This window comes from the organism of the source record quoted next, unplaced genomic scaffold (assembly GCF_019419815.1).
Source record: "Pyrus x bretschneideri cultivar Hongxiangsu unplaced genomic scaffold, Pyrus_bretschneideri_v1 Contig27, whole genome shotgun sequence".
Taxonomy (NCBI): Eukaryota; Viridiplantae; Streptophyta; class Magnoliopsida; order Rosales; family Rosaceae; genus Pyrus; species Pyrus x bretschneideri.
The window spans coordinates 213,000-354,819 of NW_025999579.1; the positions used below are offsets into that span (position 1 = coordinate 213,000).

The window sequence follows — 141,820 nt, forward strand, 5'->3', positions numbered from 1 at the left end:
CTCGGGACAGGGTGCAGGAATAGGGAGGAAAGGTTATGGAGTGTGGGAAAGTGTGTGTGTGGCCCAAAACATGCCAACAAAGCTCAAAACATAACACAAAACGTAAAGAATCGAACTGGGGGTAAAATAGTCTTTTCACGCGTACGTTTTACAATTCCCAGGATGGGCTGTCACAGTAATGTGGAAAATTCTTTATCAAATTTATAAATGCAAACTAAATAAATATATAATATTTAAAATTCTTTATCAAATACATCTCTGCGACCTCACTGACCTTTTTATCCATGGTTGTAGTGTGGTTCATGCCATCGCAGGGCTTTAGCAGCCTTGGTGAGACCATTATATCTATCCCATGGCTTCCAGCATAATATACATTACTTAACTGTACAAATCCTTTTACTTGTAGAACCAAATTCAATGAGAAAATTCTTTTATGTGCAACATAGTGTTTTCTGTTGGAAAATACTTGGCAAGAATTGTCATAAGATCACCAACTAAGTCCAAAGGGCTAGAAGTAGAACGTACCACCCAAGAATTACAAGCTAAATCAGAGGAGAGTGGTCTATTAAGGGTAGAGATGTCATGCAGGTTTGACAGTCTTATGCATAAATAAGTGTATATTTTAAATTGTACATTTTTTTTTCTCAAAAACCAAATCGAAACCGTTTGAAACTGCACCGAACCAAACCAAACGGTTTGGTTTCATTTCGGTTTTGGCTTCAAAACCGCACCGAAGCGCACTGCAAAAAGTTTCGGTTTGGGTTGCGGTTTCACTTGACACCACACCGATCTGCACCGCGCCCACCCTTACCTTTGACTCACCATGAAGTTTGAAAATTAAAGGAATACGTACTTTCCGTTAATATTGCTAAGGGTGGAGCCTATTCAACATTGTTTTGGGCCTCACTACTATATTTTTCACTAATTTATTTAGTTTTCGACATAAATAGTCTACTAAATGTACATTTGTTGCTCAATAAATCGCAATTCCGCTTCCAAATGCCTTATAAAATTTTCCTTAATGCTCATTGAAAATATTTCGCGAAAATAAAAGATTTGCATTTTTGACAAAAATCATGATTTTTAGTCGGTTTTTCGTTTGTAACTTGTTGTTCAAACTATTTATTTTCACCTTCGCCTCACCGTGAAATTTAAAAATTAAAGTAATACTTTCCGTTAATATTCTTGAGAGCGGAACCCTATTTTAATAATATTTTTTACCTCACTACTATATTTTTCACTATTCTTTTAGTTTTCGACTTAAATAGTCTACTAAATATACATTTGTTGATCAATAAATCAGAAATCCACTTCAAAATGCCTTATAAAATATTCCTTAATCCTCACAGAAAATATTTCGCCAAATTTTTTTTTGCATTTTGGACAAAAAACATGGGTTAACACCCATGGTTTTTAGTCAGTTTTTACAAAGTCGTATATAAATCGTCGTACAAACAATTTATTTTCACATTCGCCTCACCATGAAGTTTGAAAATTAAAGTAATACTTTCCATTAATATTTTAGAGGGTGGAACCCAATTTTAACTGTGACATCCCACATCGCCCAGGGGTGATCCTTAAATGTATATTCCCATCCCTACCTAGCACGAGGCCTTTTGGGAGCTCACTGGCTTCGGGTTCCATGGGAACTCCGAAGTTAAGCGAGTAGCGCACGAGAGCACTCCCAGGATGGGTGACCCTCTGGGAAGTTGCTCGTGAGTTCCCAAAAACAAAATCGTGAGGGAATGGTAAGCCCAAAGCGGACAATATCGTGCTACGATGGTGGAGCGGGCCCGGGAAGTGATCCGCCCCGCGAGAGCATTCCCAGGATGGGTGACCCATCGGGAAGTTCTCGTGTGAGTTCCTAGAAACAAAACCGTGAGGGCGTGGTCGGGGCCCAAAGCGGACAATATCGTGCTACGGTGGTGGAGCGGGCCCGGGAAGTGGTGCGCCGCCCGGGTCGGGATGTGACAATTTGGTATCAGAGCCTAACCCCGGCCGCGTGTGTGCCGACGAGGACGTCGGGCCCTAAGGGGGGTGGATTGTGACATCCCACATCGCCCAGGGGTGATCCTTAAATGTATATTCCCATCCCTACCTAGCACGAGGCCTTTTGGGAGCTCACTGGCTTCGGGTTCCATGGGAACTCCGAAGTTAAGCGAGTAGTGCGCGAGAGCATTCCCAGAATGGGTGACCCATCGGGAAGTTCTCGTGTGAGTTCCCAGAAACAAAACCGTGAGGGCGTGGTTGGGGCCCAAAGCGGACAATATCGTGCTACAGTGGTGGAGCGGGCCCGGGAAGTGGTGCGCCGCCCGGATCGGGATGTGACATTAACAATGTTTTGGGCTTCAAAACTATATGTTTCACTTATTTTTTAAGTTTTCGACTTAAATAGTCTACTAAATATACATATGTTGCTCAATAAATCTTAAATCCGCTTCCAAATGCCTTATAAATTTTCCTTAATGTTCACGAAAAATATTTCACGAAAACAAAAAATTTGCATTTTTGACAAAAATCATGGGTTAAAACTCACGGTTTTTAGTCGGTTTTTATAAATTTGTACATAAATCGTCATTCAAACTATTTATTTTCACCCTTGCCTCACCATGAAATTTGAAAATTAAAGTAATACCTTGCGTTAATATTCTTAAGGGTGGAACCCCATTTTAACAATGTTTTAAGCCTCACTACTATATTTTTCATTATTTTTTTAATTCGACTTAAATACTCTACTAAATATACATTTGGTGCTCAATAAATCGTAAATCCGCTTCCAAATGCCTTATAAAATTTTCCTTAATGCTCATGGAAAATATTTCATGAAAATAAAAAATCTGCATTTTTGAAAAAAAAAACATGTGTTAATACTCACCACTTTTAGTCGGTTTTGCAAATTAGTACATAAATCACCGTTCAATCTATTTATTTCCAAGTTCGCTTCAATGTTAAGTTTTGAAAATTAAGGTGAGACTTTCCATTGAGATTTTTGAGGGTGGAACCCCATTTGACAATGTTTTGGTCCTCACTATCGTATTTTTCACTTATTTTTTTAAAGTTTTTGGCTTAAATATTCCACTAAGTAAACATTTGGTGCTCAATAAATCGTAAAACTGCTTTCAAATACCTTATAAAGTTTTCCTTAATGCTCACAGAAAATATTTTGCAAAAATAAAAAATTTCATTTTGGACAAAAAAAACGTGGGTTAACATTCACGACATTTAGTCGGTTTTGCAAATTTGTACATAAATCACCGTTCAATCTATTTATTTTCATATTCGCCTCAATGTGAAGTTTTAAAAATTAAGGTGAGACCTTTCATTGAGATTCTTGAGGGTAGAACCCCATTTGACAATGTTTTGGTCCTCACTATTGTATTCTTCACTTATTTTCGACTTAAATAGTCTACTAAGTGTACATTTGTTGCTCAAAAAATCGTAAATCCGTTTCCAAATGCCTTATAAATTTTTTCTTAATGCTCACGGAAAATATTTTGCAAAAATTAAAAATTTGCGCTTTTGACAAAAAAAGTGGGTTAAACACTCATGGTTTATTGTTAGTTTTTACAAATTCGTACATAAATCAACAATTAAACTATTTATTTTCACTTTCGCCTCACCGTGAAGTTTGAGAATTATAGTAATACTTTCCGTTATATTTTTGTGGGTGGAACCCCATTTTAACAATGTTTTGGACCTCACTACTATATTTTTCACTTTTTTTTTTCGTCTTAAATATTCTACCATATATACATATGTTGCTCAATAAATCGTAAATCCACTTCCAAATGCTTTATAAATTTTCCTTAATGCTCACGAAAAATATTTCGCAAAAATAAAAAATTTGCGTCTTTTTAACAAAAAACATTGGATAACACTCACAGTTTTAGGTCAGTTTTTACAAATTTGTACATTAATCGTCGTTCAAACTATTTATTTTCACCTTCGTCCCACCACAAAGTTTGAAAATCATAGTAATACTTTCCATTATATTCTTGAGGGTGGAACCCCATTTGACAATGTTTCAGACTTTCAGTCCTCACTATTGTATTTTTCACTTAATTTTTTTTTCAATTTTTGGCTTAAATATTCCACTAAGTATACATTTGTTGCTCAATAAATCATAAAACTGTTTCCAAACACCTTATAAAGTTTTCCTCAATGCTTGCGAAAAATATTTCACAAAAGTAATTTTTTTCATTGTTGACCAAAAAAACATGGGTTAACACTCACGATTTTTAGTCGGTTTTACAAATTCCTACATAAATCGTTGCTCAAACTATTTGCTTTCACCTTCGCTTCATCGGGAAATTTTGAAAATTAAGGTAAAACTTTCCTTTGAGATTTTTGATGGTGGAACCCCATTTGACAATGTTTTGGTCTTCACTATTGTAATTTTCACTTATTTCTTTTCAGTTTTTGGTTTACATATTTTACTAAGTATACATTTGTTGCTCAATAAATCATCAAACCGCTTCCAAACACCTTACAAAGTTTTCCTTAGTGCTTGTGAAAAATATTACGCAAAAATAAAAATTTGCATTTTTGACAAAAAAATCGTCGGTTAACACTCATGAGTTTTAGTCGTTTTTTTAAATTCGCACATAAATCATCGTAAAATCTATATGTTTTCACCTTCACGTCACCATGAAATTTTGAAAATTAAGGTAGGACTTTCCTTTGAGATTCTTGACGGTGGAACCCATTTGACAATGTTTTGGTCTTCACTATTGTATTTTTCACATATTTTTTCAGTTTTCGGCTTAAATATTCTACTAAGAATACATTTGTTGCACAATAAATCATAAAACTGCTTCCAAACAAGTTATAAAGTTTTCCTTAATGCTCGCAAAAAATATTTCACAAAAATAAAAACTTGCATTTTTTACCAAAAAAACGTGGGTTAACACTCACAATTTTTAGTCGTTTTACAAATTCATACATAAATAATCATTCAATCTATTTGTTTTCAAATTTGCCACACCGTGAAATTTTGAAAATTAAGGTAAGACTTTCCGTTGAGATTCTTGAGGGTGGAACTCCATTTGACAATGTTTTGGTCCTCACTATTGTATTTTTCACTTATTTTTTCAGTTTTCGGCTTCAATATTCTACTAAGTATACATTTGTCACTCAATAAATCCTAAAACCGCTTCCAAACACCTTATAAAGTTTTCCTTAATGCTCACGGAAAATATTACCCAAAAATAAAAATTTGCATTTTTGACCAAAACAAGTGGGTTAATAACACTCACGATTTTTAGTCGGTTTTACAAATTCGTACATAAATCATCGTTCAATCTATATGTTTTCACCTTCGCCACATCGTGAAATTTTAAAAATTAAGATAAGACTTTCCGTTGAGATTCTTGAGGGTGGAAACCCATTTGACAATGTTTTGGTCCTCACTATTGTATTTTTCACTTATTTTTTCAGTTTTTGGCTTAAATATTCTACTAAGTATACATTTGTTGCTCAATAAATCATAAAACCTCTTCCAAACACCTCATAAAGTTTTCCATAATGCTCGCAGAAAATATTTTGCAAAAATAAAAATTTTCATTTTTGACCAAAAAAACATGGGTTAACATTCACTACTTTAGCGGTTTTGCAAAGTCGTACATAAATCATTGTTCAATCTATGTATTTTTAGCTTCACCTCAATGTGGTGTTTTGAAAATTAAGGTGAGACTTTCTATTAAGATTCTTGAGGGTGGAACCCCAATTGACAATGTTTTGGTCCACATTATTGTATTTTTCACATTTTTGTTCTTCAGTTTTCGGCTTAAATATTCTATTAAGTATACATTTGTTGCTCAATAAATCATAAAACCTCTTCCAAACACCTTATAGAGTTTTCCTTAATGCTCGCTGAAAATATTTTGCAAAAAATAAAAATTTACATTTTTTACCAAAAAAAAGTGGGTTAACACTCACGATTTTTAGTCGATTTTACAAATTCGTACATAAATCATTCGTTCAATCTATCTGTTTTCACCTTCGCCTCACCGTAAAATTTTGAAAATTCAGGTAACACTTTCCGTTAAGATTCTTGAGGGTGGAACCCCATTGGACAATGTTTTGGTCCTCACAATTCTATTTTTGACCTATTTTTTTAGTTTTTGGTTTAAATATTCTATTAAGTATACATTTGTTGCTCAATAAATCATAAAACCGCTTCCAAACACCTTATAAAGTTTTTCTTAATGCTCGCGGAAAATATTTTTCAAAAATAAAAATTTTCATTTTTGACCAAAAAAACGAGGATTAATACTCACGGCTTTTAGTCAGTTTTGGAAATTCGTACATAAATCACCGTTCAATCAATTTATTTTCACCTTCGCCTGAATGTGAAGTTTTGAAAATTAAGGTGAGACTTTCCATTGAGATTCTTGAGGGTGGAACCCCATTTGACAATGTTTTGGTCCTCACTATAGTATTTTTCACTTACTTTTTTCAATTTGTGGTTGAAATATTCCACTAAATATACATTTGTTGCTTAATAAATCATAAACCTGCTTCCAAACACCTTATATAGTTTTCCTTAACACTCATGGAAAATATTTCACAAAAATCAAAATTTTCATTTTTGACCAAAAAATCGTCATTCAAACTATTTCTTTTCAACTTCGCCTCACCGTGATGTTTGAAAATTATAGTAATACTTTCCATTATATTCTTGAGGGGGCAACCCAATTTTAACAATATTTTGGGCTTTCATCTTAAATAATCTACTAAATATACATTTGTTGCTCACAAAATCTTAAGTCCACTTCCAGTTGCCTTATAAATTTTCCTTAATTCTCACAGAGAATGTTTCATGAAAATATAATATTTGTATAAAAAAAGGGTTAACACTCACGTTTTTGTGTCGGTTTTTACAAATTTGTACATAAATCGTCATTCAAACTATTCACCTTCGCCTCACCATGAAGTTTGAAAATTATAGTAATACTTTTTGTTATATTCTTGAGGGTGGAACCCCATTTTACGATGTATTGGGCCTCCCTACTACACTTTTCACTCATTTTTTTAGTTTTCGACTTAAATAGTCTACTAAATATGCACAATAAATCGTAAATCCACTTCTAAATGCATTATGATAAATTTTCTTAGTGCTCATGGAAAATATTTCGTGAAAATAAAAAATTTGCCTTTTTGACAAAAAAGTGGGTTAACACTTACGCTTTTTTGTCAGTTTTTAAAAATTCATACATAAATCATCGTTCAAACTCTTTATTTTCACCTTCGCCTCACTGTGAAGTTTGAAAATTAAAGTTATACTTTCTGTTAATATTGTTGAGGGCGGAACCTCATTTTAACAATATTTTGGGCTCATTACTATATTTTTCACTTATTTTTTTAGTTTTCGACGTAAATAGTCTACTAAATATACATTTGTTGCTCAATAAATCATAAATCAGCTTCCAAAATGCCTTATAAAATTTTCCTGAATGTTCACGAAAAATATTTCGCAAAAATAAAAAATTTGCATTTTTGACCAAAAAAACGTGGCTAATACTCATGGTTTTTATTTAGTTTCTACAAATTCGTACATAAATTGTCCTTAAAACTATTTATTTTCACCTTCGCCTTACCATGAAATTTGAAAATTATAGTAATACTTTTTGCTATATTCTTGATGGTGGAACCCCATTTTAACAATGTTTTGGGCCTTACTACTATATTTTTCACTGATTTTTTTGGTTTTCGATTTAAATAGTCTACTAAATATACAGTTGTTACTCAATAAGTTGTAAAACCACTTCCAAATGCCTTATAAATTTTGCTTAAAGCTCATAGAAAATATTTTGCGAAAATAAAAAATTTGCATTTTTGACAAAAACACGTGGGTTAATTTTTAGTCGATTTTTACAAATTCGTACATAAATCATCGTTCAAACTATTTATTTTCACCTTCGCCCCACTATGAAGTTTGAAAAATAAAGTAATACTTTTTGTTAATATTCTAGAGGGAGGAACCTAATTTTAACATTGTTTTAGGCCTCGCTACTATATTGTTCACTTGTTTTTTTAGTTTTCGCCTTACATAGTCTACTAAATATCCATTTGTTGCTCAATAAATCGTAAATCCACTGCCAACTACCTTATAAAATTTTCCTTAATGCTCACGAAAAATATTTCACAAAAATAAAATATTTGCGTTTTTTTACAAAATACATGGGTTAACACTGACAGTTTTTAATCTATTTTTACAAATTCATACATAAATCGTCGTTCAAACTATTTATTTTCACCTTCACCTAATCATGAAGTTTTAAAATTATAGTAGTACTTCTTGTTATATTCTTGAGGGTGGAACCCCATTTTAACAATGTTTTAGGACTCGCTACTATATTTTTCACTTATTTTTTTAGTTTTCGACTTAAATAGTTTACTAAATATTCATTTGTTGTTCAATAAATTGTAAATACGCTTTTAAATCTATATGTTTTCAGCTTCGCCACACCGGGAAATTTTGAAAATTAAGATAAGACTTTTCGTTGAGATTCTTGAGGGTGGAACCCCGTTTGACAATGTTTTGGTCCTCATTATTCTTGAGGCTGGAACCCTATTTCAATAATATTTTTTGCCTCGATACTATATTTTTCACTATTCTTTTAGTTTTCGACTTAAATAGTCTACTATATATACATTTGTTGATCAATAAATCAGAAACCGCTTCAAAATGCCTTATAAAATATTCCTTAATGCTCACAGAAAATATTTCGCAAAAAAAAAAATTTGCATTTTTGACAAAAAAAACGTGGGTTAACAACCACGATTTTTAGTCAGTTTTTACAAACTTGTATATAAATCGTCGTTCAAACAATTTATTCTCACATTCACCTCACCATGAAGTTTGAATTAAAGTAACACTTTCCGTTAATATTCTAGAGGGTGGAACCCAATTTTAACAATGTATTGGGCTTGAATACTATATGTTTCACTTATGTTTTTTAGTTTTCGACTTAAATAGTCTACTAAATATACATATGTTGCTCAATGAATCTTAAATCCACTTCCAAATGCCTTGTAAATTTTCCTTAATGTTCACGGAAAATATTTCACGAAAACAGAAAATTTGCATTTTTGACAAAAAACATGGGTTAAAACTCATGGTTTTTAGTCAGTTTTTATAAATTTCTACATAAATCGTCATTCAAACTATTTATTATCATCCTCGCCTCATCATGAAGTTTGAAAATTAAAGTAATACTTTCCATTAATATTCTTAAGGGTGGAACCCCATTTTAACAATGTTTTAAGCCTCACTACTATATTTTTCATTATTTTTTTTAGTTCAACTTAAATACTTTACTAAATATACATTTGGTGCTCAATAAATCATAAATCTGCTTCCAAATGCCTTATAAAATTTTCCTTAATGCCCACGGAAAATATTTCTAGAAAATAAAAAATTTGCATTTTTGAAAAAAAAAAAAAAAACATGTGTTAACACTCACGGTTTTTAGTCCGTTTTTACAAATTCGTACATAAATCGTCGTTCAAACAATTTACTTTCAGATTCGCTTCAACGTTAAGTTAGAAAATTAAAGTAATACTTTCTGTTAATATTCTTGAGAGTGGAACCCTATTTTAATAATGTTTTGGGCCTCACTACTATATTTTTCACTTACTTTTTTAGTTTTCATGATGAGGTGAAGGTGAAAAATTAACAACGATCTATGTACGAAGTTGTAGAAACTGACTAAAAATCGTTTTTTTGTCAAAATTGTAATATTTTTATTTTCGCGAAATATTTTCAATGACCATTAAGGAAAATTTTATAAGGCATTTGGAAGCGGATTTACGATTTATTGAACAACAAATGTATATTTAGTAGACTATTTAAATCGAAAAGAAAAAAAATAAAGGAAAAATATAGTAGTGAGGCCCAAAACATTGTTAAAATTGCGTTCCACCCACAAGAATATAGCGTAAAGTATTGCTATAATTTTCAAACTTCATGGTGAGATGAAGGTAAAAATAAATAGTTTGTACGACGATTTATGTACGAATTTGTAAAAACCGACTAAAACCAATCAGTGTTTACCCATGTTTTTTTGTTAAAAATGAAATTTTTTTATTTTTGCTAAATATTTTTTGTGAGCATTAAGGAAAATTTTATAAGGCATTTGGAAGCGGATTTACGATTTATTGAGCAACAAATGTATATTTAGTAGACTATTTAAATAAAAAACTTAAAAAATAAGTGAAAAATATAGTTGTGTGGCCCAAAACATTGCTAAAATAAGGTTCCACCCTCAATAATGTTAACAGAAAGTATTACTTTAATTTTCAAACTTAACGGTGAGGCGAATGTGAAAATAAATAGTTTGAACAACGATTTATGTATGAATTTGTAAAAATTGACAAAAAATCGTGAGTGTAACACCCATATTTTTTGTCAAAAAGGCAAATTTTTTATTTTTTCGAAACATTTTCCATGAGCATTAAGGAAATTTTATAAGGCATTTGGAAGCGAATTTATGATTTATTGAGCAACAATGTATATTTAGTAGATTATTTGTGTCGAAAGCTAAAAAAATGAGTGAAAAATATAGTTGTGAGGCCCACAACATTATTAAAATTGGGTTCCACCCTCAAGAATACAACAAAAAGAATTACTATAATTTTTAAACATCACGGTGAGGTGAATGCAAAAATAAATAGTTTGAATGACGATTTATGTACGAATTTGTAAAAACTGACCAAAAACAATGAATGTTAACACACGTTTTTTGTCAAAAATGCAAAATTTTTATTTTCCCGAAAATTTTTCCGGGAGCATTAAGGAAACTTTTATAAGGCATTTGAAAGCATATTTACAATTTATTGAGGAACAAATGGATATTTAGTAGACTATTTAAGTTGAAAACTAAAAAAATAAGTGAAAAGTATAGTAGCGAGTCCTAAAACATTGTTAAAATGGGGTTCCACCCTTTGGAATATAACAAGAAGTACTACTATAATTTTCAAACTTCACGATTAGGCAAAGGTGAAAATAAATAGTTTAAACGACGATTTATGACGAATTTGTAAAAATCGACTAAAAACTGTGAGTGTTAGTTAACCCATGTTTTTTGTAAAAAAATGCAAATATTTTATTTTTGTGAAATATTTTCCATGAGCATTAATGAAAATTTTATAAGGTAGTTGGCAGTGGATTCACGATTAATTGAGCAACAAATGGATATTTTGTAGACTATTTAAGGCGAAAACTAAAAAAATAAGTGAAGTATAGTAATGAGGCCTAAAACATTGTTAAAATTAGGTTCCTCCCTCCAGAATATTAACGGAGAGTATTACTTTATTTTTCAAACTTCATAGTGGGGCAAAGGTGAAAATAAATAATTTGAACGACAATTTATGTACGAATTTGTAAAAATCAACTAAAAACTATGAGTGATAAGTCACGATTTGGGACTGATTTTGCTAATTTTCTAAGTAACGAACATAAGCCTCATTTCGTGCCACTTTTGTCTATCGATATGCTTTTCAAGAATTTGTGTAGGGCATTTAGCTTCTAAATAATTTGTGAAGAGCATTTAGTGATCTTTAAAACTTGGCTATGATTTTTACTCTCTGCTAATGTTTATTTATATTTTATTCGACACATAAAAAATACTTATGTGAATCAATAAATTGTCTAAATGCTTCTATAGAACTTACAAAACTTTCTTTATTGTAGAGACCAAAAAATTTGGAAATGTTCAAAATTTATATTTCTCACAAAAACTGTGGGCTATAAGTCACGATTTGGTATCAATTTTGCTAATTTCTAAATAACGAACTTAAGCCTACTTTCGTGCCATTTTCGTCTATCGAAAAGCTTCGCAAGAATTTGTGTAGGCATTTAGTGACTTTTCAAAACTCGGATATCACTTTCGTTCTCTGCCAATGTCAATTTATTTTTCTGTTTTACACAAACAATTTGTGAAAATTACTTAGGTGTGTTAATAAATATTCTAATTTCTTCTAAAGAGCTTATAAACTTTCTTTAATGAATAAACCAAAATATTTGCAAATGTTCAAAATTTGAATTTTACATAAAATTTGTGAGCTCACGATTTGAGATCGATTATGCTAATTTCTAGAGTAATGAACTTAAGCCTAGTCTTGTGCCATATTCGTAGATTGTAAGCTTCACAATAATTTGTGAAGGGAATTTAGTGAATTTTCAAACTCGGCTTTCACTTTCACTCTCCGTCAATGTTTATTTATTTATTTTTTACTTAACACATAAAAAATACTTATGTGTGTCAATAAATTGTCTAACTACTTCTAAAGAACTTATAAATTTCTTTAATACGTAAACCAAAAAACTTGCGAACGTTCAAAATTTGAATTTTTCACAAAAAATGTAAGCTATAAGTCACAATTTGAGATCAATTTTGCTTATTTCTAAAATAAGAAACTAAAGCCTACTTCCGTGTCATTTTATTCGTTCGATAACCTTCTCAATAATTTGTGTAGGGCTTTTAGTGATTTTTCAAACTCCACTATCCCCTTCACTCTCCGCCAATGTTTATTTAAATTTCAACTTGACAAACAACAAGTCCGTAAAAAATACTTCTGTGTATCAATAAACTGTTCAACTGCTTCTAAAGAACTTATAAAACACTATTTAATGCATAAACTAGAAAATTCGAAAATGTTCAAAATATCAGTTTTTCACAAAAGTTGTGAGCTATAAGTCTGAGATCTATTTTACTAATTTCTAAAGTAACGAACTTAAGCCAACATTCGTATTATTTTCATTGATCGATAAGCTTCTCAACAATTTTTGTAGCGCTTTTAGTGATTTTTCAAACTCATCTATCACTTTGACTCTCCGCCAATGTTTTTTTATATTTCTTTTTTACAAATAAAAATCCAAAAAAAAAACTTCTGTGCATGAATAAATTGTCCAACTGCTTCTTAAGAACTTATAAAATAAAATAAAAATCATGCGTGAACCAAAAATTTATATTTTTCACAAAAACTACTGGCTGTAGTCATGATTTGGGATCAATTTTGCTAATTTCTAAATAACGAACTTAAGCCTACTTTCGTGTTCGTCTATCGATAAGCTTCGCAAGAATTTGTCTAGGCCATTTAGTGACTTTTCAAAACTCAGATATCACTTTCATATTCTGCCAATGCCTATTTATTTTCTATTTTACACATAACAATTTGTGAAAATTACTTAGGTGTGTTAATAAATATTCTAATTGCTTCTAAAGAGCTTATAAACTTTTTTTAATGCATAAACCAAAATATTTTGCTAATGTTCAAAATTTGAATTTTTCACAAAAATTGTGAGCTATAAGTCACGATTTGGTATCGATTTTACTAATTTCAAAAGTAATGAACTTAAGCCTAGTCTCGTGTCATATTCGTTGACCGTAAGCTTCTAAATAATATGTGAAAAGCATTTAGTGATCTTTAAAACTTGGCAATGATTTTCACTTTCCGGCACTATTTATTTTTATTTTTATTCAACATATTAAAAATCGATAAAAAATACTTATGTGTATCAATAAATTGTCCAAATGCTTCTAAAGAACTTACAAAACTTTCTTTATTGCACAAACCAAAAAAATTGCAAATATTCAAAGTTTGAATTTTTCATAAAAACTGTGAGCTATAAGTCACGATTTGAGATCAATTTTGCTAATTTCTAAAGTAACTAACTTAAGCGTAGTCTCGTGTCATATACGTCAATCGTAAACTTCTCAATAATTTGTGAAAAGCATTTAGTGATCTTTAAAACTTGGCTACGATTTTCACTCTCCGCCACTGTTTATTTATATTTTTATTCAACACATTAAAAATTAATAAAACATACTTATGTGTATGGGCAAATTGTCCAACAGCTTCTAAAGAACCTACAAAACTTTCCTTATTGCACATAATAAAAACATTTGCAAATGATCAAAATTTGTATTTTTCACAAAAATTGTGAGCTATAAGTCACGATTTGAGATCGATTTTGATAATTTATAAAGTAACGAACTTAAGCCTAGTCTCGTGTCATATTTGTCAACCGTAAGCTTCTCAATAATTTGTGAAAAGCATTTAGTGATCTTTAAAACTTGGCTATGATTTTCACTCTCAACCACTGTTTATTTATATTTTTATTCGACACATTAAAAATTGATAAAAAAATACTTATGTGTATCAATAAATTGTCCAATTGCTTCTAAAGAACTTACAAAACTTTCTTTATTGCACAAACCAAAAATTTGCAAATGTTCAAAATTTGAATTTTTCACAAAAACTGTGAGCTATAGGTCACTATTTGAGATCGATTTTGCTAATTTCTAAAGTAAAGAACTTAAGCCTAGCCTTGTGTCATATTCATCGACCGTAAGCTTCTCAATAATTTGTGAAAAGCATTTAGTGATCTTTAAAACTTGGCTATGATTTTCACTCTTCGCCACAGTTTGTTTATATTTTTATTCGACACATTAAAAATCAATAAAAAATACTTATGTGTATCAACAAATTCTCCAATTTCTTCTAAAGAACTTACAAAACTTTCGTTATTGTGCAAACCAAAAAATTTGTAAATGTTCAAAATTTGAATTTTTCACAAAAACTGTGAGCTATAAGTCACGATTTGGGATCGATTTTGCTAACTTCTAAAGTAAGGAACTTAAGCCTAGTCTCGTGTCATATTCGTCGACCGTAAGCTTCTCAATAATTTGTGAAAAGTATCTAGTGATCTTTAAAACTTGGTTATGATTTTCACTCTTTGTCATTGTTTATTTATATTTTTTTTCGACACATTAAAAATCGATAAAAAATATTTATGTGTATCAATAAATTGTCCAATTGATTCTAAAGAACTTACAAAACTTTCTTTATTGCGCAAACCAAAAAATTTGAAAATGGTCAACATTTGAATTTTTCACAAAAACTGTGAGCTATAAGTCAAGATTTGGTATCGATTTCGCTAATTTCTAAAGTAACAAACTTAAGCCTAGTCTCATGTCATATTCATCGACCATAAGCTTCTCAATAATCTATGAAAAGCATTTAGTGATCTTTAAAACTTGGCTATGATTTTCACTCTCCGCCACTGTTTATTTATATTTTTATTTGACACATTAAAAATCTATAAAAAATACTTATGTGTATCAATAAATTGTCCCATTGCTTCTAAAGAACTTTCAAAACTTTCTTTATTGCGCATACCAAAAAATTTGTAAATGTTCAAAATTTGTATTTTTCACAAAAACTGTGAGCTATAAGTCACGATTTGAGATCGATTTTGCTAATTTCTGAAGTAATGAATTTAAGCCTACTTTTGTGTCATTTTGGTCGATCGATAAGCCTCTCAATATTTTGTGTAGGGAATTTAGTGGTTTTTCAAACTCAGCCATCACTTTCATTCTCTGCCAATGTTTATTTATATTTCTACTTAACACATAAAAAATCCATAAAAAATACTTATGTGTATCAATAAATTGTATAACTGCTTCTAAAGAACTTCTAAAATTTCTTTAATGCGTAAACCAAAAAATTTGCGAATGTTCAAAATTTGACTTTTTCACAAAAACTGTAGGCTATAAGTCACGGTTTGAGATCAATTTTGCTTATTTCTAATGTAACGAACAGAAGCCTACTTTCGTGTCATTCTCTCGATAACCTTCTCAATAATTTGTGTAGGGCTTTTAGTGATTTTTCAAACTCAACTATCCCCTTCACTCTCCGCCAATATTTATTTATAATTCTACTTTACACATAAAAAAAATCCACAAAAAATACTTGTGTATATAATTAAATTGTCCAACTGTTGCTAAGGAGCTTATATAACATTTTTAAATGCGTAAACCAAAATTTTACATATGTTCAAAATTTGAATGTTTCACAAAAACTGTGAACTATAAGTCACGATTTAAGATCGATTTTGCTAATTTCTAAGGTAACAAACTTAAGCCTACTTTTTCATCGATCTATAAGCTTCTCAATAATTTGCATAGAGCATTTCGTGATTTTTCAAATTCGGCTATCACTTTCACTATCCGCCATTGTTTATTTATATTTCTACTTGACACATAAAAAATCCATAAAAATTACATATGTGTATCTATAAATTGTCTAACTTCTTCTAAAGAACTTATAAACTTTCTTTAATGCGTAAACCAAAAAATTTGCAAATGTTCAAAATTTGAATTTTGCCCAAAAACTGTAGGCTATAAGTCACGATTTGAGATCGATTTTGCTTATTTCTAATGTAACGAACAGAAACCTACTTTTGTATCATTTTCGTCATTCGATAACCTTCTCAATAATTTATGTAGGGCTTTTAGTGATTTCTCAAACTCAACTATCCCCTTCACTCTTCACCAATATTTATTTATAATTCTACTTTACACATAAAAAAAATCCACAAAAAATACTTGTGTATATAATTAAATTGTCCTACTATTGCTAAAGAGCTTCGATAACTTTTTTCAATGCGTAAACCAAAATTTTACAATGTTCAAAATTTGAATGTTTCACAAAAACTGTGAACTATAAGTCACGATTTAAGATCGATTTTGCTAATTTCTAAAGTAACAAACTGAAGCCTACTTTCGTGTCATTTTCATCGATCTATAAGCTTCTCAATAATTTGCATAGAGCATTTCGTGATTTTTCAAATTTGGCTATCACTTTCAACATCCGCCAATGTTTATTTATATTTCTACTTGTCACATAAAAAATCCATAAAAAATACTTATGTGTATCAATAAATTGTCTAACTTCTTCTAAAGAACTTATAAAATTTCTTTAATGCGTAAACCAAAAAATTTGCAAATGTTCAAAATTTCACAAAAACTGTAGGCTATAAGTCACAATTTGAGATTGATTTTGCTTATTTCTAATGTAACAAAGAAAAACCTACTTTCGTGTCATTTTCCTCATTCGATAATTTGCTTATTTCTCAATAATTTACATAGAACATTTCGTGATTTTTCAAATTCGTCTATCACTTTCACTATCCGCCAATGTTTATTTATATTTCTACTTGACACATAAAAAATCCGTAAAAAATACTTCTGTGTATCAATAAATTGTTCAACTGCTTCTAAAGAACTTATAAAACTTTATTTAATGCGTAAATCAAAAAATTCGTAAATGTTCAAAATTTCACAAAAATTTTGAGCCTACATTCGTATCATTTTCATCGATCAATAAGCTTCTTAACAATTTTTGTAGCGCTTTTAGTGATTTTTCAAGCTCGTCTATTACTTAGACTCTCCACCAATATTTATTTATATTTCTTTTTGACACATAAAAATTCAAAAAAGTTACTTCTGTGCATCAATAAATTGTCCAACTGTTTCTTAAAAACTTATAAAACTTTTTTTAGTGCGTAAAGCAAAAGATTTGGAAATGTTCAAAATTTATATTTTTCACAAAAACTGTGGGCTGTCACGATTTGGCATCAATTTTGCAAATTTCTAAATAACAAACTTAAGCCTACTTTCATTCCATTTTTGTCTATCGATAAGCTTCGCAAGAATTTGTTATCTGCCAATGTCTATTTATTTTTCTATTTTACACATAAAAAAATTTGTGAAAATTACTTAGATGTGTTAATAAATATTCTAATTGCATCTAAAGGGCTTGTAAACTTTCTTTAATGCGTAAACCAAAATATTTGCAAATGTTCAAAATTTGAACTTTTCATAAAAACTATGAGTTATAAGTCACGATTTGAGATCTATTTTGCTTTTTTCTAAAGTAACAAACTTAAGCTTAGTCTCGTGTCATATTCGTTGACAGTAAGCTTCTCAATAATTCGTGAAAAGCATTTAGTGATATTTAAAACTTGACTATAATTTTCACTCTTTGCCATTGTTTATTTATATTTTTATTCAACGCATAAAAATCCATAAAAAATACTTATGTGTATCAATAAATTGTCCAACTGCTCTTAAAGAACTTACAAAACTTTCTCTATTGCGCAATACCAAAAAAATTTGCATATGTTCTAAATTTATATTTTTCACAAAAGCTTTGAGCTATAAGTCACAATTTAATATGATTTTGCTAATTTCTAAAGTAACAAACTTAAACCTAGTCTCGTGTCATATTCGTTGACCGTAAGCTTCTAATTAATTTGTGAAAAGCATTTAGTGATCTTTAAAACTTGGTTATGATTTTCACTCTCTGCCACCTGTTTATTTATATTTTTATTCGAATAAAAAAAATACTTATGTGTATCAATAAATTGTCTAACTTCTTCTAAAGAACCTACAAAACTTCCTTTACTGCACAAACCTAAAAAATATACAAATGTTCAAAATTTGTATTTTTCCACAAAAACTATGAGCTATAAATTACAATTTGAGAACGATTTTGCTAATTTCTAAAGTAACGAACTTAAGCCTATTTTCGTGTCATTTTCGTTGATCGATAAGCTTCTCAATAATTTGTGTAGGGCATCAAGTGATTTTTCTAACTCGGCTATCACTTTCACTCTCTGCCAATGTTTATTTCTCTTTCAAACTTGGCACATAAAAATCCATAAAAAATTCTTTTGTGTATCAATAAATTGTCCAACTCCTTCTAAAGAACTTACAAAACTTTCTTTAATGCGTAAACCAAAAAATTTGCAAATGTTCAAAATTTGAATTTTCCACAAAAACTGTGAGTTATAAGTCACAATTTAAGATCGATTTTGCTAATTTATAAAGTAACAAACTTAAACCTACTTCCATGTCATTTTCTTCAATCGATAAGTTTCTCAATAATTTGTGTAGAGATTTTAGTGACTTTTCAATCTCGGCTCTCACTTTCACTTTCACTTTCTCAAAAAATTGTCCAGCGGTTTCTAAAAAAACCTACAAAACTTTCTTTATTGCGCAATATTAAAAAAATTTGCAAATGTCCAAAATTTGTATTTTTCACAAAATCTATGAGCTATAAGTCACGACTTGAGATCAATTCTGCTAATTTCTTAAGTAACAAACTTAAGCCTACTTTCGTACCATTTTCATCGATCAATAAGCTTCTCAATAATTTCCGTAGGACATAAAAAATACTTATTTATATTTCCCCTTGACACAAAAAAATACTTACGTGCATCAATAAAATGTCCAATTGCTTCTAAAGAACTTAAAAGAATTTCTTTAATGCGTTAACCAAAAAATTTGCAAATGTTCAAAATTTGAGTTTTTCACAAAAACTGAGTTATAAATCACTTCATAAATTTTGCTAATTTCTAAAGTAACGACCATAAGCCTACTTTCATGTCGATCGATAAGCTTCTCAATAATTTGTATAGTATTTAGTGATTTTTCAAACTCGGCTATCACTTTCCTTCCCCGCCAACATTTATTTATATTTCTACTCAACACATGAAAAATATTTGTGTTATCAATAAATAGTCGAACTGCTTCTAAAGAACTTATGAAAACTTTTCTTAAACGGGTAAACCAAAAAATTTGCATATGTTCAAAATTTTAATTGTTGACAAAAACTGTAAGCAATAAATCACGATTTGAGATCCATTTTTCTTATTTTCTAAAATAACTAACTCAAGCCTACTTTCGTGTCATTTTTGTCAATCGATAAGATACTCAATAATTTGTGTTGATAATGATTTTCCGCACTAGTGCTAATTCAAGTTATAAGCCTTGGAAAGGAAGTAAGGTTAAACTAAATAGTCTAAGTATACACGTACCTTGTGCAACCCATCATCAATTTTGCACACCACGTCATATTGCAAGAGCAGACAAAACCACCATGATATACCGCGCACGACCAACGCGGCAACTCGACTAAGAGGAGTTTTGAAGAAACAGCAAGCAGTGTATTTGTTGTATTTCATTACAGTTGAAAGACTAAAACACTCGATACGACCAATAACATTAAGCCTAGTAAGCAAGCTGTACTCGGTCAAGAAGTAGAGCCCCAAAGAAAGAATTTCCAGCCCCATTCTTACTATACAACCTAACCTGCACAGAACAAACAGCCAAACAATTTAATAAAAGGTCACATCACATCTTCCCCCAATTGAACTATGTCAAATACCATGACGGGTTCAGGATCAACGCTGTAGCATCCTCTCAACATCTTCTATACAATAAGTTCATCTTCAAGATAGTTATATTCAAAAGTGAACTCTGTTTTAATCCTTTGGCACCTGTACCGTAACGTACCACAACAAAACGTAATCATAGTTAAATCCATTATATCAATGAATACAAAAATGTCAAGCACACTAACTGATTGTTTTTCTATAACAATATCAGTTTTTCTATAACGAGTGTGATTGTAAGTGTGTTGTCATAAACAAACCACAAATCTAAATAATTTAACACAAATGGGAAGCAAACCCGAGAATATATATATACATATTTGACTTTTTACCATTCAGATTCAATAAAAATATCAAAAAATAAAATCACAGGCAATTGAAAAAGAATTGATTGAAAATTTAGATTATGTAAACTTAATTTGTACGTTTGCGTCTAAAACCCGAGATGTGTAATATTTGGGTAACGTTTTATATCTTTCTTCTTTTGATATTAATTTTTAATGATATTTGATGTTAAAATAAACTTGTTCATGTATTTACCGAATTGGTTTTTTTTTTTTTTTTTTTTTTTTTTTTTTTTACACATACCAATGTACAAAGGGTCGGTAGTCAAAGAACTCTAGGGCCCCAATTCGAAGGCTCGCCTAAGGTCCCCAAATTCTCAGGGCACCAGGGAGGGGGGTGGAGGCTCAATTCTGACTACTTAGACTCCGCAACACCAAGTACAACGACACAAAGAAACTTGAACGTGAAACTAATGGATAAGTAAAACATACCATCCATGTTGTAGATCATCATTTGCAATATGAAAGTCGAAGTACACATACGTCCCTTGTTCATATTCATCCGTGGCAACTTTTGGCTCCTCGTGTCGTTGAAACCAAGTGTTATATTTCCTGTGGTATCTCCAAGATTGCTTCTTCAATTCTTTTGCAGCCAAATATTGCTGATAAGTGTTCTGCAGACAATAATGGACTTGAGCACAAGTTTATACTTTATAGTGATCATACACCGTTGAATGTGATACAATTTATAATAAGTACCTGCTGATAGTAAAATGCAAAGAACAGCGTATCAGTGCCATATGGTTCAAGACCTAACCGTTCCCAGAAGGCAGGATTGTTAACAATAGGTGCTTGTGCTTGAGGATAGCTAAGAGGTGTTATTGCGGGGTGCCTCTGTTGATGGCAAAAGGAATGAAGATTAGCATTAAAGAAAAGCACGACTCTTATTCACAGTAAAAGGGAGATCAAATGATAAATATAATTGGGTCATACTGGACTATAGCTCCTTGCACGTTCTGAGTCTTTGGGTTGTGGAAGTTTGTAGTAAGCAGCATCAAGCATCTGCAAGTTATACAACTGATCATGCATTCCCCCAGAATTAGCAGTTGATCCAGAAAGGTTATCACCAATTGCACCAAGATCAGAAACACTTCTTCTGCCAATAACACCAAGGCTAGCAGAAGGTTGATTGGATTGTAAAGGTTGCCCAGGAGAGAGATCAATATCTCGTGGTACTTGAGCAGGCTCTGTGGAAGTGCCAGAAACTCCGGCCTTCAAAAAATAAGTTCAGTAACAAATTTCAAGCCACATTCCACATCCATTGTTCCACAAATAAACTAACAAGAGTCCAAATAAGTTTTTTACTGCTAAATGTCAAGTGGTCAGAATGCTATGTAATATTGAGAGCGTTTTGGAATAAGGGAAGTTTGACACCTATCCTCTTCTGTATTCCACTTGGGCAGGCAGTACAGAGAGTAGCCAACCTGTTCATCTTGCTCTGCCTTTACATCTTTTGAAAAAAATAATACAACTACAATTATAAAGATTTACTAACCGCTCTACACTACAACAATTTTTCCCTCAGAACCAGTTAAAAATCCAATAGAAAAAGATAAAAGAATATTGGCAACAAATCATAATATATAGTAATCAAGAAAATATTCATACCAGAGAATCAATTGTATATGAGGCGCTCAAGTCATCTTCATTCATTAGATTCTTTACGAGTCCAGAATTAGGGGTAGAGTCTGCAGTAGAATCATCAGGTATATTCTGTTGTTGCTGGTCCTCAACTTTTGGATGACTTGCATCTGCATCAAATAAAACAGATCATTCAGTTTTGATGATAATGCATCCATGTTACACAGGGCTGATCAGTACAGTCCGCCACTTTAAATTTAATCCCAAGTGTTTGGTGTAGTGTGGGTTTAGACAAGAAACTGCCATTCTTTATTGATTGTGAATTTTTTTCATTACAAAACAATTCCTATGTATTTTAGTTTTCTGTATTCAATTCAGTCTTTTCACTTCTTTGTGGAAACAATAAATAGAAGAGTCATGATAAGATAGCACAAATAAAGAAAAGGAAAATAGAAAACATTAGTACAATATCATAAACTGAATTAGGATGAAGATTACCACCTTCTTTTTGTCCACTTGACATCAATGGCTGTTGATTAGACTGTTGATGGATAGAATTTAGCTGCTGTTGTAAGGTGGTAGGTGCAACAGTACCGAGAACTGGGGGCTGTACTCCTAGTCCAGGGCCAGCTTGAGAAGACACTGATGAGTTTTGAGAATTGAACTGCACATATAATCAAATGTCATCTATAATAACTCTTTGCACCAAATAAGCATATCTTATTCAGTAATAAACGATGGATATTATTTATTCATGATATTAACTAGAGCAATGTGCAAAGAATTGGATGATCAACAAAGTGCAGCCACATAGATTATTGTGGGAAAAAAAATATCAATCTGTGTCCATGAAAGTTTGATATGATTACATTTGTCCACATTTCACTGAATCAGAAGGAACACAAACAGCTGATTCTACAAAGTACAGTACCTGTTGCAAAAGTGGGTTTTGCTGTGCAGAAAATTGCTTATGATTTCCACCAGCAAGAGGAGGCATGCCAAGCATGGTACTATGACCTTGTTGCTGCACTTGTTGGAGCCGCTGCAAAAACTTCTCCCTCTGATCAGGTGCTATTTCAGTTCTTCCACGAAACATTCCCTGAAAATTGGTTAACTGACTTAAAATATCACAAAATTTATCTAGTCCATAAAATTTGAATCCAAGAATGCAATGAGATTAAGAATAAATATAATTGCAAAGCCGCAAAACACAAGCATATTTTCAATTCTACAAATGGTATACATTCGAGGTTGCATTAGGCCATGCAACCTACGTATAAAACTGGAAATTAATGAAGAGTTTGAGAGATAGAGAGAGAAAGATCGAAGAAATCCTTAATAGTAAAAATTTACATACTGCTTCATTTTGGTTTTGGAAGGAACTTCCAGGCCTCCACTGCATGCCAGAGACCATAGACGGAGAAAATGCTCTGCCAGGTATACCAGCCTCACTAGCATTACTAGAATCAACTGGAGCACTTCCATCACTAGCCTTGGCAGCTTGAGGCAAGATCAGTCTGTTAGTTATGGGGGAAACAAGCGGCTGCACCACACCACTACTCCCAATTCTCTCATCAGCTCCCAATATATTTCTCTTGGTCACATCAGAAACTGAAGGAACTGCACCAAGGGCACTATTACTAGGAGCCACATTGCTAGAGCTAACAGGGATACTAGATGGAATTGGTGCAGAGAAGCCACCTCGACTGATGCCCCTTACAAGTCCAGCATCAGAAAGAGATGGTGATGGTCTACGGCCAGGGAAGCTTGCTAATTCTTCTTCCTTCACAGAAGCAGACAAGCTTACAGGAGATGAAGAATTAGCAGCCCCTGCATTCTCTGTGACACCCCGAACAGCATTCGAACCTGGAATGGCCAAAACACTTGGCACACTGGGCAGATTATGAGTTGAAACACTTGCAGAGACAGGAGTTGCATGACTCCCAGTTGGCGTTGATGCAGGAGACGAAGAAAGCGCACCACTTTTAGGAGGTGGAGTTCTAGGAATGTTATCAGCATTACTGTCCTGGGAAACTGTATCTTCAACTGGCTCTTGTACAGAAACACTCAGCTGATTAGTAGAAGTAACAGCGGGCTGGAAAAGAAAGATTAACCTTTAGTACAGCAACATCAGACAGCATCTTACAGAAAGGAAGCAGAGGTCATCAACATATCTCCAAGTTCTAAAATATTCTAAGAGAGAAAACTGAGGGGGGAAAGACTTTCTTATTCAATTTAAACTTCCTTTAAACCAAAGGTTCGTTCAATTGCTTAACAATTTTGATTTAAAATCTACTAAAAAGATAAAAATGATTGACCCATAGATATGTTATATATCAGAAAACATCTACCACAAACAAATCTTAACAGCATTCTGCAGCATCACACCAATTATGGATGCAATTGTTTATATCAAAAACTAAAGATGCAAACTTCAATTTCACGGCTTCAACTATACAACAACCTACTCGTTCAAGTACCATTGACTCAAGATTTTGAGGACATACAGGCATTGGAGATGCGAGTGGTGCCAAAGAAGTCTTCAAGCAAAGCATCGGTGCACCCTGCCCCTCAAAAATAAAAAATCAAGCTGGGTTTTGACGTGGTCATTGAAATACTACAATATATATGATACCTGATGCCATGAAAGGTAATGGAATCCATATAACAAAAATACCAAAATTGATAAGCAAACAATTGATTTGTAAACTTAAAGAAACAATTAGGAATAGGTTTAGATGAGTCAACCACATGTCCTAACTAAGAACTCAGTTAACAGAGATGAGACCTAGCATATAAATATAATGTTGAATGAGGTGCGGTATAAGGAAGGCCACAAAAACCATCTACTTTCCAATTTTTCATCCATTCCTCCTATGGTAGCAGGATAACTTGTATAGAATGGCCAGTTAAGTTGAGATTTAAAAAAAAAAAAAAACAAAGCATACTAACTAGTATCTTGCAATTATATAGTCAATAAAGAATTAACAAACGCATAAGCAAATATTTACTTCGTAAAAAAGGGACTCTGGTTTAAAAAGACTTTTTAATCATTTCTTTTTTTCACATGTCTATCTCAACTGACAAGATATGTTTCTAATGTAATGAAAAATTAAATAAATTACACCTCCGACTGAATATAAGAACCTTAAATAGAAATTTGCATTCAGCAAAAAAAAAAAAAAGTACCTTGATAAGACCAGGAGGAATAATGGCCAGATCTTCAAGGGACTCCACCTTGTCCAATGGTAAGGTGTTGTAAAGCTCATCAACTTCACTAAATTCATCAAAATCCTCCTGAAATATAACATAACAAAATAAAAAAGTCTGATATAGGTAATCGAAAAGCACTCATGACCTCGATTGAGAGTGTTCTATATGTTGATTTATTGATGCTGAAAAAACAAAGATAAATTTCAAAGCACAATAAACCTGATTGCGTTCCACATAGTCTTCCAAAAAGTCTTTAACATCATTGACCTGCTCAGGACTCAGCTCGTCATTATCCAATAGCCTCAAGATAAGTTCTAACTTCATTATATGTGCCTTATGCCGAGTAATTGAAGTCTCTAGATGGGTCTGCGAGACAAAATAAACATAAATAAATTGTCAAAGAATGCAGAAACCACATGTTTCCTAAGAATGCAGGTTTTTTCTCCTACCAGTCTGGGTGGCCTGCCCTTCCCTTTCTTGAAAGTTAGCCCTTCAATTTCAGCTTCAAAGCTGTCAATCTGCGATTCCAACTCCCCAACCTTCTCAACACAATGAAACACCAAAAATACTCACCAAATGATAATGGATAGTTGCAAATACATAAATCGTAAAACCAATCTCATCAGATATGATTGAACAACCATTATTGACAAGTTATAATGACATAACAAACATTTGCAATCTAAAGGATAACTGAACAAAAAAAAAACCACAAACGTATAAAACTTCAAAAAAGACAATCAGTGGCATCAAGCACCAATGACAGCCATCAATCAATTAAAGAACTCCACCTTTCACAACCATCCACTGGCACTATACGTATAATTAAATATATATCAGACACGAGAACACACAAGCCAAAACTTATACACATAAAACATGGATCATGCAATGAATGAAATATGATGCAGACATAATTTAAATTACAAACGCAGCAGACATCTTAAACCATACTGTTTTATATAGTCAAGCCTCACAGGCTTCTAAGGCAGCAGAAGTAGGTAACAACAGACTTCAAGAAAAATCTTTTGTTTCACATACCACGTTGTTTATCCAATCCCTTGTCTCTGATTTGGCCTTCTCCCTCGGATCCTATCATAAAAAGGAATAACACAGTTGGTAAGTTGATTCGCTACTAAATGGATTATCATAAGGATAAAAGAGCTAAATCTGTGTTCAAGGTGGAGAAATAAGCATTGCCACAACAGCATTACCAAAATACAAAATTCCTGAATGATTAAAAACGAGGTGCGAATAAAATGAAACGGGAAGGATTAGTAGTTACGGTTTTAGGTTGTTGGCCCAATCCTTCTTTAGAAAATGCTTTTGTTTTAGTCTCCTTTTCACAAATCTTAAACCTTTCCATTTCGCGCTCAATGAGTTTGCGAGCATCCACCAGAGCCTGCTCATAAGAGGCACTCACCTACGTCAACATGCATCAAAAAATGAATTAATTGTCATGTCCAAAACCATCGAGTACAAACCAAGGTAGAAAAACTTATAATTTGCAAATGGAAAACAGTTGGGAGAAGTAAAAAGAGAAAGACCTTCTTATCCTTGATTTCACTGGACTGAATCCAAGTCTTGATTTGGTCCCTGTACCTCTGTAGCTTCTTAATCTCCTTCTTCAGGTCGGCCTCAAACTTCTCCTTCTGGTTCGCATTGTCCGTATCGTAAACCTAACCGCATTGCACAGAAACACGCATCAGTCGTTTTATCAGTTGGAATTTGCGTTTCTGTAAGCAAGCAAACGAGGAAGGTAGAAGAAGCTACAAACCTTGTTCCAAATGCTATCGAAGACATCGACGCCTTCCTGGACCTTCTTGAGAACGCGGTCGATCTCGCCCTGGAGCTTCCGACTTGCACCCATCCTCTAATTCCCGCAACCGGACGATCTGATTGCAACCCCGCTAGGGTTAGGGTTTTTTATTGCTTTGTTTTCCCGATTGCGCTCGAACTGAACAAATTTAGACGACCAATCTATCCACCTAATTTTTAGAATTTGTCAGAGTCAAGTTAAACCGTATTCTTATTTATATTTTCTCGGACATTTTAAGCCAATACGACGCCGTCTATATTGGGCTTTTCGACTCGTCTGAACTGGGCCTCTAGTCTTTGGGCTGGACAAATAAAACCAACCGTAACACGACGCCGTGTCAAATGGAACACACTGTCACTGAGTCTCCGGTCTCTCCACCCATCAACACGGCACACTACTCACTCACTACTCACAGACTGAACAGATAAGAGGAGAGAGAAAAGATGAGAGGGAGTTTTCCGGCGCCGGCGGTTATATCCGGTGCGGTGAGCTTCACAATTACTCAAATTTCTTTGGTGGGCAGAAGAAAGAAAGATTCGTTTGAATTCCCAGTCTGCTCCTCCTCCCAAACAGCTCGCTTTTCCTTCTCAATTCACGACGAGCATAACCAGCAGAGGCAAAGACAGAGGCGAAGACAATGCCTTTGGTTACCAGAGAGAAGCAAATGGAAAGGAGGACGTCGTGCGGGCATTGGCTTGCAATGCAAGTGCAGCTACGAAAGCGGAGGAGAGGATAACGGATGGGTGGTGGTGAATTTCTACCATTTCGTGATGATCAAAGACGCAGAGGCGGAGGTGGCCAAGCATCTCTCTTTCGTAGAGGACCTCGACATACGAGGACGGATATATCTGAATGAACAAGGGATAAATGCACAGGTACTTATTGCTTTCTTTTTTTAATGTGTGTTTATGAAATCAATGGAATGAACGAATGAATGCTTATATAATGTTATAACCTCTCTTTTTATAGCATATTGCTTTCTTTTGTAATGTGTACGAGCAGAAATTCTCTGTGGACGACGTTCAGTCCATAGCCGGATTGTATGTATAACTGAACTGAATTCATGAACCATACATATTACTGCAAGACAAAACAATAAGAAGTGTGTTTGATATCCTGTGTTGTGCGTATGTACAGTACAGTGGGCCGTTGAGAGATGCACTTGCATATGTTGAATGGTTAAGGGGGGACGAGAGATTTTCTGGCATCCTAGTGCAGATTTCTGCAGCAACAAATGGGCACGCCTTTCCAAAACTCAAGTTGCGGTATAAGCCCTCACTGGTTCAGGCAAGCCCCAAAAGCCAACTTCTTCTTTTTCTTCTACTCCTTGTAGCTAATGTCATAACACATATCTCCCCCGCTTGCAGTTAGAAGGGGGCATTTCCCATCTTCCTTTGCTGGACCCTTCAATGCGAGCAACGCCTCTATCGCCATCTGAATGGAGAAAGAGATTGGAATCATTGAATACAACTAGTGATGCATCAAATGACAATCTTAAAAGAAACCAGATTTTATTGGATGTGAGAAATGGTATTTTACTTCCCAGCCTTATAATTTCAAATGATTTTTCCTCTTATCGTTAATCCGGCGATTCCCTTCAATTGTGTATTGATGGTTTGATAATTTGAGTGTATCATACAGATTTGCTCATACTGTACATTGAACGGTTTTGATAGCTAGATATGTTTAACAGTGTTGTTTCTTCTTTTGTCTTTGACATGTTGCCCTTGGTCATGTTTCTAATGTACAATTGTGCATGCAGTTATTGTTATTTCTGTAGCCTCTACGTCAGTCATATTAATCGTGTTCATAATTTCAGCCACAGAAGTTTGAAGATTTTGTCACTGCTTGTAATCAGGTTATGAGTGGGATATTGGTCATTTTGAAGGGGCTCGGCGACCTGACGTGGACTGCTTTAGGAGCACTTCGTTTGGGTTATCGCAACCAGAGGTACGTGACTTTTAGTTCAATGACATGTTAACATGAACTAGTGTTGTTTGGGCAAAACAAAACAGCTGTGAAGAAGTCCCATAGCCGTAAGGATATTGATGTGTAATGGTTTGAAATGAAGTTCTGCTGTGAAGGTTTTTTCCTAGCTATGGAGATTAAGATCAGGCACATTAGCAATTAGGAGGTTCCCTTAGATTGTGGTGAAGCCGCACTTCTGTGGTATTATATAGTGAAGGTCGCAGCCTGTACTTTTTGAGATACGAGAATTTAGGCAATAATATGTTCTGAAGGCAGTAGAAACTTCATTTTCTAGTGACGGATGTGAACATACTACTTTCTGTCTCTGTTATTCAGGTCATTGCCGCAGATCCGTTAGAAAATGTTGACAAAGAAAAGACAGATATATTGATGTATTGCACTGGAGGTATCCGTTGTGATGTATATTCCACAATCCTAAGGTAACCCTCCATCTGTTGCGATGTATATTGATGATTGTATTGCATTATTAATGGGAAAATCTGTGATGGAACGGATTGTGTTGTGATGTTGGAAGCAATTCTTTATCTTTCTTCTCTCGCCCTTCTTATTTTGGTCATTAAGTTGTAATTTAATTTCATCTGCCAGAGAACAGGGCTTTCAAAATCTATACACATTAAAGGGAGGTGTTTCTCATTATCTGGAGAATGAAGGTCCTGTCCAGTGGATTGGTAATTTGTTCGTATTTGACTCTCGTCTCTCTCTCCCACCGCCTGCCTACAAGCCTGAAACCACGACTAAAGCAAGCAGGCATGAAGATTCAGAGAATAATACGTTCGCTAGATGCTATATATGTAGTTCACAAGTCTGTGAGTTAAGGCATAGAAACTGTGCAAATCTCGACTGCAATCTGCTGTATCTGTAAGTTCCTTTTGTTACCTATTCCCTCTCCATCCATCCCTCCCTCCCTCCTACAACTTGAAGCGTCACTGCCTAGGTATCATTTTACCATCTGAATTACGTAAGGATTTCTATTTCAGATGCTGTATGAACTGTGTGAAGGATTTAAGAGGATGCTGCTGTTCCAACTGCACAACTGCTGCTCGACTTAGACCTGTTCTTCCAGGGTTCCAGAGATACAAGAAGTGGCACACATATAGAGATTCGATACCACACAGCCGGTTGACGGCTTGATCAGACTCGTAAATCCTCGGGACGGTTCATCACTTTATCTAAACCAAAGCAACTGTTGGGCATCATGCTCGTCTTCCTGTTGGCTGTTGGATTGTTGCAATGCATGGTGGAGCGGGACGAATTTCCCTTTTCTTTTCTAACAATGGAGAAGGCATGTTTGGTGTCAGTGGTCATCGAAGGTTAGCTTGCAGCCTTCGGTCTCCGGAATCTACATCGGCCCATCTCTTCTGCTACAGGAAAAAAGCAGCAGCAGTGAATGTAGCAGAAACGAGGAACTGAATCATCTAGCCACAACAATAATTCGAAGCTAGTTGGTCGCATATTTATAATTTTTTTGTTCCCTAAATGTTGTCATGTCAACACTGGAGCGCAACATTACATGTCCAGATGCCCAAGATCTGCCATGAATGGCTCATTGTTAGTGTTCAACTGTTTATTTGAATGTAAATTATGACAGTGAAAAGTAAAAACACCCGATCAGATACGGATACATAAAATAGAGCACAAATGCTCGGTTCCTGTTTTACAAACTGGATGCAGCTTATCCCGCTAATAAAACACTGTTTTACATACTGGATGCAGCTTATCCCGCTAATAAAACATAGGGCCCTAAAACATACTAAAGGGTACAATAAGCATAGAGCAATATATGAATTAAAACTTCAGTATACAGAACAAAGTGAGTTTAATCAATGACAGTCTCTAATCAAAGGCTCGTGCAAATGCAACAACTCCACCATGCCGTTCCTGCCATGAATTAAACAAAATATGTTAGACTGGCTGATAACAATGACAGAAAAAATTTGCAGCTTAGCATATTATACCGTAAGGAAACAATTTATACGTGCTCATGCAAGCCATGCCACACTCATCCGGAAGGCAACAAAGAGAGGGTTCGAGCCACACAAAAACTTGCAACACGAACAAAAGCAAACAATGCACCATAAAGCAGTACAACGAAAATCAGGCCACTTCACCTGGCTAGTAAGCTGCATAGCATTTGATCGAATGAATAGGATGCAAGATGATCATGATGTAGGATAACTCCTAAAACAGGTCAGGTAACATATAGACCTTTTTGACAAGCCTAGCAGTGCAACTCTTAACTCTTAATCAGGTTCTGCTCATACTAGATGCTAAACTTTTATATCATACTGTGTGTAGAAAATAGAAAAGAGTTGTGGTGGGGCGTGATTGATAATGATTCTAAAGCCGTAACAACAAAGCAAAAGGGTCAATAGACGAGACCTCTGAGCAGAAAAAATGGAAGGAGGAAATGACAAAATTATAGGCCTCACAATGTGTTTGTAACTGTGAACACACATTCATATCATGGCAACTCTATTATACAAAAAAGATACCAGACATGGTATTCAAGTCATGAACACCAAACAGAAAAATGGTTATTTATTCAAGTGCCAAATCTGCACAACTCAGAAGGGGGCTCTGTAGAAACTTCATGATGCAATCGGAATAGTTTGTTTCAGTGTACACAATCGTAATCGTAATAACTAGTATCGTGACAACTAATATCATGATAAGAAAGTGATTATTCAATTCAAATTCAAAGTAATTGAAGTGACACACAACAACTTCGGAACAAAACGGATGCACATTACGATTTAGTGTTACAATAATTCAAGTGACACCCAACAAATTAAGAACAACAAAGAAACACATTTCGATTAATTTGTACAGAGAAAAAGAAGGGGACGGACCTGAAAGATTGAAGAAGAACAAGGAAGAGGAATCGGACATGTGTAAAATAGAACTGATAGTTATTTGCAGTAGCGGTCGGCTTTCTTCTTGACGCGGTCGTCAAGAACGTCCTCGACGGACTTCCGTTCAACGGATTTGGGATCGTAGCCGAACTTCTTGGCCTCAACCGGGAACAGCTGCTCATACTTCATCCGCTTCGCTGCGTCGATGGTGTACGTCTCTGTTCCTCCTCCAGTTCCTTCTACTGCTGCTGCTGCTGCTTCGGCGCTTCCGTCCTCAGCCACCACTTGGGGATCGTCGTTAGGGTTCATATGCTGCTCCTGAAGCTGCTGTTTCTTCTTTTTCTTCTTCTTCTTGTCGATGGCTTTGCTGCGAGTGGCAAGAGTTCCATCTTTGAAGGTCAATCTGCCTCCTTTCGCTCTCTCGAATGGATCCGACATATTTCCCCTAACCCTTGTAAATTTTGATTTGGATTCTGTTTTCCCCAACTCTTTCTCTCTCAAAACTCTCCGGAACGCAATCCCCAATCAAAAATTCCACCACCGCCTTCTCCTCCTGTAAATATCGTATAGCCTTTATTTTTCAAGTCGCACTAGGTCAGGCCCAAACAAAATACAACCCAGGCGGCCCATCACAAACCCAACGGATCAGATGCAGCCACGTTTTGTATGACATATGCATCGGTCCAACTTGTCCTAAGAACCAAATTTTAAGGAAGGGATGCCCAAAACCATCCCTACGCATGCTATTTTTACAATGTTAGGATCTTGAGCACTAATATTTTCAGTGCATATTTAAGTTACACATTTGAATAAGAATCATTAAATTCTGTTAATTAAAGAGGAACGAAACAAAAAGTTGCATGCTTAAAAATGAAATAAAAGAGTCATAAGTGATCAATAAAATATACCTGAGGTTGTCTGGAACAGTCCATGAAGCATGTGCTGTACCATTTAGGTTACGAGGCAATGACATGTATTTTCTCCAAACTTGCAGCAAAATTTTATGATCATTGACTTTGTTTTCGAGACCAATACAACAATCAGCATGCATCGTGCAAACTTGATTAAAACCCATCTGGTTGACAGAAGCCACCAAAGTATAGTGTATCAGAAACCCTCATTTTCAATCCAATCTGAGCAACAAAGAGATCAGATTTATCTCATTAAGTACATCTTGTTTGCGGTTTTTTTGGATACGTATTTCTGGAGACCAAAACTTATAGAATAGGACAGTTCGATCATTGGATTTTACATAGAAAAGTCCCGTGTTGGGAAAAATATTTACAGCATAAGGATCACCTATGAAGTAATCACATGAAAATTGAATATCTACATTTGGAAAGAATTGTAAAAATGCATCTCAAATCCACATTATATCATTATCCTGTGCATTCCGATATGCAATGCATGCAGCAAAATCTAACAACAATTAAAACAAATCACCATACTAGCTTTTTTTAATTTTCGAATTTTAATTTGGAAAAGTAAACAAAAATTGGAAGGAAAATTACGTACCGTAAAGACAAGCTGTAGCCTTTCTCGAGAATAAAAGATTAAAACTGGATTTTTCTCCGAGTTATCTGTAAGTAGTTGGAAGACATAAAAACTGCCTCGCGAGTAAAGTTGGCACCTTGAGTGTTGAGTCGGTAATTATGAGGGTGCGACGCTAGGCAAGCATATGCTTTTTCGTCCAAGCAGATGACTACCAAATGCTTAAGCAATAATCATCCATTTCGTGTTACTTACGATCTCAAAACTCTCCAGAAACAGATCAAATATTGAATTGGGTTCTGCCCATGCATCATTCAACGTAGTTATTATACCCGTTTTGTTCTTCATGCATGTATTTCAGAGCTTTATCCAATGGATCCATATCCTCTAGCTGGTTGGCCTGCATGCACCGATAACCATGCATGCATGTGTTATATGTACCCACGTACTTACGTACTAACGTAACTAATTTGTTTGTGGAGTACAGAGTAAAAGGGATGAATCAGTGATAGATAACTAAATAGTAATTAATTAAGCGGACTACTGTACTCACCTGCTGGGAGGAAGTTGTGGGTCTGCAGAACGGGAGGTGTGGTGCCACTGCCAAGGCATCATAACGAACGAGATCCCGGAGGATACACACAATTGTAGACAGTAAAGCAACCGGCGACAGCTGCGAAATGTAACCAAGACTGAAGCAACGAGTTTTGGTTTTAGCGGGTTGCGTCGAAAGTGCGAGATTTAATATGTAGACAATTGCGGCTTAATTGATTTCCCGATAGGAACTCTAACTTGTACATTTCAGGTTGCTGGTTCGAAGTCGAAGTAGGCATTACGCAAGTCCCATTTTGATAGTGTCAATTTGTTTTTACTTTTTAGTTTGGTTTCACTGTTGATGTTTATATATAAGAAAGAAAAAAGGATTAATGAAAACAAAATTTTGAAAGTGAAAACAAGTGGTGGATTCAGAAAAAATTATTCAAAGAGTCACGTGTAAAAGTCCACAAACATTTATTAGACATATAATAACCTTAAAATTTAAATCATAGTTCCATCATTTATAACTTATAAAACGAATAACAATACAAGCTACAATTGTCCACGACGCAGTTTCATATTTTGAAAACACCATATAGCTTCATTATCAATGGAAGAAAGAACATTGCTCTCAATATAAATCACTATGCTATCACTCAACCATTGATTTCTCATTCGATTGCACAATGGACTTTCCACAATATTCATAGTAGAAAAGGCTCCCTCCATTGAAACAATAGCAATCAGTAGAACTAAAGAAATTTAAATCTAATTGTTCGGTTACGGAATGAACTTTTCACAATATTCAAATCTAATTATTCATAAAAGAAATTTAATTTGAATTAGCAATGAAAAACTTACTTTGAAATTTGAAAGATGAATTTTAGGTGGTTGTCGAAATGATCGCTGGAGTGGGATGGTAGGAGTTTGGGCGTTAGGAATTGAGTTTGGTGGGATGGAAATTGAGAATTGGAATTGAAAATTTGGAAGTGAGTTTGGGGACTAGGGTTTGCTGCTAGCTACAGCCTGCAAGTGCGAATCTTCTCTTTTTAAAGATTATAGTGCATCATTTTGGTCAGGTAATATTTTAAAAAGAAATAATAAGAAGAGCAACTCTTCTTTGAGTTATTTTATCAAACTTTCGGAGGACATGTATGAAGGCCAACTCCAACCTTCAAATGGACAATACCCAAGTTATCCATGAATTTTCACCTAAGTTTGGAGCGTCGACTAACCCTCCAAACCTCCTAGTGCGTTCTCCTTTGAAAACAACTTTATATTTTATCAAATGAAGTCATCACCTCCAAAATGATATTTTTTGTAACTTTTCTATTTTTGTAATCTTATTGCCAAGAACTTTTGCAATTTTTCTATTGCCAATGCATAGAGTCGATGCTTCCAATCATGGTAGAAAAACCCTACCTTCACCAAGCCTTCGGAGGTCCATTATCATGGGTCGGCGGAGTTACTCCTTTCTAGTATTAGTATAGATATTCGATTGCTTGGCAGAAAGCCATCAACGACTCTAGGACAATGGATTTTTCCATTCTTGTGATCTCATCCGTTTAAGATTTGTAATAGTACAACTCCACCTGTTTAAGGATTGCTCTTAGTAAAGTATGAGGAAAAAAGTTGTGTGAAAGTCATATATTGCAACGGTGTTACTAATCTATTAATTTAGTAACCTAAACTACGCTTCTGCACATGTTAGCGATGAGATATGTGAATAAATAGAATTGAAATTTTAGATTACATATCTATCCCTTCTGATTTGTACATTTCAAAGTTGCTTACTATTTGGAGTTGAAATAGACATTACGCAAAGGTGTTTGTGTATCTTACATAATACATACAAATTACACATTATAAATCTCACACTTATGGCTTTTCGTTTATTCCCGTTGTCATAATTCATAAATGGAGGGCATATTCATTTTCACTAATTCACTTCTGATACCATTGCAAAACAAAAACAGCTGCAAAATAAATTTTGTAATAATCATGAGCAAGATGACATATATTTGATCGCCAAGGAGCAATTTCCATTGTTGAACTTAACCCTCTTTTTTCTTCTACCTGAAGTAACGACATACATGATAAAGTAGAACTATACACGTCAGATTCATGTATGCATCCATGGTTCTCAAATTAAGTTTCAAAGATATTTGATAACGTAACATTGTATAAGATTTACCTGTAAGTAAATGTTTCGAAAGCTCCACAGATTGGAATAATCTTGTTATAGTTTCACTCCCTTCTCCGTTTATTATGCTTCCAGCGTTCGAAGGAAGTGCTTCAAGTCAATTAGATAGTCAAAGGGTCAATATATATATATAAAGCAACAGTCCGTATAATTAAGTTCCAAATGAAATTAGAAATGGGACTGCAACTTCGAAAGATAAATATGAAATTAGAAATAGGCTTAACAGAAGAAGATTCATAACTGATGGATAAAATATACCTGCAATATTTTTGTGGGACGGTCCATAAAGCTTGTGATGTGCCAGTGACGTTACGAGGCGACGACATGTATTTTTTCCAAACTTGCAGCAAAGCTTTAAGGTCGTTGACTTTGTTTTCAAGACCAATACAACAATTAGCATGCATTGTGCAAACTTGGTTAACATCCTTACTTGGATCACAGAATCCACTAAAGTATTTTGTATCCAAGAATCTCACTTTCAATCCAATCTTCGCAATGAAAGGATCAAACTTTATCCTATTAAGAACATCTTGCTCATTCGTCTTTGGATACGTGTTTTTGGAGAGATACCAAAATTTGTAAAACCCAATAGTCCGATCATTGGATTTTACATTGACAAATCCACAGTTTGGAGGATTTTTAAAACTATAAGAATCTCCTAGAAATTTATCTGTTGCAATTTGAAAATCTGCATCTGGATAGAAGTATGGGAATGGATCTCGAAGCCACATTATATCGGTATCCTGTTCATCAATTTCACTAAGTAGTTCATACATGGAAAAGGAAGGAAGGAAAAATTGGAAGAATTTAAGGACTAAGAAAGGAGAGTGACATGTGTATTTAATATACATACCGTAAAGACAAAGTTGTAGCCTTTATCGAGAATGGAAGACAAAATCTGGGTTCTTCTCCACATCATCTGTAAGTAATCGGGAGTCAGATAAAATACCTCTCCGGTAAAGTTGGCACCTTGAGTGTAAAGTAGGTAACAATGAGGGTGTGATGCTAAGCAACGAGAATATGCTGTTTGGTCCACGCAGATGACTAGCAAATGCTTGAGCAGCCATTTCGTGTTACTTCCAATGTTAAAGCTCTCAAGAAAGAGATCAAATATTGAATTGGGTTCTGCCCATGCATCATTTAACGTAGTTATTATAACCGTTTTGTTCTTCATGCATGCATTTTTCAGAACTTTATCTAATGGATCCATATCCTCCAGTTGGTTGCCCTGCATGCACCGATAACCATGCATGCATGTTATATATATGTACTTACATACTTACATGCTAAAATAATTAATATATTTGTGGAGTAGAAAGTGAAAGGGATTAATTAGTGAGACATAACTAATGAATTAAGAAGACTAGAGTGTACTCGCCTGCTGAAGTGGAGGGGTTGTGGTTTTGCAGGAGGGGAGGTGTGGTGCCAATCCATCATAACGAACTCCTGTAGGATACACAAAATTGTAGACAATAAAGCAACCGGCGACGGCTGCTGCCGCCATAAACACCAGTGTCGTCCGTACATTAATCCTCTTCCCAGTAGTATCAAGAATCGCCGAGTTTCTCATTCTTGATGCTTTTTCAACTTACACCCTTTTTCTTCTTGAATATTGGGCTGTAATATGCCAAACTGCGTTAGACTTGGCTATATATAAAGTATTGTACTTAATTTATATGTATAGATCTTAGAGAGATTTTTCTAAATCAAGAAACATGTGTTAGCTTGCTGCGAAAAGCAGGAAAGCAAACCAGAGTAGTAGTCATTACGCACAATTGTATATATTATAGCGTCGAATTCCGGGATTGAATTGGTAGATTATTGCGGCATTGGACTTTCGGATACACACACACACACACACACACACAGAGGAACTCTGATTTTTTTTTACATTTCAAGTTGCAGGTTCGAAGTTGAAGTAGGCATTACGCAAGTCCCATTTTGGTAGTGGCAATTTGTTTTTAGGTTTGGTTTTACTGTTTGTGCTTGAGATTATGAGGAGTTTATGAGGAAATGAATTGATGAAAAATGGTGATAAAAAAGAGAGGGAAAGAAATAAAGAATAATAACTGAAAACAACATTTTGAAAGTGATAACTTAAATGGTTTTTGGTTATCAATTTTGTTGGTTTTTATTTTGTGTGTTTTTTGTTATAAATTTCTTCTATGTCTTTCCCACCATCATTCATTCATTCTTCTTTGTCCCTCTTATTTTATCTCTATCATTAACATAAAAAGTGAGAACTAAAAAAATAAATTAAAAAGAAAAAACTAAATGGTTACCAAATACCTCTGATTTTTTTCTATTCAATTTTTATAATGTTTATGATATGTTTACTTGTGTGGCCTTGGTGCTCATGCATGGCTATGGGAGGAAGGAGTTGCCTATCATTGTGTTTCCATTATATATAGAACTGGAAATCAAAGAGTAGTGCAAACTGAGTAAGTTTCGTATTAATCAATTTTGTATTAAGATGACATGATAATTGATCACCAATGTGCCATTTCCGTTGTCCTTCTACCTGAAATAACAACATAAAATACAAAACGTCAGATCCATGCTTCTGAAATCAAGTTTCAATTACTACGTATATTCTATTTGGAACGCGCGTCATAAACAATGCAATATGGTAGAAATGTTTTCCGACTAATCTTGTATATTAGATGTATTCGAGGCCAATTTAATTAAATACATGTATGTACACATATGCTATACGATTTACCTGTAACTAAATCTTGCAAAAGCTCTACAGATTGTAAGAATTTTGTGCAATTTCCTTTCCCTTCTCTTCCTGTCACGAGTGCTTTTCAAGGCGTTGGAAGGAAGTGCTTCAAGCCAATAACAAAGTCGAAGGAAAAAGGTTCAATATTAAACGACAAATCGTATACTTCTAAAAGAAACAAACAAAAAATACAACAAACCGCATAGTTCTTGAAGAAAATGTTTAAAGAACAATAAAAAATTATTTTCCCTCAATTTCATCACATCGGATAGGAACCATAAGATGGCCGGGAACCCACTACGATACGACTGCACCAATGCGGAAAAAGATATAGAAAATGTCGGGATAAAAAACTCATGACTAGGATTAAACATGAATTTCTTAGAAGTTAAAAAAAGGTGAAAATCAGTTTCCTAAATATAATAAGAAAAGTCACAATTGAATACAATCGATAAAATATAATATGTATACCTGCAATTTTGTGGAACAGTCCATGAAAGCTGTGGTGTGGCAGTTACATTAGGAGGTAAGGACATGTACTTTCTCCAAACTTGAAGCAAAATTTTAAGATCATTGACTTTGTTTTCGAGGCCAACACAACAATTGGCATGCATTGTGCAAACTTGGTTAAAGTCCTTACTCGCCTGGCAGAAGCCACCAAAGTATAGTGTATCCAAGAACCTCATTTTCAATCCAATTTGGGTGAGGAAGGGATCAAATTTGATCTCATTGAGAACGTCTTGGTCATGCATCTTTGGATACGCCTTTCTTGAGAAGTACCAAAACTTATAAAATTGAATCGTGCGATTGTTTGATTTTACATAAGTAAACCCTCCATTGGGAAAGTTCTTCATGCTATAAGAATCACCGAGGAAGTAATCGCATGCAATTTGAAAATCTGCATCTGGATAGAATCGTGGGAATGGATTCCGTAGCCACATTATATCAGTGTCCTGTGCATCCAATTTTGGAAAGAAAAAAAGCAAGTGACATTTGGATATATAGATAGGTAAATTGGTAGGTGAGAGACAATGGAAAATTATGAGTATTAGATCAAGGGAGTTACTGTAAAGACAAAATTGTAGCCTCTGTCGAGAATAGAAGACAAAAATTGGATTCGTCTCCACATCATGTCCAGGTACTTTAAAGACATGAAAGCAGCTTCGCTGGTGAAATTGGCACCTTGAGTGTAGAGTTGGTAGCAATGAGGGTGTGATGCCAAGCAACGCGCATATGCTTTTTTGTCCAAGCATATGACCACCAAATGCTTGAGCAGCCATTTTGTGTTACTTCCGATCTCGAAACTCTCTAAAAAGGAATCGAATATTGAATTGGGTTCTGCCCATGCATCATTTAGAGTAGTTACGATAACGGTTTTGTTCTTCATGGATGCATTTCTGAGAACTGTGTCCAATGGATCTTCTACTTTGGTCTGCATCATCAAGATCAAATCAATTAACTGATCCATGTAATAGCATTGCATAACCACAACCCCAGGCCCTAGGGATTGTTCGATAGGGTTATCCTTACAGAGAAACTCACACATATGAGATCAGTGTGAGGTTGGGTGACGAGATAAAATTATAGAGATTTTCATAAGTATGTGAGAACGGTCGGACATGCCCGGTGGTACAGCAACTTGACCCAAGATTTTTCATTGGGCCCCGACCCTGAGGGGAGTAAAGGGTGCCACACGACAAGGTCAACCACTCCGTGTGTAAAAGCATTAACCCTTTTTTGAGTCATGTGGCATCAACAATTACAGGATAAAAAAAAGAGTAGTATATACAAATAGAGCTACTTATAAAATATGAGTAAAATCCAGATTAAAAATTGGCATGGATGTGTTACGTAGAGAGAAAGGTAATGATATTAAAACAAAAAGTCCTTTTTTCTTTCTCTCTCTTGGCAATGAAGGAAGGTTATGGAACATGTATCGATAAACATAATTATCTGAGTGCCAAATCCTTCATAATTATGTATATATTGATTTCGGATTAGCTAGCTAGCATACAACAAGAATATATTGTTTTACTTAATTTGCTCCCGAGTCTACAAGTAATTACTACCACTTTGATATTTTATGTGTAATTGATCGTTTTTTAGGAAAACTAATATAAAAAAAAAAAACATGTTGCTGTTGGATTATGCCGGCTTAATTATGACTAAAATAACAAGCCTTGGGATGAACACAAAATAGAACATGCGAGAGAGAAAGAGAGTCCTGGCCTGATGAGAAGTTACGGTTCTGGTGGCAGACAAAGCGTAGTCATAAGAGGATCTGAGCAGAAATCCGGAAGTGTAGACAGAATTGTAGAAGCCAAAGCAACACACAGTGGCTGCCGCAAACAGCAACGTCACCTTTAGAAACTTCTTCGCCACCAACGCTCGATTACTGCTACCTGATGATCCGTTTCCACCGTTGGATGATGGTGATGACGACGACGATGATGATGATGATGATGATGATAGTAATTTCATCATATTCCCGCTAACATAATTTCCAGCTGCTTCATCTACCGATAATTTGCTCATGCTCTCTTCTCTCTCTCTCTCTCTCTCTCTCTCTCTCTCTCTCTCTCTCTCGCTTTTGGAGTCGGACGGATATAATTTGGCAACCTCCGCCTCTTAATTCCCTGATTTTTTTTGCTGATGCGAGAAGTCAACCTGTATAGCCTGCCTGCCTGGCTAATTGTTTCCTCTTTGATCCTTATTATCCTTCTGTTAATATTTACTTTATTTTTCAACTGTAATATTAGGTTGCCATCCCTCACCACTAGTTTTGTTTGACTAAAACCTGAATACTTTATTATGATTGAGGTCCCCGGCCCTTTAGGTAAGTTTTGCAATTCTGCCTAATTTTTAGGGTTATTACACACTCATTCATTAATCAGTTTCCCCTTTTTTAGGAATTTATTTAGTAAAATTATTTCATAATTTCAATTTTAAAAACATTTCTAAATTACAAGATGTAACCATTTTCACATTGCCCTTTTTTTTTTTTTTTTATAAAAAAACTTTCTCATTTAGCAAAATGTATTTATTGAAGAACTTCGTGGAAATTATAAGTGAAAACATAAGAACAAAATTTGTACCCCAAAAGTACCAAAACGTACCCTAAAGAATTTCGTGGACATTATGGGTGAAAATATAAGAAAAAAATATGTATTCTAAAAGCAGCAAAATGTACCCATTGATTGAAGCTTTTTTCTTATCTAATTCTAAACATAAGATATAGATCAACTAAATGTGTATACCAAAAAAAAAAAAAAAGTACCTACCCCAGCTATTGCATCAAACAATCCAAGTGCAAACAGAGGACAAGTTCATCGTTCTAAATATTTTGTGTAAAAACATATAGATAGAAAGTATCCGGCACAAAATTGTGATGAGCACTACAATCAGGAACAACATCGCAAAAATAAATTAACGGGTACAAATGAAACCAAAACAAAAGCCAAGAACAAACACTTAATCATAAAATTGGATGGAAAAGGGATTATCTCCGGATTTCTTCCTCCTAATTCACCAAATCAGTGGATCCGTACCATTAAAATTTGATCCAACGGTTGAAGTTATTATAACTTTTAAAGTAGACTCCTTTTTGTAGCCGTTAGATCAAATTTCAATGGCACAGATCCATTGATTTGGTGGATTAGTATCCCTTTCCAAATTGGATATGTATCTGCAATTAATAATGTTCGCCCTTGGATATATACAATAAAGTAATAATGTTCACCCTTGGAACAATTTACATATATAGTTGGGAACTTTAACGAAAGACTTCTGGTACTGTTCACTTTAACGAAAAACCACATTTTTACACTAAAAAGTCAATCCTGGTACTATTCACTTTACCCTTTATTTTGTCTTTATCGTTAAAACTCAAAGTTTTCAAGCCCTTATCATTAGTTTTCCTTATCTGGTTCTAATTACTAGAGCGCGTGCAGCAAACATTTTTTGAATCACAGTGTGTTACGCACGACTTACATGTTTTAAATATATTTATATGCGTAAATTGACAAAAAAAATTCAAATATTTGAAGTAAATGAATAATTTTAGATCATGCTAGAAGAAACCCCTCATAAACCAATTAAAGCAGCTGAATTCACGTAATAAAATCAGTTTCTATAGAATTTACATTAAAAATAGAGAAAATAATATTTAATAAACAATTGATTGAATCACATTATTGCTAGCACATTGTGAAGCTAAGCTCCTTATTGTAGATAATATCATTTGTTAAAAAAAAACAATCATTTGACAATTAATTTAATCACATTAATATCAGCGTGCAAAATACCTTTTTTATAAAGAAAATAATATTTAATAAACAACTGATTGAATCACATTATTGCTAGCCTATTGTGAGGCTAAGTCCACCTTATTTTCCTTATTGTAGATAATATCGTTTGTTAAAAGAAAAACAACAATCATTTGACAACTTATTTAATCACATTATTATCCGCGTTCGAAAAATATTTTTTTTATAATCGACATTACACGCCTTTTCAAATATTTTAAACACAACATTCATGATTTTTCTTATTTTTTATTATATTTTTCTTTCCCCTTCATATGGGCACCATCAACTTTCACTCATCCTTCCAATTTTTTATTCTTTTCTCTCTTCCGACTTAAATTTATATTATATTTTATAATGATCAAATTACCAAATTATCCATGTTTTATTTGATATATTATATTGAATTCTTTTTGAATTTTTTTGATTAAGGGGCAATTTTTTCCTATTATTTTTTGTCAAAGACGTGACCCAAAGTGGGGCTCTGGCTTTTATCTATTAGAGCAACTCCAGCGTTGGAGCCCTCCCCCCTGGCAATTCACTATTCAATCCACCTAATGAACAGTAATTGCCCTTAATGAACAGTAAGTAGCCCTGGCAATAGATTTTGCATCTCCACCGTTACACTTCTATAGCCCTGGCAATAGGCAATAAAATATTAGTATTTTTTTTATTTATAAAATTAATACAAAATAATTTTAAATGTAATATCGGATAAGATTTTTAATCGTTGTCGGTGCGCCACGTGTCATTATCCTAAGTATTATTAAATAATACAAAATAAATAATTATAATATGGATTTCTGATAAGATTATTAACCAATCACGTCGCGCCACGTGTCATAATCGGTTCACAATCTTTGAGGATAGATTTCCATCAGATTTTAAACGAATGACGACATGCCACGTGTCATAATCTGTTAACAATCTTGGATGATAGATTTCCATCAGATTTTTAACGAATGACGGCATGCCACGTGGCATTATGCAGAACCTAATCCTTTCTGAATCCTCTATATAATCCACCATCCATCTTCACAAATCTCACACCAAAATTCTCAAGATCTCTATCATTGATCTCAAAATTTCTGCTTCCTTATTCACAAAAATCAGTTTCAATATTCATAGTTTCTGTTTCTTTCTTTCAATGTCTTCTTCTTCTTCCTCAAGGATGATGTGGGAATTGAATCAGGAAGAGGAAGACTTGTTTAACCAATCAGAATCAATGTTCAATCAGCAGGGGGTAAGAAATGAGAGGGAAGAAGATGAGGAGCGTCAAATGAGAGATGACGACGTAAGAAGGGGCAGAGCCTCACATTCCCGTCGAGTCATCCAAGCTGCGGCTCAGATCTGCAGGCCCAGGCGTTCCGGAAACATTGATAGAAACAGGCAACGACGAGGTATGGAACTCTTGGATGATTATTTTGTTTCTAATAGTGCATTCCCTGATACGTACTTTAGACGTCGTTTTAGAATGGAACGACATTTGTTCAACAAAATCATGATTGCTGTTTGCAACCATGATTCTTATTTTGTGCAAAAAAAAGATGCTTTTGGTGCTATGGGTCTACTGCCGGAGCAAAAAATTACTGCTGCCTTGCGGATGCTTGCATATGGAGCATCTGCAGACCAAGTGGATGAGATAACGAGGATGGGGCAATCAACCATTCTTGAGTCCCTGATGAGGTTTTGCGGAGCAATCGAATCTATCTACACCGCTGAGTACCTCCGCAAACCCACACACATGGACTTGGAGCGGCTGTTGAAGAAGGCGGAGATGCGTGGCTTTCCTGGGATGATTGGAAGCATTGATTGTATGCACTGGACGTGGAAAAACTGTCCAAGTGCATGGCAAGGCGCTTACGGGGACAGAAAAGGGGCAAAAAGTATCATTCTGGAGGCGGTGGCATCTTTTGATACATGGATTTGGCACGCCTTTTTCGGGGTCCCGGGAGCTCAAAATGACATCAACGTCCTTACCCAATCCCCAGTGTTCAACGATGTCCTGCAAGGAAAGGCACCAAAAGTTACATATGAGGTCAACAGACGTATGTACGACGGGCCATACTACCTAGCTGACGGCATCTACCCGCGCTGGTCAACATTTGTCAAAACCGTGCCACGTCCGCGGAGTGCGAAGGAAAAACACTTTGCAAGCTGTCAAGAGGGGTGCAGGAAGGATGTGGAGCGTTGTTTTGGTATCCTCCAAGCTCGCTTGGCGATCGTCAGGGGTGCGGCCAGATTGTTTGATGTAGAGTCGCTTCGATCCATCATGATGACGTGCATCATTCTTCACAACATGATTGTGGAAGATGAGTACGATTATGAAGCTGTTGATGAATATGAGCCAGACCCGATGAACAATTCAAGAACACGTATATATTGTGCTCATGACGCCACCGATGACCCCGTGCAACATGAGCCATTACAAAGGGATGGACGTTACAATGAAAGGCTCATTCAACGATATACTGCATTTCAAATGCCAGACATGCACAATGCCCGACAAATTGACTTGATAGAGCACCAGTGGGCATTGAAACAAGCTGAGGATAATTAAGTTCATTTTAGTGTGTTATTTTGAATTTGGTATGTTTATGTTATTTTATTTGGTGTGTTTTATTATTTGGTATGTTTATGTAATTTTTTTATGTTTATGTTTATGTAATTCTTAGTATATGTTTATGTTTATGTTTATGTAATTTTTTTATGTTTATGTTTATGTAATTTTTTTATGTAATTTTTTATGTTTATGTTTATGTAATTCTTAGTATGTTTATGTTTATGTTTATGTAATTTTGTTATGTTTATGTTTATGTAATTCTTAGTATGTTTATGTTTATGTTTATGTTTATGTTTAATGGACTTTTAACAACATAAATAACTTACCAAATTAAATAACTTACCAAATTAATTCTTAATATAAATAACTTACCAAATTAATTTGAATAAATATTCATGAACATGGAAACAACATAAATAATACAAACAATAAATAATAAATTACAACCCAAAGTGATTGGAAAATTATGGGCTCCGATTACAAAAAGTACTCTATTCATCATCACTTAACCAATTTGTGCTGCTAGGATGATCTTCTCTTGCGGTGCTAGAACCACCTTGGCTTGCTATTGTTTCTCTTGCACGCCTCCTTCGCACCACGTCCGCTTTCTCTGACTTCCAAAAAATTTAGAATTTGGAGACTTCCCTTCTAAAGACATGTTCATAATCTCACGATCTTGTTGAGCTCGTCTTTCTTCTCTAACATGTTCCCTTTCTTGCCTAAGTAGCTCTCTTTCTCTCTCATTAGCATAAAATTCTCTCTCAACAGCTGCTGCTTTTGATGCCTTATCAGCCTTATCAGCCTCATCTTTCGTCAGTTCCCTCGCCAAAGTCAATTCACCTTGGCGAGTAAGTTCTTCCATGAACTTTGCATAATCGTTCTTGGAAGCACTCCCTTTTCTCTTTGTAGCCTTCTTACCTTGAGGCCTAATTGGAAAACGGGTCGAACCCGACGCTTGTTCAGGGAGGGGCGTTTCGGGCACTTCTTCTGCATCATCTTCATGAACATGATCGGGTGTAGAGTTTAGAGGGGTGCTGTTCATGTGCACTTCTGGACCAACTGGCACAACTCTAAATTTAGGACAATCTTTGACAATATTCCAACATTCCCACCGGTTGAATGATTTATTTTTGCCTTTGGTTTTGGCAGCATACCAAGCTTGTGCTTGAAGTTCCTACACAATAAAAATAAGTAACAAATAAATAATACAAATAAATAATTATAATGAAAATAAGTAACTAGCAAATATATACATATATATATATATAAGTAACAAAGATAATGAAAATAAGTAACAAAGCAAATAAGAAGGCTTCAAGTTTAGTAAATAATGAAAATAATTAACAAATATATATATATATATATATATACATTAATTTTAATGAAAATAAGTAACAAATAAATAATACAAACAACATAATTATAATGTAACAAATAAATGTAACAAATAAGTAACAATAACATAATTATAATGTAACAAACAACATAATTATAATGTAACAAATAAGTAACAATAAATAATAAATTTTGTACGTAACAAATAAAGAATACAAACAATAAATAATAATATCTTGTTACCATATCCGAGTAATTTTCCCCACTTCGAATATTATTACTAGCTTGTGCCAAAGCGTCTCTCCACGTACTAAACGATTGGCTAAGTAATTTCCAACGACTGGACATCGATTCTTTGGTTCTTTTCCCACCAATTTTCTCAAGATAATTGGTATGAATAAGACTCCACATTTCTCGCAACTGCATCTCATTACCCGTAAGCGAACTATGAGTAACTTCAACCCAGCTAGTACACAACGCAACATCTTCAATAAGCGACCAATTCGTACCTGCACCAGTGGTCATTTTGTTGAAAAAAAATGGATTCAAACTTTGAGACAAAGAAAGGAATGTGATTGAAAGTGGTTGAGAAAATATGAAATTGTTGTGAAGGTAGATGATAATGAGAAGGTATTTATAGAAAAGTAAAAACAATTTTTTTTACAATTTTTTTCAGATTTTTTTTTGAATTTTTATTCAATTAATTAATCTCTGCCGTTGGATATAAAAAAATTTGAATTCCAACGCTCCAGATTGTGCCACGTGTCACAACGGTAACTTTTCAGATTTTTTAAACTATTTTTTCATTTATTTTTTAATTTATAAAGCATTTTAATATCCACCGTTGATCTCAGATCGAACGGTGGATATTAAATCTGACAGTTTTAAAATTTTTTACCGTTGAGATCTAACGGTCCACATTAAGTGACCGTTAAGATCTAACGTACCGTGGGAAGCCACGTGGCTTCCCAACGGTAACAGACAAAAGTTTTTTTTTTTCTGATTAAACTGTCAGGACGCGCCCCCACGCGCGGGTGGGGTGCACGCGCCTGACACAAAAAAAATAAAATAATACGCTGACGCCACCCTGGCGTCAGCATGACGTCACTCCCACCCCGGGCTCAAGGCCTGTCGATTCCTCACGAGCCTGGCCCTCGGGCCTCCCCCGTCCCCCGGCCTGCGTCACGCTGGACGCCTTCCACCGGCCCTCGGGCCTTTGTTCTGGAGCCGGTCCCCCGAGCAAATTGCAACGGTGGGAGTGCTCTTATAGATATAGATTATCGATTAAACATAATTATAATTTTGACCACTATATCGTTGCAGATAGCGGACAGACAATGACGCCAGGCGTGGGGACGGTGGCTCTCCTCTTCCAAAATTTAATATCATGTCATGTCTAATAAACGTATGTTCTTTCACAAAATTAATCAATTAAACAATTTCAAAAAGAACTTGTTATTTGGAAGAAATTTTTTATTGTGATCAGAATACATGTGGTATAATATATGTTCTAATATAAGTGATGAGAGAATTTATTTTTTTAAGTTATTAACTTTTTAACAAATATTTCATATTATTTGTACATTGACACGTGATGTATCACTCCATGTTTCGGTCACATTTAAAAGCTTTTGTTATTTAGGGGAATGGATTTAAGGAAAGAAGTCTTCTCCGGATTTCTTTCACCAAGGTCACCGGATCAAGTGATCCAGACTTTTCAAATTTCATCCATTGGCCAAAAATTATTACAGATTTTAAGGAATCAAAACAAATGGATCATTGGATGAAATTTAAAATGCCCAAATCATTTGATTCAATAACCTTAGTAGAAGAGATCAGTCTGGATTTAATATTTCTTTGCCAAGTTGCCAAGCTGCCAAGTCGCAAGTCAAAAGATACCCGCACAAAACACGTGTGTTGTTTTGGTGATGGGTGTTGGTCACTACTCTAACATGATTCACAAGATTCCTCAATTTAGAATTGGAGTCTTGAAGATTTCGCGTTTTTGTGTTCATCATTTTTTTTTTATTTTTTACAACCGATGATTTTGTAAGAGTCAAATTTTGATTTAGATGAGAGAGTATATTATTCTAGTCAATTTATTTAAATTCAGATCTACAAACTTGTGTTAATTACGTACAAATAATTACATAACAATTTGTCACAATTTTTTAAAATATTTCAAACAAATACTTAATGTTTTGAGAATTGAGAATTGCGCATTTGTTAAGTCACTAGAACTAGGTTGTGCAAATGGTTGGTACGAATGGATCAATAAGCTTATGTTTGGCTTTTTATGTTCACTTGACCTAGTTGTAGCTTTTTTTTCAGTTTTTTTTCTAGTAGCGTTTTTTATTTATTTATTTATTTTTATATCAATGAAGCTTATGTTTGAGAAAATAAATAAATAAATAAAGAAGAGGTAGTGGCAATGCAAATGCATGTGCATTATATTAAGGTGCAAAAGCAAATGCACGTGCACTGGCATGGTCGTAGTGGCAATGCAAATGCATGTGCAGTATATTAAGGTGCAAATGCAAATGCACGTGCACTGGCATGGTCGTAGTGGCAATGCAAATGCATGTGCAGTATATTAAGGTGCAAATGCAAATGCACGTGCACTGGCATGGTCGTCGTTTATCACTTGCAAAGCGTAATTTGCCACGTTATAAAACAAAGTCGTCCACCGTGGCCGAGGGTGGCACTACCAGCTGGTGCCTGCCACTGCCAGCACAGTAGCACCAACTACTCATCTTTCTCTTGGATTTCACTCTTCACAAATATGATTGTAAATTGAATTTTCATGTATATATAAATTGGAAAAATTAAGAACATTGCTGGTTCACAAGTTGATGAGGAGGCCCTTAAGAGCAACTCCACCTCTAAATTGAATTTTCATGAGAGATGGTGTTTTTCCAACAAGTAAATGATGCGTTGAGTTTTTTCCAATGACTTTGAAGACCTTGACTACTTCTGGTGTCTTTTCCATGTACATCGCAAAATGTTTTCGTAATTTTACTTCACATTTCTCGCTTATCCATCTCATTATCCGTAATTGGGTCATGAGTAGTGTGAACCCAACATTCACACAACGTAACATCTTCAATGAGCTTCTACAAAGTCATTTTTTTCTCTCAAAGTGTAGAAAATATTGAAATGTGGTGTAAGGTGGAAGATGAGGGTTAAATTTTTTAAAAATTTTCAGTATTTTTTAACAATTTTTCATAATTTTTAATTAATTTTTTTATAAATTTTAATGTAGTTAATTAATCTAGACTGTTGGATTTGAAAAATATTCAAATCCAATAGCCTATAAGTTGACACATGACCAACGATCATAATTCTGACCGTTGTGCCTTTTTTTTTTCTTTTTTTTTTTTAAATTTTTGGGGGAAAAACGTGGACCGTTGATTTGTGATTGGAAGGTCTAGATTAAAATTCAACTTCAATTTTTTTTAACCGTTGGAAATCCAACAACTCAGGACGGGCCACATGGCCTCCCATTTCATTCTCTGGGTGCGCCAGCACACGTAGGCCCCGGCTCTAAATCTTGTCAGCGACGCACACCCAATCGGGCATGTTTCCCATGCGCCAGGCGCAAAGAAAATTTCAAACTCCCGTCGACACCACGCTAGCATTAGATGGGCCGTCTCCTTCCTCTATCAATTCTGGGTCGGCTTGTGGCCTGGCTTAGGCTGGGTGCCAGCCTAAAGGGCTAGGGTGGAGCAAATTGAAGGGAACGGGTCCATTTTTTGGCCTGGGTGCCAGGCTAAAAAGCAGCAATGGAACTACTCTAAAATCGCTATCAAATTAATAAATGTAATATATATATATATAATAGAGTAATGCTAGGAAAATTATTTATTAAATCATATTTTGTAAATCATATGATATTATTGTTAATAATTGTATTATTACTTCAAGTATTGATTAACATGCTTATTTTTATTGATGAAACATCACGTGATTTGTAATGTGTAAAAAGAATACAGAATATTGTAATTGATCTTTATTATTCGATTGGAAGTTGGAGAGAATTTACATGATCATTGTGAGTTGATCTCACTTTAAATTTAATTTTAATTTATACAATTAAGTGTACATATTCCTAATCTTGTAATAAAGAATGATGAGAAAACCAAGGATGACGCAGCAGCAATTCCATAGGCATCGTGCTCTACTGCGGCTTCGAGGTTGACCAAGTTCCCTACCCTCATCCCTCTCCCTGCCAAATGAATTAATCCATGTATTTATCAATCACAAATTCAGGATTTAATTAAGCAAGCTCCCTACGTTACGTACTAATTATATACGTACCTTGGTGTCAGCTGAGGGACTGCTGAGGTTGCTGCTGCAGGCGGCTGCGGAGGTTTGGATACTACCGCCGTTGTTGGTTGGTCGACAGCTGCAGTTACAGCCCTTGGCGCCGGTTGTTCGTATCCATCACTTGGAACAGCTACATTCTTTGCCTGCATTAACACACAACGTGTATTTTACAGCCTGTTTAAGAGTGATTATGGCAGGGTCAGAATCACGAGACGTACCAATTTCCTAAAGAAGAGATTGTAAAACATATGAATGTAGGTTTCCTTGGCTAGCTTTTGGTCATCTCTCAACTGCCTCCAAAATCCATAAGTTGATCCCATGTTCAGCACTTTGTTTGCATATATCTTCCATGTATAGCTGCAAGAAAACCAAAAATTAATAAGATCACGCATACTATAAACATGTCGAAATTTTTATAAAAAAACTCTAGTACTTAATGGACAGAAAGTGTTTTTAAGGTTTAAAACGTAGTCAGAAACACTTTTCGTTATCATAAAACACTTCAGTTATTCCAAAAACAGTCTCAAATAGGCCTGCAGTCATAGTATTTGTGAGTAATTACCATTCGTTTATACGCTGCAGTCCGGCAGCTGACATCTTCTTCCAGTATTCGCCATCCGTCTTGCATTTCTCAAAGAAGTCAGCAATCTTGTTGCTGGATTCATCACCATTGTTGGGATCAATATGGAACCCTGAGACGCCATCCACAATGATTTCCACAGGGCCGCCTTGGTTGGTTGCAAATGTAGGCAACCCACAGTTCATGGCCTCAATGACTGTGAGACCGAAAGCTTCGTACAGCGCAGGCTGCACGAAAGCTCCCTTTGTATCTGCAATACACCGATACAGCTCCCCATTTCGGTATCTATCAGTCTGAGCCGCTATCCATCTGAACTGACCGCTAAGTTGATATTCTTGCACGAAGGCATGAAGTTTCTTGATTTCAGCAATTTCTTCCCTGTCTTTGGATTTAGATGGATCGAAGAATCCCCCGACAATTACAAGATTGACAGAATTCCTCAGCCTCTTGTTCTTTCCGAACCACTCAACTAGTCCTGTGAGGTTCTTCACTGTGTCCAGCCTTGCCATTGAGAATATGATAGGTTTCTTCTTGTCTGCCAAAAATCCTCTGTTCCAAGCATGTTTATTGTTCAAGAGTTTTCATTAAGAAATTGCCACAACAAAATGTGCAAGAATTTATAAATGTGTAAGAATTAATTACATGTGCTCATCATTTTCCTCTTTCGTGTAGAGTAGTTCTTCGATGGCAGGTTGAAACTTGGTAAATCGTCTTTGTTTCTCGGAGTAGGGAAAGTAGACGGATTGGTCAGCTCCAGGCGCAGCAATGTTGAACTTTGGATCAAACACATCAATGCCTGACACAACTCGATAGAGTCCTGGCATTGTAAATGCTGTATGGCTTTCGTACTGTCCAGGTCGGTCCTTGCTGCAACATGAAAACAACACATTGATCGAATAAGGAGAAGATCATATCAACCTTGTATGTTAATTTTGGTTTTGGCATGAAAGACTACTAACCCTCCAGCAATTTCTTGAAATGTGCTTGTTATGACAAAATCAGCACAATTCATAGAGATTATGTCAGCTGTGAACTGACAAGAGAAGTGGTATTTAGGATCAAATTCCTTCCATTTGGCATCAGAATCTTCGTACTTGGTCTTTTCTAGCGCATGCGCAATCGTTCCCTGCAGAGAGTTAATTACTTGGAACAGGTTAATTAAGTTGAGATTCAAGTTTTTAACCGACATTTATGTATCGAAGGAGGTGGTTACGTGTCGACTTAGACCTGAGTGATTCCAAGTTTAGAAGCAATCAAAGAGGCCACCAAGTTTCCATCACTGTAGTTCCCAATTATGAGGTCCGGTTTGCATTCCATGTGTTGTAAGATCTTTGAAGTTGCATCCTAATAAACAACGATGAGAACAGAATAAATATGTAAATCATCTATTTTTCTTTCCAATAACTCACATAAACTAGTACCGGAGAAATGAGGTCAGAAGAATAAATTGATCATATATATGATAGCTAGAGTGAGAAGATGAATGCCTGTGCAAATGTCTCGAGATAAGGGTAGATATCGAAACGAGAAACCCATTGGCGGAGAAAGCCTTTGTCTGTCCTGAATGGAACCCTAAGGATGTGGGAGTGCTTAGTGTCGATGATAGCTTCCAACTCCTGGTTGCACTTTGTTCCTCGAGCGTCTGGTATCAGTCGTGTCACCTGTGTACATGACACATACGTACATACATTGTACATACAAAGTACAAATTAGAATTGCAACGTGTACAGCATTATTCAGTATTCTTTTGTTTATGTACACTTAGTCCAGCTCACCACAAGAATCTGAGGCTTCACAGCAAGGCCTTGTTGTTTAATTCTGAGGAGCAACTCTTCCTCCAAAGCTCTCACTTGATCAAGAATATAAACAACCTGTCCACCCGTGTCAGGCAATCCAAGGACATCCGACTGGCCAAAGTAGCCGTGAGGAGAGAAGATAACGATGTTGAACGTGTTGGGAAGTCTGCTAAACAACGATTCCAACTTCACTGAGTCTGGCGCCTGGAATACTTCTGACAGCAGCCTCATTGTCTCTCCAACTCTTTCTGCTGTATCTCCCCATCCTTTCTCAAAACCCAACACTTTTAACCTGCTCAAGATTGAATACAACATTTGTTCGTATATAAACGACCAAGATCTGCAGCATATAACACATACATTCTTTAGTTAAGGTTCATGAGAGATAACCTTTGCTCAAAACTCGGAAATGGTGTGGTTTTTGGAAGTGTGGAGACGAGTACTTCCGCTTGGATCAATGCAGTTTGAAGTTTTGCAACGGTATCTAGACTTTCATTGATCATAAGATTCTGCATATACATATATTGTACTTTAATTAAGAAAAATTAATAGAGAGGCCGCAAAAGATCAAGTAATTAATCAATTAATCTCAAACAAAATTGACATATATGATTTCAACCTCTCCGTGATAATTAAGCGGTAATAAGTAGTCAAGAAGGGGTTTAGCATAATCGGAGCAGCTGGCATGAGTACTGAGCCTTGATGAGATTAACTTTAAGACGAAGTTAAGTCCATGTCCGATTGCAGAAGGAAGCGTCATTCGAGGAGTAGAGAAGTCGATGGCACCAAAATCTAATTCCAAAGCATTTTCATCGTTCGCCCTGTTGCATGCATGCATCACTCAAATTAATTTGAAATTAGTCATGCATATATATACATATACACGTAGCTACATACGTACGCGTATAAAACGTACCAGCTCTCGTCAAAGATCATTTCCTTGAACTTCAAGTATTCGGTAGCAGAAATGCCATCCACTGCTAGATCATCTGCATTCACCTTAACAAATTCTGAGAAACCGGGATTCGGTCTCACTGCAAAAGCAACATAGGGTGGAACAACAGCTGCTTCCTGAGTGCGACTGAGGATGTAACCAAGTAAACCCTCCAAGACCTTGCTTCTTTCATGCCTATCTTCTATCGATTTTTCCAGCTCCTCCATTATATGCTGCGGCTTCATTAGCCTTTTCCCCGTTCCAACAAAACTTTTTGCATGCATGTTTAAATTTGTTAATTAGTTAAACAAGAACATCAACATTCGAATTTCACAAACATATAGTATATAAAAATATTGTATGGAAAAAAAAATTAAAAAAATACCTGGCAAAACATTTCTTCATATGAAAGCGACTCGCTCTGAGTGCTTCTGGCATGGTTTCTGCAATCGTATCAGATTTCTTTAAAGGATTTGAGGTGGAAGCCATTTCAGTCAACTAATTAGAACAATCGATCAACAAGCGATCTTCGAAGTTGGTTTAGTTTTATGAACGTTAGTTTTGTTTATTGGTGAATTTATAGGGAACTTAAAAATGCAGGAAGAGAAGAGTGGTTAGGTTACAGATGGCTGAAATTGCCGTGGGAGGAGAAAGAACATCCTTGATTCTTTTATGCCTTTTGCAGGAAAGGAAAGATGAAAGCAAGAAAGGAATTTTTACACGGGTTGAAGCAAATCTACCAGATTTGGCTTTCATAGTGGTATATATTTGTTTTAAAAGTGGAGGTAAAGAATCTCAAGGAATTCGTACTTGGTCTTTGTAAAAGTGCATTTTTTTATACTTCTTCCAATCTCAAGTTTACGACCTGTTTCATGTCAAATTGTGCACAAGTTTTTCACCACCACAACACTGAAACACTATCACGAACACATCAATTAGTAACACCACCAATACATAGTTATACTATTACAAATTTATTTATTAATATTATACTTAGATATTTGACATATCAACCATGTCATCTGCAAGATGTACTGGACGGACCAAAAACTAATTAGCATTTCAATTTGAAGTAGGAAAAAATGCAGTCTAATAGCATTCTCAATGAGGGGCTCTATATGGGGCTAGAAAAGTGGTGGATATATAATTATATATAGCCCAATTTAGAATTCTTAGGAATCTTTGAGGCTCTAAAAAAATAATTTGTCCCAACAAGGGGTTATATATCTTTCGGGCTCTATATAGAGCTATATATTTTATTTTATAGTAATTTGATTACATGGTAAATTTATTTTTGTCTTAAGTTTTCTTAACTTGATTTTTTGGAGTCTTATCTGAAATTTTAATTTATAAAATTTTTAACCTAAAAAAATTCAAATTCTGACAAAGTTATATTTCATCACTTATGTACTTTTGTAGGCTCTCTTATCTCAATCTCATTCGTTGGTATGTTTCTATGAAATCAGACAGGATAAGATTTCATTTCATAACAACCATTCGCTTTGTTTATCTTATCTCAATCTTATCTATTGGTTTATTTCTTTGATTGATGCATTCTCCGAAATCAAAGAAGATTTTTATTTCATAACAACCATTGGATTGGATTATCTTAGCACAATTTAGTTATGTTATTTGTTTATATTTTTGTTTTAGGTCTCTAAACTACCAATTAATTTCATCACTTTTTTATGAATTTTTCAATTTGATGTGGATCCCTGTACTTTTAGGGGGCTAGATGCAGCTTAACTCTTTGCTACCCAACGATTGAAATTACTAACCTATGTGATGAATGTAGTCCCCTTTTCGGTCCATTGAAAATGAAATTTTTTTTCATTAAAGCTACAAATGTGGTAACATCAAAGAAAATAAAGCCTACTACATGGGGGAAGTTGGCTTTTTTTGGAACTTTGGGTCCTTTTTATGGAAAATATATTTCATTTTCCTTGCACTTGACCCTCGTTGGTACAGAATATTGGATTATATGATTAAGAAACTATTTTTAAGGATCTTTTAAGGAAGAAATGGTAAAATTGTAAGCAAGAGTGCACTCCAACAACCGAATTAAAGTCGTCACTCAATACTGCAGTATAGTTTTTCTCTTAACTTATATAAGAGATCTTAAGTTCGAATCTCATGGATAGCGATTTCGATACCAAATTAAACTGCCCATTATGTGACTTTGCCAAACTCTCTCACCCTTTAATGTAAAAATATCGATGTACTTAAATAAATAAAAAGACAACCGAAATAAAGTTGAAAGTTGTACAGGGCCTTAGAAATTAACCGAAAGCAGCAAATAGTTGTCCGAGTTCCATCTCAAACTACATCATAAGATAACTACACTAACTTCCCAAAAACAATCAACCGGTTTGCAGTGCAGTAACAACCGCATACCAGTCAGTTGCAACGGGAAATTTCAGATAGATACTTAACGGCGGCAGACATCTAAAACAAGAGTGCAGCGAAGGGTATAGACACCCTTGGCACTTGGCAGACTTCAAAACGACACCATTACATTGCATAATCTTGCTACATTCTTATGGGCGACATCTCTTCGCAACCCCTCTCTCTAACAGTAAAACATAACCCTTTTGACATTCTCTTTCAGGGCAGGCAAGGGCCTCACTGCAGCATTTGGACCTGGTGCTCTTGTGCTCCGCGGACCCATACCCCCACCCATGCCCCCGCGTCCAGGAGCACCACTGGTCATTGATCCGCTGTCTGATGTCTCTGGTTCCAAGTAAAACCGAGCTCGGAATGCAGCAAGATGGGCGTAGTAAGCCGGAGGAACTGCAATTTTAAGGCCAAATCAGAACACTATCTATTAAACGAATCAACAAGGAAAATACTGAAAAGGCACCAGAGTGAGAGCTTACCAATGGAAACCGAACGCGTGCATCTTGCGTACCTGCAAGAGTTCAAGAGGTCAACTATTTAGCACTAGAGTTTAAGGATTCAAAAATATAAATAAATAAAATTCAGTGACTGAAAACGCTAAATCAGCCAACTTACGTATAGCAAAGATTGTTTGTGAGTGACTGCAGTTCATCAGCTGTAAACTTGTTTTCATCCCACAGCACGTGGTAATGAGCCGGACGGCTTGTACCCTGCAAAACATGGTGTATACACATTTATAAACATTCTGCTTCACAAACACACACATCACACAAAACAAAGAAAAAATCATTGCCTGAATTCCAGCATGGCTGCAGAGGTAGAAGTCAAACTCTGTTGGATGACAGATTTTGGAGTCCACAACCGTGCCTGCAGAAATAATTGGGTAAAAATTTCGCATAACAGGCATGAAAACTGAACTACATCATCCCAACATTTCATACGGTAAAATTAATTACCAGGTAAGATATTTCCACTCCTGTCAACTGCACTACGGTCATTATGATTGTTGGCAAACAACCTTGTGTGGTGACGTTTCTGAACCACAACAAATGTCACAGGTGGCTGATAGTTTGGCTCCAAGGAAGCACAAGCCTAAGAAGAAGAAAAATGACAAGAAGCAAAAAGATGTTAATAATATCACCAACACATAACAATATGCACAAACTATACTAACTTTAGAATAATCCAAAAATGCAAGTTTACCTTACGAATCGCATCAAGCTCGTATAGTAGAACTTGGTAGAACTGGCCCTCGCTGACACCGTCCCTGAAAAAACAAAGGTGGGTGTATACATACACACCATTAGACATAGGAGAAGTGCATAGGACACAAACAATGGCAAAGGAGCGTTAAATGCCTGTAAAATATGATACGCTGTGGCTTCTGTCCTGTTGCTCTACGGAACGAAATTAGCAGTTCCCTACATTAACAAACAAATTCAACTCAGTTCTGCACTTCCTAACAATCCCCAGAAAGTAGAGAATTAATATAATTATTGAGATAGATTGAGAGAGGGAGAGAGAGTGAGAGAGGGAGAAAGAGACTTTATCATTCCACCAGTTACAGTGCCCCTCTGAGGATCCTGCCAAGTTTTGAAGAGGTCTTGGATAAGCTCCTGGCGATGAGCTTGCGCACAGACCAAGCCAGCGTACTTGGTGATTTCTGGCCAATCTTGTGAGGCCACAACCTGTCATAAAAGACATGTGAACAATTAAATTGCAACTCCCTATGTGAATTCAAGACAAATATGTACACACTAGCAAAAGCCCATAGATATCATCGACAACATACAGCTGCTATTGATGGGCTTGAATCCTCCCCGGGATGAGGATGGGTAACATCAGCACCAAAAATTATAGTAGGACGGTCACTGACTAAAGGAATACGTCTTGACAGTGCATCAACAAGCACTGTGTTCCTTCCGCCAACCTTCACATTTATCTTCAAAGCAACATTTGCCAAGTATTGTTTACTCATTCTGAAAACATGTTTCGTCAAACAGCACTGGGATACCAGGCCAAGATCCGTCTCACAAATTCGTTTCAAGTCACCTGGATGGATATCAGTATATACAAGAATCTAGAACTTCAGGACAACACAAAATTGAGACGATATTATAGAGAGATAAAAAGCAGAATGAGATAATGGAGCCAAATGGTTTCAAATGCGTACCATAAAGATTGCCATTATTATCTGGTAAAATAACGACAAGCAGGTCAAGCTCCTTGTTCTGGGGTCGGAGTTTGGTCATTGCATCATGGTACCTAGTTTTTAAGGCCTTCTCTGCCTGATCAGGTCGAGCACTTATTGGTGGAAGTACCGATTCTGGATTAAACGCCTAATATAATAAACACTTCAGCATCAGAGAAATCCAAATATAGAAATCAAACAATGCAATTAAAACCAGTGGAAACCATAAAGATTAAAGAAAATTTCCATACCATGCCAGAAATGTAACACATTTGAGCAAGTTCATTACAGAAGGAACGGGCCACGTTGTCTTGAACATTTCGTGAAAAGTTAATGCAAATCCAATTGTTTACTCTTCCTCCATTGACCATTTTCTGCAAAAATATCATAGTAATTCAAAAGGTCTGTAATAATTCAGCAAGAAACAGGACATTCATTTGTCTACAGAATCAACCATAAGTCCAAATAAGTATTTATTAACCAAGTAAACATGCAAACTACTGAATGAATAATCACATAGTAAAGTGGGTAAACAGTTAATAACAATCAATCATACAAATATCCAGATATACAATTTCATACATGACTTAAGACAATAAATAACTTTCGTAAAAGGCATTAAAGAAACATTAATGCATAAATAATAAAAGAGGACTTTCTTGGGGTCGAAAGACAGATCACACTGACCACACACTTAAGTCAAGGTGAACAAGGGTTTAGAGGGGTGCCAGAATATTACCTTATTCATCATATTCCACTGACCAACTTGGGGCAGGCAATCCTTTTCCCTTCCAGTATCATGATATTTCAGCTGCGCAAACCAAAAATCAATACACGTATACTATCAAAGTACCTTTTGGGACTAAACGCAATTACATATCTTACCCAGGGTGCAGGAAGAATACGAGCTTCAACCTGAGCCAGATTCTCACTAATTTTGATTCCAAACTCCTTGGCATAAGGATCTTCGTGGTAAGCATTATGACGAACCGTCTGTAACATGTACAAAAATATTAAAATGGGATTTAACATATCACCATGAACTACATTTCTGGATAAAAGATGCCTTCTACCATAAAACCTCAAATGATGTGAGCATTTAAATTATGACACAGAAGATAAAGTTAAGGAAAACAAGGTGACGGTATTATCAAATAACAAAGCAGTAAGCAAAGGACTCATGGCATCAACTGCAATGAAAACCAAGTCATGACAAAATACAACAACCAAAAGATAACACACCCGAATAATATCTTGTTCCCTCTCATGAGGGCGCTGACAGGTGACCTTAAGCAAAGCAGTAATCTGTTTCTCGTTCAATCTCTTGGAATACCTTTGACCTTCGACAATTTTACAAACCTGAATCCAGTTACTGCTCATTAACATCCATATCACCATAGTATTACAAGCTAGAAATTATAGAAACAACTCACCTCCATGGGCAAATAATTCGGCCGCTGTTGATTTCCAACTTGAAGGCAAGGCCATTGTGTATGTTGAATGACGAAACCATAAGTTTCATAGAAGTACTCAACAACAGATTTCATAGTTCTTTTTTCATCAACAGGGAAACTGAACAGACAAAATACAATCTCAGGGAAACAAGTTTCACACACCTCAATGTGCTCTTAAAACAAATACCACATTAATAAATATACAAGCATATGAAGGCATAAGAAATATACAAATATATGAGTTAAGAAGTACTCACGTCAGTTCCCTTGTTGCCTGTGACGTTAAACCAGAAATACGGTACTTTCTGCGCATATTTCCTCGGTGTGTGACCTCAACCTTGACTCCACGAAGAGCCTTTTTAATCTGTTCACAAGTCAAAAGTTACTATGATAGCTAATATAAAAATTATGGCAAATATAACTGTACACTAATCGTGATACACACTCCATATACACCATCAGATCTATAAACATATAGTTTTAAGTGAATGTACAAGGATCAAGGATTACCTCCAAAAGAACTACACAAGCATTAACCCTAGTCAATGAGTTTTGACGTATGTAAGTTAATTTTAACAAACAGATATACACAAGGAAACACGAAACAGATTAAAAGTACCAACACCAGTGCACCACAATAATTGTCAAAATTTGAAACAAACACTCAAGAGAAACAATTAAATCACCAAAACAGAAAAAATTAGGGAAACCTAACCTTTACACGATCAGAATCAGAAAGTGGCCTATGTGTAACATCCCGATTCAGTAGCTGTGTTACGAACTCAATAACTGGCAATGGCTCAATAAAAGCAGTAGAGGACATGTCTGGACAGCACATGTTTTGTAAACAAAGCACCAGTCAGCAGAATAACCATGCAGTGTAATACATCACTATTACAACAATTAAATTGATAAGAGTAGATAATCTGTTATTCACAGAAATGATGCACGTAGGGATAGCATAAAATTAAGTACCAATATTCAGAGACAGCCCCATCTGAGTTGGACGAATACTCTGATAAAAACCACGCCAACTTTCCAAACCATCACCAAGTGACTGTCTTCTACCCAAATCAGGGGAATAAAATGAACGGCCCACAGGACAGTACCTACAACCGAACAGGAGAAATTAGCTATCAAACATATAAAACATAAATGTGTCATTATGTCATCACCAGGAGGAAGAAACACTATTTACCTAGAAGTAGGCAATTCACGCAGAACAATGTCCAAAACCTGAAGTGCCTCTTGAGGTGCATCAGCTTGCCTCCCTTGCAGAAAGAGACCTAAATGGTGTAGGTCAGCGCGTGCTGCAAATTTTATGACAACCCTAAATTCCCTCTCTCTCCTGCCATCAAGAAGAAAGCCATGTTCAAATACATACAAAATAAGAGTGCACAGAAAAAAATGTACTAAACATAAAGAGCTGTGAGTACGCACCTTTGTCCACCTGATCCATCATCATCATCAATAAGAGTGATTTTAAACTCCTTTGAAAGGAAAGGAAGTGGGCCGGCAGTATACAGGCTCTTTCGTCCATCATAAGCTGGTAGACGTTTTCCAAGATGGGATTCCCTGTACTGTTTCACCAGCTGCTCCATCACAGCACGATTAACACCCCTTGATGTGACCTCTGGTGTAATAGTAACCTATTACATATAATGAAAAGATACATTATCAATAGTAGTACAATATCAAAAGATAGACACAGATGGCAAGAGAGCTTACGTCATACTGGTGGAGGTCTTTGTCGGGTAATTCTGCAAAGAAATGGTTTGCCTTGACTGTACACCTTCTGCCAGTGCTACCCTTACCCGGGCGAAGAGGGAACCTGACTGACTTACTTGAGGGAGCCACAGGTTGAATAGCCTGGCTAGGTGCACTCTCTTGCTGGACGGTAAGGTCAGCAAGCTGCTCCGCTACTTCTGAAGGCTCAGGTGGCTGGGAAGATGATGAACTTCCACCATATACAGGCGGAGAGGTAACCCCTTGATAAGGAACTTGGGGGGTGGCCTCTTGGTAAGGAACTGGGGTTGCTTGGTGCAGCTCGGGGAACTGAGGTCTGGTTGGACCACCAGGAGAAGGTGGTCCTCCACGGCCAATGCCACCACGGGCACCTCCATAACCTCCTTGCTGAGTCGGTCCTCCCCTGCCTCTGCCTTGATATTCCTGTGGCCCACCATACTGCTGTTGTTGGTATTCTTGGGGCCCACCATATTGCTGCTGTTGTGGCACTCCGCGGCCACCACGACCCCCTCCATAGACTCCACGACCTCCCTGGGGGGCAGGTCCACGACCACCTCGGTAGTTTCCTCCACCCTGTTGTTGTGGAGTCCTTTCAGGAGCACGCTGGGAACCACGACCACTACCCCCAGCAGGTTCATGAGACTCGGAACTTTCCCCACTAGGGAGTTCAGTTCTCCTCTTCCTCACCATGATGATGTCTATACAAAGAGAATCAGCATTACATCAAAAGAACCATTTGCAAAGAAACCAAAGGCTATAGACTGAAAACAATGTATTAAAGAATATATACAATAAAAGAAAATGCATAATGTACACCAAGCCAAAGAATCCACTCATGAGCTAGGGTTTTCCAGCATACAAACATATATCCAAGGGTTTTCAAAAGGCTGAGAGATACATACCCAGAACCACATCATATACAGTGCGCCGAATAAATAACGAGTAAACACTAAAATAACAGAAAATACTTCAATCAGAACGAGTTAAGGTTACCCAGAATTTTTCAGTGCGATAATTTTGAAAATCCTATGTGCGTTCCTGGAATTTGGTAAAATGTACCAGGAATTTCATGTAAATTTCAGTTTTTTTTAAATTAAAAAAAAAATACGAGAAAAATTATAAACACAGACGATAAAATGCCTATCATCAATTACTTTGATACAAGCACGCCCAACAACTCTAGCACCCAAGTACAAACCCAGAATAAATAAATCACTATACCAACTATAAACCCTAAAAGATCACATTCTTAGAATCCCAAACAACCACGTATGCTTCCCGGCATTGCAAAATACGCATGAGATCTAACGATCTACCAAAACAAAACGCAGCGTAAAACCCAAGCGACGATAAAGCCTTTCAGAAAAAAATAAAAATAAATTAAAAACGTAAATAGACCTTCGTTAGAGAAACTGGAGCCTAACACCAATTTTATGGCAAAATATGCAGATCCATACCACAAATTAGCAAATAGAAAAGTGAGAGCGAGAAGAAAAACAGCAACGGGAACAAATGGGATTACCAAACCCTAAAACGAGTCGTTGCGAGTGGTTACCGTGAAATCAGAGCCCCGATGACCGTCGTACAACGCCGCGGCAGCGGTTGCTTCAGAGGGCGAGAACGATGAAAGCGAAAAGGGTCTTGCCTGCCTACTCAGTAGTCACTCTCTCCCCCTCTCTCTCAATTGAAAATTCTAAATAATTTTATAAATAAAAAAACCCCAACGCAACTACGCTTCCCACATTGTGCTTTTATAGTACCCAGCGGGTAGGTCATTCGAAATGACCACTCCGTCCTTCTTCCTACCCCTACTACTTCATCCAATAATATTAATTTCATTTTCATGTTGTGAAAGCTACATTTCTTTCTAAAATCAAGAAAATAAAACTTGTTATTGATACTTTAAAATAGTCATCTCGTATTCATTTAAATAAAATTCATTGTAAAGTGATATTTAATGGTGTATTAATCGCATTAAAATAAAAACAGAAAATGTACCGATTACTTTTTAAAGTTTTTAGGCGAGTCGTACACGACACATTGAGATTCGAGCTTATCGGGTCATATTGAAAACGAATAGATACATTACTTTATGGGTTGTACCGTGTCAACACTCTACACTCATTTCGACACTTTGACAAAAGTCTAATTACTTATTTTCAGGTATATTCAAACATGTTAAGGGGTTGATGTTCCAACCTAAAACAAAGTGGGCAAATAAGGGTGTGAAGAAATGTCTCAATTCACTAGTTAATTTGTCTATGTGCTTGACTCGACCACACACGAGTAGGCATACGAGTGTGAAGAAATGTTCCACTTAAGAAAGTTTAAAAACATTGCAAAGGGTCTTTAAGAATATGGGTTTAAGTAAGGAGTTAGTCACCCACCCTACTCCCAATCGATTTTGGTATAAAACTTTAAGAATGGATTTAAAGATGTACTAAAAAAGAATTGGTTTAAAGATAAATGCATCTCAATAAACCAAACCAATTAATATAGGTCTTATTTAAAGAAGCTTTTATGGAAAAGACATCCTCATAGCGGTATTATTGTACATGAATGGAAAAGACATACACAACCTAATTTTACATCTTACACATCTCTTTTAATTTTTTGATTATCGAATTAAATAAATTAAAAAAGATTAATAAACAAACTTTAACAAAGATGCGCAGCAGGTAAAAATAGACATGTGAATAATATTATTAATAATGATATCTACCTGAAAGAGATGGGGGAATAATGTTGTACATGAACGGCTAGCTGGATAGTGACATGGCTCAAATGCCAGGATGGGTAACAGCAATACATCTCCTTTCCTTTTCTTTTCTTTTCTTTTTACTCAATTTTCGACAGCCGCATCACCTATTCATTTATTTCATGTAATTTTTAACCCGAGGCTGCTTATTAATTTACCAAAGTACCACTGCTCAATTATCCAATCCAAGGGTCAATACCGAATCCAACGGTCAATGTATTCGCAGAGGCTGCTTCATTTTATAGCCAGCTATGAAGGGCAAGCTATCTACGCTTAATCAGGTTAAAGTTAGGGGTGTGATATCCATACATCCTATTTTACTACTCACACACCTTTTAATTTTCGACCGTTTGATCAGATGAATTGAAGAAGATCAACAGATAAAAATTATCAAGAAATGGTTGAAAAGTAAAATGAGGTATGTGGATAACACATGTCTAAAATTTTTGCTCGTCGTGTCAATCCTTCTTGTTCACTCCGGGAGTTGGTTTGAATCTCATGGTCATCATTTTTTTAGTGCCTTTTAGTATAATGATTTGGCGCTCCGTTTTGATTGCTTGTGACGTGCTCAATTAAATCCTTTATGGCCTCTATTCTTAGTACTGGTTTGGTACTGAAGTTCTTTTATAAAAAGTGAGTATCAAAAAAAGCTGAACTCAAAAAGATGTTTGATAAACACTTAAAAACGACTTATTTTCACAATTTTGGGTTAAAAAAAGTTGAAAACTTACGGCAGCAAAAATGAGCTTATTCTCACAGCACAGCAGAAGCAGTTTTTTTTTCTTCAAAACACAACAATACCAAACCAGCCATAAGATTGGACGGCTTCTCATTGAAAAAGAAGTTCCTTAGTTCCTAGGGTGAAGAAGTTGTGTTTGGATGCTACTGTTTACGGTCTATGAAAAGAAAGGAACAATCGGATCTTCAACAACTCTAGGAGTTGTCATGATATTCTCACCACCGTTAAGCTGAAGCTTTGAAGCTTTGCTGTCTGGTGCGCGTCTCTCTCTCTCTACATTATCAAAGGTAAACCTTAATTATTAATATGATTATATGTTAAGATAATGGATTTTTCTGCAAATGTGAAATGTCCCAGCAAATGGAAACCTCCCTCATTTGAAGCACAGGTCAGAGAAGATAAAGGGACTCCATCCGGTAGATTCGGAGGGCTTTTGCATCTTCACAAAGGACTTCCTCAGATTATTTTAAGAAAAAGCATCCGTTCTATAAACCCAAACTCACGTTACAAAAGATTTGAGGAATCTTTAACTTTCTTTTTTTTTGTTTAATCCCCCAGGAAGGCAAAACCTAATTATACAATGTAAAAAAACTGTAGTATGGCCTACATCTGAAGCAACTACAACTTGTGAACTTGTCAATGTAATGGAAGTGCTCGGTTAATCGTAAATGAAACTAACCTGCTAAAAATGCAGCAATTATGTAGCCAAAGAGACAAGGGGAAGGTTGAACAATGCACCCCTGAATCCATCGGCTTCACCAGAAGTCTGCACAACTGCAAATTCCATCCTTGAAATGATGAAACCGACTCACATCTCTTACAGTTATTTCTCTCTTTGTAACAAGAGTGATGAACTTTATGGCAGCATGGCAATCACCACAAACCCGCAAATTTTTGGTAACTAAGATGGATTTGCCCTGGCTCAGACAAAGAATTGCATAGGCAATGGCTAGTTTCTCACTGTGGTAAAGGAGGATTCTTTCTTTCTCCTCTTCCTCAACATCTTGGAGAACAAATCTATTTTCCACACGATATCCCAGCTGTTTCATATCTACTAGTAGTTCTTCTAGTTTTTCATGTATCTGAGCTGACTGAGGATGGGACTGATCTCCACCGACAAATCCATGGATAACACCATCGATCTCAACCCAACTGCATCCTGGACTCTTCTTAAGGCCTTGGTCCTTCTGCTTGATTCTGACATCGGCTGCATCATCCCACCTCCCAACAGCACTGTATAAGTTAGATAAAAGGACCAAATTCCCAGTACCTTCAAGTCCTTTCCCTTGAATTTTCTTGGATACTTCTTCCCCGAGTTCCATATTATTGTGGACTCTGCATGCAGCAAGCAGTGCACTCCACACACGAACATCAGCCTCAAACGGCATTCTTTGAATGAAACCGTGTGCCTCATCCAAAAGTCCTGCCCGGGCGAGAATATCCACCATGCATATGTAATGTTCCATCCTCGGGTTTATGTTAAACTCCTGACTCATTGTACTAAACCAGTGTTTGCCTTCAGTTACAAGCCCCGAATGGCTGCAAGCAGATAAGAGGCCAATGAAAGTCACATCATCGGGCTTAATGCCAGATGACTGCATATGATGGAACTGTGAGATTGCTTCCATCCCAAGGCCATGATTCCCATAACCAACTATCATTGCATTCCATGAAATAATATCACGCGTAACCATTTTATCAAAAACTTGCCTTCCTACATTGATCTTCCCACACTTTGAGTACATGTCTATTAAGGCATTACAGATTGAGGTGTCTGTACAAAATCCGTGAACAATTGAATAAGCATGTCCACAGGCCCCGTGCTGTAGAGCGGCCAAATGTGAACAAGCAGGCAGAACACCCTTCATGGTTGCCACATCTGGATTGATCCCAGACAATTGCATATTATGGAACATAAGTAAAGCCTCCTTTGCATAACCATTCTGCACACAGCCTGAGATGATAGCACCATAAGAAACTGTATCTTTGGAGTTCATTGTATCAAAGAATCTGACTGCATCATCATTAATCCCACACTTCGCATACACAGACAGCATTGTGTTACCCACCATTTTATCTAAATCAAACCCAGCTTTAATTGCATAGCAATGAACCCGTCTCCCTCTACTCAGATCAGTTAGCTTTGCGCAAGCTCGTAGAATGCTCCCGAGAGTTACTGCTGTTGGATTTATTTCCTCTCGTAGAACCATTTCATCAAACAATGCTATCGCCTCTGTCATAGAGTCACAGATAACATATGCACCTATCATAGCACTCCAACAAACCTCGTTCTTGAAATTCATGGCATCAAAGATTCTCCTCGCATAAGCTATGCACTGACATTTAGAATACATATCCAAAAGGCCAGTACCAAGCACCACCTCACCACTAAAGCCCCTTCTTAGGGAGTAACCATGCATTGCCTTCCCCTGCCTCAATGCATTAGCTTGTGCAACAGTGGGAAGAACCGAAACAATGGTGGAAGAGTTTGGGCTTGTTCCCGCTCGCTGCATTTGAACAAGCAACTGTACAGTGTCATCATAAAGACCGTGTAGTGAAAACCCAGCAATCATTGCATTCCACGCCACAATGTCTTTGTACAGCATGCCATGGAACACCCTCTGAGCCTCCACCAAGTCCCCACACTTGGCATACAGGTCGATCAAAGCAGTGCAAACGTAGACATCAGAGTGAAGCCCAAGTCCTCTGGCATGCTCATGGATCTTTCGGCCAACTTCGAGTGCTTGTAAACCGGAGCAAGCCTTGAGAACAAAAGGGTAAGTATAGTTGGTGGGTTGAACGCCGGATTTGAGCATGCCATGGTACAAGTCGATGGCTTTATCAAGGGGCCCGTTCCAAGCGTATCCTCTTATCAAAAGGTTCCAAAGAATAACACTTGGTTGGGGAATTTTATCGAACACGCGGCATGCAAGCTGGAGTTGATTGCAGGTTATGTACAAATGGGCTACTTTTTCAAGCAAAAAGGAGCTGTCTTTGAGGTGGGTAGTGTTTTTCAGGAGGAGCTGATGGATTTTCTTGCCTTGAGGAAGAGATTTGGATCGAATGCAGGCTTCGAGAAGGTGTTTGTAATCAAAGTCGAGACGAGTGAGGGTGTGTGTCGAAAAATTGTGGGTTAATATCACAATGGCTTGCTGAGTGGTATGATAGTATTGACTCCGACTCCGACTCCGACTCCGAGAGAATGATCGCCTACCAAAACATAACATCTCCCTCCCTCCTTGTTCTCTCTTACTTTCGCCTAATCACGACGACTCTAAAACTGTAAACACAAGTTAAATAGACTTCTGCACAAATTTAGAAATAAGGCTTCAACCAAAAGTAAATAAAAAATATATAATTTAAAAAAAAAAACCTAAAAGGGGTATTCAATAATCGTCTTTGACGAAAATCGAACCTAAAGCCTCATTCACTTATAAGTGGAGAAATAAAACTAGACTGTAATACCAAGAGGTAAAAAGGTAGTCAATATTTTATACATTAAATTTTGATATAAGTCCAATTTTGTAATTCATTATTAAGTTTGGGCCACTGAATAATTATATTTTTTTATTAAAGGGTAATGCTTGATGGCTACGAATTACCCACACAAATTGATCAAGACATTACAATATCACTAAAAGTAGCATCGGCTTCTCATTTATGATGAAAAAAATATGAACTCTTGTTTCCACTCCCAAACAAGAGCCTACATAGGAAAGCCTACTCGTCCTTGTACCTCTTCTCCACTTCCTACTCGTCCTTGCAGATGTTAATCACCTTCTACGCTCCGTCGGAGCTCAGCTCCAAGAAGTACAATCGCCGTTACAGCAAAAATAACACCTAGAGCAATCCATGGCGGTTTCCAAGAGAAGTTATATGTTTACCAGCACATGGTCATGGATCCAAAGCCGGCCACCACAACAAATTTCCCATAAACGATGTGGGAGGATATTGTTGCAATGACTTCGGAAGGGAGTCGTTCAGCAAGTTGAATAACAAGTTCAGCTGATCCCAAAAGTGAAGCTTGAGGTCCGGCATTCTACCTGTGAATTCGTTTTGCTGAAGAAGTGTGCAATTGGCTTAGGCTATTAAATCTTAGACTGTGCATGCTATAAATGCAATTTGGTATTTGTTCGGTGCAGTTATTACCTTGAAGTTACAAGTTCTCCATCATCAGGCAGGCTGACAAATCTGCCGGTAAAGTGCTGTGCCGGTGAGTCCATTCATTCGAAAGGCCATCGGTTTTAGATGCCTCAGGTGTTAGAAATTGAATTCCATCAGGAATAACACCAGATAGTTGCGTTCTTGAAGGGCGAAGAATAACTACTCTGCCCTTTCGGCAACCACGCCAGTCCATGTGCAGGGCGGCTCACTTTCATTTCATTGCAATATTTCTCCGTTGCAATGTCTTAAAAATTGTAAAGTATTTCTCTGTTGCAATAGTCTTCCACGTAGACGTTGATCACACTGAGCACCAACGTGTTCTTCTGTTGATATTCGGCATACAAGTCAACTAAGATGTAGCGTTTGAAGTCCTGCACCGTGATTTCTTCACGGAGTATTGCAATTTCCAATTCAACAAGACTAGATCCCGCCAACAACTTCTGAAGTATCTTCAAGAATTCCCCATAAGTTGAGTCGTCAAGTTCAGAATAATCGAGGTAAAGAGGGTTAGCTTTAATCTACTTGATGTTGCCCAAGCAGATTGTAACTATGTAATTGTATAGTACATATATCAAGTTGATTGAAACTAGGTAAAAAGCCATCGAAGTAGAAGCTTTCCAATTGAAGAAGCAGCATTCCAATTTAGAGAGAGAGAGTACTTTCCACACAAAAAAATATTAAAGAGAGGGAGAGAAAGATTAATGGGCGTGCCGTTGATTATTTGGTTCAGCATGCATGAGGAATGACGAAATAAATTTTGGCACAGATTGTGTGTTGATAAGATTTTTTGTTGTTAAAGAAAGATTGGTTTCGTATCAAAGTACGAACTGTGTGGTCAAGTATTTAATACGATTCCATAAGATATAGTTGTGATCAATTTAGAAATAGTAATTTTGATTTCATTCATAATGAAATTCTCATGCTATTTTAGTAGATGAAAATACATAGTATAAGACCTACTATATATATTCTCAGAATCTCAATGACGAGCCAGCCATGCAAATAATCCTTATGTTTACATATAGAGAGGTAACCAGTAACCCCATATACATATGCATGTAATTTCAGCAACAAAAGAGCATGCACTTGACCAGCCATCAACTGTACAAAAAATATGCACATTAATTCAAGGCTACAAGATGATCAAGAAACAATTACAGTCTAGATGAATGTGTGTTGTTTAGAAACTCATATGTTTCCGACAAAGGGCCAGATATTTTATTATTTACAAGTAATTTTATCATTTTGAAAAAGGGGAGAGAGAGGGGGAGGGGTCACGTGGCCCCTGACCCTTCTTCAACTTCAAAGAGCTAGATATTTCATAATTTATGAGTAATTTTATCATTTCGAAAAAGGAGAGAAAGAGGGGGAGGGGTCACGTGGCCCCTGGCCCTTCTTCAACTTCATTCCGGTACATGACATCACGTTATTGACATCACACGATCTACATCTAAAGCTTGATGTGGATTTTGTAGTGACCAATAGCTGGTAAAAGTTGAAGAGAAACAATGAAAGACAATAAAATATAGTATGTAAAGGTGAATGAAGATGACAGCCTTGTTTTGAGTTTTGGTCCAGTAGTACAGTATAACTTTAGATAATTTAGTAACTCAACTCGTTGTCAAAATCTGATAAGATACACTGTAACTGTAAATTATTAAGAAGCGTTCGGCCGGAAAGGGATAAGGGGATTGAGGCTTGAAAAAACAAAAGTGAAACTAAGCTACCAAATTAATTAACAGAATATATGATGTGTTGCAAGAGCGAGTGACACATGCTATACTGTATTGTAATGAATGTTGAATGTGCGATTGAAATTCATAGTCTAACAACAACGTATTTTGATGATAAATCCTAACATGAGAGCGCATATAATATGTACGAACACACGCATATTTATATGATTTTTGCTTACAAATAAAATTTTTCTTTGGTAAAAACAAATAAGCAAAATTGAAAGATAAGAAAAATTTAAAAACATTCAGTAAGGCAGAGAAGTGTCAATAGGAAGAAGGTTTTGTCTGAGAATCTGGAAAAGGAAAAGTGAGGTCCTGATGAGGAGTGGGGAAAGACCTTAATACAAGGGACTTTCAGTCCTTTTTATACTTGTATATATAACATGATCATGATCCATAAATCATTAGCTAGCTAGCTAGGAGGAGGAGAAGGGCGATCGATCGATCGATCGCCAAGGAAACAATCAGTAACAACAAAACTAGCTAGCTTAAGCCGTGCTTTGATATCAATTATATGGCGCCAGTGGGATTACCTCCCGGTTTTAGGTTCCATCCAACGGACGAGGAGCTGGTGAATTATTATCTCAAGAGGAAAATCAACGGCCAAGAGATTGAGCTCGACATCATTCCTGAAGTTGATCTCTACAAATGCGAGCCTTGGGAATTAGCAGGTCGTTCACCGATCATCATTTGAGTCCCTTTACTTTATCAACACCATTATTATTCAAGCAGTATACCATTCGTGATAGTTAACTTTCTGATTAGCGTTTGAGCGTTATCTTAGTATATGTATAATGCAAATTTGATTGGTGCATCAATGCAGAAAAATCGTTTTTACCAAGTAGAGACCCCGAGTGGTACTTCTTTGGACCGCGGGATCGAAAATACCCTAATGGATTCAGAACGAACAGAGCAACGAGAGCAGGATATTGGAAGTCGACTGGGAAAGACAGGAGAGTGACGTGCCAGAATCGAGCAATCGGAATGAAGAAGACGCTGGTTTACTACAGAGGCCGAGCTCCTCAGGGCATTCGGACTGACTGGGTCATGCACGAGTATCGCCTCGACGACAAGGACTACTACTGCTCCTCCGACCTCGACACCTCCTCCTCATCATCTGCCGCAATTCAGGTACCATATTCTCCATCAATTTATACACGCATTGTTTGTGCTCTAAATTAACTAATATTACACACATTAGTATACAAATATAATGTCCACACGTTAATTAGTCAATTGGGAGGATTAAGCATTCTTTGTATCTGTAGCTCATTTTATTTGTCCCAAAATATTCTCATCATTAAATTGAAGAGTATGGTGGGATTTAATTAATGAAAGCTGCGAGTGTGACTTATAAATTCTAGATGATCACTCACCAATTTATTCATTAGAAGGAACTCATTAGTGTCACTGTTACTAATTATCTGATGAAAAAGAAAGACAAGATGATCAGAATGATTATAGTGAGCTTTAGTTGGGGAAGTATAATTTCACATTGTTTTTCAACAATCAAACCTACTATTTTTTAAGTTTTTGTCAAAAATTATCTCTACCAAAATCACACAGAACGGAAACCCTAAGACCATTGTTTCAGAGATTAATCTTTTTTCGAATCATCATACAATATTTGACCTAAAAAGCATGAAGTTCGATGCTTGAGGCAGGGAGAAAAGCATTTTCCTTTTTCATGCTTTTTATTATAATTTTACCTCTTTTGCAGCGTGAGATGCAAATCCTTGGCTACGCTGCCCCTAAACTTAATTAACACTCCACTTAAAAGAAAAATTAATCGATCAATTATAGAGCATAATCAATCAGAAAGCTTTGGACCATAAGTTAATAGTGTATAATAATGAAAAGTAAAACTATCCACGTAAAACTTGCATGAGTTTGCATTTGCATGCATGGAATTTATGATATTATATTTTGAAATATATAAATAATGGAATAAATAAACAAATACCTGACAATATTCGTTGCTTGCAGTGGATCACTTAAATCTCTTTTCTTTTTTCTAATCAGACAAAAGTACAATCCTCCACAAGATTCAGATATAAATTAATATCCATTAATTAACTCAAGCTTAATTAAGAATTAAGGATTATTATACTGAAATTACGTTTGATCATACAATTAATTAACCACAAGAAGCAGCCTAGCTAGCTCCACATCGATCACTTTCATTTATGTAAGGTGTCGGGGACTTTTTACTTTATTCCGAACTCCAAAATAATAATTAATATGCATATATTGTAATAAATTATACGAACTTTTTAATATTTTAAAAATATGGTACACCAAATGATATAACACGAGTAGTTTGATGCTTGAAAAAAAAAAAAAAAATTAAACACTTATATTGTGACATTTAATGTAGTAAACCGTGTTCCTGCATGATCGGCACATTAAAAAAAATCTCCCATTATACAATATCATTCCAACTCCTTTTACACTTTGCTTGATAAATTAACAAATACTGAATTTATATAGCAGGATTCTTTTGCATTGTGTCGCGTGTTTAAGAAAAATGGCATTTGCGCGGAGATTGAAGAGCAGCAAGGCCAATCAAGTAATTTAACACTAAATAATATTCATGAACGATCACAAGGTGTAAGCAACGATTATTGTGATCAAACCATGTCACCGGAGATTCCGATGGCATCGTCATCGTCAATCTCATGCCTGCAGGAGGAAGATGAGAAAGACGATTCCTGGATGCAGTTCATCACAGATGATACGTGGATGCAGTGTTCTTCTAACACCGGTGTCAGTGGTGAAGATCAGCTCTCTCATGTGGCCTTCACAAACTAACTGATCAGTGAAGATGAGTACATGGATGGTTACCGGAATTGGTGTTAACAGTAAATAACCTGAAAATGCATGCACGGACGGATGTAATTTTCAAACAATAAAATACAACATATATATATATATATATATATATATATGTATGTATGTATGTATGTATGTATACACGATTTCATGAAGAACACTAGACAAAGTTTGTAAGGTTTGTCATCATATCTTCATTAATTTGTAGATTAATTATCTTAAATTGGCTTTAGCCATTTTATGATGGTTTGGTTTGGTTCGGTTTAGTTTTGTTGGTGGATTCTCTTGAGAGTCAGTTTATCAGATGACCAGTCTAGAGATTTAGTTATTAACCTCTTTCCTGAGGTGATTTGGGTGTTACTTGTGGAATAAATATATACAATACATTGTGGAATAAATATATACAATACATTTTTAACGATTGGATTTTGAAGTTACCTCTTGAATGTCATATTAATCTTCACAGTTTCCACTGCTTGAATTCTGCAGAGCCTAACATGAAGGAACTAGCATGTCGATGCCCACCGCCTCCAAATTCCTGAGAAGAAAATGCAAAACGCATTTTAGCTTTTCCCAAAGTACTACGTATATGTGCCAGTTAATTCCATGTTTAACAGGCAGAAGGAAAATCCATATGATGAGAACAACCTGTGAGATGAGCATTGTGTCTTTCGGTGTCCACGCTCCTAAGGCTTATTTTTAGCATTTGGTCATTTTCAAGCTCAGGCACTCTGTATACAACAGCACCAATGCCCCTACAGAGAATTTGAAAGAAAAAAAAAACAAAACTAAAATGTAAAATGGAAGGATAGCACCGATTACAATACATCTCAAACAAGTTACTGAAGGTGCATTGGATATCCAGAAGGGTGGAACAGTTTGAGCTGAGCTCAATAAAAACTACTGGAGTTGATGGAAACCATGCTTTGGAAGAGATCAACGTCAATTAAAACAAACAAAATAACAAGACGAAATCATGAATTGCTAGAATAGTGCATTCAAGGAGGAGTCTAACATGGGTCCAATTAACCAGACTTTTTACCAAGTAAAAAAGGAACAAATATAGCCCCACTGGTTCAACATGCTTCAATCCTAGCATCAGTTTGGATAGATAGCTTTAATTTTACATCGCATGGTTTCTCCCTTAAAACTTTTACATTTTCTTTCTACAATTCTTGTAATTGCAAATCCATTCGCAAATGGAGAAACTACTTCCTCAACTAAAATTCCTTTGCCAAAAATATCATCATCATGAATGCAGCTCTTGGAAAGATTACTATGTCAGAAGTTGAAATTCCATTTTTTAGCAAATTACCTGGTCCCTCCTAATCAGATGTGATTTGTGACCCTCCAAACAGAATGGATTGAAAGGCATGGATTGCGAATATAAGAAAGGGCAGTTTCTGGAGAATGGAATTCCACAACTGAGTAAACCCTCCTCTATGAGGCCACAACTGAGACATCTCCAATTGGTTGCTCTTTCAACTAAGGGGACATTTTCTCCATTTGAATGAATGAAATTATACCACAGTTATATAAATAAACATGATAACTGAGGAACTACCAGTGTCCTATATAAGATGCCACTCCAATGCTATAAAGGGAGAAAAAATGCTATATTCATCGTGCAATTGTTAACACTGCTTTATAGTTTTGTGCATTCAACTTTCTTGGTGGATTTAACTTATAAACTATAAAGACAAGAATTGGAATGTGATAAGCAAAATACATTGTGGCATCACCACAACAGCAGCACTTTTGAAGAAAGCAAAAACAAGGCAAGAAATTCAATAACTTTCACAAAATTCGAACTAGAACCAATGATAAAATCACACTAAATTCAAACTAAAAAAGCCCAAAACTTGTAATCTTGATGCATTGCAGTAATGTAAAGAGTGGCAACATTAAGCGTGCCCCGAACATTATTGAAAAGTTTGGAAAGGAAAAAAGTAACAGAGTGACCAGACAAAAATTCCGATATATGTATACATTTCAAGACCATGAGCAAGGAAACAGAACGGCACATACCTTTAGTTTAGACTACGGCTTTTAGTAGCTAATTGATGTCCGAGTTCACTCCTCAGCTCGGAGATAGAATCTGCATTGATAGCCTACAAGCAGAAAAGATAAGACTATGCATAAACACACTAACACACACACACACACAGCAGCAGCAGCAGCAGCAGTCCAATAGAATGCAGAAAAGAAGTATACTAATAATACCAGGCAATTTCCAAAGGCTCCACCGCCAAGCGAAATTTCATAAGACTTACTGAGAGCTTCATCTATTAATTTCTGCTTTTCCGATAAGCTCGCCATTCCTTCACTAATCAAAGACTCCAAATCCAAAGACAGCAGCTGCTCATTCAAACCAAAAATCAATAAAGCACACAACTTTTCAGTAATTTCAACGCCGTCAATTAATGAAGCAAGCAAATTTGATATTACCTGTTGGAACAAAGATGGGTTCAACCCAACGTCGTATTGAAGGTTCAAATCTTTGAAACCACTACTGAAAGCTTTACTGTTGGGAAGCTTCCACCTCCATAGATCACCATCTTCGATATACTCGAACAGCCTCCTCACTCCGTCAAACCGAGCAACCGCTGCCTTGTTGTCGGCGTCAATTTTGTCCCTGAAGTAATCGAAAGCGATGGTGGCGCTGGCGCCGCTCCTGTTCATGTCTACGACGCCGGTCACATTTCCGCCAATGGGGGTTCCAATGGCAGTCTTGTGGTGGTCCAAGACCACGACGTTTGGGACCACGGAGGAGATCTTCTGGACAAAACCGGGGGGACCCACGAAGTCGAGGAGGTAGAGGTGGTCGATGTTGGGGAGAAGGAGGTGTTGGGGGGTGATGGGGCTGTAAACGGTGTTGGGGAAAAAGAGGGGTTCGGCAGAGACGGCGGAGAAGTAGAGGTGCGCTGCCAATGCAGCAAAGGCGCCGTCCGGACAAGGGTAGTGGTACAGCACAGCCGGTCTCCTGGTAACTACCATATTCAACTTTGCCGTGCGCTCCGCCCCTTCTACCTTCTAAAAATTGATTCAAGTTGGAGGCTAGATAACCGACGATTTGTGTAATGATTGAGAGACTTGGGACATTAAATTTTGTAAATTAAATAATATGAAAGTTGATGAGTAAATTATTATTTAAATGTTAATAAACGTGCTCATTTCTTATAGGTGACACATTATTTAGTTTGTAAATTTAGTCAACGTAAAATTACTCGGGACAATTTATGCAACTAGGTCCTCTTAATTTCTCCAAAGGATGGATGCTTTGCCAATTGACAACTTGTATAAATGGGAAGAATATATCAAGGAGAGTGTATTAATGGTAAGAATACGTTCACCAAGTGAAGCAACAATGTATCGAGCAGAGTGTCATAGGAGAATTAGAGTTTCATAGTAATTTTATGTACTCTGATGGTAAAAGGGAGATCTTGGACACCTGGGATTTTGGCTTACTTCTATCAGGGCCCCTTATGTAGTATGAATACCTTGACTGGCAACGTGAAAAGGTTTCTACCACCTTGTTATGATCATCTAAACCAATGGTGATGCGTAAACTTAGCATAAACATGAAACATACGATACCACGAGAAGTGTAGGCATCTCATGCTCTGCTCTAACATGATGCCATCATTTTCAGCTGCGCTGCCCTGATTGTGACTGTCATTATTTTCAGAAACATGTGTTAGCCTCATAAATCGAATCCCCTTAAGGATATGCGTGCTGGGTAGCGCTAAAGTATGTTGCTTCACTGAAGTAGTGCATGACTGCTCTCATATCATGACCTAAAACTAGCTGGCTACATATCAAAGCAATATGTGTTGACGTTAGGAGGGAAACCGCTACCAGGTGTATTCTTCTCTTAAAAGTTCTACATGCTTTCAATTGGAAATCTTTGCTTATTGACGTCTAGCTCCAATGACTGTAGTCTTTTATACCTGTTCTAGTGTCTGGACAGTCGGTTGTTTTTGAGCTTGATGAAACATTGAGTTGTTTGTTTGATGGAGTTTGTGTCCTGTGTAACTTCAGAAGATATATGTAGTGAACTGATGATTGCCTTTTGATTTGAACCTTCAAAATTTTCTAGTTTATGATGATTGCTGCGCATACCAGCACTCATTTCCAGTATCTTCGATAGCATCGCTTATATCGGCTTGTCCAAATGACATATCAGATATTGAGTTTTTCTTTGCTTCTTGTTCTCTCTTTCAGTTTTCGGATGGCAGGGTAATATTTGTTGAAGTTGCAAAGCCGAGATCAGAACTTCGTCAACCTCCCAAACAAAACCCAAGACGGTATTGAAATGTCAGCCGTAGCCGTGATTGTCGTTGAACAGAGTCCATGGTGCCTTCACTGGTCTGGACTGTCTTGTGTCTACTTTGTTTGGATTCTCATTTTTGTATGCTCTGTTTAACGTATGATTGTATGATTCAATTAATGATGCAAAATTCTCTCTCTCTCCTTTTTGTCAAGGCCACCAAAATTCAAATGACTGCATAAACTGGAAATGCGAAAATCGCTTCCCTGGATTGCATAAACTGTGACCAAGAAACAGTCGAGGAAACGAATATCTATTCAATTGACGCCTAATAATTTCATTTAAAGAATAGGGTTCAAGGAATACACCCAGAAAGGAAGTTACAATTATTGCTTGTTCCAAAACTGCAACCTCATCCGACCGGAAGATATCGAATTGTAAACTTTCAATCACGGGCGTATTGCAATAAACTTGAAAAACAGAACATCTGGAATGCGAAACTATGAGCAGACACGAGCCCTTCGCCGGTCCCTCATGTCTTCATAAACTATGGCAGATGAGTTCTTATTTACATCTGCTAAACATCTTTTGTACGCTGCAAACCCCTTCCGTGAACTGCAGGGCACCGAACAAGTTTCTTCGAGTAATGAATCGACAGCCTCTATGTGCCTCTCACCTAAACTTTCCACTGCACTATGAAAGGATCTTCCCGTAATTTTAGCTGAGTTTTGGTTACACGATCTGACGTGAAGGTCCATAAAACCATGATACATAGACCACCATGGCAGAGGAGCTTCAGGATTAGGGCTATGTTTTTGGTGTTCCCATTCTGTTGTAGCACCACATGCCAATGAAACCACGTTGCCAACAATCCCACCGAGTGTTAAACTCGTATCTAATTGATCTGATCTTGATAATTGAACAAGCTTATCATTCTCCCTCTCACATTTGTCTTCTTCCACCTTTGATGTCAACATCTTAGAATCCTCTGCACCAGGTGGACGTTGTTTCTCCGAGTCTGGTACCAAAACTGTCCTTCCAAAGAGCTTAATGCTCACAGAAGCTCTTATATTGCCGGCATCGTCTTCAGCACTCACAGTGTGCTTGGAACCGGATCTGTAATTCTGGAAATCCAGATCAATACAAGGGCAACCAGAGTCAGAACCCAAAACAGAATAAAGGAATCTAAATTCATAATCAGCATAACAGTTCATCATACCACGGATGGAAATTTTTCCAATTGGACCGATGGCGAGGACCCTTTCACTTCGTCAGCGGATGAGTTGGACACCACGTAATCACTCTCTTTTCCAAAGGGGGATAAGCTCGTAGAGTGCATGTCAGTGGTACCTGAAGTCGGGGGTGGAGATCTGTTATGCTGGTCGAAAGCAGCAGACCCCAGTACATCTGAATCATGTGCAGATAGTACTGAAGTGGGAGATTGTTGGTCTTTCCCTTGAGCCGAAAATTGTGGGGATGGTGACCTTTCTGGTGATCCATTGAGATAATCCACTGATTTACGTGGATAAGGATGCACAGGCCTCCGCTTAGGCCGGGGAGGAGGAATCTCAATCAGTCTGATGGTGCCTTCGCTAGGTCCACATGATTCCTTAGATAGCTGAAAACAAGAAAAACCATATTAATACAGTGAAGGATACATGCTAACTAAAAAATACGGCCGAATGATGATTTAATGGCACAGGGTCTTGAATATCTAACTAAAGAAATTTCAGAATCCTGTATATACTATTAAAGGAAATAGGGACTAAGGTCGAATAGGCATTAAACCTTAGAGAAGAACTTTTGGGCATGACTTCGAATTTGAATTGCAGTTTTGGTGCCTACATATTCTGCATAAAGATGAGTTTAACTTCATCGTCAGATGGTGTGAAAGAAACTTGCTCTAGAATATAGATACAGTTAGGAGGCAATGAGCTTATACCTTCTATTTGACGCCAACCTCGGCCGTACAATTTCAAGGCTTCAAGGAACTTCTGATGCTCCTCCTCTGTCCATTTTTCTCTTTGTTTTGTAATCGTATACGGTTTCCTAACCTGAAGAAACAAGGCAAAAACAAAGAACCGTTCAGCGAAAATTTGAGTAGGTACATAAATTTAGGCAAAAGGGAACCCCTCTGCAACGAAAGCAATGAAAAGAAGGTGACCTTGGGTGCATGGTCACTGCCAAATGAACAAATCTCCGCATTAGATTGCGCATCACCGTTTGAACTGCAATTTCCAACCGCAACAGAGGCGTTTGAACCTGTGGCTTCAATCTGATCCTATGTCCAAACAAAAAGTCGGGTTGATACTTTGGCTTCCAACATAGTAAAGAACAAAAGCGAAAAAGCGTTCATCATTAGTACACAATTCAGTTCGAAAACACGAAACAAAATAATTCTGCACGAGTTTGAAAACATAATAAACGAGCACTAGAGAAATCATGCAAATTGCCTGATCTTGTTACCAGAAACACAATCAATCCAAGCAAACATATTCATTAATCGATCATAAACTTAATAACTGTGAATTAAGTAACAACTGCATCAAAATCTTATCTTGATTTGAGACATCTATCGAATCGACAGCCAAATTCCTCTACTTTTGGAGCAAATTGTACTAAGAAAGTATTCACTCACACACCATGATCAAATTCCGACCAAAACAATTGATTGAAAAGACAGAAAATTGAAACATAGTAACGCAGATTGCTTTTGCATACCTCAACTGCCATTGCTGCTCAAATCAAACAGAACAAGTCCGACACGTTTACTCCGAACCAAACCTGTAATCTGAGAAATTGATTCCCAATAAAGCAAAACAGAATTTCATCAATTGGATATTCCGCCGAATCTAAATTAATAAATAAATAAACAAATAAGGTTAAATAAGAACCAATAATTATACTTTATGAATAATTATTTTTCTGAAAAAAAAAAAGAAAAGAAAAGATATTTATGGGAAAATAAAGCAGATCAATCAGAAGCTTACCTGAAATGGTATTTGAAAGACTGAAAATAAACTTTGTCTCGACAGTTTTCTAAGTGGGAGAGAAAACTGAAAATAAACTTTCCCGAGAAACAAACAAACGGATTCCGCCGTCGGATTGCCGGACAATACAAGAAAACAGAAAATCCAAATCGAGAGGAGGAGGGGAAGGAGGATGTAAAGAGAGGAGAAGAAAGAAATGCGAGAGTAGAGAAGAAGCGCACAAGGAAACCCAGAGTTAAATGGAGGAGGAAGAAAGTAAAAGCAGGGGCTGCCACGTCAGAGTCAGACCGAGAATATTAATTTAAATTTAATTTGTTTGAGAAAATAAAAAAGATGTACAGCAAGTTTGGGAAGGAAAATTCTGGAAGTGGAGTGGCGCAATGAGGAAATCTTGTGGCTGAGAACGCAGGGGACCCACGGACACCCGGCACTTTCTGGTACTTTGCATCCAACCTTTTCGGCTTTTCCGACTTCTTAATAAAACCCCACAAAAATCCGCATTTTATTTTATTTTCTTGATATTCTTGTGGAAGATATTTAATCTCCCCAATACTCAAACACAGATTCGGATAATTACTACAAGATTGAGTCTTTTCACACTAATTAGATTTTTCCATACTATTTTCGAAAATACACTCGCCACAATCTCATGTTTTACTATTATTTTTCGGTGCTGTTATTGATATTTTAAAACAATTCTCACACTTATATAAATAAATAAATATTATATTCATGCTATACAAAATTAAATATACAATGATATATTTACATTTAAATATAACAACGAACGAGTCAAATCAAATATAAATTATCTAACTACAAATAAAAAAGAATACAACCATGATATCTCGAATAATAAAATAAAGAAAATATCTAAGCCACAAGAAACAAAAGGAGAGACGAAGAGTGGAAAGTGCAAGTGGTGTCCATTCAGCCTTCAATCCTGATCATATAATCAAAGATTAGATAGATATATTAAGATATTTATATTATATGAATGTGATTTTTGGTTGTAATTTTATCAAAAAAATTAGAGGAGACGTGGGGAGGTGAGTGCGTGACGAACTGAGTGGTCCCTACTTTACCTTTATCTGCGCTTTTTGACACATCAGCTGCCCTTTATTTCGTGTCTTCCTTATTTAAACTACGACCGCAAACCCCGCTGGCCCACCGCCATTCTCTTTTTATTTGTCCAACCAAATATTCACATTGACCAAAAAAAAAAAACCAATAATTCTATTTTTTTATATGTAAATTCTACGACGAGGACCATTTATCCAATTGTAAATTTGTAACTGGAAAACTAAAGATAATTTATATAGAAAATTGTTATTAGCACTCTAAAATTTTTATTTGATACTCTAAATTTTTTATAATTAGAAAGAAAAATACAATTATGAAAAGTGTAGAATGAGATTTTTAAAGTACTAATAACAATTCCCTTTATATATTAATGTGTTTCCTTTTTTAACTGTTAAAAAGTTGGTTCAGACCAATTGAACACAAAATGCTTGAGTGGATACGAACACCTTATTCACTGTGATTTTTTTTTACTAGTGTTATACAGACAATTTTACTAAGTAAAACAGGGTTCAATAAGCTTCAATTGTACTGAGTAAACCCAACACCCTCTAGAGATTTAACTCTTTTAGTTTTATGCAAACCATTTAAAAAGTTAATTACATGATAAACTCTTAGTAATTTGTTTGAAATATCGCATCATTTTTTTAATACATTCAATCCTATTTACACTAAAGAATATGAGAGTGAGATAAACTTAACAATGAATTAGTCTGTTACTACTATTTTGAATAAAAAACAATGAACTAATCATAATAATTTCGTTCAAATTCTTTTTTTTTTTTTTTTTTGCAAGAATTGAACATAACAACATACAAGTAAAAAGAAATATTACTAAACTATAGTATTAAGTGATAAAATATTTTGCTTTAAAAGTGCATTATTATTTGACTCCAGATGAAGCTGGCCTTAATAATAATCATAAGAATGGAATAGGAAGCCTAATTAGTTGGTGATAGTGGAATCCACCTAATACCATTTAGGCCAAAAACTTTGAAAGATAAAGATAAAAAAGAAAAATTAAATAAAGAAATCATGAAATTTCGCAACCACAAGTTTCTAGCTTTCTAGTATCTGATTATGGTTGGGCAAGATTTCGACTCTTTAATTTCTAATTTCTTTTGGTTAGTTGGGTTCATGTTTGAGCTCCAAACGACAATTGACACGTGCCCTACAAACCCATTCACATTTTCAAAAAGAGAAATAACCATCACCCAATCGAGATGGATCTTTGTTTTTCAAAATGTCCTTTTGCACAAGAAATTTTTTAAGTCTACGAAAACACGGTCTAATATAGTAAGTGTAAAGAAATTTTGTAGTACTTAATGTATTGGACTGTATTTTCAGTACATTGAAAATTTTTTTTTATTTTTTTTATTTTTACACATATTTGCGTTTTAAAAAATACTGCATTTGTGTATATTGAACAATATTATAAGTAGTGTACAAAGTAATTAGCGTAACACGTGCAAATAAAATGTGATGTATATATTTATAATACACACTCTTAATAAATCACATAAAATGAAAAATGCAGTACATGCATATCTAGCGTTATCGTTGTTTTGTGAAATGAATTATTTGGAAACAACATTGTTGTGTTCATATAAAGGAAGAAGAAAAAAAATGAAGAATGTTGCCATTAAAAATTTAAAATATTTGGTTTGTAAAGTCTACTAGCAAGAATCTCATAAATTATAAAATTGTATCAATTAAATGCATTCTTAAGGAAGGAAATGACAAACTCAAGTATGTTATTGAGTTACATGTAGATTTCTTTATAGGAGTTATCACATTTTCGTATCAAAAGGTTCCCGAAGGCACGTGTATGCCAAACACAAACACGTTCGAGAATGAGAATGAAATCTCATGTTCAATCTCGAACCCCATTCTTGTAAAACAAATGCTACCTTTGAGTGTGTTTTTTTGGGTCTGGCTGTGCTGAAGTTGGAGAGGGATCACCAGCTTCTTTCTTAGCGAGCTCAAGTAATAAGTAGTGTGTATATTTTGGATGCTTCATATGCTATCATTATATATACACATATGATCATCTGCATATGTATGATTGGTTGTTTGGTTCCCTGACTTGTAGGCTTGTAGCGCTCGCTGGCACTTGATAATCCTCGCCTAACTCAAAGCCAACCAATCGTCTGTCGGGTTTAGATCGAACAAGATCCATCGGCACTGTCACATGGTTTTGATAATATATGCCAAAGAACTTTCTGAGGCTCCTGTTTCGTGTAGGGATGTGATATCCACACATCTCTTTTTATTTATAGCTCTTATTAATTTATGACTTTTGATCTTTTTCAATTTATCTTATCCAACGGTAGAAAATTAAGATAGTGTATGAGAAGTAAAAAAGGATGTGTAGATAGCACATCCCTTTTGTTATCTAGATAGTATGCCTACCTCATCACAGACTCGAATCCAAAATCTAAAGCGAAGAACTCAAATCGAAAAATCTTGGCAAATTAAACATGACAAAATCGATCCAATTTCACTTTAAGATTTGAGAATATCATTAATAGTCATTTGATTAACAGTTTAGGCTCATCTTCATGCGGATCCCTACTTCATTATAGACCTGATGGTTGAGTTCCACGACAAGATCTTAGTTGATAACAAAGAAATAAAATCTTAGTGGATAACAGAGAAATAAAATCTTAGTTGATAAATTTTGGGGGTGTGATATCCACATATTCCATTTTACTTCTCACACACCTTTTGAATTTTCAACCGTCGGATCGTATAAATTGAAAAAGATCAACGGACATAAATTATCAAAGGGTGTATGAGAAGTAAAATGAGATGTGTGAATAGTACACCCCAAATTCTATTACACGGTAAAATTTCGCATAACCATTGATTGACATAGCACAAAGCAAGAGGGATATGACTGTAAACCCTTGAATAACAATTTTTCTCGAATCCACATGAGTTTGAGAGCAAACCCAAAAGTCCGATTTATTACTGAGCTTAAATTGCATTTTGGAGGCTAAAACAACCTCCTATGGCCAAAACTCATAGTATATCAGGGAAGATCAATGAGTTTGAACCGTGAATTCTTTACTTTTCTGAAAAAGTATCATGGACCAAAATTGAAGCTCGGGCATCAAATATGCAAATTTCTATTGCATCATTTTGCCTTCAACGGTCCATTTTCTCTTCAGTCCATTAACCCATTTGTTCTACATCATCGAATCATGATACTTTGATCTTTCCCACATTGCAGGAGCATTATCAGATACATTAAGGGACCTAGGTGGTCCCAGTACCACCCTGAAGACCATATAAGTAGGGGTGGGTTAGGTATGGTTACCGTATCAAAACCCTCGTATCAATTAACGTACCAAACTTTCAATTTGACAAAATATGTACCGAAGTTTGGTATTGCCAAATAATTCGGTTGGCATGGAATGACAATGGTAATTGCCATTTTGTTTTGGGACAAAATCTATTTTTGTTTTTTTAACCCAGTTCAAGGGCAAAACTTTTTTTTTGGTACCTTTATCTCATACATTGTAGCCTAAATACGTCTATTATTAATCATTCACAATTCACACACACACACAATAATTCAAATGATGCATCAACATTCATGATGAAATTAAGCTTACAATCCAAATAGAAGTTACGAACCAAAACAAATAGAAGTCAAAGTTTCAAACCAAATGAAAATTGGAACTACACTTCAAAAAGTAAAATTCATTGATCAATTCTTCAAACTTGAGATGTCGAAACTTTTGGAGGAGGCATTGAACTTGTAAAAGATAGAACTTGTGTCAAGCCTACATTACAAATAAAGAAAACATATTAGTAGCAAGAAGAATTAAAGTTAAAGACCATTTAATAACAAATTTACTAAAAAAATTAAAGAATTTCTTACTTGTTTTCACTTCTTCCATTTCCTTGTAAAATTGAAGCATATCATCTGTTGGTTCCTTGTAGAAGTTTACTTTATCCGCCCTAAGCCAATCACTAGTACACAATAGTGCCTCTACCATTTTAGGAGTCAATGATGCCCTAAAAGGATTCACAACCCTCCTCCCTAGGCTAAATGCATTTTCAATAGCAATGGTAAAAGTGGGGATTACAAAGATATCTTTGGCTATTTGGGAAAGAATTGGGAACTCTTTTGTGTTTGATTTCCACCACTCAAGAGATCAAAGTCACTAACAACAATGCTAATATAAGTAGGGTTTTATTTTCGAACTATTGGAATATTATACATATATATATAATAAATATGTGTTATATAATTATATATTCTATAATTTATAAATTATATATTATATTATATTATATTTTTGGTACGGTACGGTAATACTGTGGTAATGGTATTCATTACCAATATCGTGGTAATGGTATCCATTACCAATACCGTACCATGAAATTTTGGTAGGGTGCAATATCGTACCATTACCGATTGGCACAAAAAATTTGGCACATAATCGATATGCCATGGTTGGCAGCTCGGTTGACACGGCAATTTGGCAAAAAAATCTACCCATACATATAAGTGGTTGTGAGGACCTTCGAGGACCACCAAGTTTGGGCATGTGGTGGAGGAGAAGAGCGGACGACAAATTCGAGGGGTGCAGGTTATGCAAACGATTAACGAAGGAGAAGAAGACTATTTCTTAAAAGACTTGATAAAAGCAACGTTGTTTTGAGCATTTAAAACAAAATAATTAAAAGCAAGTTTTATATTATGCCACATGAGGGAGATCCTTTTTAATTAAACAAAAATAAAGATAGTCCATTGTCTTTCCTTCTACCGGAGATCTCCACCCAAATCTCATTTTGCATTCACTTTCTCCAGTTGGGTAATTCCCAATTCCAATTCCTTTTTTTTTCTCTAACCACACCCAACCGATCTTTAGGCCACCACCAGTGAAAACCATCATCGATTATCTCCGATTTTATTCTAAATATTTCAACTCCAAATTTGGATAGTTCCAATCTTATTCCGGATAGTTCAATCTAATTTTGGGATAGTTCCAAATCCTTATCAATCTGTTTTCTCTTTTATTGACAATGAAACTGTCATGACACATTTTGGAGTATGAAATCTCGTCGTGGACAAATTTAATCGTTGTAGCTTAAAATGTTGCTTGTATAAATATTATGAATGAAAAGTTGGTAATTTAGTGTTTAATTTTTTTTGAAACTTTTATATTGAGATTATCCCGATATTAAAATTCTGAATCCGTCATTGTCGAGAGGACCCATGCATGCATGCATGCTTCATTTTAGGTCTTCAGTTAATTTTGGGTGCTTTTGGCAACTCTCTTCCTTCTCTAGTCTCTCACATGGTATGTAGGAGCCTAACCAGCCCTTTATTTGGCCTAATTTTCCTACTTTTACAGATATTTAATTCGGGCCATGTGATTAGCTCATTCATTTGTGAGGTTAAGAATTAAGTACACCAATGATTAATTAGTTCAGTTACTCTAATATCTCACGTACGATTAGTAAGACACATCAGGTGGTTAGGTCATTTGAAATCTCAGACCCTAATTTGCAATGAAGTCAGGTATGTTTGAACGATACTTTGTAGTGAGCTGTACATTAATTTTATTTATTTATTTATTTTTGCTTGTTTCATGCTTCCCGAAATGCATATAAAAGGCCCGCTTCGGCTTGGAGAGTTTAAGGTTATGCTCAAAAATGGGCCGAGTGTTTTGGTGAGAAGCCCATAAAATATTGGCTTTGTCAGTTTGCCGATCATCTTATGTAATTGAACGATACTCTACCCTAAATTGCATAAAAATGTGAAAAAGAGTTTCTAACTCAGAACGCAATAAGTTAAAAAAGAATATTTTAACCACTAGAAAAATCTACCACATGCTCTTACATATCAAAATTAAGTGATGGATTATGGGAAATCGGCCAAAATGCTCTATATTAAATCTCAATTATTAAGTTGATCAAAATTAAACATAGGCTATACCATGATTCAACATTATTTAACATAGCGATCGTGTATATCGATAACATATTAAAATAATTTGATAGTTGCATAAACCGAAATTTGAAACATTTCACAGCCAGTTTCTCTAGAGACTAGACAGGTTAGATGCAAGCCCTGGATAGCAGGGTGGAGGTATAGACTAGTAGGGTTATTGTATGTGGAGAAGTGTCAGTGTCTGCCTTCAAAACTACTTCGTTTCTAATCACAACTCTACCATCAGGATCATTTAATGAAATGAAGCCCTACTAGTAAGTAGTACTAGAGGTAAAATAAAGGAGGTGGTGGGTGGTGGGTGGTGGGTGGTGGGTGTTGGGTGTTGGGTGGTGCGTGGTGAGTGGGTGGGTGGGATGATCGTGTACAAGCAAGCACCAGACGCAAGGGGTTGTGACGAGACAAGATTAGGGAGGACGAAATCAAAGTAGGGTGTGAGATGTTTTCTATGTGCAATCAAACAAGCACATGATCTGATTGTTCGCAACTCAGTTATTATCTTCGGGGAGAGGGGTTCGGATTTCATGTCAAAGAAGTATATCCTGCATTTCATTGATTGAACACAATATATCCACATTCCTTGTTTTTTTTGTTTGTTCCTTAATGTCACAAGTTATATAGCAACCAAAGAGGTAACAAGGCACTCGTACGTTCTTTACTTAATAGGGTTACCAAGTAAAGCTGTGGAAGGCTAGGGTTACATGGTGAATGTTCATGGATGGATGGTGTGTGAGGTGGCAAGCTAAAGCTAGCTTTAGGGAATGGGATCATATAAAAATAGGGCATATATATAGTGTGTGTGTATGTAGAGTAGGCGCTTTTGACAACGTTTTTGTTAGGTTCATTCTGTAATGTATTTCAACTATCCAATTATCTATTTTTATGTCTTACCTCAAAGATCATGTCTACCAAAAAATCACCCAAATCGAAAACCATATGACCGTTGGATTAAATTTACTGCTTTGTAGAGCCGTATTGTTTATTTCTTTCACTACAAAAGAATGTCTTAATGATTGTAGATTTGTCTAATCTTTTGCAATGATGATATATGAAAATACAAAATTGTTCGAATCGTTAAAATATATTACGAAGTGGATCCTAGAAAATAGATATCAACATGTGCGTCAAAAGCATGTGCCTCCAGATCTCAATCAATATATATAGACACATGCACACACAGTGGCGGATCCAGGATTTCAAGCTCAGGGGGTCCAAGCATAAAAGCTCAAAAAAAGAAAAAAAAATATTAGACTAATTTGGTTCCGTATCACTATTTTCTACTGAATTTGGTTCATTGAATAAATCAAGATTAATCTCAAAGGTAATAAAACAAACAAATTCTCCTCAGCAACATAACACAATTAGTGACTCTACAAAGATAAAATTTGTTAATGTAACACATATATATTATTAATTGGGAGTTACGACTAGAGTCTAGGATTAAAAACCTTGTATGAATTTGGAAGAAATAAAATTAGGCAGCTAAAGGCAGTGGAAGGGCAAATGGTGGTGGGGAATAGGGTAACTTGGGTTTAAAGTTGGAAGGTCGCAACGATTGGGGCTGAGAGTTCTTAAATATAATTTGGAGATACTAGAAAAGACTGGGGTTCTAGGGCTCTATAGAGAAAACAAAGATATTTTAGTTTTTTAATTTTTTATAACGACTTGGCTCAAAAACGCAGTCGATTTGACTAGGTCTTTTAAAACAAAAATTAAAAACCTATTCTTCTTCTTTGTTATAAGCACTGCCTGCATATCCATGGAGGCAACAAGCCTCTCTACTGCACCTGTCCAAATTGTTGGAAGGTCCTGAAGGTCGATCACAAGTGTTTCTTCGGGCTTCCGAAAGATCCTGGGATCCCTCGGGTCCCTATATGGATCCGCCAGAACACAGACACACAGACACACATACATACATGTATATGTATATGTATATAGGTAGGTGGAATCATCAGAAATCATAGAGCTACACGATGCATTGATGGTGTTTTAAGACCCTGTCTTTATGGCTGACTATACTATACTGGCTTTGTTGCAGCACTTTTGGCTCTTACTTCTCCGTCTCTTTTACAAACATCAAACTATAATGAAATTGTGCTTTGTGCTGATCCATAGCCAAAAACAGACCAAGTCCAATTTATTGTCTTCTGTGCTAACTTTCATGAACCCCGTCTTTATGACTCACTGTTTCCATAGCAGCACAGCTTAAGCTGTGTAAGCTGGGGTGGATGGATGATCATATTCTCCTTCTTCCCCTTCTCCCATGACTAGCAAATGGTGATTTTAACACTCCTCACTTAGCTCGTGATTTTAACACTCTTTATTTTCATTTAGCTTTTTGTGCTTCATACATGTGTGACTATAAACAAATCGTAAATATTTAGTTTGAAGTGCAAATAAAGGAAAGAGGGGTGCCACCCTTCCCCCATTGCAACTCCTCTTAAACAAACCCAGGTTTAATTACTTAACGTAAGGCAAGAATAATAATGGTCAATTGCCAATTAATTAGACAAAGAAAGATCCAAAAGTTTCAAAAGTCCAACGACCAGATTGGTTGATGGCCCCAAGCTTATGGGGGATCCACCCTTATTTAACAAATTGACCATCCAACTCAATCTCATACTCAAACTCAAAGAATTTGGTTAAATGAAGTAATATGTGGACAGTTAGGCAGTCAGTTAGGGTCATGCCAATCAAAGTTCATCAAGGAAATACTTTTTCCCTCCAGAAAATGTCGAGGCATAAAAGTTCAATCTTTAAGCTCAATTTCCACTTTTGCACTCTAGGAAAAGCATGGAGATGGATGGAGCCTCTACCTGGCCATCATCGCTCATCGTAGAAGAAAAACTTGAATATGATTGATTGTTTGATCACGTCATCCATAAAATATATTACGAAGAACTTATGTACTTTGATCCTCTTGTTCGATTTGAAATTTGAAAATTACCCCAATTAGACAAATTTATTGAAGTTTCCCTCCACTCAAACACAATACTACATAAAATCAAAGCACATTTGATCTGTCAATCAATAAGAAGGAAAAACAGTTGAGAGAAAATTCAAATTTAGTTTAAATTAAGACACATAAGTCCATGAACAAGAAGTCAATGCCCGAACCATACAACTTTTTTTTCTTGCTGGAGAGAGATGGACGGAGAGAAATTCAGCAAGAAGGAAGATGCGTATGGTGCGTTCTTGACTCCCTCTTTTAATGCTCTACTTTTCCAAACCTAAATTTGCAAAATAACAAAACCAAGGCTAGCGATTTTAACACTCCTCTTCTAACCACGCGCACTCCCCTACTGAATACTCTATAATTTGTTACGCACTCACGGAAGGAGTACATGAGATTGAAAAGATGAGTGCTAAAATCACTAGCCAGAACAAAAACCTACCCCACCAAAAAAATTAAAGTTCGCAGTTGGTGTAAATTGTAATGAACCTTGGAAGCAAAAACACAGCTTTTCTGAACCATCAGCAGCAGCAGCAGCAACAGTGGAAGTAAATGTACAGCTTCAGGTCTTTGATGAGAGGGCATTCAAAGTTTCCAACTAACCCAGATGCTTTGTCCCACATTGAATACCTCTGATCATTTCCGATCAGAAATATTTAAGATCAATAGTAGACAAGAAAACAGTTGTGGAGCAGAGAGTGATCATCATCAGGAACTATTGCAATTCAAGGCTGTCTTAATTTGCTGGACAGTTGTTCCGATTAGGTTATTAACGGTATTTACCGACTCCAAGTTCAGCTTAGCGGATGGCAAGCGGCTCACCAGAATTTGTAATGCCACTGTGACTAGTGATCCACTCGCATTTGCATTGCAAGAACTTGACGAGGCGCCATCCCCTTGATCTGCCCGCCCATCTGGCGCAATGGTGAATCCTGATGGCAGGAGGGGAATGTAGGAAGAATCCTCACCGCTCATTGCAATGTTGATGGCCGGTAGGTCAATAGGAGAGTACACAACAAGTGAGCCTGATGAGTCTATGCAGCTCTCTTGGAGTATCAACATGTTGTTCTGGTTAGTGTTGAAAGCCTATACACGTTACAAGGCAATTAATTTGCAATCTATATACTTAAGTAGTCCTTAAATTAAGTTGCGTGTAACAATGAAGATACGAGGGTAGGGGTACATAATGACTTTTGGGAAATGCTAATAACAATTTTCAATACGAAAAACAGAATTACTTGTTTCGCAAATATAGAGTAGTCTTACTCGAAGAACAGATATACAGTTCCCTGGATGTGAACCATTTGCTATATGGGCAACATCTTGCACTGCATTGCCATTTGAAAGCACATCCCACTAGAGCAAAAATTCAAAACCAATTTAAAAGTTGGAATATAATTTAATCTGATTAGTATGTTACAAAATTTGAGCAACAATTTCTAGTAAGCGTAAATGTACCTGAGGTCGAGTTCTTTCATCCTTGAAAAAATTGAAGACATTCTGTGGCGATAATGGGAGCCAAATGGTAGTACCTGCACTGAGAACCACACCGTTGGGCTGACCAGGATCGGTACTCTTATGGATAGCGACTCGGACTCCAATCTCGTCCATCCCAGAAAGGGTGGTCCATCTATGTCCGTTGGATGCACTAATGTTTGCACAGAAGTTGTTCACCATCCTTTGAGCAAGTTTCATCATGCTCCTCTTTCCTTCGGGCGATGGAATCACTAATTGTTTCACAAAAAATAAGAAAATAATGTTGAAATTTAGCTGCTAGGGTAGGATGTTAATGATCGTTGACTAACTACGCTGTTGAAAATTGATACCTCCTTCAAGATCTCTAGTATAAGTGCCTGAAACCATTAGACACGCAAATCTTTCACACATTCTCTGCAGAGCAGCAAGCCATCGTTGAGCTCCAAATGCTAATCCGCTGTGAATAAGATCTCTATAAATCCGATGAATTGGAACTTTGTCTTCTATTTCCACATGTTCCACCCAAGTAACCTATTTTTTCGCAATGATATGAGGAAGTAAGTGAAGATATTACCATTACCTTTCACATGCAGAAAAAAGTACTTTTTGCTTGTGAAACAAACCTTGGAATATCCATTTGGCATGTCTTGAATCAAGCACCCAGAAGGAAGCCTATGAGATCGACATTGGTTTGCAAACTGATTATCTTGTGGAAAATTGTAAGAGACATCGACAATAGCCCACAGGCCTTGCTCGATTTGCTGACAATAACGAAGGAAGTAGAACTCCCGAGTTGGTACCAATGGCGAAAGCACTTGCAACTCGTTGTACATCTAGGTAAATCCTCCAAGTGATCAGAAACTTATCCAAGCATAATTCCAGCAGAAGATTAGACAAATCAAAATAAAGTAAAAAGATTTTAATCCACATACCAACTGCAAAGAGCCATGACCACCCAACATTCCAGATGATATTACTTCGATTGTTCTTGCCATTGAGACAATTGTTGGAAACAGCTCCGCAAATTTGTTCTGCAAACTTCAAATTGTTAAACACTTGGATATAAATTATTAAGCTACAATTCAGGTTTTGGGAATTGCAAATTAGACGACAATACAGAGAGAACTAGGAGGAGAAGAGAATTACCAGGTCAATAAACATGTCAACTAATGCTAAACCACTCATGATAACCACACCAGAATCTCGTGATGCTTCAATTCTGACATAGGGGTTTTTCGAATGACTAGTAGCCCTCGGAAAAATCCTCTCATAGGTTTCAAGATTAAGAACATCCCTCCCATCAGTAGAAGACTTCATCCACAAAGGTTCATTGGTCTGCAGAAGCTTAAGCAACTCTGCCATGGCATTTGCAGCAACGTCAGTCATTAGGGACTTATCCATGTCCAAAAACCCGGGAGGCTGGTAAGGCAAATTGGGCATGGTAGATGAAGCACTCCCCGGAATAAGATCAAGATCAAGAGAAGGGCCAGCCAATCCATGGCCCCCAAAACTTGCCATTGATAAGTCCAAAGACGAAATATGAATAGGCTGCACTGGTGGGAGCTGGGAAATTGGCCTCCCAATGTATTTTGCAGCAATACTAGACACTCTATCTAGCTGCAAATGAATGAAAGATTGAAAATTTGAATATACACATACTAAATGAACATAGTAACTGAAAAAAAATTGCATCAAGCTTGAAACTTTAGTTACAAAATCGAAATGGAAATCGAGTAAAAACCTCTTGTTTCAATTGGGCATTCTCCATTTGCAATTTCTGTTCATCAAAGTAGGAATCTTCGTTGAGTGGAGGGACACCGCAAGAGGGGCAAATGACATTCTTGAGAGCCTCTCTGATTGCAATGTTTTCGCATCGGATCTTGTCGTTCTCTGCTCGAAGTGCGCAGTTGTCCGCTCTTTCGTTTTGCGCCTGCCATTAGTAGTAGAGCAATGAGGCACAAATAAATGAAGAAAAAGTGCAGTAATTTAATTATCAAGCAAAAGAGTGAGTGGGTAAGAATTTACCTTCATCTGGGTCCTGCGGTTTTGAAACCAAAATTTGATCTGGCGAGGAGCCAAACCCAACTCTCTGCTCAACTGCATCCTCTGCTTTTCATCCGGGTGAGGGCACTCCTTATACATTCTTCGTAGTTCATATCGAACATATGCAGCCAAAATTAATTATCAGTTATTCCGATCACTCCCACATTACCAACAAACCCAACAAATCAGACACAAAAATGCAGAGCACAAGTTGTAGACTTTAGACTTACCCTTCAAGCCTCTGAATCTGGTGAGCAGTGTGACGGTGGTAGCGCTTCTTCCTTCTTTGAGAGCCGGAGGCGTCGTCGTGGTGGTCTCCGCCACCAGAGCCACCGCCTCCTCTGCCGTACTCCATTTTCCTCCTCTAATTCTTCAGCCACACGCACACTAGTAGTTCTGTCCTGAGTTGGGAAGTAGCTAGAAGAAAGCTACTAAATGGTTTTATGATCACTTGATCAGCAGAAGAAGCTGAGTCCCACGAGAGAAACAGCAAGCAAACAAGAGGAGTGACTGATGTATTTATATGGGTTTTGACTTTGTGTTGTTGTTTGTGGGTTATATAGTATATGTATACACACGTATATACGTATATATATATATATATATAATGGGGATTTGGAAAACTGGGTTTAAGGAGGAAATGTGGTGGTTTGAAATACATATATAGAGAAAGAGCATCAGTTATGGAAGCCAAGGACAGCCATTAGTGCACCTAAAATTTCATAAACGGCTGCTAAAAGATTATCAAGATATCGGCTTGATTTTGGAAAGATTAAATCTTGGACCTGTAATTAACTTTTACCAGAACAAAATCACCCACAAGTATCCAATATATACGTAGAGAGAGAGAAAGATGAGAGAGAGAGGACTAGGCAGTCACCCCTCTCACTATCCCCACTTCCACTGATTTCTGCGGTTTTTGTAACTGATGAGTTTTGGAAGCGTTTGCTTTTCTACCAACAACTCCCAAAGGTCCAAAAGAGAGAGAGAGAGAGAGAGAGAGAGAGAGAGAGGAGAGAGAAGCAAAAGGGTAGAGAAATTTAATTTCTCAACACACCCCATTGGAGGGCGTAATACTTTTCTGGTTTTTTTGTGTGGTGGTACAAATATAGAAGGGGGTACACTCAGGGCCAGGTGTGTAGCCGTTGAGCTTTTAATACCAGCTCCCTAAACCCTACTACTTGCTACTCCTACCCACCGGTGGACAACACTGCTAATTTTCCGGGTACCTCATTCAATTCCCCAACCCCTTGTAATGACAACTATACCCTTTTCCTCCTTCCCACTTCCCACTTCCCAATTTCCACCACACCTTTTGCGTTTTTATTTTTTTGCTTTTCTTGGTTCTAATTCTGGTTTATTTCTTTCTCAGGTTGTTTAATTCTTCAGAAACTATATTTTTCTTTTTAAACTTCAAAGTACGAAATTCATTTACAAGAAAATTTGAAATTCGTACAGTACATCAAGGATATGGTACAAATTAATGGGCTCGATAAAAACTTTGCCGAGAATTTTAACTTGATGGAAGGAAAAAAGAACGTCCCGCACCTAAGTTACAAAGATAAATTATATTTTACAATAAGATTTATAATAAACTACATGATATGGTTATTTACGATTGATTTTTTATTTCAAATTATTTAGATTATGAAATCCTTTATTTTCACGTGATGTGATTTACCAATCATGGTCTAAAAAAATGACCCCTAGCATTTTTCTTAAAGAAATCAATCTTTTTTGCATTTTTCGTTGTTGACATAGACCTAGGAGGATCCTTGCCGGTTATTCTTTGTGAGAATCATAAGGATACTTCAATTATATTCGTTTATCGTGCATCGTGCGGTTAGAAATTATTGTAATTTTTATTATTTAAAATTGAATATAAATAGTACTTGACAAAAATTAACTGCACGATTTACGATAAACGGATATGATTGAATGATGTTCGGGATTCTCATGAAAAAGATTCGGCAAGAGTAAAAAGGAACCGTTGAAATAGAACCACGTGCGTCTAAAAGTCAAACGTGATTCTACTTTGGGGCTGCAATCCTCTCAACCCAAGTCAAACTCACCTTCCATTTCAACGGTTCCTTTTTACTCTTGCGCCAGTAGAATCCAATTATATTATATTCTAATTAAACCGTTAATGTTTCACTTGAAAGAAAAATGAACTACATATGTCGTCGGGAACGATTTTAAAAAATATATTGTAACGTGCGCACTATTTTTGAGGATAATGTCAACTATATCAAAATTTTAAATGAAATTATGTGAACTAAATAATGATGATTGATTTATTAATCAAATATCAATTAACATGTTTATTTTCTATTAGTGACATATCATGTGATGCACAAATTTAGTTAAAAAATTTAATTCCCATACCATTATCTTTTGGAGATGCTCTTAAAAATATTTTTGATGATTCGCATTAAAAGGTGGGTCATTAATAAAGCAAAAATAAATAAAGGTTATCTATAAAACGTTACAACTGATTGCACTTATGTGATCTGTTGGTTTAACAATATTCAATCTACAGTGTGTTTGAAGGAGATTTTACATTTAAATCATAATTCATTGTAACTCTTCGGTGCTCACTTGCTATAAACCTTTTGTTTTGAACTAGTTTCCTTCCAAATCGATCGCTTGGTCAATGTCCGGTCAAATATTCGACAATTTTTAAGGATGATTTAAGGCGGAAGGACTTTGTTTTAGTTTGACTTTGTAATTTTCTTTGTATAAACTCTTCCAACTTTATCTTTCCCCGATTGAATGGTATTTAATTGTTTGTTTGTTTGTTTGTTTTTTTATTTTATTTTATTTATTTATTGATCTTTATACTTCAAAACAGGCCAGTACAGTACCCCAGCTTTGTTAAAAAACAAACAATATGCCCTGCAGCTAAAATATAACTCTAATTGTCGCATACATGAATGCAAACTTTTAATTGATTATTTGCCAACGTGCTTTGCAGTTTTTGAATTTTTGCCAAGAAAAATAAAATAAAAGTAAAACATGAAGAACTGAATTTAGGGTGGCAAGGTGCGCGATGATGACGTTTTTTATATATTATTACGAAGAACAAGGAGATGATTCGAAACTATTACAATAATTTAGAGGATGAGAAGTTTCAAACCCCATGAGTGGAAACTCAATACCTTATCCACTAGGATATTGGACCACATGCACGCGATGATGACAATTCAAAAGCCATGAAGATGAAGATTTATCTGTTGTTATGATCATTTAAAGTGAAAATGTAACCTAAATGGTTGAGCAGTTAATGAAAGTGATCTACTACTACAAACAAGGGAAGTAAATCAAAATTAGGAAGATCATGAAATTGATTACTGGATTTGATCCTTGAAAATCCCAAAATATATTGTTTGGGGTCGGGGCAGTGGGCATTGGATCGAGTACTATAAGAGTAGAGGGCCACTTGCCATGTTTCTACCTAGTTGACGTCGCTATGTTATGTGAGTGTCTTATAGGTCATTTTACCTTCGACACATTTTTGTTAATTTTTTACCAACGATCTTCTTTAATTCTTTCATTTTGCAGCTTGTCTTACAAGTTCTTACCTTTTTTAGGTTTATAGAGGGGTTTGGGTTTATGTCCACCCAATCTTTTTCTTGTATTTTCTTTTTCAAGAGGGGTATGGTCTATGTCCCCCCCTTCTTTTTCCTATATTTTCTTTTTCAAAAGGGGTAAGTTGTATGTCCTCCCTCTTTGTATTTTGTTTTTCTTGTTTTATGAGGGATAAAATTTATGTCTCCCCCTGACTAGATGTAATCTTTTTTCCTATCAATAAATTTACCTCGTCCTGCCGAGGTTTTCCAAAAAAAAAGAAAAAAGAATAATGTGTGAAAAATAAAAATAAGTGTGTAGATAGCACTACCCTATCACATATTAGAGGATAGAAGCCTTGTGTTAAGTACTTAGAAGTAATTAGTTTTAGGGTTTGGCAATTGGGTTTTCAAATTCATGCTATCAACTCATGTGCGCATTAAGTATTGAAAAGATCATGTCGTATCTCAAAATACTTCTTTTAATGGTGTCAAAATAAATTTATTCAAATTATAACACATGTAATATTATCTACATTAAGGAAGAGGATGGTGGACTTAGCCTTACAATTGACTAGCAACAATGTGGTTCAAATTCGTCTCTGGTGAGATTCGAATTTAAAACAACACTTACAAGTGAAGAGGAATATCACTAGATGTAAATGTTTATTTACCAATTAAGATTTAATAAACCAACCAAACTTCCCTCATTGTAAGCATTTTTCCTATCTTCATTACACAAGGTTTTTGCTGATTTCCTAATACGTGGAGATCGTTGTACAAAACGTTGCATATGCCAAAAGTTAAATGGAACCGGATCCCCTCTTGAGTCCGGATCGTTGAAATTTGATCTAACAGTTGCAATAATTTAACTTTTAGAGGGTCTTCCTGTTTGTAACCGTTTGATCAAATTTCAACGGTTTGGATCATTTACGCAAAAGGCTTAGCCTTTTAAGCTCGGGAGGGGATCTGGTTCCAAGTTAAACCGTATTAATTAGGTAGTAGTCAAAGATCAAATGTGCGGCGATTGATGTGACATATTCGTCTAAAATTTGTACTTCGTACGTTGTTGAGAGAATCATACTGAGATAGGGAATTCAGTTTGTTATACAAAGGCTAAGGATTGATTAAAAGAGAGTTTTAGAACCACATAATGCTAATTAAATTCGGAGCCTTTTGTTAATAGGTAGTGAGAGTTGGGCACTGTAATGGGTTTACCAACCAACCTGATCAACCCACTCGAAGTTGGTTTAGTTGTGTTGGGTTGTAAACTTTAAAAATATATTTCTAATTAAAAACCTGATCACCTGTCAAATAGGTGGGTTGGGTTGGGTAAAGTAATATTAACCCAATCGAAATCCGACCCACCAAATATCAATAATTTTTAAACATGCATATATATTACTTACATATGCATAAAATTTAAGGGGTTTTAATGAAACATTTATGGTATTATTTATTTTTAACGAAAAATCATATTTTAATCTTTTTTTGGTACTATTTATTACACATTTATTTGTCATTTTTCATTAAAATTAAAGTTTTTTTTTTTAACTTTTCGTTAGTTTTCTTTAAAATATAACATTTATTAATAAACACACTTGTTTATTTATACTTTAGTTCAATAGTGAAATTCAAATATTAAGTAACAAATAGTGATTCTACAACACCAAATTCCAATGCTTTAAGCATGATAGAACATGCATTTTGAATTATTTGTCACTCACACACTTTAGGAATAAGAAAAAAAACTAAATAATCTCAACTCGTGTGGAACCTGCCCAACCTTACTTGTCTTAAAATCGTAAGTGAGTTGGTTTGCCCATTTTCTTGAGTAGAAATAATATCAACCTGAATCTATTGATATGACCAACGAGTTGAAGTTCAACCCGGCCAACCCATCTAATATCCACGCCTAATAAGTAGAATACTTGAAACATATAGCTAGCCAAGTAGGCATGTTAAGTAGTTCCATGGAATTTCGGGTGCCCTCACTAATTAGCGTCATGAACATAGGACAATACTAATCAGCACCCAGTTCACTCACAACCTAGGTTCCCTAATAAACTAAGGCCACATGTAGTTTTAACTAGAATAATGCTAGGTAAATTAAATTTGTAGACTAACTTTACAACTAAACGACGGTTAACCAAAATCTATTTTCTCTCTCTCTCTCTACCTTTCCTGTTCTCTCTCTTCAAGCCCAGAAACCACTTTCCTCCCTCGCCAGAAGCTCGTCGACATCATCGTCTATTACTTCCGGCAACTCCCTCCCGACCCCACTTCATCTTCTTCTCTCTCTTCCTAAACCCTAAACTCTGAAAGTGGAGCTCAATAATCCTCACCATCTCCATCTTCATCAGGATACCGAGAGCGAGATTTGCAGGATTATCAAAGTCGTCGCCGGAAGCGGAGGTGTCTAGTTCTCGCCATCGAAGCAAGCCGCCACCGGCCCACCAACTACTAGGCCAATGACCTCATCATTTTGTTGCCAGGTTGGATGGCGGGATGAGGGTGGTCAACGTCGTAGAGAGGAGTGGGGGTCGGGTTGCCGGAGAATAGAAGAATTGGGCTGGTTGGAGTCGAGGTCGACAAAGAATGGTATATCTGTTGGTGTTTACTTGGAGAGTTAAGAGTGACATATAGCATTTTTTTAGGAAGGTTTTGATACAGATGCCTAGGTTTTAAATTTTTGAGATTAAACATTTATGCTTTTAGAGTTTTGATTAAACATAATCTTACAATTTAGATGCCATGAGGATTAGGAGTAGCCTTTTTTAATAATTTAAATTACCCAACTTGCCATTATATAAATATACCTTTTAATTCCTAGATAATACATCAAAACTCCTAAAATCTTGTAAATAAATATTGTAGAATTTAATTCCAATAAAAAGTCTTTCAAAATACCCATGAATGCGACTTGCCATTATATTTAATATACCTTTTAATTTTCTTAGATAATATCTCAAAACTCCTAAAATCTTGTAGATAAATATTGTAGTATTCAATTTTAATAAAAAGTCTTTCAAATTACACATGAAATGTAGATTTCTTCTTGGTACATATTTGGTATGTTTGTTTTCATTTTTGTATGTATTTGGTACGTTTATATTTATTTAAAAAAAACATATTTGGTACATATATTTCCTCTTGATTAAAGATATATTTCTCCTTGGTACATATTTGGTACGTTACTTTGTATATCTTCTTGGTACGTATTTGGTACGTTCATATTTCTTTTTTGTATGTATTTGGTACATTTATATATTATTTTGGTACGCTTATATTTATTTAAAAAAACGTATTTGGTACGTTACTTTATATATCTTCTTGGTACGTTTAAATATATTATCTGAATGTACTAGCCTCAAGCCTCCGAAAATAAAGAATACATCTAATTATCTCACATGATATCAATATAAAATAGTGAAAACAACCACTAATTGAAATGGATAAGTCCATTCAAAATTCAAAAATGAGGATCACAAAATTCTAACGTGGAAGAAGAAACCATACGGCTCAAATGTGGGAGAAGAAACTGGCTTCCTAAAAAAAAGGCCACATACAAAAATATATCAACCTAAAAGGATATATATGGAATTTAATTGTAACATCCCACATCGCCCAGGGGAGTGATCCTTAAATGTATATTCTCATCCCTACCTAGCACGAGGCCTTTTGGGAGCTCACTGGCTTCGGGTTCCGTAGAAACTCCGAAGTTAAGCGAGTAGCGCGCGAGAGCAATCCCATGATGGGTGACCCACTGGGAAGTTGCTCGTGAGTTCCCAAAAGGCCTCGTGCTAGGTAGGGATGAGAATATACATTTAAGGATCACTCCCCTGGACGATGTGGGATGTTACATTAATAATTAACATTTTAAATTTAAAAAAAACACAATAATTGCATGTAATATAAATAAATATAAAAATGCTAACATAGCTATTGTTTAGGCATCCTCATTAAATTTTAAAATAGAACCAATATTTAATCTAAAGAGTATTAGAAAAGTGCAGGGGATTCTAATTTTTTTTTATTTTTTATTGAGTCACATAATTAGCATCCAAGTATTGTCTATGAATATATATCATGCCTTAAAGTGCCATGCAAGATAGAGAGCTAGGAACCCTTTACCTCAAGTAATTAATCTTAAAATTAAGCATCGTTGTTTTAAGTATAAGGTCTCAATGAATTTGCTTCACTAATTAAAGAGGGATTAATTTGCACTGCACTTGTTTCATTTAGTGGTTCAATTACACACATGGAAATTTAATTGGTTGGCGAATTTAATTAACTTGATTGTTCCATGAAAAATAATAGATCCATAAATAACAGTGTATGTTGAATATGTTCGTTCTTACTCTTTGTTAACTATATCGAAATATATATATTTTTAGGGTTAACCAAAAAAAAAAAAATATATATATATACATACATACATACATACATACATATATATATATAGATATATATATATATATATATATATATATGCAAGGTAACAGCTTGTGCCAAATATATTAACTATAGTTGGAAAATTTGTTTGATGAGTACTGTATTAAAAGAAATTGAATATTAATTTTCATAATTACAGCCTTATTAATACTCAATCGATACATGCATGTATCCTTCGTCAGACAATATCTTATGGTTTTGAGCTGATTTCACAAAGTAGGATGAGAAATGGATTTCAATTGAAAAAAATTAAATGTTTTATTCAAGGGCATTCCCAAATCAAAATACGAAATTTTTCCACCAATGGGCGTCTAACTGGTGGTGAAATTAATTAATGTTTAATTCATGGTCCAGAACCATGTGGTTAAAGGGGGATCGAAATACGAAATTCTTCCACCGACGGACATCTTACCACCGGAGGAAAAAATCTATCAAAGGGCTGCGTGATGTGAGGGGAGTGTGGCAAGATTCAGAGGAAGGAATCAAACCAACGGTTTTGGATTATTTCCAGGATATTTTTGGTTCTTAGGTTGTGGTGAATAATGCAGTGGTTGTGGGTGCGGTGGATACTCGAGTTACTAAAGAGATGAATAAATCTCTGATGTAACCTTATTCAGGTAATGAGATTAAAGCTGTTGCATGTCATATGCATCCTTCAAAATTACCGTCGTCGCCTCTTTTTTACCAACGTTTTTGGGACGTTGTTGGACATAATGTGATAGTACGTTCCTCCTTCTTGACCACTGGAAGATTAGTGAGATCAGTGTGTTTTACTCTTACGTTGCTTTAATTTCGAAGTTCGATGCTCCTCCGGATATGACGCAACTCCGACCATTAGTTTGTGCAATGTTTGCATAAAATTGATGCAAAGGGCCGGGTTGGCGAATCACCTAAAGCTTATTTTTCCTTCCATTATATCGCCCAAACCAAAGTGATTTTATGCCGGGTAGGTTGATATCTCATTACCCATTGGTGGCGGTTGAGATTGGGTATTTCCTGCACAATAAGCGGATATTAATGAAGGGTTTTTGGCTCTCAAGTTGGATCTCAGTTGGCCTATGATAGGGTGGAATGGGTGTTCTTAGAGGATATAATGATAAAGTTAGGGTTTAACGAGGCATGAGGTTATGGCTATATATCCAATTAATGGTTTCATTTCTCAAATTTTCATCATGCATGTTCTTTTAACAAGCCACTTGGAATGATAAGGACCGAGCAAATTAAGCGAGTTAGTTAATCAAATTTTTGATGAAAATTTTGTTAGGTTTTTTTAGCTAAAATGATTTCTAAGATTGGTGTAGCTCCTCACTTTGGTCCCTAATTGATAGAAATGGTCATTAAATTTGTTCATCGTAAATTATTTTGGTCATTCTGTGAAAAATCTGTCATTATTCTAGTTAAGTGGAGGGGTTGATTTGACAAAAATACCCTTAAAAAGGTGGTAACGTAGTCGGTCACTTGACAACTTAATGAGGATATTGACATTTTTCACGAATGGATCAAAATGAATTATGGTGAACAAACTCTATTTATTTTCATTGTCAGTAAGTAAGAAATTATGTCAATGTTAGATTCCGTTTTGGCTAAAAGGCCAATTTTTAGGCTTATATATGAATTAGTACAAGTAATAAAAGATCTTAATAGTCTGTTGCGGCAAGTCATTGCCATTATATTATGGAAGGTTTCGTGGTAGGGAAGATTAGTGTGTTGCAGCTGCATCTGTTTTTTCAAGAACCATTTAAAGAGATTATTAAATAATTCTGCTAGAAAATTCAAATGTATAGTGACAAAAACAATCAAACAATTCTCTCTTCAATATATGAAAATGGAGAACAATATCGCAACATGCATGCTCGATTGAGATTACAAGTTCCGGTATGTTTTTGCTCACGACTCTCTAAAATGATGGTGAGGCTCACAACACATTATCGTTCGATGAGTTTGATTTAATCTATCTACTACATAAATCTCGAAATTTAAACTAATATAACTGTTATTACTAAGATGTGAAAAAAAATACACACAGGTTCAGGTGTAATGTGGTTAGAGAAGGAGTCTTGTCCAAAGAAACAGTCTCACCTAAGGTTTAAGAATTAATATTGTAATCTAATTCTAATTGTGTTTTGATTTGTAGACATCCTTACTTGTACACCAAGTATATACAATTGTAGAATTATGTTTTTGTCTATGAATACAATTATCAAGTTTATAATTTTTCTATAATGGAGGTTTTCAGCATTAAACATTTGTTAATATTGTTTTATAAAACTGGTTTCATTTCATATTATACATATTTGCCTTTGTTCATATTTATCCGTAGCTTCCTCATCATCACCTGAAAATTGGTGCCTGTTCATCGATCTAAACCTAACTGCGAAATATATATATATATACACACACACACACACATAGATATATATGGGATAGTTATATAGTTAGCTAGAAAATGCTAGAAAATGCAAATTAAGGCATGCAGGGAGGTTGATAGTGACCATGTGGCTTTTAATATAGTGTAGAGAGAGAGAGAGAGAGAGAGAGAGAGAAACTTAGAAGCTAAGAGCAGCTCCAGTAGGAGCAACTGCTCGAGGGACAGGTTGCGGAACAGGGTCTGATTGCCCGAGGGAGGAAGTCCAGCGTTGGCTGGCGAGCGAGCCCGAGTAGGCTCGAGCTCCAGGCTCGTGGATTCGTGCTTGCCTGAGCGCCCGAAGGCTGTCTGACGTGGGCTGACATCAGTGACACTTCTCTCTCTCTCTCTCTCTCTCTCTCTCTCTCACACTGCTTGCGATTGAGGCATTCCTTCCCTGAAACCTTCGCATTGTGATGGCGTCGAAGGGTAAGGGAATCGCCACAGGAGGTGGATTCTCCTGCGGGAAGCGTAAGCACGATGACAAGTCCGGTGGTGGCCGGAAGAGGAGCAACCCTAGTGTCCTTAGATTCTTTGAAGACGTCGCTGACGAAGCCAACGACGGCGAGAGTGACTTCGATGACGGTATATTCCGTCTCTGATGTCTTTTATGGTCGCATTTTCCATCTAGGTTCGGATTTCTAAGGTTTTTGAAATGGGTATTTTTTTTTGGAGCTTGCTTTGTGCGTATTGACAAATTAAACCTTTGTTAATTTCCTACATTTCCTTTGTATATTTGAATTTCTGGCTTTTGTGGTTGCTTGTGGAGCTTCAATTTTTTTTTGAAGTGTGTGGTTAGGTTGCTTAATTTCTTTAACTTGTTTGCTGACCATAATGTAAATAATAACACGTGACGCAATAAGAACGATTAAAAATTTATCCGAAATTACAAATAAAATTATTTTGTATTATTTTATAAATAAATAAAAAATACTAATATTTTATTGACTATTACCAGGGTTATTGAAGTGCAACGATGAAGATGTAAAATGCGATTATTGTTCATTAAGGACAATTACTGTTCACTGGATAGATATCATAGTGTATTGCCTAAGAGGAGGGTACCACGTTGGAACTGCTAAAGGCCACAAAATGGAGAAGCCCAAGCAGAACAACTGTAGGAGGTTCTCAAATTTCAATAAAAAAAAATTTCGATATCGAACTTTCCCAAATAAATTATGGAATCAATGTTATCTCAAAATTTTCGGAACAAGATTCAAACTTTCTAGATTTTTTTAATTTTCAAACAATAGGTGTGCGGAAATTATTTAAATTTTTTCTTTGTTATGAATTTGTTTTTTCACTCAATTTAAATAGCTATTTTTTGTCTACTTCTATATCTCAAAGACCATCCATCATATTACATATTATACATAGATCAACTTCCTCGGAAAGGAAGGTACAATAACTAATACATATGCTAATTAGCTTATAACAATGCATGATTGGATTGGGATTGAGATTCGAGTTGAGAATGAGATTGAGACTGAGAGGTGTTGGCTCGCTGTAGGCATTTTTTCCTGTATCTCCATGCTACTTGAATGCATCTTGCTGCAAGGCCTCTCCAGTAAGGTGACTCATACCTGCCATAAAAACCAAACTTCAACATCAATGTTCTGTCATAAACCATTCCCACATGCATCCTAGACGATTTCTTGCAGACCATGTATGCATATGTCACCAGTCTTCAATCGTGCATTTCGACAGAGATAATTCTCAAACATATGCATACATGAGATAGGAGTAACTTTAATAAAAAAAAAAAACCTTATGGCTCCTTGAACACGTGGTTTGCGCAAGAATCTGGAGAAAACACTGGTGACTTCTTCAATGTCAGCTGCTCGGAGTGAAAATGCTTCAACGTTTGTTAAGCATCTTACCATCCTGTTGCTAAGCAACCGCTGTCCGGGAATCCTGATCTTTTTACCATCTGCAACAGAAACCACACTGATAAATTGATGTTGTTTTTTAAAATTTTTGAAGAATGCTCAAGACTTGTACCTTTGTTTACTGAAGAATGCTCAAGACACCATGCGAGAAGTTCCTCACCACAAACGTCTCCTTCAGATAAAGAAATTCTATTCCCATCTTCTCCAATGCTCTCCATTTTTCCCCTCACTATAAAAACCATCTTCTCGATGAGACCACCACGGCACAAAACTATACTTCCCTTGATGTATGTCTTTTGCCTTAGTCTTCCACAAATGGAATCTAAGATGGGTTCATCCATCAGGGCAAAAATTCGTACCTGTAGAATTTTCGGAATTTAGAACATGCATTATGAGTTAAAATGCGCCAAGCTGATAACTTTGAACCTTAATCAAATAATAATTCTAAGGAAAAATGAAGACCATCATTTAGTAAGTAAGCAGAAAATCCGATCATTATAAATTTATTATTCCGTGATACTAAGATGCTCACTTTCTTAATGAACGTGAAGAGATGGCGTCTTATATCCGTCTGAAGGTCTTCAGGCAGGACTTCCAAAAGCATTTCTTCATTTACTCCTCTGGTTGCTGCCCAATTGTACCGCTCAGCTTCTCGTACTCGCCTTCAGAGCACAATACATGAGGCTTTATCAATAAAATTTTAACATCATAGACTTATCGATTTAAGAAGGGATTCTTCTTTTCATAAAGCATTAATTTATTTCTTTTACAATGGATAGTAAAACCTCATGCATAAGGAAATTCAAATGTCAAAATGACATTCTGAATACATCATACCTTCTAAGTTTGTCTGGTAAGCGTCTATGGCTCATCCACTGCTCAACATCACGACGTCTCAGGGACATTTCTAACCGTCTGTACAGAGAAACAGAGTTTCCTTTTCTTAAAACATAGCATAAGCAACACGGAAAACTAACTGGCATTTTCTATTGCTCTATTTCTTTGAGATTTAATCAAAAGAATGAATCACATCATGGTTGCAGGTGACAAGTGAATGCTCATGGTATTTAATAATTCAATTAGCACACATAACTTCTAACTTTGAATTTCAGACAAACAGGAGAGAGTTACTAACATTTATACAGCTGGATATGTACTCAGTAAAATATGCTACGATCGTGACTCTAAATGCAGGAATATTTAAGAAGAATAGATCCTAGGATAAAAGTTGTACCTCCGGCCAAGAGCCTGCAGAAAGTTCTGCATATTTCCAATGAGAAGAGCGAAAAGCAAGAGACCTAGGCCAATGATGGCCATTGTAAAAAGGACTTCCCAAACAAAATAGCTTGGAATTAAATTTCCAGCCAGGGTACTGATTTGCTGCATAACGTAAATCACATGGTTAATTTCATTCAGCTTTGTAATGAGACCATACCAAAACAAGCCTTACGCCAAGAGATAATGGAATGTAAATTTATTATTCAGTTAAGCACTGATGCCATCAACTTTGAGCTTTCATTTCAGAATAATAAGATTCAGAACCAACTCAATTTAGCTTTGAACTAGGTAAGGGTCAAGTTTATACCCCCTACAGTATAAGTTTTTGGTGTAGAATGGTAGTCAATCGCAAGACTGTGATAGACTATTAACTTAACTGAGTATAAAGTAAGAATTAAACAGTTATTTGAAATTATTTGGCCAAAAGAAGGGACAAATGAAAGCGATACCTGGAATCCCCAAAACAATCCATACACATATCTAGTGACTATACTATTTTCTGTTGTAAGATTGACAGCTTGGCCGTAAATTCCGTAATCAAAGCCACTTGCAGTTAAACAAGCAGTAGCATTCACATTGTTTCTCCAGCCATCACGTAACGGATTATCTGCTTTAGGATCTTCAGGTTGACTTCCATGCCCACAATCTAGGAAGTCCATACACCCAGCAATTGCAGAGTTATGGCAGGCCTCTCGAAAACATTGATTAACCCTCTGGGACAAGAAAGAGGGGAAGTAAGTGAGTGAATGAAAACCAACCTTCAGTAGTCCGATATCCAATAGAATTCACTGCCTCCACATTATTTAAAACTCATGATGTTATTTATTACAATAGTGAAAAAAAGAACTATCAAATTAAATCATAATATTGCAAGTTTAAGCAAACAGATAAAGATGCAATTTTTCACATTTTCGCAGGCCTGAAAAGTTTCGATTGACTTAAGATAGTATGCAGGAAGAACTTATCAGATATTTCACTGTTTGACAAAAAGGTGAGAAGAGATTGTATATGAATCTGGAATAGTTCTGGACATACAAAATGAAGACACGCGAGAAACATAAAAATGTCTATCACGGGAAACTTCGAGAGTTAAGAATAAAATATTTTCCACCCACCTGTAGCCCAAGGAGGTACCAGCACGATCCAACAACGTGGCCAGATAACACAAAAGTGAGAAGATTTATTACAAAATTTGCCCATGCTGACTCAAATATGAAGCCACTTGGAGTCTGCCCAGCAAGAAAAGGTAGAAACCTATACAACCTGGGAATATACTGAAGAAGAACTGCAGCACGTAAAAGATTTTTTGCATGGTTTGCTCCTGTTAATCCCGAGGTGTTTCGTAGAACTAACAGTATTATGATCTGTAAACAACTGAAAGAACAACTTAGCACATGGGAAGAAAATATGTGCTTACATCAGACAGAACAAGTTACAATGTCATGTTAGCGTATAAATAGATATAGTGACTGATTCAAGTAATTTAGGGGATTGAGAGGGCAGCAGGCACGGGTGATCACCCTCCCTCGGCAAAGCCACTGAAAAACAGTTTTCTTCCATGGCAAAAAGCAATATACTATCAAGCACTTGTTAGCATGTCAGAATCACAAATTGCATCTGCCTTAAATCCTTCTTTCAATCTTTTTTTTTTTTTTTTTTTTGCATAATATCTCCATTTAGCCATTGGATTTTCCTTACCAAACACTAATTTTTATACAGTGTCTAATCTAAGAGATAATTTATGAAAGAATTGTTTTTTATTGATATTCAACAATACTATAAAATTACATCATTCCATGAATTAAAACATGAGGAACTTGCTTGAACTATAAAATGGATGAAACAAAAAAATACCAATACAGCGAAGGAAACCAAGAATACAGAATATGGCGCGCATGTGTGTGTGTGTGAGAGAAAGACATGTTTACCTGAGGCAGCGGTAATACAATAAAAAAGTCTAGTAGAAAATATCCTTGAAGGTAATTCAGAGCGATTTTCTTCGGATGGTCAACTAACTCACCAGCACCAACCACCCTGGACTCAGGAGCCACATAAGCCAATCTAAACTGCAGAGAGAGGGAGAGAGAGGGAGAGAGAAGGATTTATTTGTCTGCCAAGGCTTGAAACCAATCAACTTATCTCATCCATAATTTATTTAACTTCTAAATTGAGATATGAATGGATGAGAGGGAAGGAAATCTTACCTGAAGGAGTATGTGCAGTAGGAGTATGAAATCAGTGATGCTTCTAAATACCACAAGTGTTGTCGTCAAGGGCCAATCAATAACTATACAGCTATTCTCCTACATTCAAAAACGGGGAAATCAAGTTCAAAAGGAAGCAATGTCACAACGAAATGAACCAAAAACGTTCTCTTCTTCTCCATAGAAAGCCTTACAAATAAATAACTACAATGTGTAAATTGGAAAACCAAACTAGTCCTCGGTCAACTGATAATTCCAATCTAATTCATGAAATGACAAGGAAGAACCCAGGAAATACCTTTTCAACGGACAGCAGGAAGAAAAACAATGGATCTACAAAAATTGATATTAAGCAAGAAATGACGAAAAACTTGTTCCACCGTTGCACAAATTTAGCATGAGGGTTCATAACTCCAGGAATATATGGACGCAGAAAAGAGAAAAATCTCCTTGCCCAGCCTTTGGCATCCCCATACAGAGCATTATGGAACTGCACACAGTTGAGAATAAAGGAACTAGGCATAAGTTTCCTGGAGTGCTTATATCTTGTCTTACCAAAAAATAAAAGAAATAGGGAAGCGATGATGAGAATATATTAATAAAGTACGTATCGTTGCTAAATCTCAAGCAATAGTCGTATCAGTGAAACAAAAAAGGCAACACAAGAAAGAAAAAGGATATGCAATGCAGCTTGAGAGGAATTATTGCTTTGTAATTGCTTTTGCACACAGAGAATGTAAGTACAGATATTATTTCCATTCTCTCCAGAGTCTCCACGGCTATTAATTGCATTGTTAATATAACAGATCAAATGAAAAGCAAACATGAATGAATGTAGTTGCTTCTTCTTTGTAACTGAGAAGAAGAGACAGGCAAGCTCCTAATCATTTGACAGGATTAGATGCAAAACACGACGTATTTACTAAGTGGCAATCATGCAGAGCATATAAAAAAAGACAGCACCTAAATTTCTACAAATATTGTCACCAAATTAAAAGAAAAAAAATCCTCTGATTGGAGAGTGAAAAACACCTTGGGATCAAATATATCTGAGGCCCTTCGATGTTTCTCTTGAGCAGCCTTGAGATTGAATGTTGGGCAAGTTGTGCAGTAAGGGTCATTGCACAGCCCCAGTTGGCCAGATCTCAGCAAGTGTTCATTTTTACCCACATAGTTTTCATCCTCCCATTCATTCTCAGTTGTTGCATTGGTAGAAGGAAACTTTTCTCCTGCAGGTTCCACTGCTTCTTGCCCTGCTGTTGGAGCTTGAACTGGCCGGAAAATGCTATCGGGCCTGCGGTTAGCATTTAATGGACCACTCATAGGTACGAAAAGAGTTTTGCTTTGACTCCTTAATGGACCAGTATGACCTACAAGTCTAGGTTTCCCTTCATATGACGAGTCCACAGAGCTCATAGGGATGGAAACTGATGCACTTCGGGTTCGGGACATAAATTTGTCGAGTTTTAGCTGCACATTATCATCTGAGTATTGCGGGTGAGTGTCTGATAGCATGGGTACCTCATCTTTATCATAACCAGCCATTTCTCACAAATTGAACCTAAAAACGAAGAAGCCAAGATAAAATTATACTACATAAGTATTCATATCAGTTCAATTAAATTACTTTCGAGTAGAATTACAATACAATTAGTACAATGTTTGAAGCACATTAGTAATCATGCTAGTTAGCTCCATTTAAGTTCAAAAAGTTGTTATTTGTCTTCGTTTTCTGCAGGGAACAAAGCTTAAATGTATCAAAGAACACCATAAGACAAATTCTGTTGCAAATTACTAGTTCCAAATTTTTAATTTCTAGTTTCAAGGCATCAATTTGCAGTTTTAATTAGAAAAAACAAAAGAATATAAAGAGGAAAAGGGGTACATTATAATCCATCGGAGTTCAACAAATCCTTAAATAAAAGGTGTGAAATTTACCTGAATAATTCGAAAGAGAAGCAGAGCTCAACAGGGGTTGCACCAGAAACCCAAGAATATTAACTCTTGTGATCATCAATTAGCCAACAAATTAAATAAAGATACATTCTCATCACAAGGAAAGAGAGAGGGGCCGGCGAAGACTAAAAGAGCTGACTAAGGACTTGAGGACTAAACAAAAGAGGGAAGCTTGGAAATTCCAAGGGAAGCGTAAGAAAGGGGTGTTTGACTGTTTGTGATTGGAATTGGGGAGATTGAAGTTTCCTGGAGCAAGGAGGGGGGGACCGGACACAATAATCTAACGACTACCGGACAAGACAATCCAATGTCCGTCCTCCTTGTTTACTTTTTATTCTTGCGACTTTGGTAGGCGGGGTTGGCTTGACAGTTAACACCCTCTCCGGTTAACTCGTCTCTAGACAAAAACTTTACACGCACAAAAGAAAAAGAAAAAGAAAAAGAAAAGAAAAACAAAGAAGCTTGTTCGCTTGCTGCATCATTATTTGTTTTAGCTGCATTATTCATTTGTTTAATATTAAATTTACTGTTGATATCTACGACTACAGGACATCATCTTGGGATAAAATTTAGAACAGGACGGAAGAGTACTTTTATACTTTAATACATGATGATGTAAATACCCGAGGAGGGTAGGAGGGTATGAGGGTATGAGGGTAGGAGCTGAACTGACCTCCATCCCCTGGGCACTTGGAATTCGAAGGTTGATGTAATAAGATTATATTCCAAATTAATTATTCGCAAATCGTAAGCATCACACCCTTTGGGTGTGACCAGCCATGCTGGTACCATTACCAAACATATTTACCACTAATTAATTGGAAGTTATGATATTTCCTTTTCAGAAATTTACTTGAAATTTCATACCTTATAGTAATACTCATTCTATATTCAACTTGATAATTCTTGGATACAAAGAGGTAATTTCATACAACACAAAATTCATCCAACAACAAAAAATTATTATAGCTTTTAAAGAATCGAAACCGGTGAGCCGTTAGATGAAATTTGAAAAGTCCGGATCACTTGATCCGGTGGCCTTAGTGAAAGAGATCTGTAATTTTAATGTTTTTACCAAGTTTGTTAGTTAAGAATAAAGTGTAGCAAGAACTTTTTGAGTGTTCACTTGTGATTTACTTAGACTTACATGAGAATTTCGTTTGCACTGGATACTTATTTGGGCCTATACCCACCTAGATTTGGGCCAAACTTCTGTCTAACTAAATTTTTTGCTACTTTGCTCATTTCATAAAGTATTCTACCGGGTTTAACGACAACTATATTCGTTGTCCAATTAATGAAACATAAGTACCACTAACTACAAGATTACTAGAAGGGAAATTCTCCTTTACTCATTGTTTTTCATGAGCAAGCAGTTGAGATTTAACCAAATGAACTTTCCTTTTGTATTGCATGTGCCACTACATGAGTTTGGATCTTGTCAGCTCTCTAATGTTATCTAATCTAACAAATATATTATTTGATAAAAAAAATAAAAAAATAAAACTTTCTTTCTACGGTGCAAGTGGAATTTGACAAGATCAAAATTTGCGGAATGTTTATATATAATTATGTATTGTCAACGTGAGTTCCCTTCCGTTGTCAACAATAATATTAATTAGTGTGTTTGAGAAAACCAATTCCATTATTCGTAGAGAGAGGATTACGTTGGAATACTTCAATTGGCTTAGCTACTTATACCTTTTTTAATACTTGCATTTCCATTTGGAGAAATGAACTCATTCTTTCACTTGCAAATAACGTATACTCATCGTAAAATTTTTTGTAACCGAACTATCCAATATCTTAACTTTTACTTGGAGATTATCCCTACAAAAAAATCATTCATATTCGAAATGGTTTAGTTGTTTAGATGTACCAAATAAGTTCATAGTGTAGGTACCAAATAGAATATTCGTGATAAACTGTCTAATTATTTGATACATTTGGATAATTAAAGATTTCTAATTCGAATGTTTTTTTGTAGAAATAATCTTCAAACAAAGGTTAAGATATTGAACAATTCTGATTATAAAATATCTACAACAAAAATACATTATTTGCAAGTTGAAAAAAAAGACAAGTATTATTCTTTTAATATTGTGTACATCGTTTGACCAGATTTTCCGTCCTCCTAAAGAAAAACACATTATTCGCAAGTTGAAAAAAAAAAACAAGTATTATTCTTTTAATATTGTGTACGTCGTTTGACCAGATTTTCCCTCCTTCTAACAACTCTTTGGTACTAGTTTAACTCATTTCCTCTACATCTTCCTCGTTTTATAAATAAGTATATTTTATATACCTAATAGATAGACCTTTATTAAAGGCAGACCCCTAATGCAAAGGAATCTCCATTAAAAAAGAAAAAAAGAAAAAAGAGGATTAGGTGTATGGCTCGAGGGATTTTTCGGTGTACCCGGCACACCAAAAAAATTTGGTGTACCCTCGCTCATAATGGTGAGGGTGCACCAAAAAAATTTGGTGCACCCTCACTTTTTGTACACCAAAAAAATTCTAATGAGTGAGGGTACACCAAAAAAATTTGGTGTACCCGGCACACCTAAAAATTTTTCGTATGGCTCACTCAACATAGAACTTTAATGATCTGAACCGTTTATTTTGTAAGTCTCGATTTATTGATATTCTTTGCAAAAATTCAATTCAATCCAAAATCATTTGCCTATTTAATTATCAAGATAAAATTTCATTGTTTCTTATATAACAAAGTGTTCGTTAATTCTTTTGATCTCAATTAGATGTCCTAAATATTTTTGATTTGGCTAATATTTTGTAAGGATGATCTATGAGATGCAACTTGAAAAATAGACGATTTAGATTGTTAAAGTTCGATATGGTGTGGACCCCATAACTAATTCTTATTTTTATATAAATATAAAGATCCCTACCCTTAAGGGCTTCCTTATTAAAGGTACCCTTAGCCGGATATTCTTCGCTTCTTCTTTTTCAAGCAAAATTATATATTGTATATTGAAACACCAAATAATGGAACTTAGTCAAATTATTTATGTGCTTGAAAATTCTAACATAAGTAGCTTCTAATTTCAACTGTTAAATGCATGGTTGATCGGCCTTTTTTTATTCTTGTTTTGTAGTTTTTATTTCCGGCTATCTTAGTTAGGATCGATTTAATTAGTTACTGTTTGGGTTAATTGCATAAACATCTTTAAGTTTTACAGTGTTTTTACAAAACTCCTTGAGGTTGGCGTCAGTTGACTCCTCATTATAGTAGGATTTGACACCTTGTAATCAGGATAGGGGTTATTAGTTTTATTCTTTTCTTGTATCATATATTTACGAAGCATTCCAAAACCCTAAATTAGCACATACGAACCAAGGTTGTTGCTGGGAATGAGTTGGGGAAAGGGTAGATGGTGATTGTCTGTGGGTCCGCAGTGAAAAAACTAAGGGAAGTTAGATGTTTGGATTCAAGGGAGGAAAAGATGGAGGAGGAGAAGATGTGAGATTCTATCAAAAAAAATTAGTTTGTTTTAATGTTTTATTAATTTCTAATTTGATTTCTTTTTCTTTTTATTTATAAAGGTTTTTTATTTTCATTTTGGTTTGTAAGTAATTATAAGGGTAGATTTGTCCTACTAAGATGATTTTTTGACCAAAAGAGATTATGTGAAACTAAATTAAAACTTAAGGGAGTATGAGTGTAGTATTTCAAACGTAAGAAAGTTTTATGAAAACACAATAAACTTGCGGAGTGTTACTATAATTAACCTACTGAAAACACCTATACGTGCATGCATGTTTTTTTTTTTATTTATTTTTTTGTCATTATTTAAGCGTGGGGGTGGGGGAATCGAACTTGGGTGAGGTGGGAGTTTCTTTGGCTCTAGTGCCACTGCAACTAGGCCCCCATCCTCGTGCATGCATGTGTTAGTGTACAAGCTTAATTTTTATCAAAATTTCTAACGAACAAAAGAAATGCAAAAAATGCAATATTAGGATAATCGACCATATGAAAAAATGCGATATGGTCAGTGGCTTATTGCGAAAAGAAATGGTACAAATTAATATTAAATTTTAATCCAAGACGGCAAGACCAGTTCAATTAAGTTGTAATTACAACCAAGTCTTTAGCTGCTTCTAAAATGATCCAAGTCTTTACCTGCTTCTAAAAATTAATCCAAGCCTTTACGTGCTTCAATTATCTACAGGGAAAATCCAAGACCAGTTCATCATCAGTCTCTCTTGCTAATCTATAAATAGACAAGTATCCCCATACATAATTTTCATCCTTCTCAAAGCAACTGATCATCTAGTTAAGTACAAGTTCCAAGTCCTTGCTAATCTATACGATAATCCCCTATAGACTATACATAGCTAGCGATGAAAGGAGTTAATTTCCCTGTAACTGCTGTTGCCCTTTTAGTATTAGCATTCGCCACCCTCCTTGCCTCCGCCTCTGATCCCAGTCCTCTTCAGGACTTTTGCGTAGCAATTAATAACACCGATTCTGCTGGTACGTATAATTTTATGTTTCAATTATGTAAATACAATTCATTAATTAAGATTGTTCTTCTGTTCTATAAATTAATTATATGTTATTTTGTGTCAAGTAAAATTTCATTCAGTAAATAAAGAGAGTACGTAGGTAATAGCTAGAAGCCTAACTATATGATTTTGCATGGCTGATGGTTCATCATCCATGCATGTCCAACACGGACGTACATAAAAAGATTAATTAATTTGTTTGTGTGTTCCATTGCGAGCAGTGTTCGTGAACGGGAAGTTCTGCAAGAACCCAAAACTTGCATCAGCAAACGATTTCTTCTCTGACAAGCTCCGGTACCCCGGAAACACATCGAATCCGGTCGGTTCAATTGTCACGGCGGCAAACGTGGATGATATACCCGGACTCAACACTCTCGGCATATCCTTTGCTCGCGTAGACTTTGCACCAAATGGCCTCAACCCTCCTCACACTCACCCTCGAGCCACGGAGATCCTCATAGTCTTGGAAGGTTCACTCTACGTCGGATTTGTCACATCCAATGGCGACGGCAATCGGCTGTTCACTAAGGTGTTGTACAAGGGAGATGTGTTTGTATTCCCAATCGGTCTCATTCACTTCCAACTTAATGTCGGAAAAACCAACGCTTTGGCCATCGCCGGTCTCAGCAGCCAGAACCCAGGAGTGATCACCATTGCGAACGCAGTCTTCGGATCCAACCCTCCCATCAACCCTGATGTTTTGGCCAAGGCATTCCAGGTGGACGATAATGTGGTTGATTATCTTCAGAAACAGTTTTGGTACAATAACAGTTAATCAAAACGACTCACAAATTATGTGAAGTCTAATATTAAATAAATAAGAAGATCATGGTTTGATTTGCTTATGTAATGATGTACCAATCTTCCTATACAGCCAGTCTCCTTCCGACTCCGAGGGATGTTTTGAGCATAATTTTAATACAACAGTGATGTGTGTTATTTATCCCTAAATCTCTTACTTGGAAGGTTTTTTTTTCGTGGGTCGAGCTCTCACTTGCAGTTTGAACAATCGAAAAATGAACATAAATAAATATAATATATCATTCGATTCAACAAAATTATCATAACCACCTTCGATAAGAGCAAAAGGGCAACAAAAGAACGAACCTCACCTTATTGCCATGAGAACACCGTATCAACCAAAAGAGAAGAAAAAGAAGGGTTCCAGCAGCCTATCCGAGCCGAACCCGACCAACAAGAGTAGCAGCCACAAGTCTTATCGAAAACTAAATCAGTAGATCTGCTCGGCCTAGAAAATGTATGCTTTGTCAAACCACATCTGCTATTCTGCTCTTCCTACCAACCACCAAATACAAAAGAGATTTTAAACTTATTGTAACACCGATATCATGATAAAATCATTCCACACCCCAAAATGATCTGCTCGACTCGTCCAAAACAACAAACAATCTGCTTCTCCAATCCACTTCAAGCAAGCAAATGTGTTCCTCCAAACCACCTCGCCTCAAAATTGATCAGGGCACCTAAATTTCTCTTTGGGTCAGCATACTACCAATACCCACCACCACCACCTTATTAGTATGTCGTCTGAGCCATTCATTTGGGTCTGATCAGAAAATACAAAAAGAAGGACGACGAAGCATGCAGCAATAAATTGTAGCAAGAACTTTCTTAGTGTTCACTTATGATTTACTTGGACTTACATGATAAATCTCATCTGCATTGGACACTTATTGGGGCCTATACCCGCTTAGATTTGGGCCAAACTTCCGTCCAGCTATATTCTCTGCTACTCCGCTCATTTCATAACGTATTCTACCACGTTTAACGACAACCATATTCGTTGCCCAATTAATGAAACATAAGTAACTCTAACTACAAGAATACTACGAGGGAAATTCTCCTTTACACATTGTTTTTCACGAGTAAGCAGTTCAGATTTAACCAAATGAGCTTTGCTTTTGTAATGCATTTGCACCACTGCGTGGATTCGAACCCTGTCAGCTCCATAATATTATCTAATCTAACAAATGTATCAGTTGACAAAAACACAAAAAAATAAAAATAGATAAAAAATAAATAAATAAAACTTTCTTTCTACGGTGCAAGTGGAAATTTGACAAGATCAAAATTTGCGGAATGTTTATATATAATTGTGTATTGTCAACGAGAGTTCCCTTCCGTTGTCAACATGAATATTAATTAGTGTGTTTGAGAAAACCAATTCCACTGTCCGTAGAGAGAGGATTACGTTGGAATGCTTCAATTGGCTTAGCTACTGATACCTATTTTGATACTTGCATTCCTATTTGGAGGAATGAACTCATTCTTTTACTTGCAAATAATGTATCATCGCCGTAAAAAGTTTGTAACTGAAACCGTCTAATATCTTAATCTTTACTTGAAGATTACTATACAAAAAATCATTCATATTCCAAAATCATTTAGTTGTCTTGATGTACCAAATAAGTTCATAGTGTAGGTACTAAGCAGCATATTCGTAATATTAAATCGTCCAACTATTTGATATATTAGGACAACTAAACAATTCGATTCGAATGTAACAATTCGAATTTGAATGTTTTTTGTAAAGATGATCTTCAAATGAAGATTAAGATATTGGACAGCTCTAATTATGAAATTTCTACAACGAAAATACATTATTTGCAAGTTGGAAAAAATGCAAATAAGAAAAGTAAGAAAAATGACATTCTTTCTCTCTCTAGAAGCCCAAATCCACAGCCTCATCTCCAGCTTCAAGTTTCAGCCGCTGCCACTTGCTCTTGCTTGGGGTAGGCGACAGCCCGCTACTCCTTCCCTCCTTTGCCTTTTCCATCTTCTTCCTCCTCTCTTACTTCCTATGCCTCATCCCCCTCCCCCTTTTTCCTCTCCCCTTCTCAGGCTCTTTTCGTTTATTCCTGATTCTCCCTGAGTTTATCACAATTTTCCTAAGTCGAGTCTTAACTATCCCCTGAGTTTGTATCAAATATGGGCTTCATGCCCCTTATCTGGCGTCTTTTACCTACTTTTATTGCTTTTTATCTTTTAATTTTCCTTCCTCCCTCCTCCTTAGCTGGGATACTCCATCCCCATTCCACCAGGCACTCGGATAGACGGGCTCTGATCAGAATTGGATGCCAAATCTACTACCCTCCCTCACTTCCCCTCCCCCAATTGGCATCCTAGGCATGTTGGATCTCTATCGAGGCCAAGTATTGGGTATTTTACATACTCCTTAGCCTCACTCTCTACCACATGATACTTTGTTTGTATATATTTGCAGAGCACAGTTTTTTCCTTTTTGATCTTTGCGATTTCTAAGGAAGAAGTTGGGAGACTTCTATTGGACACCCAGGGTCAAAAATGCCATTTCACTGTATAAAACACACAAAAACCTAAATTTACAGAGCAAACTCGTGGGCTAAAAAGGCATAACACTGGCGAAGGAACAGTGTTTTAGGCTTTTTTTCTCTTTTAGTATATATATAATTTCCGGTTCTCGAGATCAATTTAATTAGTTACTGAAAACACCTATACATGCATGCATGTTTTAGTGTAACAAATTTAATTTTCATCAAAATTTCTAACGAACAAAAGAAATGCAATACAATTTTTCGATTTTAAAATAATATTTAAATTACACTAAAAGGATAGAGAGTTCAAACCTAAGTGTAACGCAGATTTTATTATTACGATAATGGATCACCTGCAAAAATGTGGTATATATGGTCAGTGGTTTATTGCGAAAGGAATTGGTACAAATTAATATTAAATTTAATCCAAGACCAATTCAATGAGGAGTAACTACAACCAAGTCGCTAGCTGCTTCTAAAAGTATCCAAGTCTTTACCTGCTTCTAAAAATTAATCCAAGTCTTTACCTGCTTCGATTACCCACAGGGAAAATCCAAGACCAGTTCATCATCAGTCTCTCTTGCTAATCTATAAATACAGAAGTGTCCCCATGCATAATTTTCATCCATCTCGAACCAACTCATCATCAGATCATCTAGTTAAATACAAGTTCCACGTCCTTGCTAATCCCCTATAGACTATAGCTAGAGATGAAAGGAGTTCATTTCCCTGTAACTGCTGCTGCCCTGTCAGTATTAGCATTCGCCACCCTCCTTGCCTTTGCCTCTGATCCCGATCCTCTTCAGGACTTTTGCGTAGCAATTAATAACACCGATTCTGCTGGTACGTATACTTATATGTTTAATTATGTAAAAACAATATCCTTAATTAAGATTCGATTCAGTACAGAGAGTACGTAGGAAATAGCAAGGCCTAAACCCTAACTATATGATTTTGCATGGCTGATGGCTCATCATCCATGCATGTACAACACCTACGTACATAAAAAAGATTTAATTTGCTTGTGTGTATCATTGCGAGCAGTGTTTGTGAACGGGAAGTTCTGCAAGGACCCAAAACTTGCATCAGCAAATGATTTCTTCTCTGACAAGCTTCGGTACCCCGGAAACACATTGAATCCGGTCGGTTCAATTGTTACGGCGGCGAACGTGGATAATATACCCGGACTCAACACTCTCGGCATATCCTTTGCTCGTGTAGACTTTGCACCAAATGGCCTCAATCCTCCTCACACTCACCCTCGTGCCACGGAGATCCTCATAGTCGTGGAAGGCTCACTCTACGTCGGATTTGTCACATCCAATGGCGACGGCAATCGGCTGTTCACCAAAGTGTTGTACAAGGGAGATGTGTTTGTATTCCCAATCGGTCTCATTCACTTCCAACTCAATGTCGGAAAAACCAATGCTTTGGCCATAGCCGGTCTCAGCAGCCAGAACCCAGGAGTGATCACCATTGCGAATGCAGTCTTCGGATCCAACCCTCCCATCAACCCTGATGTTTTGGCCAAGGCATTCCAGGTGGACGATAATGTGGTTGATTATCTTCAGAAACAGTTTTGGTACAATAACAGTTAATCAAAACGACACACAAATTATATGAAATCTAATATTAAATAAATAAGAAGATCATGGTTTGATTTGCTTATGTAATGATTGTAGGAACTGAACTAGGTCACTAAGAGTTTTGAGAATGCAAAGTATGAAAGCACTGGTATACTCGGGAGAATTCTTATTAGCTTGAAACAAACAACTTCGGCTATTAAATAGCCTTACATCAAACAGGAAATCAAATAACAACCCACGATTATACAGGACCCAAAATCATGGTGAGTGACTAGGTTAAACAGAAAACAACTTGTCCCTCAAGTATAGGAGGGTTATTAGCATGTCCAGGAATAAAGCCTAGAATAAAGGAACCCTAACAACTAGACTTTTGACTATTTCAACATCCTCCCTTAAACTGAATACCATTGATATTCAGTTTATTCCAGGGTATTCACGAACACCCATTAACTCTCGCATCTTCAAAAACACTTCAAGCTTTAACGGCTTTGTCATGATGTCTGCAATCTGTTCTTAAGTAGAACACTGTAACAGCTCCACAACTCCATCTTTGACAAGATCTCGAAGGAAATGAAACCGAACATCTATGTGTTTACTGCGACCATGCATTATCGGATTCTTTGAAAGTTTAATGGTTGAGACATTATCACAATAAACTACCGTTGGATCACTTTGCCTCAAACTTAAACTCCCCAGAATTCTTCTTAACCACACCACTTGACATGCACTTGAAGCTGCAGCTATAAACTCTGCTTCAGTAGTAGAGAGAGTAACCACTGGTTGTTTCTTCGAAGACCATGACACTGCACCTGAATTCATCATAAAAACATAACCTGAAGTGCTTTTTCTGTCATCTTGATCACCGGCATAGTCACTGTCCGTGTAGCCAATAAGCTCTTTATCTCCTCCCTTCTTGTAAAACACCCCAAAACCAATGGTGCCTTTCACGTACCTTAAAATCCTTTTAGCTGCCATTAGATGAGTCTCAGTAGGATGCTCCATATACCTACTAATCAAACTTACAGTGAACATAAGATCAGGACGTGTAACTGTTAAGTACATGAGACTTCCTACCATCTGTTTATAAAGCGTGCTATCAACCTTCACCCCCTCTTCGTCACGAGTTAGTTTAAAGCCAGGAACAACAGGGTTGTGCACTGAGTTGCATTGATCTATATCAAACCTTTCCAACACTTCCTGTGCATACTTTCGTTGATTGATGAATATTCCATCCGTTGTCTGCACCACTTCTATGCCAAGAAAATACCTCATTTGTCCGAGATCAGTCATGTCAAACTCATCCATCATGGACCTTTTAAATTGCTCAAACAATGACTCATCATTTCCAGTGAATATAAGATCATCAACATAGAGGCATACAATTAAAGTTTTACCTTCATTTGCTGCCTTAATGAACAGTGTATGCTCGTAGGGACATTTATTGAAACCTTCCTTGATGAAGTACGACTCTATTCGACTGTACCATGCCCGTGGAGCCTACTTGAGTCTATAGAGTGCCTTTTTGAGACGATATACCTTGGACTCACTCCCCTTATGTTCATAACCAGGTGGTTGTTCAACAAACACTTCCTCATCAATTGCATCGTGCAAAAAAGCTGATTTGACGTCGAGTTGGTAAATCTTCCAACTCTTTTGTGCAGTAAGAGAAATGACCACTCGTATTGTATCCAGTCGAGCCACTGGTGCAAACACCTCAGAGAAATCAACTCCATATTGTTGACTATATCCCTTTGCAACAAGTCGAGCCTTGTACTTGTCCACCTCCCCATTTTCATTCAGTTTTGTCTTGAAAACCCACTTCACTCCAATAGTTTTTCCCCCCGATGGCAGATCAGTCAACTCCCACGTATCATTCTTCTCTATAGCTTCTATTTATCGATCCATTGCTTGTCTCCACTTCTCACTCTTCACGGCATCGTAATAAGTTGTTGGATCACCATTAGTAAACAAGGCTAGGTGAGCCAAGTTTACACTTTCTTCATCAGAGAGACCCTCGCCAGTTTCATAATCTCTCATCCAGATTGGTGGTCTTCGAGTTCGTCCTTCTTGAGATGCACTGTCAAATGAATCATTACCATGAGACTCATTGGTTCCCATATCTTCAATAGCTCCAGATCCTTCTTCATCTTCTATGATTGTTTCTTCATCAGTTTCCCATTCAAGATCAGTTAAGATAGCCTACTCATGAATGTCATCCCAATTCCATTATTCATCTTCCTCAAAAACCACATCTCGACTTACAATAATTTTCTGTGAGATGAGATCAAACAGTCTATAAGCTTTGGATTCCTCACTTACCCATAACAGTATGCATTTGAGGCTTTTGTCATCAAGTTTCACTTTTTTGCTATCAGGTGCATGCACGTGAGATACACATCCAAAGACTCTAAAGTGATCCACCGATGGTTTGTGCCCACTCCAAGCTTCTTCAGGTGTCTTGCTTTTTACGGCAAGAGTTGGACTTCGATTCAATACATGCACTGCCCAGTTCACTGCTTCGGGCCAGAAAGTTTTTGGAATTTACTTCTCTGATAGCATGCACCGAACCATATTCATGATAGTTCGATTCTTCCTTTCAGCTACGCCGTTTTGTTGAGGTGTGTAGGCAGCCGTCAACTGTCTGTGAATGCCATTCTCACTGTAGAGACTTGTGAATTCATGTGACGTGAACTCACCTTCTCGATATGTCCTTAAGGCTCTTATGAACGCTCCTGTTTCCTTCTCCACTCTAGCTTTATAAGTTTTGAACGTAGCAAAGGCTTCTGATTTCTCCACCAGAAAATAAACCCACGTTCTTCTACTAAAATCATCAATAAAAGTGATGAGATACCTCTCCTTGCTATTTGAGACTGGACTTATCGGGCCACATATGTCAGCATGTATCAATTGTAATATCTTGGAGGCTCTCCATATACTTTCCCATGGAAAAGAGTCACGGTGCTGTTTTCCCACAAGACAATCTTCACACACTTTCTGAGACGCTTTGAACTTTGGTAACCCTTCAACCATATTCTTTTGTTGCAGCACTTTCAGTCCATTCCAGCTCAAATGCCCATACCGTCAGTGCCAAAGAGTCGCTTGATCAGTGGTTGTTATGGTGAGACTTTTTTGTTCCTTCAGTGAGTAACAAACAACCAAGGCAAACATCCTATTGCACGTCATCTCAGTCTCAAGAATTAGACCTTTCTCAGGATGAAAGATCTTGCACTTTCCATGTTGCATGAGCACAACAAGTCCCCTCTCTTGCAGTTGACCAATGCTCAACAGATTATTCTTTAACTTAGGTACAAAGAAGACTCCTGTAACAACATGCACGATCCCATACACCTCTATTCGCACCTTGCCCTTGCCCTTCACACTGAGACTGGAGTCATTTCCTAGCTTTACTGATTCTCTGAAACTGTCATCCATCTCGATAAATACTTCCTCGCTGCCACTCATATGATTACTACATCCAGAATCCAGGAACCAAGTGTACTCCTTCTCAGTTCCCTTAACATCCACTTGCACCATCAGCAACATTTCTTCCTTTCTTTGGACATTACCATTGAAAATGCCCTAGCTCATAACAGTTGTAGCATTCAATGATAGATTTGTCGAACCCAAATCTACCTTTTCCTCTTCCTCTTCTATGGTATGAGCCACGACCACCGCCTCTTCCTCCTTGTTGAATTCCATAAGTGACTTGAAGAGCTTGTTCATCCACAACTTGCCGACTGACTCTTTGTTCATGCACAAGAAGGCTGCTCTGGAGTTCATCAATGGATAAAGCATCCAAGTCATTCGACTTTTCAATCGAGCAAACAACATAATCATATTTTTGAAGTCATGGACCTCAAAATTTTTTCAATGATTACCACATCCTTTATTCTTTCTCCATGAAGCCTCATCTTATTGGCTATAACAAGCGTTCTTCCAAAATATTCATTCACAGTTTCTCCAGCCTTCATATGCAGTACTTCAAACTCCTTTCGAAGTGCCTGCAGTTGAGCACGTTTCACATGTGCTGTTCCCTGATACTTCTGCTTCAAGGAATCCCATATATCCTTCGCAGTTTCCTTTTTCAAGATTGTTTCTAAAATCGCACAATCAATGGCCTGGAACAAATAGTTCTTGGCCTTCAAGTCTTTCAATTTCTGCTCCTCCAGCGCCTTCTTCTACAAGTCACTAGATTCTGCCCCTCCTGCTCCTGCAGTGATTCCTGTCTCCACCAAGTTCCAATATTCTTTGGAACGCAGAAAGTTCTCCATTAGCATACTCCAGTGATCATAGTGCCCATCGAACCTTGGGATGGCAGGTTGTACAAAGCTACTCTCAGACGTCATGTTTTTGTTCTCTCACACTGACACCAGGTTTGGTCAGGCCCCGTGATAGGGCTCTGATACCAGATGTTGGAACTGAACTAGGTCACTAAGAGTTTTGAGAATGCAAAGTATGAAAGCATTGGTATACTCGGGAGAATTCTTATTAGCTTGAAACAAACAACTTCGGCTATTAAATAGCCTTACATCAAACAGGAAATCAAATAACAACCCACGATTATACAGGACCTAAAATCATGGTGAGTGACTAGGTTAAACAGAAAACAACTTGTCCCTCAAGTATAGGAGGGTTATTAGCATGTCTAGAAATAAAGCCTAGAATAAAGGAACCCTAACAACTAGACTTTTGACTATTTCAACAATGATGTACCAATCTTCCTATACAACCAGTCCCCTTCCGACTCTGAGGGATGTTTTGAGCATAATTTTAATACAACAATGATATGTGTTATTTATCCCTAAATCTCTTACTTGGAAGGTTTTTTTTTTTTTTTTCTTTGTGGGTCGAGCTCTCACTTGCAGTTTGAACAATCGAAAAATGAACATATATAAATATAATATATCATTCGATTCAACAAAATTATCATGACCACCTTCGATAAGAGCAAAAAGGCAACAAAAGAACGAACCTAACCTTATTGCCATAAGAACACCGTATCAACCAAAAGAGAAGAAAAAATTGGTTCCAGCAGCATATCGGAGCCGAACCCGACCACCAAAAGTTGCAGCCACAAGTCTTATCGAAAACTAAATCTGCTGGGCCTAGAAAATTAATGCTCTGTCAAGCCACATCTGCTCTTCCTACCAACCATCAAATACAAAAGAGAGTTTAAACTTATTGTAACACAGAGATCATGATAAAATCATTCGACACCTCAAACAAAATGATCTGCTCGATTCGTCCAAAACAACAAACAATCTGCTTCTCCAATCCACTTCAAACAAGCAAATGCCTTCCTCCAAACCACCTCGCTCCAAAATTGATCAGGGCACCTAAATTTCTCTTTGGGTCAGCATTTATACTACCGATTCCCACCACCACCACCTTATTAGTATGTCGTCTGATCCACTCATTTGGGTCTGATCAGAAAATACAAAAAGGAGGACGACGAAGCATGCAACACTATTAATGTGGCCGGCTACTAACCATCTCAGCTCAGACCAGAGACACCACCATTGAGACTTGGGGCTCTTATTCTCCAATTTTCCCTTAAAATAATGGACCGGGTCACGCCACTACTCTCCTTGTTCATGCATAGAAGAAGTTTCTCCTAGCTAAGAACAAGTTTTTTCTCGTTAGGTTCAAGTAGAATAGCAGAATAAGTCAAATGTGCCTCCTAGCTAATAACAAAGTCTATTAACCAATTACATGAAATTGAAGCGGACCAAGTCATTTACAAATACACTTAAACTTGGATCTTCATACTACCATGTCAACCAAAACGAGGCCATCCATGATGAGGTCGACCTTGATCATTTTTCGAGCTCAAGCTAGGCGAACATTTTAGGTGGTTTGGTTGTAACACATGATGGGATATTTAGGTACCTGCGCAAAGAGGTTAAAATCACACAAAATACTTGCAAGAGAACAAGGTAGTTGTAGTCTGTAGGGATTATTTAAAACAATTAATGAAAAACCCTAATCCTAGTTAATTATTTGAAAATAAAGATTGGAAAAGGTTGATTTTGAATTTAAAAGTAATAAAAACGAATTGGCTTTTTAGCCAAAATGGTCCCTGAGATTTGCATAACTCTTCACTTTGGTCCCTGAGATTTCAAATCAATAGAAGTGGTCCCTGAGATTGTCCACCATCCATTATTTTGGTCTTTCCGTTAAAAACTCCGTTAAGTGTCCCGGAGCTCTTGGCCGGAAGTTTGGGCAATTTTCAAAGCTTCCTAACTCAATCGTTTCTTAACCAAATTCGACCCATAATATATCAAAATGAAGATAGGAAAGTGTAGAATAAGATTATACCTATTTGGAAACCCTATGGTTTCCAAAGATGGTCAGAAAATAGCCTCAAAGTTGACTGGTCCGAGGGAAAACTGGAAAACCCGCCGGAAACTGGGCAAACTTTAAACGTTCATAACTTCTTCAATACTCAACGTAATCAAGTGATTTAAAAACGAAAATCATACTTCTCGACGAGACGAAGAGAATGGTATCTTTTTTAATGGCTAACTCTCCTTGCTTTGGCCGAAAAACGGCTCGAAAGTAGCTGTCTTGGTCTCGAGTTAGCCACTTTTGAGCCGTTTTCCGGTCAAGCCACGTCGAGTTAGCCCTTGAAAAAGGTACCATTCTCTTCGTCTCGTCTAGAAGTATGATTTTCTTTTTTAAATCACTTAATTTGTTGCTTATTGAAGAAGTTATGAACGTTTAAAGTTTGCTCAGTTTTCCCTCGGACCAGTCAACTTAGTCTATTTTCCAACCATCTCCAGAAACCATTAGGCTTCCAAATAGGTATAATCTTATTCTACACTTTCTTATCTTCATTTTGATAAATTATGGGTCGAAGTTGGTTAAGAAACGATTGAGTTACGAAGCTTTGAAAATTGCCCAAACTTCTGGCCAAGAGCTCTGGGACACTTAACGGAATGACCAAAGTGGTGGATAGTGGACAATCTCAGGAACCACTTCTATTGATTTGAAATCTCAGGGACCAAAGTAAGGAGTTATGCAAATCTCAGGGACCATTTTTGATAAAAAAGCCAAACGAATTTTAATAAAAGTAATTTAGGAAAAACAACTAATAACCAATTAGAAAGGAAAAAAAACAAAGAGAAAAGGTTTTGAGAAACAAATTTGGAAAAACACTAGGGTTCTGCCATCCCCTTACTAATTACATATGAATTATCCATGCAACTTTGAAGGTTAGGTTTTCCTAAAATATATTCTACTTGTGGCATTCAAGCTAAAATGTATATCAAACATGCAATCTGTCTGTGGCATTCAGATTAAATATAAACATGCATGACTCATTATGCTTTGTGAAAACCCTTTGAAAAACCATGCAACCTCTAAGCCGTGGCATTCGCCCTAGGTGAAATTACAACTATCAATCACAAGAAGCAATACTTAATTCTCTAGTGGCATTTCGACCGAATTGCATCCAATTACTTATCTAAACATCCTAATGGTCGCGAATCATTAAGACACAAAGACAGTTTAAAGCATAGTGATTAATAATTCAAAGCATGCATGAATAATATCATAAGCAATTAAATAAAAACTACATATTTATGCTAAGGCTCAAGGCATCGCCTTAGCAAAAGAAAATTAGTTACGCATATTCATAATTAAAATCAAAAGAGTTTTATTAAACTAGAAAAGGAATGAAAACACCTTGAAAGTATAAGTCTTGAAATGTCTAAGCTTTACCCAAAGTCTTCTCCCAAAAATTGCATACATACGAGAGAAACCCTAAGTCTGCCCAAAGGCTTACTTATACTACTCTAATTAAAATCCTCCTAGTAAAAGGTCTTAGAATAAGACTAGGAAACCTAATAAATTGAAATAAAATAGGAAATATAATCCTAAATTGACTTGGTAAATTCGCCCAAAATTCTGCAAGCCATGTTTTGGACCCAAATGAGCTCCAAAACTAGCCCAAAATAGCTAGATTTAAAGCTTGGATTATTCTGAACACTTCTCCAGAAGGCCACGAACCTATCCAAGATCTTGGGCTCCAAAAACGCAATTTAAGCCCAGAAACGTCACTTTCCATAAACGTGCATTGCTTCTTTAATAAATTGTCAGAAAATAACCGCTTGGTAAAAAAATCCCAAATTTTGACACGAACAAACCTAGAGACACATGAATGTCTTCCAATTTGAATCACTCCAAAATTCGTCTGTTTGATCACATTTTGCTCCAGAGGAAGTCGAATGTCCTATATTGAAATGGAATTGTTATTGGCACTCCAAAAATCTCATTCTACACTCCAAACTTTCTATATTTGGAAAGAAAAATACACTTGTGAGGAGTGTGGAATGAGATTTTTGGAGTGCCAATAACACTTCCCTATTGAGAATATAAAGCAAAGTATCAAAATTCTATCAAAATAATTACCAAATTATACTAAGAATAGGGCAAAATATATAATATAATATTGACTCATCAAAATACCCCCAAACTTAGCTTTTTGCTTGTCCTCAAGCAAAACAAAAATAAAAGCTAACAAACTATAAACTTAACTAAAACTAAATGACAAAAAATTTCACCTTCAAAGTTGCAATCCATAAAATACATTAAAAATCAGAACATCTTTTCAAAAGTTCTAGCTCATCCCACTACAGAGTCTAAGCCATTTATAATCAATTAGAAAAGAATTCACAAACTTCCTTTGGTGTAAAGTGAACCAACATAGCTAAGGAGACTTGACAAAAAACCCTTGCTCCTCGTCCTTGTATTTCACACATACTACATTTAAATAAGACTATTTTTTTTTTCTTATTTTCGATTTTTTTTTTCATTTTTTTTTTTCGTTTTTCAATAACAGTAGTGGTCGTCCAATGTCAGTTTAAATCTCACTGTATGACTCTCTGTGCGTAGGCAACTCGGATGAAGTTGATAACCGGGAGAAATGAACACTCAAGCTGCAGATCCAGCAAGTCACAAGGGAAAAATTAACGGTCAAGCTCATATAATTGCAACAGGTATAAAACTCATCCCTCGGTTCTTATTTTACTCAGCATGTATGTACACATTTTTCTTGTGATGTACTGTGATAGTACCTAAAACGGATAACGAACACCGAGTAAATGCTAAGAAAAATAAATAAAACTTGGATTTGGGATGTTGATGAAGAAGATGGACCTTGAACACGACTTGTCCCAATAATAAAAGTTAATGATCACCCTTGAACATATGTATGGGCCATTTAGACTTGAACCATACTGAGGACAGAGAAAGAACTACCCCCAAACTTAAATAATGGCATCCTTGAATGTAAAAGAGATAGATCCCAAAAAAATGATTGATATACGGACCATTTCCACTGTAACTCATACGCCTAATTGTTCTGTTGCAGCAAAATACCCCATATCATCAAGGGCAACTTGATGGACAGAACAATTAGCCGCTTAGCAAAATAAAGAGGTATACATTCTATCCCCCAAATCTGGATCAAAGATTGGGTTACAAAAATGTAGATCTGCTACTATGATGGAGTTCAGTGCTGCGATATGTGGATCTGTGAGTTCTCATTATTCTACATCCACATATCACATAACTGAATCCCAGAAAACAAATGGTCAGATGTACACTTTTGTGGCTGGATCCATGATTCTGCAAAAGCTTTGTAATTTTGGCATTATGTTTCAGCATAGTGTAGGAATGTGGTTGATGGTAATGTTGACTTGCTGCTGGGTGCATGATTCCAACCTAAAATAATCTCTCTGTGCATAAATTCTTGTTTGCTTTGTTTGCTGTATGCAAAAACCCACGTTATGAAATCAGAGATAAAATATAGAAAATACTAATTGTAAACTAAAAATTAAACAAGTAAAAACTTCTTCTTTTTTTTTTTTTTTGTATTTGTATTTGTGTATTTTTTTTTTTAAGATTATTGCTGACCTTAAAGGACAGCCTAGGAATTTAAATGCATATATATAGATTGAAAATGATGAAATAAAATAGTCAGAAAGTAATGAAAAAGTTAGAAAATTGGGTTGCCTTCCAATAATCACTTTATTTAACGTCTGTAGCTAGACAGAACAGAAGCCCAGTGATTAAGTTGCTAAATCCTTCAAAGTCATTAACTTGCATGTGATATCATAGGGTGATTCCAACTATGGTTTCAACCTATGACCATTAACTTTGAATGTGTTACCACTGTGCTCATTAGTAATGTCAACAGCTCCATAAGGATAGATCTTTGAAACCGATATGGCCAATTCCAGCGAGACTTGAATTTTCCTAGAAATAACCTTAGCCTAGAATTAAATAATAACATTTTCTGCCCTAGCAGAAACTATTTTCTGAGAATTTGACTATCATGAAATGCTTTGATTTTGTATGTCTTTGTATATGTGTGCGTTGTCATAAGCTCCTCAAGCTCATTGAACTGCAGCTTACGTTTTTCCCTTGCTGAATCGTAAGCAAAATTCAACTCCTTAATATCCCAAAATGCCTTATGTTCTAGCTTTATAGGTAAATGACAAGCCTTGCCATACACGAGCCGAAACGGGAACATCCCAATCGGTGTTTGAAACGTTGTTCTGTAGGCCCAAAGTGCATCATTTAATTTCAAACTCCAGTCTTTGTGAGTGGAGCCAACTGTTTTCTCCAAAATACGCTTTATTTCCCTATTTGAAACTTCAACCTGCCCTGATGTTTGTGGATGATAAGGAGTGGCAACATGATGAGTTATCCCATATTTTGCAAGCAACGCAGCAAACTGTTTATTAATAAAATGTTTTCCCCCATCACTAAGTATAACTCGAAGGATTCCAAACCGTGGAAAAATAACCCCTTAGAGGAATTTTAGAACCACTGATCCTTGATTTGTTGGCGCTGAAATTGCCTCGACCCACTTAGAAACATACTCAACAGCCACTAAAATATATTGATTGCCATGTGAAGATAGGAATGGTCCCATAAAATCAATGCCCCAAACATCGAATAATTCAACAACCAAAATACCCTGTTGTGGCATTTCATTCCTCTTGGACTGATTTCCCATCGTTGACACTTATCACAAGCCTTGCACCAATTGTTTGCATCCTTGAAAATTGATGGCCAAAACAACCCACTTTGCAATATTTTTTCTGCGGTCTGTTTGGGTCCAAAGTGTCCAGCACATGCATAGTGATGGGCGAATTTCAACACACTTTCCTACTCACTTTCAGGAATACAACGCCTTATAATTTGATATGGACAATATTTGTATAAATATGGCTCATCCTAAAAATAATGTTTAACATCCGCTAAATACTTCTTTTTCTGCTGAAAAGAAAAATCAGGAAGTAACACTCATTTTGCCAAATAATTCACAAAATCAGCAAACCACAGGGTATTGTTGTGGACAGCGTAAAGTTGTTCATTTGGGAAGCTTTCACTCAGTGGGAGAGAATCTTCTTCAGCAGTAGTTGGAAGAATTAATCTGGATAAATGGTCAGCTATCACATTTTCACTACCCTTTTTATCTTTAATCTCCAAATCAAATTCTTGAAGCAAAAGAACCTAACGAATTAATCTTGGCTTGGTATCTTTCTTAGATAATAAATATTTAAGGGCAACATGATCAGTATAAACAATGACCTTAGCTCCAACCAAATAAGACAAAAACTTCTCTAAAGCAAATATTACTGCCAACAATTCTTTCTCTGTGGTTGCACAGTTGAGCTATGCATCATTTAGAGTACGACTTGCATAATAAATGACGTGGGGAAGTTTGTCCTTACGCTGCCCTAAAACTGCCTCAATTACATAATCTGAAGCATCACACATCAACTCAAACGGTAAGCTCAAATCCGGGGTTGCAATAATAGGGGCTGAAGTTAGGAGTGTCTTTAACTTGTTAAATGCCTCCAAACAATTTGCGTCAAAATTAAAAATTGCATCCTTAGCCAATAAATTACACAAAGGTTGGCTAATCTTGGAGAAATCCTTGATGAACCGTCAATAAAAACATGCATGCCCAAGAAATGATCTCACAATCTTCACTGTAGTAGGAGGTGGCAATTTGTCAATAATGTCAATCTTGGCCTTATCAACTTCAATTCCCTTGTTGGAAACTAAGTGGCCTAGAACAATACCTTGCTTAACCATGAAGTGGCATTTTTCCCCATTTAACACCAAGTTTGTCTCTTGACACTGTTGTAGGACCAAAGACAAATTCTTCAAGCATTTATCAAACGAATCCCCAAATATTGAAAAATCATCCATAAATACTTCCACAATCTGCTCAACTAAACCAAAGAAAATACTCATCATACAATGTTGAAAACTAGCTGGTGCATTACATAACCTAAACGGCATCCGTCTGTAAGCAAATGTTCCAAAAGGACAAGTAAAAGTTGTTTTCTCCTGATCTTCTGGTGCAATTGGAATCTGATTGTACTCAGAATTGCCATCTAAGAAACAATAAAATGCCCGACTCAATCTCTCAAACATTTGATCAATAAAAGATAAAGGAAATTTATCTTTTTTGGTAGCTGAATTAGGCTTCTTATAATCAACACACATGTGTCAGCCAGTAGTTAAACGCGTAGGAACCAGCTCATTGTTATCATTCCTGACTATCGTAATTCCAGTACGATTTGGCACAACCTGTGTAGGACTTACCCATTAGCTATCTGAAATTGGATAAATCATACTTGTGTCAAGAAGTTTCACTACTTCAGTTCAAACCACTTCCTTCATGATTGGATTAAGGCGCCTTTGAGCATCAACTGTGGGTTTAACACATTCTTCCATTAGAATTCTGTGCATAGAAATAGATGGGTTGATTCCCTTAATATCTGCAATAGTCCACCCTAATGTATTATGATATTTACGCAACATTCTAAGCAATTTTTCCTCCTCGTAATGTATCAAGTCTGCTGCAATAATAGCTGGCAGCGTCTGGGTAGCCCCTAAATACATATATTTCAAGTGTTCAGGCAAAGGTTTCAGCTCCAATTTTGGTGGCTATAATTTGGTTGGTTTTAATGGTTGTTTTAGCTTCCCCAAACTTTCATAAACATGCAACATGCTGTCTAGAGCTTGAACAACTTCGAGGATGTCTTCATCATGTGTTTCTGCATCAAAGTTCCCATATAAAACCTGATGCAAAGGTTCCTGTATTGAATAAACCACATAATTTGTATGAACAAACCTATCCAACACATAAACACGCATACAGTCAAGCTTTTCTGCTGGCTTTTTGGCTACTTCAAACAAATTAAAAACCACTGACTGAACTTGGACCCTTAGTGTTAAAGTCCTCACTTCCACATTAATTAATGTTCTTATTGTTGCCATAAACGGTCTGCCCAAATTAATTGGCATTTGTAAATCTTTATCCATGTCCAAAACAACAAAATCTGCTGCCAAATAGAGATTGTCAACTTTGATGATCAAATCTTCAATGATGCCCCTTGGATATGCAACTGATTAGTCAGCTAATTGTAGGATAATTGAAGTAGGATTTAGCTCTCCTTGACCTAGTCGCTGAAAAACAAAATAGGGCATTAAATTAATACTAGCACCTAAATCAATTAAAGCATGCTTAAAATCAGAATTTCCAATAGTGCAAGAAATAGTGAAACTCCCTGGATCTCTTTTTTTAGGGGGCAGTTTGTGCAGTAAAGTAACACTTCATTGTTCAGTGAGAATCACTTTTTCGAAGTCCACAAGCTTTTTCTTGTGTGTGCATATGTCTTTCAAAAATTTGGCATAAGATGGAATCTTCTTAATAGCATCCAACAATGGTAAATTAATCTGAACGTTCACTAATGTTTGCATGAAATCTCTTAATTGTTGATCTTTGAGCTTTGGTTGTAACCTTTCGAGATAGGGAAGAGGAGGATCATAAACACGTCTGATTTCTGGGCAGAGACAGATTCTGAGTTGTTTGAAATCTGTCCAGAACAGTTTTTGCATCTTTTTCTGCAATTTCTGTAGCTTTGTCCTCGTTTTCAAATTTTCCTTTGTCACGATTGTCGTAACTTTTTCCACTGTGTAAAGCTCTCACTGCATGCTGTACCCCTTGGATTAGGCACTGTTTGACTAGGAAACTTCCCTTTTTCCCTTTCTGTAATATTACCTGCTAGCTGCCTAAATTGCCTCTCCAAATTAATTAGGGAAGCTTGCATATTCTACATGTTTTGATTCATTATCTGCATTATCTTTTGCAGGTTCTGGTTGCTTTGCTCAAAACTGATGCGAGTGACATTTGCCAACTTGTCAATTGCAATTTCCCATAAAGATTTGGCTGGTGTGGCAGGTTGCTGGACTAGTGGTGGGAATGGTGGTTTAACTTGCTGCTCACCACCCCATTTTAAATTTGGGTGTTCTCTCCAATCCGAATTATAAAAATTTGAATAAACATCATTTATTTGCCTTGGATAATTGTTGAATGCATTAACTTGCTTTGCCACAAAATCTGGATATGTATCTCTTTGTGGACAGCCTATAAATCATGTGTGGGTTGGTTGCAAATTGCACAACATGCTGCTGTAGGTTGCTAGACAGCAACCTGCTGAACTGGTGCTGCAATTTTCTGTAGGATCATGTTAAATTTTGCATCAAAAATTTCTATTTTTTTCTCAATCTTTTCAATTTGAGCAAATACATGTGGAGACCTATGGGCATTTAAAAAACACCCCTATTTTGTGGTTGATCCCCTGCCCATTGTTGAGATTCAAATGCCATGTTGTCAAACAATTGATAAGCCTCATGGGCATTTTTAGTTGAATAAGAACCTCCTGATGAAGCATGAATATGATTCTTGGTGTTTGAATTTAATCCTCTAAAAAATATGCCCATCTGTGTGTCTCCATCAATGCCCACGTGGGGACACTTTCTGAATAACTCCTTAAAACGCTCCCATGCCTCGTGAAACTCTTCATTAGGCTTTTGTGCAAAAGATAAAATTTGAGTCCTCATATCAAGAGTTTTAGAAGCAAGATAATATTTGTTAAGAAATTTGTCACTAATTTGTGCCCAAGAAGTGATACTAGCAAATGGTAGGGTAAGCAACCATGTTCTTGCCTTGTCCTTTAATGAATAAAGAAAAAGACAAAGTTTGATTGACTCTGTAGTAAAACCCTTCACTATAATATTTATGCACCCCATTAAACTCTGTGATATGCATATTAGGGTCCTCATGAGCTAATCCATGAAAAGTAGGCAAAGTCTCCAACATGTGATGTCTTATTTCGAACGTGTCGCCTTCCTCGTCTGGATATACAATGCAGCTTGGTAATTCGTTAGCACGGGTTGCTAATGTATCCCTCAATGGTCATCCAGCAGTTGGTATGGCGAAAGCCATGGTATCCTTGCTGTCCAAAACCCTAGAAAACAGATTTTTCATAAAAGTTCCCTCCAATGAGGGTTCCCATGCTAAAAACTACTCCTTGCACCTTTGTCATAAAGTGCATTCCAGTTCTGGATTGAATTCTACTAGCTGTTGATTTTGAGATCTATTGCATACCATGTACTGGATCTGCCCAGATTGTGTGATCTGTAAAAAAACGAAAATTAAATTAATAATTTTTTTAATATATATCTACAGCAATAATTAACAAAGAATTATGATTAACACAAATTGTTTAAAAACAATCCTCGGCAACGACGCTAATTTCTTGATGGGATTTTTAGTTACCTGCACAAAGAGGTTAAAATCACACAAAATACTTGCAAGAGAACAAGGTAGTTGTAGTATAAACAGCTTAAGTAATGTCGTTTTCCACAGGGATTATTTAAAACAATTAATGAAAAACCCTAATCTAAATTAATTATTTGAAAATAAATATTGGAAAATGTTGATTTTGAATTTAAAAGTAATAAAAACGAATTTTAATAAAAGTAATTTAGGAAAAACAACTAATAACCAATTAAAAAGGAAACAAATCAAAGAGAAAAGGTTTTGAGAAACAAATTTGGAAAAGCATCCCCTTAACAATCCTATGTAGATTTACTAATTACTTATGAATTATCCATGCAACTTTGAAGTGTAGGTTTTACTAAAATATATTCTATTTGTGGCATTCAAGCTAGAACGTATATCAAACATGCAATCTGTCCGTGACATTAAGATCAAATATAAACATGCATGCCTCATTATGCTTTGTGAAAACCCCTTGAAAAACCATGCAACCCCTAAGATGTGGCATTTGCCCCAGGTGAAATTATAACTATCAATCACAAGAAACAATACTCAATTCTCCGGTGGCATTCTGACCGAATTGCATCCAATTACTTATCTAAACATCCTAATGGTCATGAATCATTAAGACACAAAGACAGTTTAAAGCACAGTGATTAATAATTCAAAGCATGCATGAATAATATCATAAGCAATTAAATAAAAACTACATATTCATGCTAAGACTCAAGGCATCTTCTTAGCAAAAGAAAATTAGTTACGCATATTCATAATTAAAATCAAAAGAGTTTTATTAAACTAGAAAAAAAATGAAAACACCTTGAAAGTATAAGTCTTGAAATCTCTAAGCTTTGCCCAAAGTCTTCTCCCAAAAATTGCATACGTATGAGAGAAACCCTAGGTTTGCTCAAAGGCTTATTTATACTACTCTATTAAAATCTTCCTAGTAAAAGGTCTTAGAATAAAGGCTGGTTTGGAATTGTTGTGCTTTGAAAAAAAACTGCTTTTGCTGTGAGAATAAGCAGCTGTGAAATAAAGCAGCAGAGCGTTTGGTATACTTTTTTGTAAAAGTGCTTTTGAAAAAAAAAAAAAGCAGTATTATAGTGTTTGATAAACTTTAATGTAAAATAGATGTGAAAAAAAACTGGTTTTTCAAAGCTGGGTTTTGTAGCTTTGTGTTTTTGGCTTTTTTTTCACCCAAAACTATGAAAAAAAGCTGAAGCTGAATGTTTACCAAACATAAAAAAGCTCCCAGCTTTTTTTGATAGCCACTTTTTTCAGAATTACCTTAGTACCAAACTAAGGCTAAGACTAGGAAACCTAATAAATTGAAATAAAATAGGTAACATAATTCTAAATTGACTTGGTAAATTCGTCCAAAATTCTGCACAGCCACGTTTTGGACCCAAATTAGCTACAAAACTAGCCCAAAATAGCTAGATTTAAAGGACTATTCTGAACACTTCTCTAAAAGGCCACGAACCCATCCGAGGTCATCTTGGGTTCCAAAAACGTAGTTTAAGCCCGGAAACGTCACTTTCCAGCAACACGCACTGCTACCTTAATAAATCGCCAGAAAATAACTGCTTGGTAGAAAAATCCCAAATTTTGACATGAACAAACCCAGAGATACACGAATGTTCCCCAATTTTAATCACTCCAAAATTCGTCCGTTTGATCACGTTTTGCTTCAGATGAACTCGAATACCCTATATTGAAAATATAAAGCAAAGTATTAAAATTCTACCAAAATAATTACCAAATTATACTAAGAATAAGGTAAAATATATAATATAATATTGACTCATCGACACACCAGCCACTTCACCCTAACTAGGCTCAATCATTTTGCTCCGCCTTATATTTGATAAGCATTGTCAAAAATGGCGATGGAGGAGGAGCATGGTTGGTATGCGCCGAGCAGATGTTGGATTGGACAGCTGAAACTACCAAGTTGTGAATGTTGCTTTTGGTACTCGGTTCTCATTATCGCAGCTATATATTCTAGTTTGCAACTTTGGACAGAGCATAATATAGGAAGAATCTGGGAATCCGAGGGGTTATCAGTCGTGATCAAGTCGACAAGTTGTATAAATTTGTGTTTTCATGGCCAATTTTAATAGAGGTGCCCTGGATTTGTGGGTGTTGTCTTTAGGGGTCAGTCATCATCTCGAGGCACGGATCCTCGAGTCTGGTGGTTGCTCAGATCTTCTGCTCGGTTGAGGGCTTTTCTCCAACACTCTCTCTTTCTCTCCCCCTCCAACCTCTTGTAGAAAGGCGTATGTATATATGTACATACTCAAATATAATACAAATCTATAGCCCAATTATAGGTGAACCGCTCAAATATATAAGCATCAAGAAATGAAAGGTTACATCAAAGAATCGTTGTATTAGTAACTGCATCCAATCTTCAAACTCAGCACTATTTACAGATTAATGCTACGAGGAAAATTATATACACACATTTGCGTAACTTGAAACACAAAAACAGAGAGGAAAGTTATATGTACACAATACATATTTATGGGGGGTCAAACCAGTGTAAGCAAAAAACACAAGGTTAAGAAAAGGTTGGTAAGGTAACTCTTTCTCCCTATCTAATGTTAAATATGCTTAATTTGGAAAACTACTCAACAAGTTGTACCAGTTGTTAAAATGAATTAGTTAAGACTTTACGAAGTCCTCCAGCGTCGCCAAGAGAGGAAGAACTCATAGTCCAGATGCCTGTTTACATATGTTCCTTTGCTCATAACAGCTCTTGCCATAAGCGATGCTATCTCCTCAAGTGTCCTCAAACGCTCCCCTAGTACTCCATAAGGGTTTAAGCCTCGTGGTGTTGCTGTTGTCTGCCTTGGTGCTGAGGGCCTTAACTTGAACCAGCATTCAGCCTATGCACTCGTGACACAATATATATTAATTAATAAGCGCAGCAACTTTTACAATATGCCTTAACTATATGCCACAGCTGCGCAATATTTGTGCATCTATACACTATTAGCCATGACTACCTGAGCATTGTAGCTTTGCAGACCCACAACTGGAGATACAATACAAGTATCCAAGTTATGAGACTCAAATTTGGTACTTCTATGGACCAAATGACCGAGTGAATGGTAAGTCAGAAATGCTGCACGTAAGTTACCATCAGGTATCCGGTAAATTGGATACCATGCCACTGAGTACCTGAAAATTCAGATGGCACTTGAAAGTTATGTACTAGTTAGAATACGCTTGGCATCGGTTGTATTACTAGTAATTTTGCTTCATTTTGTGAAACTAACAATGGTCGATTACAAACACATATTTTACATTTTAAAGAGATTGAAGCCAGTTTTATTACTAACTGGGATCTGGGATACAGATCATTTAGATTTATAGAGTTTAGATTTGTTAGTTCTCCATAAGCTTTAGAATGTGACAGTCCATCACCTCGTACCAGCTCTTTTATCCTGAAATGAAGGGCAACAAATGTAAGATCTTCAACAAATACATAAAGTTGCTTATGATCTTTGACAAGCTACAAAGTAAATACTACATCGTTTTAAATGACAACTTCAGTAAAAAAAATATA

The 141,820-nt window shown here is 36.1% G+C and overlaps 13 protein-coding genes, 1 non-coding gene and 3 pseudogenes across 21 annotated transcripts; 5 read left to right on the forward strand and 12 right to left on the reverse strand.

The window, feature by feature from the left end:
* Nucleotides 1-19,732: 19,732 nt before the first annotated feature.
* LOC125478969 (general negative regulator of transcription subunit 3-like) lies at nt 19,733-27,152 on the reverse strand. Of its 4 annotated transcripts, XM_048587901.1 has the most exons (18): nt 26,942-27,151; nt 26,712-26,843; nt 26,450-26,587; nt 26,206-26,256; nt 25,614-25,703; nt 25,384-25,530; nt 25,141-25,248; nt 24,432-24,515; nt 23,818-24,046; nt 23,309-23,571; nt 22,883-23,050; nt 22,453-22,615; nt 21,979-22,121; nt 21,304-21,582; nt 21,070-21,204; nt 20,803-20,984; nt 20,020-20,131; nt 19,733-19,943 (listed from the first exon to the last, which is right to left on the reverse strand). In XM_048587901.1, the coding sequence occupies exons 1-17, from the start codon at nt 27,032-27,034 to the stop codon at nt 20,065-20,067; spliced, it is 2,472 nt and encodes an 823-aa protein (XP_048443858.1). In that variant the 5' UTR covers nt 27,035-27,151; the 3' UTR covers nt 19,733-19,943; nt 20,020-20,064. The 4 variants fall into 4 exon arrangements, with proteins under 4 accessions (XP_048443858.1, XP_048443855.1, XP_048443856.1 ...); XM_048587898.1 differs by having other exon boundaries at nt 23,309-24,046; nt 26,942-27,152; XM_048587899.1 differs by having other exon boundaries at nt 23,309-24,046; nt 24,459-24,515; nt 26,942-27,150.
* Nucleotides 27,153-27,319: 167 nt separating this feature from the next.
* LOC103939696 (rhodanese-like domain-containing protein 8, chloroplastic) lies at nt 27,320-30,139 on the forward strand. Its single transcript, XM_048587902.1, has 7 exons — nt 27,320-27,858; nt 28,121-28,270; nt 28,351-28,513; nt 28,842-28,933; nt 29,288-29,391; nt 29,558-29,830; nt 29,950-30,139. The coding sequence occupies exons 1-7, from the start codon at nt 27,427-27,429 to the stop codon at nt 30,101-30,103; spliced, it is 1,368 nt and encodes a 455-aa protein (XP_048443859.1). The 5' UTR covers nt 27,320-27,426; the 3' UTR covers nt 30,104-30,139.
* Nucleotides 30,140-30,560: 421 nt separating this feature from the next.
* LOC125478970 lies at nt 30,561-32,379 on the reverse strand. Its single transcript, XM_048587903.1, has 2 exons — nt 31,822-32,379; nt 30,561-30,850 (listed from the first exon to the last, which is right to left on the reverse strand). The coding sequence occupies exon 1, from the start codon at nt 32,260-32,262 to the stop codon at nt 31,882-31,884; it is 381 nt and encodes a 126-aa protein (XP_048443860.1). The 5' UTR covers nt 32,263-32,379; the 3' UTR covers nt 30,561-30,850; nt 31,822-31,881.
* Nucleotides 32,380-32,643: 264 nt separating this feature from the next.
* Nucleotides 32,644-34,016, reverse strand: LOC125478955 (annotated as a pseudogene).
* Nucleotides 34,017-35,924: 1,908 nt separating this feature from the next.
* Nucleotides 35,925-38,337, reverse strand: LOC125478956 (annotated as a pseudogene).
* Nucleotides 38,338-38,483: 146 nt separating this feature from the next.
* Nucleotides 38,484-41,537, reverse strand: LOC125478865 (uncharacterized protein At4g15970-like). Its single transcript, XM_048587571.1, has 5 exons — nt 41,007-41,537; nt 39,844-40,209; nt 39,249-39,730; nt 38,778-38,883; nt 38,484-38,576 (listed from the first exon to the last, which is right to left on the reverse strand). The coding sequence occupies exons 1-4, from the start codon at nt 41,310-41,312 to the stop codon at nt 38,850-38,852; spliced, it is 1,188 nt and encodes a 395-aa protein (XP_048443528.1). The 5' UTR covers nt 41,313-41,537; the 3' UTR covers nt 38,484-38,576; nt 38,778-38,849.
* Nucleotides 41,538-50,946: 9,409 nt separating this feature from the next.
* Nucleotides 50,947-55,179, reverse strand: LOC103939687 (sucrose synthase 6). Its single transcript, XM_009349801.3, has 13 exons — nt 55,001-55,179; nt 54,598-54,885; nt 54,301-54,502; nt 54,072-54,190; nt 53,661-53,973; nt 53,373-53,546; nt 53,113-53,229; nt 52,845-53,011; nt 52,528-52,752; nt 51,868-52,434; nt 51,524-51,662; nt 51,297-51,448; nt 50,947-51,204 (listed from the first exon to the last, which is right to left on the reverse strand). The coding sequence occupies exons 1-13, from the start codon at nt 55,102-55,104 to the stop codon at nt 51,072-51,074; spliced, it is 2,700 nt and encodes an 899-aa protein (XP_009348076.2). The 5' UTR covers nt 55,105-55,179; the 3' UTR covers nt 50,947-51,071.
* Nucleotides 55,180-56,863: 1,684 nt separating this feature from the next.
* LOC103939685 (protein argonaute 1-like) lies at nt 56,864-64,128 on the reverse strand. Of its 2 annotated transcripts, none has more exons than XM_048587675.1 (22): nt 63,926-64,128; nt 62,386-63,101; nt 62,098-62,306; nt 61,856-62,005; nt 61,633-61,766; nt 61,373-61,482; nt 60,915-61,021; nt 60,637-60,775; nt 60,446-60,562; nt 60,089-60,196; nt 59,943-60,014; nt 59,455-59,577; nt 59,186-59,351; nt 58,805-59,064; nt 58,558-58,700; nt 58,371-58,433; nt 58,216-58,279; nt 57,969-58,104; nt 57,806-57,879; nt 57,628-57,722; nt 57,492-57,523; nt 56,864-57,405 (listed from the first exon to the last, which is right to left on the reverse strand). In XM_048587675.1, the coding sequence occupies exons 2-22, from the start codon at nt 63,091-63,093 to the stop codon at nt 57,185-57,187; spliced, it is 3,231 nt and encodes a 1,076-aa protein (XP_048443632.1). In that variant the 5' UTR covers nt 63,094-63,101; nt 63,926-64,128; the 3' UTR covers nt 56,864-57,184. The 2 variants fall into 2 exon arrangements, with proteins under 2 accessions (XP_048443632.1, XP_048443631.1); XM_048587674.1 differs by having other exon boundaries at nt 63,959-64,127.
* A 2,233-nt stretch (nt 64,129-66,361) lies between these two features.
* Nucleotides 66,362-69,297, reverse strand: LOC125478845 (pentatricopeptide repeat-containing protein At3g16610). Its single transcript, XM_048587517.1, has one exon. The coding sequence runs from the start codon at nt 69,125-69,127 to the stop codon at nt 66,656-66,658; it is 2,472 nt and encodes an 823-aa protein (XP_048443474.1). The 5' UTR covers nt 69,128-69,297; the 3' UTR covers nt 66,362-66,655.
* Nucleotides 69,298-72,195: 2,898 nt separating this feature from the next.
* Nucleotides 72,196-74,611, forward strand: LOC125478926 (NAC domain-containing protein 86-like). 2 transcript variants are annotated; one of them, XM_048587761.1, is made up of 3 exons: nt 72,196-72,471; nt 72,624-72,931; nt 74,291-74,611. In XM_048587761.1, exons 1-3 carry the CDS (start codon nt 72,315-72,317, stop codon nt 74,609-74,611), a joined length of 786 nt encoding a protein of 261 aa, XP_048443718.1. In that variant the 5' UTR covers nt 72,196-72,314. The 2 variants fall into 2 exon arrangements, with proteins under 2 accessions (XP_048443718.1, XP_048443719.1); XM_048587762.1 differs by having other exon boundaries at nt 72,197-72,471; nt 74,294-74,611.
* Nucleotides 74,533-78,785, reverse strand: LOC125478957 (annotated as a pseudogene).
* Nucleotides 78,786-79,214: 429 nt separating this feature from the next.
* Nucleotides 79,215-82,332, reverse strand: LOC125478925 (protein REVEILLE 7-like). 2 transcript variants are annotated; one of them, XM_048587760.1, is made up of 7 exons: nt 81,893-82,332; nt 81,624-81,693; nt 81,067-81,177; nt 80,845-80,956; nt 80,691-80,752; nt 80,122-80,520; nt 79,215-80,026 (listed from the first exon to the last, which is right to left on the reverse strand). In XM_048587760.1, the coding sequence occupies exons 2-7, from the start codon at nt 81,633-81,635 to the stop codon at nt 79,403-79,405; spliced, it is 1,320 nt and encodes a 439-aa protein (XP_048443717.1). In that variant the 5' UTR covers nt 81,636-81,693; nt 81,893-82,332; the 3' UTR covers nt 79,215-79,402. The 2 variants fall into 2 exon arrangements, with proteins under 2 accessions (XP_048443717.1, XP_048443716.1); XM_048587759.1 differs by having other exon boundaries at nt 81,067-81,183; nt 81,893-82,324.
* A 9,642-nt stretch (nt 82,333-91,974) lies between these two features.
* LOC125467836 (homeobox-leucine zipper protein HDG11-like) lies at nt 91,975-96,473 on the reverse strand. Its single transcript, XM_048587560.1, has 10 exons — nt 95,643-96,473; nt 95,395-95,512; nt 95,111-95,299; nt 94,516-94,986; nt 94,302-94,400; nt 93,993-94,202; nt 93,720-93,900; nt 93,352-93,620; nt 93,160-93,249; nt 91,975-92,979 (listed from the first exon to the last, which is right to left on the reverse strand). Exons 1-10 carry the CDS (start codon nt 95,765-95,767, stop codon nt 92,602-92,604), a joined length of 2,130 nt encoding a protein of 709 aa, XP_048443517.1. The 5' UTR covers nt 95,768-96,473; the 3' UTR covers nt 91,975-92,601.
* A 10,620-nt stretch (nt 96,474-107,093) lies between these two features.
* On the reverse strand, nt 107,094-113,515 carry LOC103946980 (probable cyclic nucleotide-gated ion channel 20, chloroplastic). Of its 2 annotated transcripts, XM_048587719.1 has the most exons (14): nt 113,147-113,515; nt 112,866-112,940; nt 112,241-112,769; nt 111,507-111,698; nt 111,209-111,307; nt 110,933-111,070; nt 110,120-110,368; nt 109,454-109,717; nt 108,961-109,106; nt 108,564-108,641; nt 108,259-108,388; nt 107,839-108,085; nt 107,605-107,767; nt 107,094-107,420 (listed from the first exon to the last, which is right to left on the reverse strand). In XM_048587719.1, the coding sequence occupies exons 3-14, from the start codon at nt 112,751-112,753 to the stop codon at nt 107,267-107,269; spliced, it is 2,373 nt and encodes a 790-aa protein (XP_048443676.1). In that variant the 5' UTR covers nt 112,754-112,769; nt 112,866-112,940; nt 113,147-113,515; the 3' UTR covers nt 107,094-107,266. The 2 variants fall into 2 exon arrangements, with proteins under 2 accessions (XP_048443676.1, XP_048443675.1); XM_048587718.1 differs by lacking the exon at nt 112,866-112,940 and having other exon boundaries at nt 113,147-113,514.
* A 3,938-nt stretch (nt 113,516-117,453) lies between these two features.
* On the forward strand, nt 117,454-118,634 carry LOC125478908 (germin-like protein subfamily 1 member 17). Its single transcript, XM_048587720.1, has 2 exons — nt 117,454-117,659; nt 117,913-118,634. Exons 1-2 carry the CDS (start codon nt 117,527-117,529, stop codon nt 118,464-118,466), a joined length of 687 nt encoding a protein of 228 aa, XP_048443677.1. The 5' UTR covers nt 117,454-117,526; the 3' UTR covers nt 118,467-118,634.
* A 3,013-nt stretch (nt 118,635-121,647) lies between these two features.
* Nucleotides 121,648-122,673, forward strand: LOC103941350 (germin-like protein subfamily 1 member 13). The gene is made up of 2 exons (XM_009351541.3): nt 121,648-121,848; nt 122,050-122,673. Exons 1-2 carry the CDS (start codon nt 121,716-121,718, stop codon nt 122,601-122,603), a joined length of 687 nt encoding a protein of 228 aa, XP_009349816.1. The 5' UTR covers nt 121,648-121,715; the 3' UTR covers nt 122,604-122,673.
* Nucleotides 122,674-137,421: 14,748 nt separating this feature from the next.
* Nucleotides 137,422-137,521, forward strand: LOC125479063. Its single transcript, XR_007259771.1, has one exon. It is a non-coding gene; the product is annotated as a small nucleolar RNA R71 (small nucleolar RNA).
* The last annotated feature ends 4,299 nt before the right edge of the window (nt 137,522-141,820 follow it).

What these genes read in the sequence shown, in the direction of transcription:
- LOC125478969 (XM_048587898.1), bottom strand. Translation starts at nt 27,034, where the DNA reads ATGGGTGCAAGTCGGAAGCTCCAGGGCGAGATCGACCGCGTTCTCAAG. An exon ending in TCCAAAACCAAAATGAAGCA is followed by an intron (nt 23,051 to 23,308) that starts GTATGTAAATTT and finishes ACCAATTTTCAG; the next exon opens with GGAATGTTTCGTGGAAGAAC. An exon ending in GTGCAAGGAGCTATAGTCCA is followed by an intron (nt 21,205 to 21,303) that starts GTATGACCCAAT and finishes TGCCATCAACAG; the next exon opens with AGGCACCCCGCAATAACACC.
- LOC103939696 (XM_048587902.1), top strand. Translation starts at nt 27,427, where the DNA reads ATGAGAGGGAGTTTTCCGGCGCCGGCGGTTATATCCGGTGCGGTGAGC. An exon ending in ATAAGCCCTCACTGGTTCAG is followed by an intron (nt 28,271 to 28,350) that starts GCAAGCCCCAAA and finishes CCCCGCTTGCAG; the next exon opens with TTAGAAGGGGGCATTTCCCA. An exon ending in TTTATTGGATGTGAGAAATG is followed by an intron (nt 28,514 to 28,841) that starts GTATTTTACTTC and finishes GCTTGTAATCAG; the next exon opens with GTTATGAGTGGGATATTGGT.
- LOC125478970 (XM_048587903.1), bottom strand. Translation starts at nt 32,262, where the DNA reads ATGTCGGATCCATTCGAGAGAGCGAAAGGAGGCAGATTGACCTTCAAA.
- LOC125478865 (XM_048587571.1), bottom strand. Translation starts at nt 41,312, where the DNA reads ATGAGCAAATTATCGGTAGATGAAGCAGCTGGAAATTATGTTAGCGGG. An exon ending in GAACCGTAACTTCTCATCAG is followed by an intron (nt 40,210 to 41,006) that starts GCCAGGACTCTC and finishes TTGATGATGCAG; the next exon opens with ACCAAAGTAGAAGATCCATT. An exon ending in ACTGTTCCACAAAATTGCAG is followed by an intron (nt 38,884 to 39,248) that starts GTATACATATTA and finishes ATTGGCTTGAAG; the next exon opens with CACTTCCTTCCAACGCCTTG.
- LOC103939687 (XM_009349801.3), bottom strand. Translation starts at nt 55,104, where the DNA reads ATGGCTTCCACCTCAAATCCTTTAAAGAAATCTGATACGATTGCAGAA. An exon ending in CGCTTAATTATCACGGAGAG is followed by an intron (nt 54,191 to 54,300) that starts GTTGAAATCATA and finishes ATGTATATGCAG; the next exon opens with AATCTTATGATCAATGAAAG. An exon ending in TTTCCGAGTTTTGAGCAAAG is followed by an intron (nt 53,974 to 54,071) that starts GTTATCTCTCAT and finishes AATCTTGAGCAG; the next exon opens with GTTAAAAGTGTTGGGTTTTG.
- LOC103939685 (XM_048587675.1), bottom strand. Translation starts at nt 63,093, where the DNA reads ATGGTGAGGAAGAGGAGAACTGAACTCCCTAGTGGGGAAAGTTCCGAG. An exon ending in CAAGCCCATCAATAGCAGCT is followed by an intron (nt 58,701 to 58,804) that starts GTATGTTGTCGA and finishes CTTTTATGACAG; the next exon opens with GTTGTGGCCTCACAAGATTG. An exon ending in CAGCGTATCATATTTTACAG is followed by an intron (nt 58,280 to 58,370) that starts GCATTTAACGCT and finishes TTGTTTTTTCAG; the next exon opens with GGACGGTGTCAGCGAGGGCC.
- LOC125478845 (XM_048587517.1), bottom strand. Translation starts at nt 69,127, where the DNA reads ATGTTATGTTTTGGTAGGCGATCATTCTCTCGGAGTCGGAGTCGGAGT.
- LOC125478926 (XM_048587761.1), top strand. Translation starts at nt 72,315, where the DNA reads ATGGCGCCAGTGGGATTACCTCCCGGTTTTAGGTTCCATCCAACGGAC. An exon ending in CGAGCCTTGGGAATTAGCAG is followed by an intron (nt 72,472 to 72,623) that starts GTCGTTCACCGA and finishes GCATCAATGCAG; the next exon opens with AAAAATCGTTTTTACCAAGT. An exon ending in CATCATCTGCCGCAATTCAG is followed by an intron (nt 72,932 to 74,290) that starts GTACCATATTCT and finishes GAATTTATATAG; the next exon opens with CAGGATTCTTTTGCATTGTG.
- LOC125478925 (XM_048587759.1), bottom strand. An exon ending in GCAGTGACCATGCACCCAAG is followed by an intron (nt 80,957 to 81,066) that starts GTCACCTTCTTT and finishes TTGTTTCTTCAG; the next exon opens with GTTAGGAAACCGTATACGAT. An exon ending in TGGAAAAATTTCCATCCGTG is followed by an intron (nt 80,027 to 80,121) that starts GTATGATGAACT and finishes CTGGATTTCCAG; the next exon opens with AATTACAGATCCGGTTCCAA.
- LOC125467836 (XM_048587560.1), bottom strand. Translation starts at nt 95,767, where the DNA reads ATGGAGTACGGCAGAGGAGGCGGTGGCTCTGGTGGCGGAGACCACCAC. An exon ending in ATGCCCAATTGAAACAAGAG is followed by an intron (nt 94,987 to 95,110) that starts GTTTTTACTCGA and finishes ATTCATTTGCAG; the next exon opens with CTAGATAGAGTGTCTAGTAT. An exon ending in GTCATGGCTCTTTGCAGTTG is followed by an intron (nt 94,203 to 94,301) that starts GTATGTGGATTA and finishes GGATTTACCTAG; the next exon opens with ATGTACAACGAGTTGCAAGT.
- LOC103946980 (XM_048587719.1), bottom strand. Translation starts at nt 112,753, where the DNA reads ATGGCTGGTTATGATAAAGATGAGGTACCCATGCTATCAGACACTCAC. An exon ending in GGTACCTCCTTGGGCTACAG is followed by an intron (nt 109,718 to 110,119) that starts GTGGGTGGAAAA and finishes TTCTTGTCCCAG; the next exon opens with AGGGTTAATCAATGTTTTCG. An exon ending in CGTGTTCAAGGAGCCATAAG is followed by an intron (nt 107,421 to 107,604) that starts GTTTTTTTTTTT and finishes TTTTTATGGCAG; the next exon opens with GTATGAGTCACCTTACTGGA.
- LOC125478908 (XM_048587720.1), top strand. Translation starts at nt 117,527, where the DNA reads ATGAAAGGAGTTAATTTCCCTGTAACTGCTGTTGCCCTTTTAGTATTA. An exon ending in TAATAACACCGATTCTGCTG is followed by an intron (nt 117,660 to 117,912) that starts GTACGTATAATT and finishes CATTGCGAGCAG; the next exon opens with TGTTCGTGAACGGGAAGTTC.
- LOC103941350 (XM_009351541.3), top strand. Translation starts at nt 121,716, where the DNA reads ATGAAAGGAGTTCATTTCCCTGTAACTGCTGCTGCCCTGTCAGTATTA. An exon ending in TAATAACACCGATTCTGCTG is followed by an intron (nt 121,849 to 122,049) that starts GTACGTATACTT and finishes CATTGCGAGCAG; the next exon opens with TGTTTGTGAACGGGAAGTTC.